The sequence below is a fragment of the Heterocephalus glaber genome, unplaced genomic scaffold (assembly GCF_053883595.1).
Source record: "Heterocephalus glaber isolate CG9 unplaced genomic scaffold, H.glaber_assembly_v1.0 deba00000331, whole genome shotgun sequence".
NCBI lineage: Eukaryota > Metazoa > Chordata > Mammalia > Rodentia > Bathyergidae > Heterocephalus > Heterocephalus glaber.
In genome coordinates, this window is record NW_028258142.1 from 65,146,324 (window position 1) to 65,287,139 (window position 140,816).

General features: G+C 53.2%; 1 protein-coding gene and 1 pseudogene across 6 annotated transcripts; one reads left to right on the plus strand and one right to left on the minus strand.

Annotated features, from left to right (window-relative positions):
* Window positions 1–7,750: 7,750 nt before the first annotated feature.
* On the minus strand, window positions 7,751–9,187 carry LOC101718020 (pre-mRNA-splicing factor 38A pseudogene; annotated as a pseudogene).
* Window positions 9,188–18,225: 9,038 nt separating this feature from the next.
* Mtcl1 (microtubule crosslinking factor 1) lies at window positions 18,226–104,531 on the plus strand. 6 transcript variants are annotated; one of them, XM_013075293.3, is made up of 15 exons: window positions 18,226–19,357; window positions 27,966–28,190; window positions 29,847–30,005; window positions 61,513–61,572; window positions 65,928–67,181; window positions 68,241–68,396; window positions 77,378–77,608; window positions 78,707–78,904; window positions 85,659–85,823; window positions 90,145–90,399; window positions 94,720–95,019; window positions 96,603–96,634; window positions 99,089–100,628; window positions 102,406–102,462; window positions 103,649–104,531. In XM_013075293.3, exons 1-14 carry the CDS (start codon window positions 18,443–18,445, stop codon window positions 102,442–102,444), a joined length of 5,529 nt encoding a protein of 1,842 aa, XP_012930747.2. In that variant the 5' UTR covers window positions 18,226–18,442; the 3' UTR covers window positions 102,445–102,462; window positions 103,649–104,531. The 6 variants fall into 6 exon arrangements, 5 of the variants coding, with proteins under 5 accessions (XP_012930747.2, XP_087051000.1, XP_004853280.3 ...); XR_015444801.1 differs by lacking the exon at window positions 102,406–102,462 and having other exon boundaries at window positions 18,231–19,357; window positions 103,649–104,043; window positions 104,240–104,531; XM_004853223.4 differs by lacking the exon at window positions 102,406–102,462 and having other exon boundaries at window positions 18,231–19,357.
* Window positions 104,532–140,816: the final 36,285 nt, after the last annotated feature.

Consider the following 140,816-nt stretch of genomic DNA (forward strand, 5'->3'; position numbering starts at 1 on the left):
AGAGCCTAATGTAAAATTTGTATGTCTCTAAAGGCCAGGGATTTAGCTCAGTGGTTCTGCCACCTGCCTTGAAAGCCCAAAGTTCTGAGTTCAATCCCCAGTACAAAAAAAAAATTTAAAATTTGTAGGTCTCTGAAACTCACATGTTAAACTTATACTCATTGCCTAGTGATCACAGTGCACATATTAATAAAGGCACATCTATCAGTTTTCTATGTGCACATGAAAGGAAGAGAAAGGCTGACTAAAATCCCTTTTTATTCTAGTTAGCATATAAAAATGCAGGTGTAAATCACTTGTTGATTGCTATTTTCCTCTGTGAAAGACAAAACTGTTTTTGCAAGCTGCCTCTGTCTGACTTCTTGGAGGGAGGGGCAGTCTAACTACAAGGTGGTTCTAAAATTAACTCCCAGTGAGTTGGAGAAAAGCTTAGGGGAGGTTCTAACCTAGCAAAGATTTGTCAAAGCTTCTAGAGAATTACTGTTTTTACCTGGGACTGGCCAGGGGTCTATCTCACTAGCAGAGAGAGAACAGTCCAAGCCTGTAGATCAACTTTTTTTTTTTTTAAGACAGGATCTAGCTGTTAGTTCAGGATGGCCTTGAACTCACTATGTAGCCCAGGCTGGCCTCGAACTCATGGCGATCCTACTGCCTCAGCCTCCCAAGTGCTGGGATTACAGGTGTCGTGTGTCACCACGTCCAGCTTCAACTCTTAACAGAGGCTTAAGAAAGGCTTTGATGACATCATTTCAGGTCACTCTGAGACAGAGGATATCTGATGATCACTGACAGAGTTACCTCTCACCTCACTGAGGAGTGCAGGTCGGGGCAATAGATATGAGGAGATTCGGCTGGTTACCTCATTGAGCTGTTGGGACCCAGCTTCCACTGAAGGACCTTTGAGTATCCGCTGGAGAGTAGCCCCAGCCACAACCCCTCCTTTTAGCTTCCACTCATTCCATGCAATCAGAGATCCTTCTCTGGAAAGGAATCCAGCTGCCCGTCTGGTCAACATTCCATCTGCCACTGGCTTCAGTGGGGATGGGGATTCACCAGAGGGTACTTGGAGAAACCTGTCCTCTGCTTTGACAGTGGCAGCTGCCCTAGAAGTGATTATTAGCTGGCAGAGTAAGCACTGTTCAGTTTCAGGGTCTATAAGGGATGAATAAAAGCCTGAGCTCTCTTCATCTGAAGTGATTTCATGGAAAGACCCATTTTACAGCATTTTCTAATTTTACTTATAGTTACCATTAAGTCCATTAGGAGGCACTCTAACATTACTCTTAACAAACAAGGAGAGCTTGTAAATTTAGCAACTCGTCCAAATGTGACATATAAATTTACCATTAACAAAAGACAACGCAGCATAAGAGAGAAAAGCAGTTGACAAAAATTTAATAAGGCACAAAATTTAAGACAATTTTGAGTACATAAAGGAGCCACAATCCAGAATCCATGAAACAAAAGTCAGAATCTCTAAAACAGAAGCAAACTCTTACCTCTGTCCAAATATCTCAGTGGAAGACCTCCAAATGATATAGAGCATGTGATCAATGGACCTCTAAATAATAGAAGGGAAATACTATGACTCCCAATCTGCTGGATGTCTGAAATGCTGAGTTTGTGTTCTCTACAACCGAAGAATGAATTCTAGGAACAACAGAGGTTAAGAGTAGGAAGAATTTATTGAGAGAAAGACGGCTTCTGCCTTCAAGAGAGACAGAAGGGGGACTGGGAAGTGGGTTGCACACAGACCTCGCTTCTCAGGAGCAAAGCCACGAGGAGAGGTGGGCACAAAGTGGGACAAATTATAGTCAACTAATAAGGTCCAGTGGGAAATCACAAGGTAGACATGAGGTGGGACAAAACTTCGGTCAACCAATAAGATTACAACCAGTATAGTCCCTTAGGTAATACCGATCAAATGGGAATCAAATGGGGAAGTAAATCATGTAGCAAGTGAACATGGACCGAGCGAGGATTTCCGGGCAGGCACGGGTCAGGGACCTTTCCTGGAAGGGATGGGTAAGGTCTTGGTCCCCTGCCCAGGTGATTGATGCCCATTTATGGTATCAGTTATCACTGTTCATCCTAGGGCAGTGTGTGGGGGTAGTGTTCCTCTTTTCTTGAAGCCCAGCCTTCAGTGTGTGCCTTGACTGCCTCCTGCCCTGACTCCCTGCAGGGCCGGGCCTGTCTAGCTGCCTGTAATGCATCTAATTAGTGGGGCTCTCTGCAATGCTGCTGTCTGCTTCCAAGCCTGAGGGATTTATCATGTGTACATGTTCACCAGTTCACTGATCATCTCGCTTTTGGGTGGTTACTGTTTTAATCCAGAGAGTGTTAGTGATGAAGTTCTCATCTTCAACAGGATTGATGAAAGAGTGAAGTTTTACACTTATAAATGAAAAATATGAGCATTCCCAGTTTTTCCAGCTGCTGTAAAATAAGATGTCCAGTGTTTCCTTGAATCTGTAGTCGTCTCACCTTTGTTTGGTTGAAGAAATACTTTTTTTTTTTGAGATAAGATCTTGCTGTGTAGTTTGAGCTGGCCTTAAACTCATTATGTAGCCCTGGCATGGCTCAAACTTATGGTGAACCTCCTGCCTTCGCCTCCTGAGTGCTGGGATTAGTCATGCACCACCACGGCGAGCAGAAATATTTAATTTATGAAATACTTCCAGTCCTTCACTGCACACCTGCCATCCCCCTATAAAATGGCAAAGAAAACTCAAAAAACGGATGTCAGTTCTGGGGGCCACATCCTCAGTCCTAACTCCTCTCTAAGCCCCTCACCCCGAGTGACCCTGCTGTCTGGTGCCAGTGTCTGCAGGACACGGGGTCTCTGGCAGCTTCTCCTGGGGTTTCTCAGGGCTGAGCAAAGAGAAGTCCTTCGAGGACTGAGATACCACCTGCTTTTTTTGTTGTTGTTTTTGAGACAGGGTCTCACTCTTTAGCCCAGGCTGGCCTTGAACTCATGTTGACCTTCCTGCCTCAGGCTCCTGAGTGCTGGGATTTTGGGGCGCGCAGCACTGTGCCCAGCAGCCACTTGCTTTTATGAATAAACAGGACCCTGCAAGGTGCAGTGAGAAGGAAATTGCAGTGGCCAGAACCCTGCAGGGAGGTTTCTGGCTCAGAACCTGCATAGTGCTTCAACCTGGTCCACAGAATCTTTCTCCTGAGGTTCTGTGCCTGAGATGCCTGTAAGCCATCGGAAGGCAGGTTTGCATAGGAGATGTGCTTTCCTTCTCAGCTGTGTTAGACCAATCTTACTGCAGACTGCTGCTCTGGACTTGGCCCACACCCTGGCCCCATAGACAAGGGGGAAAAGGAAAATGGGAAGCCTGGTATAGTGGTGGATGCCTGTGATCTCAGCAGTCAGGAGGCTGAGGCAGGAGCATCGCAGTGAGTGTGAGTGTAGCCTGGGCTTCATAGTGAGACCTTGTCTCAAAAAACCAAACTCTTCAAAAAAACCCACCAAAACACAACAAAAACTACCATAGCTAACTCAAGAGCGAAGGCTTGGCTCTTGGCTGGAAGGTGTCACTCTGCACTACCTCAGCTAAGTCTTCTGGGAGAGGCCGGGTGCAGCTCAGCAGAACACAGAACCTGGGCTCAGCCCTGGGCTCAGTCCTTGACACCAAGAAAACACAAATAAAGAAAATTACCATAAATGCATTCTCTTAACATCTCTGAGGGTCACAGGAGATGGCTAGGCATAAGCACAGGGAACCACGCCTCAGGATTGTCCTTCCTCCAAGCTGAAAATGATGCTCACAGGCGTGTTCCTGAGGAGGCATCTTAGTCGTTCCCCCTCTCAGAGCCTGGGTCGGTGGCCAAGACTAGCAGCTTACATATCAGCAAACGCCTGATGAGCAAAGATTTTCTTCTTGACATTCAGGAAGCAATGTTTTTAGCTGTGCTGTCCTGGCTGCCTTGATGTCCTGAACTGACTCAAAATGTTCACCTCTCGTGGTCATTTTGACTTTGGGGAAGAGCCAGCAGTTATATGTTGCCAGATCCAGTGAATAAGGTGGACGAGGACACAGCATCGTGTTTTTAGGAGCTGCCTTTCTGTTGGTGGGACTTGAGGTCAGCATTCACCAAATTGTTGATCACACCTCATAAAGACACTCAGGAAAGGACTCCAGAGCTGCTGCAGAGAGCAGCAAGAGTGGTGGGATGAGTGTGTTTGAAACAAGGGTGAGATTCCGAGGGGGACTTGTGGCAATATGTCTTTTACTCTAATACAGTTTTTAAATTAATACATTGACCACATATTTTATCAGCCTTTGTATGTTTGGCTAATGGGATTCTGGGCAGAAATGCAACATCTTGAAACAGCTGGATGTGCCTTCCCACAGATGGATCAGCCATGGAGAAGCTGGGCACCCCTGAACGTGTAGGCACCCTTGTCACACTCACTGCCTAACTGCAGACCCCAGTGAGGGCTGCAGGGACACCCAGAAGGACTGGAAGGAGCAATGTCCTACATGTCCTTTGATTGTCAGTTGCCTTCTTGTCTTTCAACATACCATCAACCCAAGTTGTATTGGTCAGCTTTTCATTGCTATGACAAAATACCTGAGGTAATCAACTTAGGAAGAGAAAAAGTTTATTGTGGCTCATGGTTTCAGAGTTTTCAGTCCATGGTCAGTTGGCCCTGTTGCTTTGGGGCCTGTGGTGAGGCAGCATGTCACAATGGGGAGTGAACGGAGGAAGAAGCCACTCACCTCATGGCCACTGAGATGGAAAAAGAAGGAGGAAGGGCTAGGTCCCAATGTCCCCTCAAGGACACACCACCAGTAACCTCATTTCCTCCCCACTGCCCTCTTCGAGGCCACACCCCCAATTACCTCACTTCCTCCCAGGAAGCTCCACCTCCCAAGAGCACCTTGGTCGGGAGGACCAAGCCTTCAACTCAGGCCCCTTTAAGGATGTTCAAGAGCCAAACAATAGCACAAGTAAAAAATGCTACCTGCAAAAGAATGAATTCTACTGACAGAAAATAGATAAGAATGATATTTTACAAAGAACAGTCAAGAAAAATAAGGAGAGTGGAGGGGCAGAGGACACCAGGGGCTCCCAAAGTCAGCTTGCTAGGCAAGGCCTGGAGCTGACGTGACATTACAAGAGTCTTTTCTCCACACATTGGCTCAGAAAACACATGCTATTAAATCCACAAGCTTCAGCCCTTGGACTAAGTTAGTGACAAGGCGTAGACCCTTGAGAGCAAGATACGATTTTTACATCCATCCTTTTCTGTCACTTTTTCTTTAAAAAGGCAATTTTTGATGAAACAGTTGCACTTGTGACAGGTGCAAGAAGCACTGTGTTGCTGTCCCAGGGTCCTGAGCTTCAGAGCTGCAGATGCCGCCTGCTCTGTGAAGTGGAGTCGAGAGGAGCTGCACCATGGGCCTGGCCAGCTGGGGGGGCTCTGCTGGCCCTGCTGCCCCTGCTGCCCCAGGCCGGGTGCAGCGGGGCCGGCGGCTGCCCCCTGACGAGCTCTGGGGAGGAGGGGGAACAGAGGTGACGAGCCTTCTGCTGCGTGGAGTTTTGGTTCACACCTAGATGCCCCCTAGAGCCTCGTTCAACCACAGACAGGCTCTTGGAAGGTGACGGATCACTGGGACCATAGTCTACCGGAGAACTCATAGCTAGAGGTGCTGTCAGGCCCTTGGGTGTGATGAGGAAGCCACAGTGCTGACCACTGGCCCCTGGGCAGCGTGGCCTGGCAGAGGCTCTGCGATGCCTCTTCCCCCAGGGCTGACCGCACATTCTGCTGTCACAGCCGTGTCAGTCACGGCCAGGAACCCTGCCTCAAGTGCAAGAGGCGCTTCGAGTGTCCATCCTGCTAACTGTAGAGAAGGAGACAGCACAAGGTCCCTGTTTCCCACACACACCCCTCCTGCCAGCCCAGGGTCATCCCATGCTGTCCCCCAGAGTGAAGGGAATCAGGAATCCCACAGCTTCCCCTCTGGAGGAACAGAGGGACTGATGTTCTAAATACATCAATCACCTTGGGGTGGGGAACCTGCCTAGCCCATTCCTTCTGGGAAATCCTTGTTTGTTCCAGTACACTTGCTATATGACTAGCCTCCCCATTTGATCCCCATTTAATCAATATTGCCTAAGTGACTTTACTTGCTGTAATCTTACTGGCTGACCATATTTGTGTCCCACTTTGTGATTTCCCATGGGATCAGTATTACCTAAGTGACTGTACCTGTAATCTTACTAGTTGACTGTAGTTTTGTCCCATCTTGAACCCACCTCACTTTGTGGCTTTGTCCCCTAAAACACCTTTGAGAAGCAGGGTGGGTGGGCAACCCACTTTCCAGTCCCCCTTCTGTCTCTCTTAGACAGAAACCATCTTTCTCTCAATAAATTCTTCCTACTCTTAACCTCGTTCTTCCTAGAATTCATTCTTTGATTTTAGAGAACAGAAACTCAGTATTTCAGATTCCTAGCAGGTTGGGAGTTATATTTCCCTTACATTATTTAGAAGTCCTAGATCATAGGCCCTATATCATTTGGAGGTCCCACTGAGAGAGTTGGACAGAGGTAAGAGTTTGCTTTTGTTTCATAGATTCTGGCTTTTTGTTCCATAGAGTCTAACTTTCATAAATTCTGGCCTTTGTTTCACAGATTCTGACTCTTGTTTCAAAATTTTCTTAAATTTTAGGATATATGCCTTAAGTTTTTGCAAATTGATCATTTTTCTTATGATGCATTGTCCTTTCTTAAAATACAGTTTATTCCTGTTTTGTATATGCTGCATTTGGACTTAGCTGCTAAAGTTGTATTCTTTGTTTTGTTAGACAACAATGCTAGGGAAAAAGTAGTGTTAGAATGCTACTTGGCAGACTTTAACAGTAACTACAAGTAAATTTAGAAAATGCTGTAAAATGGGTCTTTTATGATCATCTCAGGTAAAGAGAGTTCAGACTTTTATCCCTTATAGAAAGCTGAAACAAACAGTGCTTACTCTGCCAGCTAGTAAATGCCCTTAGGGTAGCTGCCACTGTCAAAGCAGAGGACAGGTTTCTCCAAGTACCCTCTGGTGAATCCCCATCCCCACTGAAGCCAGTGGCAGATGGAATGTTGACCAGATGGGCAACTGGATTCCTTTCCAGAGAAGGATCTCTGATTGCATGGAATGAGTTGAAGCTAAAAGGAGGGGTTGTGGCTGGGGCTACTCTCCAGTGGATACTCAAAGGTCCTTCAGTGGAAGCTGGGTCCCAATAGCTCAATGAGGTAACCAGCAGATCTCCTATCTATCATCCCTACCTGGTAACTCTGTCAGTGATCATCAGGTATCCTCTGTCTCAGAGTGACCTGAAATGATGCCATCAGAACCTGTTTTAAGCCTCCAGTAAGAGATGAGCTACAAGATTAGACTGCTTTCTCTCTCTCTCTCTCTCTCTCTCTCTCTCTCTCTCTCTCTCTCTCTCTCTCTCTCTCTCTGCTAGTAAGATAGACCACTGGTCAGACACAGAAAACGAATCTTTGCTAGAATAAAAACTGCCCCAACCTTCTCTCTCTCCCCTCCTGGGTCTGATTTTCATCATTTATGTGTGTAGGGGAGGAAAATACTTTCACTAATAAGCTGTGGACTTGAAATTTTTACAGTAGATTTGTAAAATGCTATGTAATGATTGGGGGGGGGGGTGTTTAGACAGATTAGGCTTTATTTTTTTTTTTTCTTCTCTTTTTTATTTTTATTGTTTTTCATTGATTTATTTTTCGGGGGTGTCTCAGGTTAAATAACAGAAAGGCAAAGGATCACCAGGATGGCCAAATCTTTTCTCACTCACATCCTCAAGTGTCAGATCCTTTCCACCCCCATAATTTTGAATAAAGTTGAAAAAAGAGATACAAACTCAGCACCTCTCCCATCAAAAGAAAAGAAAAGAAAGTGGGGAGGCAAAAATTGAAATAGTCTCACTGCCCGGACAGCAGCTCTGAATCCTTCTCCATGGCTAACCCTTCCCTCATACCCACAGGAGGCCACTGGGACTCCTAGCCAATTGAATTCAGGCCTCACTCCCTCTCCCACCCTTCTTCTGGCTTTTCTTCGACCTTTCAGGAGACGTTGAGTGGCTCCTGTGTTTGTGAGTACGGTGATGACCCAGGGACTTGGAGCGGGATCTGAGTCGGTGACCTTGGGGCCTGCTTCTGCGGCGTCTTGGGCTCTTGCTGCCACGCTTTTCTCTGCGGGGTGAAGGACTTCTTCTCTGCGAAGATGGACTCCGCCTTGGCCTTCCGGGAGACCGACTCCTGCTCCTCCTCTAGCGCAGTGCGGGAGAGCCCTGGGGCTCGTCCAAGTCTCGGCAGCTTCTCCAGCGGTGATCTGGTGACCGGACGCTTTCCAGCTTCTCGTCGTCTTCCTCTTCCTCTTCACTAGACTCCACATCCTCCAAGTCTTCTTCTAGCGCACTCACTCGAGGCTCCAGTTGCTCAGCTTCTTGGAGCACGTAGCGTTTCTGTAGCCGGGGCAGAATGATCTCACAGACTCTCTCGCTGTGCAGCAGTGCACCAATAAATTCATCCACATGCATCAGTTCCAATTCTCCCTTTCGCTCTGGCTCTTGATTTTTCGATAGTCGTTGTACAAAGGTTCCAAGTACTTGTAGCAATCAATCGCAGTGCCGGTCAGCCTCATGTAAAGTGCGCCCAACAGGCGGACATACTTGCAATCTTCATTTCTTAGAAACTGTACGATGATCTCCTTCTCAGGTTGAATTTGCAGCATCTTCAAGGCCAAACACAGAAAGGGAGTTGCTTTGAGGTTTCCACCGTACACACCGCCCACGAGCCTTAAGTCCATGGCTTTATGAACTATAAGTTCAGCCGTAAGTCCAAAGCTCTCTTCTTTCCAGTACTTGGATTCGTCGATTCGCGTCCGAATGATCTTCTGCACCAGATCCTGGGGGTTCGTGCCACGGACGCCGTGCGTGTCCTTCACTGTAGGGTTCGCCATTTTAGAAGTGCGGTTCTGCGTATTTCTGTGGGATCCTTTAGTGCGTCACCTCCAGCTCAATCAAATGCCAGGAAAAGGATGGAGAAAGGTGGAGGAAAGGTCTCAATCGGCGGCCCAGCAACACTCTTGGAAGCAGAAAAGCTCAGCGTCCAGAACTTCCGGGAAGCGCGCCAAAATCGAATGGATGGATGTTGCTGCTGGCGCCGTGGAAAGTAGGTCGGGCCGTGCGCCGCCCATTTGGGCGGGTCGATTAGGCTTTTATTTGGACTTTTTCTCTCTGTTAGTGAGTTAGAAACTCCCCTTAAACTTTTTTCCAACTCATTGGAGGTTTTAGGAGGTTTTAGGACCCCCCCCTTGTATTCAGACTGCCCCTCCTTCCAGGAAGTCGGGCTAAGACAACTTAAAACAACCGTTTTGTCTTACATGGAGGAAAACAGCGATCAGCTAGTGACTTGCATTTGCGTTTTCATGTGCTAGCTAGAATAGAAAGGGATTTTCACCAGCCTTTCTCTTCCTTTGTGTGTGTGTGTGTGTGTGTGTGTGTGTGTAAGAAATTGATAAAGGAAGGGCCATGGATTTAGCTCAGTGGTGCCACCACTAGCCTTACAAGTGCAAGGTCCTGAGTTCAATCCCTGGTACCAAAAAAAAAAAAAAAAAAGAAATTGATAAATGTGCCTTTACTAACATGTGAATTGTGGTTGTTAGATGATGAATATAAGCTTAACCTGTATGTTTGAGATACTCAGTGACTTTAGAATGGACCTTGAAGGATGTGTAGCCTTGTCTTGCCGCTAAGAAAGGTTGCCTAAGTGAATTAGGTAAGAAACAGAAATGTCTTAGAGGCCTCTCTGCCCTAGTGCCCAGGGAAGAATCTCTCTAAGCCATATACTTGACTCTATCTGTCTCTAGAGGTGATCTGTTTTCCAGGCAAAAAGTGCTCTAATTTGATTGCTGACCTATTTTCCTCACTCTCTTTCAAAGAACTAGAGAGCAGTGGTTTAGGTATCTTGATTATTGGCTTTGCTAGCAATGTTTCCTTCTTTAAACATGATTGTTATGGCTGAAATCAATTGTAACTTGTGCTTTAGGCATCCCTACGGGAGTGAGGACAGGAGCTTCCTGGGAAGATAAGATCTTGCGCTGGTGAAAGGGTAGGTAGTCCAGTCTGATTTATCTACTTGGTCTCTCTCCAGGCAGCAGCTACCTGCCCTGAATGGAACCAACTTAGGAAACACCCCGAGTGCATAGGAATCAAATAGAAACTTAAAGGGACGCCAATTTGTTTCTCTTGTTTCAGATGGGACACTTCCTATCAGAACCTCTTACTCCTTCGGAATGTATTCTTAAGCACTGGAAAATGTTCATCCTCACATGTTAAAAAAGAGCTGTTTAGTATTTTTCTTCACTTGCACATGGCCTGCTTATCCTCTAGAGCCAAAATGGAATACAGAGGGGCATATTGATTATGATGCTATTTCACAACTAGAATTGTACTGTAAGAAAATGGTCAAAATTGCATATGTTCAGACTTTCTTTGCATTAAGAAGTAATCTTTGCTTGTGTTCAAAATGTAAATGTAAACCACAGAAAACCAGACACCTGGCCTTTAAGGCATTCCCCACCACTGAGCCTGAGGCTAATCCTCACCCTTCCAAACCTGAGAATGAGGTTTCCAAGGCAACTTTAATGAAAGCTTTGACCACCGTTACTGAGTTTGAGACTTCCCCTACTTGTCCTTTTGGTGCTGAGGACAGAGCTTCTAGGCCAGCTGTAAATAAAGCCTCTATGGGGCTACACCCATTCTTAGCCAATTTGTTCAGACCCCTCAAAGACAATATCCCTTAGAAGAAGTAAATGGCAAATAGGGGACTACTTGCATTTATATGTTCTTTCCTTTCAGTGACCTAAGACAGATCAAACAAGGCCTAAAAGTTTTCAGACAACCCTAATAAGTACATTGAGGCCTTTAGAGGACTTACTCAGACCTAGAACTAGATTAGAAAGATGTAATGCTGCTCTTAAATCAAAGATTAACTTCTAGTGAGAGACAAGTAGTATTACAAGCTGCTACTACATTTAGAGATGAATATTATCTTAATTTTAGAAGGTCAGAAAACAGGCAGCCAGGGGAACAGCCAGTTCCTACTGCAGACCAAGCAGTCCCTACAAAAGACCCCCACTGGCGTGCTAACCAGACAGGAGATTAAAACAGAAGACGTCCAGGCATGTACTCTTGACAGTGTAAGAAAGATGAGAACTAAGCCCTTCAGTTATTTTAAATTGTGAACTATTTATCAGGAAAAAAGATGAGGCCATCCCTAGCTCCTGATGCAATAGAAGGAAATACTATAGTTTTTCCCAAGTCACAGCCTTGCAATATGTAGATGGTACACTCTCATGTACTCCCTCAGAAGAGCTCTCTACCCAAGGCACCCACGCTCTGCTGAATTTTCTAGCAGACAGGGAGTATAAGGTTTCTAGATCTAAGGAACAACTTTTCAGCCCTGAGGTAAAATATTTGGGCCTTATCATATCTAAGGGAACCCAAAGACTGTGGGAAGAAAGAATTAAACCAATTCTTTCCTTCCCACAGACCAAGACTGTAAAACAGCTAAGGGGATTCCTAGGAATTACAGGTTTTTACCACCTTTGGCTAGCAGGATATAGTGAGCCCTCTCTCAGCTTATAAAGAAAACCAAAAGACAGATACCCATATTTTAACCTGGGAACCTGATTAACACTTTCTCTCATTCTCTTTCAAGAGGCTAAAAATCAGCCATTCAGGTTCTTTGATTATTGGTTTAATTTTCTGCTTGGCAACACAGAGTCAACCATAGCTCTTGTCTCTGGAGACATGTTTTGATAAATATTAGATCCACCCTGGGAAAAGCTCTTTATCTTTACTGTCTTTCTGCTCCTGAGATGGTTAGGATTTAGTGTTTGTGCCATAGTTAGAGTCACTCTTCTGTCCTTTCTCTACTGCCCTGCCCCTGAAAAATAACACAGTTTTCAACAGTGTTTGATTCAAGTTGGATTTCAGGACCAAGCTTCCAGAATGGTGAATTTCCCCTCCCTGGGACCCTCCTAGAGTGGAGCTGACCTTCAATTATCTCTGAGCCATACTAAAAAATGGTCTAGATTTAATCCTAAAGCTCTCAAAGAATAAATATAAAAGTCTGAGTCCAAGTTTATCTGCCTTTCAGTCCTTAGGTGGAACTAAAGATTCATTTCTCTTACTTCCCTCTCCCCCCAACAATGACACTGACTGGTTTTTACAGCACAGACAAGTTCATTGATAGAATGAGATATTCCTGGGGAACTTTATGAGTTTAACAACAGTTTTAAACAAGAACAGGTATTAGAAGAGGCCTAGTCCCACAGGACTGCCTCTCCTCATGATTTCTCTTCAGGACATCTTGCCAGGCCAGCCACTGTTATCAGAGATGTGCTAACTGGGGCTCTGAAAAACACAAAATGACAAAAGGCTTAGAGCTAAGTGTGGTCCAAAGGCTACAGCAAAATGGGGAAAACTATCAGGTGGACCCCTGCAGCAGGGTAGGTCGAGCCCTGTTTAAAACACAGCTCTGACAGAGCCACCAGTCTCTTTCTATACCCAGACCTGGCCTAGGCACCCAGCCCCAGCAACAGTTAAGTTACCTTCTAGTATCTGCCCCTCTAGAGGGGAGAATCACATGTGGCTCCCAGAACAGCAGTTTCGGCTATGAACTGTGACTGTCCAACAGCTACGGCTATCAAAGCAAGAATGAGAGCCCATAGAGCCAGGTATGCCAATCAGATAAACCGTCAGCCCAGAGCCCATCTTAAAAGCTGTCTTTGCTTTTACAGATGTGAAAGTTTTTTGTTTTTTGTTTTTTTGGCACCTGGGATCGAACTCGTGTCCTTGTGCTTGCACAGCAGGTGGTGAAACCACTGAGCTAAATCCCCGGCCCAGATGTGAAAGATTTTTATTCCTTCTGATTTTTTTGTTTAGACTGAGTCTCACTGTGTAGTTCAGTCTGGCCTTGGGTTCACTATGTAGCCCAGGCTGGGCATAAACTCATGGTCATCCTCCCGCCTCAAACTCCTGAGTGCTGGGATTATAAGTGTGCGCTACCACACCTGGCTTCCTTCTGATTCTTATTACAAGAGATCTCTATTAATTGACCTACAAAAGTACTGATGAGTTTATTTATAGTTACAAACCTAAAAAACTAAAGGGGTTATTATAATTTGACTTGGCCAAATACATCTGAATGCACTCTGTTTTTTTAAAACAAACTGTCTTGTGTTTGTCTGTCTGCCTTTCCAATCTATCTTATAGCTGTTTTGCTTGAGCTCAACAATGCTTTTCTTTTTTCACCTTTTTGGGTTTTTAAAAATATTTGTCTATAACTTAAGTTGACTTATAGATAAATGTCATTAGTGTTAAAGACATGCTTTCCCCCATGTTGCCAGCTGATCAAAATGATGTCAAGACTGGTTTTACAAATGCAATATATATTGTTGTCTGTTGGAAATCTTTCATTGGTCAAGAATAGCATGCTAATTGTTACAATCTGGTTCTCACAGGTCATCTAAAAATTTGTTAAGATAATTAAATGGGGACCCGTAGGCTGAGGGAAACTGCTGAACAGGACTCCCCTTGGTGAATAAAGGAGTAGCTGCCTGGAAATATCATTTGTTCCAGCCTTTGTTCACAAAGGGATCCCCAGTAATTTTTGTAGCCTCATGGGAGACTCACCTCAATAAATACTGCTAAACATATTGCAATGCTAATGTCACTAATCTTCTCTTCTGGGTTTTCAACAACCAAAGTTTGGAGACCAGAACTAGAAAAGTAGCTGGGCCAAGAAGACAGCCAATATTTAGGCTCTGGCCCTTTAAGGTCAATGAGGACCCAGGACCTGAGGGAACCTTTTCTACAGGATCCTACATCTTTGGTGAGTCACCCAACCTCCCGAGCAGGGAATCTTCTGGACCCCAGAGGACAAAAATCAACAAACATACAGTGTGCCAAAGGAGGGCCACCAAGGGGAAAAGTGTCCCACGCTTTCACCCAAAGCAACATGGTCAAGCAAGGCCATGACCCACCCTGACGGCTGACCCTGACAGAGGAGCTGAGAGGCTCTGTACATGGTTCCAGAGTAACGCCTGAGGAGACTTCACTGACCTTGACAGACAGCAAGAGGGTAATTTTAATTAATACAGGTTGCACTTTAACTTGGTCTTAAACACACAGCAGAAAAGAACAACGAAGATGTATAAAAACAATGCTATAGTAATAAAGCTAGATATAAAAAGGGGCTCCAATTATGACCCCTTCTGGCACCAGAAGCTGACCACTCCTATGGGTCATTAGAAGAAATGGTAGACTGTATAAGAGGTCAACAAGAGTTTTTAAATTTCTTAGCTAATATTGTCCTCCAAAACCACCAAACTCTCTATCTTCTTACACTTAAAACTAGAGAGACTTATGACAAAATATCAGACTTAGAAATAACCTCCATCAGCAGAGGGGTCTGACAGCCAGCGGGTTACAATGGCTACTCCAGTCCCTTAAGAACAGTTTCTAAATGCGGCTCTTTCCCCAACCTGCCTTTCCATTCTGGTGCTCATGTTTAGACTGCACATGCTCTAATTTCTTGAAAATTTTCGTTTATTCTTGCTTAGAAGCTGCCAAACTCCAAGTGATCATGCAGATGGAACCAACAGCACATGTGCCAGACTCCCTTCACCGGGATCCACTGGACTGACCTTGCAAAGAAAGTCCATAACTGCTAGCCGAGGCCCATTAGGTCCGCTCTCTGGAGAGGGCCCCTGCCTGTGTTCTCCCCCACATTGACCCTTCTCAGCTCCAAGCAGTTAGAACTGTGCCCCTTCCCCTTCTCCCCTAACTGCTGATAGGGGTACTTCTTCACAGAGGGGAATCCTGTAAACAGCTAAGGGAATCAGAAATCACTACAGGCTGTTAGGCAGGCCCAGGCCCTCAGCACATAAGACAACTGTGTCTGAGGTTCATTCACTGAAGGTCTGGCTTCAAGAGAGAGGAACAAGCTTCCCCACATGCTTCCCCTTGGGAGGAAAGCAGTGATTGATATTCTAAATACATCAGACACCTTGGGGGTGGAGGGCAAAACCTCCCTAGCACGTTCCTTCCGGGAAATCCTTGTTCCTTCCATGCACACTTGCTACATGATTTGCTTCCCCATTTGATCCCCATTTAATCAATATTGCCTAAGTAGCTACACTTGCTGCAATCATATTGGCTGACCATAGGGTTAGCAAGTGTTCTGCCAAGAGCCACACCCCAGTGCCACCTCCATTTCTCTTTCCAAAGGGAGCAACTTCCTCGGGAGAGGAAGAAGCACTGAAGAGGGGCAGCAGGAGCAATCACAGAGCATGTTGCTCATCTCAGGATCTGCATAATGAAAGTTTCAAGGTTCTAGATTAAAGTGGTGACCAGTAATCCATTAATTACCTTCGATTTTTTTTTTTTTTTTGGTACCAGGGATCGAACTCAGGTCATTGCGCTTGCGCAGCAGGCGGCGAAACCACTGAGCTAAATCCCCGGTCCTCCCTTAGATTTCTTATGAGCCACATGCTACTGACCAGGGAAGGGAGGGCAGTGGATCAGGGTTTTCTTTACTTAAGCAATGTTCCTTGCTCCTGGAGCTCAGAATCCCAGCTTGGCGAGGTGATTTGCATCTGAATTCCTACCTCTCTGGGAGGTTGAGGCAGGGGCTTTGCAAGTTTGAGACCAGCCTGGGCAATATAGCAACTTAGCCAGTCCTTGTGTGAAATAAAAAAAAGAGTAATATAGAGGCCAGGGATGTAGCTCCATATGAAGGCCTTGGGTTCAATTCCCAGTACTGAAAAAAAAACCCTCAGAACTTAAAAAATATAGTTTAAAAATTTTAGTAGTTATGTTGCCAGAAGGAAGGCGTCTACATTTTTAATTTGAAGTTGAGCAAACATCCCAAAGCTTGTGTGAGGGAGGCTGCATCCTTAGGTGAAGGGAAGTCTCTTAGAATTACCTGGAACTATTTAAGTTACACACGACCCCCAACCCTACCTATCACAGGGACCTGGGGCACACATGGAGTACTCACTGTGCCATCCCAATACTGGCCACGAGGGGGCGCGCTGCAGGACGCCTGCTCTGGACCTCTCACCCTTTCCTTGCTCTTCCCTCGAAATGAGGACATGTATTTTTATCTATTTTTTATGTATTTATTTATATTTATGTATGTATTTATTTATGTGGTACCGGGGATCGGACTCAGGAGCTTGAGCTAGCCAGGCAGGTGCTCTGTGCCATGGAGCTAAACTCCAACCCTACTTATTTTTTTCAGACAAGGTCTGGCTATGTAGTCCAGGCTGGCCTCAAACTCTTGGTGATCCTCCTGTCTCAGCCTCTGGAGTGCTGGGATCACAGGCGTGCACCACCATGCCCAGGCTGGACATATGTCTTTAAAAGTGCTGTCATGGTAACATGAAAAGGAAATAAGGAAGCGGCTTACAACAAAATGATGTGTATTTCCGTAGGCAAAACCAAGCACAAAGATACGAGGAAGTGCATAACGAAGTACTCGCATCCGCCTGCAGCGGGGCAGGCACAGGTGTGCTGGGTCAGTGACTCCTAGGTCTTGGGCCACACGGGCTCACAGATTAAAGATGTGCTGAAAATCTCCAACTATGCCAGGCACAGTGGCACATGCCGGTAGCCCCAGCTATTCGGGAGGCTGAGGCAGGAAGATCACCTGAGCCTGTGAGCGTAGATGCCAGACCTGGGTACATAGCAAGATTTTGTTTTAAAGAAAAGAAAAAAATGTTTTCCTCGAGGCCACGGAGAGCCTCGGGCTCTGGCAGCCTTCCGGGTCCCAGGCCCTCGAAGACAGCCCTGCGGCAGAATGGGAAATCGGAACTGGAGCATGTAATGTTTCTTTACCAGTACCTGGGATCAAACCCAGGACTTTTGCCCTGAGCTACATCCGCAGCCCGTTTTGAGACAGGATCTCGCTAAATTGCCCAGGTTGGGCTCGAACTTGCAATCTTCCTGCCTCGGTTTCCACTATCACCTTTGACTGCAAGGCAACAGAAGGGCAAAAAGGTACCAGAGGGAGCGCCCTTCGGGGACGCTGCACCCTCAGAGCCGCTCCTGGAAGGAGCCGGGCCCGGGGCGAAGCGGCCTGAGGCGAGAGGTGCGGCAGCGCTTCCCCTTCCTCGGCCTCTCTGGTCTCCTGCCAGCGCCTCCTCAGGGCCGAAGCCGAGCAGCAGGGCCTGAAGCCTGGAACTCACTCACATCTGACTTTACACACTTGTCTTGCACAAACAGGCTGGGGCTGGCCCTTCCCGGCTCAGGTCCCCGCCCGCGGCCGCCTCATGCGCGCTGTCGCCCCCAAGGGCCCGGTAACGACCACGCCCAGCCCGGGCCAGGGCTCTGCGGGGCTTCGCAGCCCACAGTAGGGCGCGGGGCTCAGGGAAGGGACCCGGGACCGGGTGCGGATCGCCAAGTCCAACCCACTCGCCCTGGCCCAGCGCAGCTCCTCCCAGCTCCCGGCCGCCGGACAGCGCACGCTCGCAGTCGGGGACCGGCGGGCAGCGGCCGCCGGCGAGGGTCCCCGCGGCACCTACGGGGTCCGCTGAGCTCCGGACCTCGTTCTCCGCGGGGTGGGTCCCCCACTTCACCGCCCGGCACCCCCAGGGCCGCCAGGCTGGCTGGGGCCAGGCCGGCTAGCACACGTGCGCACAGCCGCCCCGCCCCGCGGACAGGCCCCGCCCAGGTCCCGGCCCCCGGGATCAGGCCCCGCCCCAGAAACCTAGGCCCCCGTCCCTGGGAGCCCAGAAATCGCCCCCGGGGAACCAGGTCCGTCCCCTAAATTTAGCCGCACCCCAGGAACCAGACACAGACCCTGGAGCCCAGAAGCCCAACCCCGAGCTCAAATCCCAAGGTCCCGCCCCCGGACACCATGTTCCACTGCGGGGAAAGGGGGCGAGGAAAGACCCCGCCCCCGGGAGCGAAATCCCGCCCCTAGGTCAGACCACGCCCATTGAAACCCTCGGGAACCAGACCTCCCTCTAAAAGCCATGCTCTGCCGCTGGGAGCCCAGACCCCGCCCCTGGAGCCTAGGCCTTGCCCCATCCCTCAGGCGCCAGTGGGCGGGAGGCGGGGCGAGCGCGCTGGGAGGCGGGCGCGCGCGTGCAGGTCGTCCCCGCGGGAGGGCGCAGGGCACGGTGGGCACTGCGCCGGGATCGGGAGCCGGGCGCGCGCCGCAGCTCCACCGAGCCGTGTGCGATCCGCCGCGCGGCTGTGCCCGAGACGCCGGCGCCGGTGACCTCAGCCTGGGGAGCGCGGCGGCGCGGCGAGCCGGGAGCCTCGGCGGGGCGGGGCCGGCGCTCGGGGAGGCTGCACGCGCCCGCCACCCTCCGCGCGCACAGCCGCCCGCCACCGCGGCCCGGGCCATGGAGACGCTGAGCGGCCCCGCGGGCGGCGCCCCGGACGCCAAGCCGCAGCCGCCCGGCGCCCGCCACCCGCTCCTCCTGCGCCCGCCGGCCGAGCGCAGGCGGCTGCACCGCGAGCCCTCGCCCGCCCGCCCCGCACCCTGGGCCCCGGGCCCCGCGCCCGCCGCTTTGCGCGCCCCGGTTCTCGCGGGCCGCCCGCCGTCGTCCTCGGGGCCCCCTGCCCAGCCCGGCAGCCTTTCCCGGCGCAGCACCGGCGTCCCGGGCGCGAAGGACAAGCCGCCGCCGGGCTTCGGGACCAGGACTGCGAGCGGCGCCAAGGCCGCCCTGGGAGCCCGCAAGGCGGCGCGCGCGGTGCCCAACGAGCCGCTGCCCCGCGCCGCGAAGCCGCCGGGGCCCGTGCCGCCCGGAGCCGCCGCCAAGGCCCACAGGGCTAAACGCGAACCCGGGGCGGCCCCCTCCCGCGCCCTTGCCTCCCCGAGCCCCACCGCCCGCGCCCCCAACGCGCGCCTCGCCGGGGCCCCGGGTGCGCGCGCGGGCCACACAGACAGCAGCTCTGATCTCTCCGACTGCGCCTCTGAGCCGCCCGCCGCCGGCAGCGACGCCGAGTCCGGCACCGGCTCCAGCGACCGCGAGCCCGCGCGGGGGGCGCCGCCCGGCAGCCCCGAGACCCTCGCGCTCCTCGCCGCGCCCGCCGCCGGCCTCGGGGGCCGCAGCAGCCCTGGCGGGGTCCCCCCAGGGTCTCCGGGGCGCGGCGCGGTGGACGATGGCCAGGGGCGCGTGCCGCCCGAGCGAGCGGTCCCGGGGACCCCACAGGAGTCCGGCCCGGGCCTGCAGCCGCGGCTCGGGCCGAGCTTGGAGGAGGAGGAGCTGCTTCGGGAGATGGAGGAGCTGCGCTCAGAGAACGACTACCTCAAGGTGAGCGGGCGCGGGGTGCGGGGTCCCAGGGTCCCCACCCCCCTGCCCCGTGTCCGCTAGGTCTTGGCAACTTGAGCTGAAACTTCGGCAGGGCGCAGCCAGACCTGCGTGGTCCTCACTTAGCTCTTGTTCTCCCAAGTCTTGTGGTGTTGGCTGATGCGTTTTTCCCTTTGTCGGGAGTCTGGGGACAGGTGGCTCTAATCGTTTTGGATACATCAGTGGACCCTCGCCTATACATCACCTGTTGGAAAAGGTTGCCCCTAGCTTCCCAGCTCTGGCCTGGCGCGTGCACGTGCGTGTTAGCTGGGCCAGTGCGGTGGCCCAGGCTGCAGACTGGCCTGTCGCCCTTCCTGCAGAAACCGCCGGGGGCCCTGGTATCTCCCCTGCCCTCGCAGCACAGTCAGAGAGGGCCTGGCCGTTTTGGATTCAGTAAGGTCCCTGAGCATGGTCTGGGGTCAGGACAGCGGGGTCTCCCTGGCGAACCCTGGGTGGGCGCGCCGAGGCCGGCGGGCGTGGGTCCGGAGCGGCCAGGACCGCTCTTTGTGAGGAATCGCAGCCTCCGCCGCCCCTCTCAGCCTTCTCGGGCGGCCTACTGGCGGGGCCTCTTAGGGTGGCCAGCAAGGGTTAATCGGCCGGCCTTTCTCCGTGGAGGAGGGCCGGGCCCCAGCGCAGAGCCTTCGGACTAGGACTAGGGTCGGGTCAGGACAGTTGATGAGCGGAGAGATTGAGGGCCGCAGGAGAGCAGGTGCTTATTACAGTCCTCAGGTTAGTAGGAGCACGGGCACAGATCCCTCTCCTCCTACCTGTTAAGACCTCAGCCGGCGCCTGCGTTACCAGGGGTTATGAGCTTCCAGCTGTTTCTCACCATGTGATGGACCTACCCCACTGGGGCCTGCTTTTTGACAGATGAGCTGGGGATTGGGCTTTTAAGGGAATGGTGGGACAGTGCTGTTCTGGGTTCTGCTAAACCCAGCTCTCTTACCCAGAGCTCCTCTCACCAGCGGAGCCCAGTTCTGCCGTTGGCTCGAACTAGGCAGGGAGAGAGGGAGAAGAGGGCGGAGCAGACCCGGACTCGGTGGACATGCTTCAGACAACACCTTGGTTTGCCTTTGTCCCTCACGCGTACATAATCCACAGCAGAGTGACATGCAGAGGTGCTGAAGAGAAAGAAGAGCAGCCGGGTTATCGTGTCTGTCTCCTGTCACTTTGCAAATCCCTAAGGAGTAAGCTCCCTGAGGGTGAGAAATAGTGTAAGCTTTGTAGTCCCGCTGTATGTGTGTCCAAATTAGGAAGGGCGAGCAACAAGAAACTGAGTTTCTTTAAAGAAAAGATGTTTCTCTTCCATCTTTGGTCTTAGGCAGTCTGACATCATTTCCAAGTATTCTCGGGTGAGGTAGCTGACGTATCAGGCTTCTCCGAAACAGCACAGAGTATTTTCTCTGTGTGACGCAGCACTGGGGCTGGAGCCCAGGGCTCCCCCGAGTTAGTGCTGTTCCCACTCAGCTCCACCCCAGGCTCTGTTGTTACATTTATTACAAGGATGCTGAGAACTTCAGGGACTTGGCCAAGGTCAGCCTGCCACCAAGTGTTTGTGCTGCCTCTGTGGCTCCCAGCCTTTGGACTTTGCTATGCTGCCCCTCATTTCCAGCAAGGGTGGGTTTTCAGCCTATGCTGCAGAGGTGTTTTTTAGCTTGGTGTGGTCCCTGTGTTGAGCTTTGCGGGGGTCCCTCTCCACTTGCCAGTGTTCCAAGGGCCCTGCACTCCCCACTGGCTCACGGTTTAATTTGCAGGGGATGGGTTCCATTGCCATTGCCCGGGGAGAAGGTGCCATGCTGTCTGTTACCGAGCTGGAGCCCTAGCCTGGCTTTTCGTCTGACAGCTGGAGTGCAAAGTGGGCAGAGCTAGTCCAAAGGAGACTCGGGAACTCGAGGAGTGCGCATGTATGTGTGTGATGCACATGCTTGGTCTTTCAAAAGCCTAAGTTACAGTAGTGCATTTTGGGAGAGAAATACAGGAATCTTCGTGGGCTTCTACAGGCTGAGCTGTCTCCTTGTCAAAATTGGGCTCCCGGCACCGGTACCCTCAGGGAGTAGAGTCCTGCCTTTTTTTTGCAGGGCGCTCAGGGTATGCACACTATACACCTACACTTCTCTTCCTGTTGGTGGTGTTGCGTGGGGCACTTTTTCAGGTGGAGATAAAAGTGCATCCTTGACCTACTACTTTCTTGGGGAATGCTGTGCAGCATCTGAGATTAGATATAGCATCCATCTGTTCAGATGTTATCTAACCACAAGAAGCCGGCCTGGAAGTTTTGCTCGGATGTATTCTGGAAGTTTGCGCATTCTTTCAGGGCCACTGAGGTCATCACTGTGGTGCAAGACTCATGGTTCTGGAGTGTGATGGGACAGAGAAATTCAGGCCAGCATATCCCTGGAGGTTGTCTTATAGATTGGGAAGTCGACGTGGCATGCTCTGTGTTTTAGCATGGCTTCTGCTGTGCTGGATGGAGAGTGGGCTGCCCTGCCCCTAATTCCTGCCCCCTCACCACAGGGCACTGGGTGTAAAGGCCACAAAGCCTCCGCCCTGGTGGCTTTTGCATGAACACAGAGAGAACTCAGAACTGAAGGCAAGCAGCTGAGTTCAGTTGTCCCAAGGCAGGGACCCACTTGCATCAGGCGCTGGCCAGCCTCCTGCCCACTGGGCTGCCAAACTGTTCTGCTCAAGTGCCCAAGACAGTCAGACAAGCCTCTGCACGCGGCCTCAGCATGTTAGCTATGTCTTCTGTTTCCATGGCTTCTCGGGAGGGTGCGCTCCCTGAGTTCACAGCCTGTCTGGGGAGTGCTGCCCAGCCTAAGTCCCAGTCCATTCGGTCACACCCCAGACAGTGGCCCCTGTCCTGCGGGTGGGCCATGGTTGGGTGGGAGCTCGTTTCTCTTCGCTCCACTTCCTCAGCTATTTCAGAATCATTATTTGGGGTTAAAAGAAAACAAGTTGCCCTAGCTTTAAAGGCAGATGACTTTGGTTTCTGGGGCGATGGATTCCTAAGGATCACTGAGGTTTGGGGGCAGTTAGTGCTGGGGGTGGAACCCAGGGCCCTGCATGCCGAGCACACAGACCAGCCAGCCTGGGGTTGGGTTTGGAGGTCGCAGGCCCCTTCCTCCCAGCCCAGCCTCGCCGGGCTTCGCCTCACTTGCAGTAGTTTCCTGGGTTTTAGGCTCTGACGAGGTTTGTGCCATTCAGCTGCCCGGAAGGGACAGACTCTCGGAGGGCACTGGAGCGTTTCCTCTGCCCCTCCTTCCTCCTTCCCCCTTCCCCTTCCCTAGGGAGGCTCGGTGAGCAGTATTCCCTGCCCCTTCCTGCTCCGCTTTCTGTAGCCCGGGAAGGCCCAGCTGGGACCATCGTAGTGGCAAGATGGTGCAGACCAGGCCCAGCAGCCCGCAGCTGCTGGCTGCACTGTCACTTGGTAAGCAGTGGTCGCAGTCCTGCACGGCACGTCCTTAACTGCAGAGCGTTTCCATCGTCCCAGTGGAAATGGGGCGGATTATTCACACAGCACGAAGATAGTCGCTCTGTCTGCAACCCCCAGAAGATGGACTCATGGCGGCAGCAGCCAGGGGCCAGCCCCTGCTGCCCAAGTAGGGCTATGTGAGGAGGAGCCATTAAAACAGTAGTTACTGATTTGGGGTTGTTTGTAAGAGATTAAGGTCTGAATATAATTGTCAGTACCATCAAGAGTTTTTGTCACTTTCATTAAGAAATCATGGATTTGGTGTTCATTTTATATTTATGTATAACTATGTTTTAGAGCTTTTTAATTGAAACATTTAATTTTTACCTTGGTTTATTCAGTTGCACACAGGGCACAGTACCTTGTTATTCCTCCACTGGCCTATGCTGTGGTGCACGCCTGTAATCCCAGCACTTGGGAGGCTGAGGCAGGAGGATAAATGCAAATTTGAGGCCAGCCAGGGCTCCATAGTGAATTCAAGGCCAGTCTTAACTACATGGTGAGACCCTGTCTCAAAGCAAAAACTCAAACAAAAACAAAAAACCCCAAATACATATGTATATATGCAGTATATATTTATATATAAGTATATAAATAAAACAATTAAAATGTATATAAGTATACATAATACATAATATAATATCTATAATGTAGCTTGCTTTATTTTCTGTAGACAGAAGGGAACAGTTGGAGAGTTTCATAATACTTCAAAAATCCATTTTCTGTAAAATATTTGAAAAATACAATGAAAACTAGTTTTTTAATAAGGTAATGAATGGCCTAGATTTAAATATCTGGCAGATCGGGTGTTAATTCAATATAAAACTGTTGGTTAAGGGGTTTTTTCTTTACTAATTTTCGTGTGTAGAAAGACATCAGCAATTTCCCACTTTTCTTTACTGTTTCTGCCTTGCGTCTGCCAGCAGCATTGTGTGTTCTGCCTGACTTGATTATCTGACAGAGGCAGGCTTCTCCAAGGCTCTGGAGAGCGTGTCCTTGGGAGATCAGTGTAGTGCTCACTTGAAAATCACCATCCGCCATCACCCCGGTCTGAATATCACAGTTTTCACTGGTTTTCCAGTGGGTGCTGCCACCTTCACACGGTTCCTCATTTGCTTCTCTTGTAACTTCCTTTGACAGAGCCTGAGAATTGCTTTTTCCAGATGCTGTGGAGTTGAGACACTGGCTTCAGGCCCGTGTGCCACAGCCGCGTGCTCGGAGGACCCCTGAGCGTCCCCTTCCCCCGCAAGGAGCTTCTCACCGCCCCTGCGGGCCTGAGCTGGGGCCCGTGTGTGCGCGCGTTGACAGGTGTCAGGCCGCAAACGCGGGGCTGGCTTTTAAAGGCACAGCGGAGGCCTGTTTTCTCCGTGCCCATGGCAGTGAATTCTTGGTTCTCACTGGAGAGCAACGGCGCGCACCTGGGAGGGAGCAGGTGCGTGCGTGGCTTCCATTCACTGTCTGAGGCTGGGCCACGTGAACCCGCCTCCCGTTGCATCGCTGTCTCTCACATGTGGCCTGTGTGTTATTGCAGGCTTAGTAGTGGGACAAAGTGCTTCCTAAAAGACGTCTTCTGTTCTAACATTTTAGATAAAGTATGAATTATGAAAGTGATTCAGATGCTTACAATTATGGTCGCTCCCTAAGTATCTTTTCGGGCAACCAATATTGCTGGGGGTTTTTTGTACTGGGGATTGAACTAAAGACCTTGTACTTTGGAGGCTGTTGGTGGTTATTTGTCCTCCAGAATATCAGCTGTTTAAGTCCAGCCTGCTTGGCAGTGGAGGGGGCGGGTACAGCCCCTGAGCAGGTGTTTCTCAGCCTGTTCACACATCAGCATCTGTATCCTCATTGATCATCGGGTCTCCCTGCTGCAGAGCCTGAAAACTAGAGAACATCTTTGTACCTGAGAGCTCTATTTTGCATCTTCTATGGCTAAATCACATTTTAAGTTTTGTTTGAGTGATAGGTAATTTTAGGCATTAATGGCTTGGCTTTTATAGACACTTCTAGAAAGGAAGAGCAGTCAAACGATTCCTTCTGCAATCGGAAGAGCCAGCATCACTGCGTTCATTTGTTTCCCTGGACTCAGCGATGTACCTGCAGTGATTATTGCTCAGAGGAAATGATTTTTTATTAGCTGCTCAGTGAAAGTTACCTTCTGATCGTGCACGGAAACAAGCACTGCAGTTAGGCTTCGTCAGATTCATGCATGGGACAGGAGAGAAACTAGATCCAGGTTTTTGGAGATTCGGCCCATCCTAAAGCATGGCCCCACCCTGGGCCCTGTGACACCACCCCCTGGCCAAGGGGTGGCGAGCACGTTCCTGGGTGAGCCGAGTCCCCTGCCCTCCAGAGCCCGGCCTGCTGCTCTGTCCCTGTGTGTCCAGCTGGCCAGTTGTGGGCTGTCACCGGCCACTGCCAGTCCCAGCAGATTTTCCTGTCTGGAAGAAGATGTACAGGGAGAGATGTCCAGGAGGGAAGTGAGAGATGAAATTTGGCGATACTTCATAGCACTGCCACTGTTGGTTTATGTTAGCGCACGTGAGAACAGATTAGATTTTTAATGAGCTTTTCCCCATCGGCCTGGAAGTTCCGTGAGAACACTTAGAAGCTGAGGAGAAAGCGTTTGTTCATTTGACCACCAGGGAGTTGTGAGGCTTTCTGCTTTAACCTGTGTTCTCCCTGGGCCACTGCAGCACCTCCAGTGGGGTCAGCCAGGAGCAGGGTCTGCTCCTGATGGCCGGGGTGTGGCGAGCGGGCAGCCTGGAGAGGCATCTGCCCCCTGCCCCATGCCATCATGTTTCCCCACAGATTGTTTACTTCCCTCCATCTTACTCAGGACGAACTCCTATCAGATTGCTTGGTGCCCTGCCTGCTTGGGCCTCTGAGGTTGGGAAGCTCTTGCTCTTTGGTTCTCAGAAGCAGTCCAGGGCACGTGACAGCAGTGTGACCGGCGAGCAGGCTGGGCAGCAGCGCAGGAGCTGACAAGTCAGGCCCCGTTCGGAGCGAGTTTCCCCTGATCCTCACCATTGATTGAACAAGAGCAATAGGAACAGCCAAGGCTGTCCTATTCCGGAGGCCTTTGAAGAAATCCAGACAGTTTCTAGAATGTTTTCACTAATCTTCCTTCCACATTCCTCCTCACTGAAATCTTCTGTGATGCCCAGGGGCATTGTGACTGTGAACTGCAGCTGCACCTCTGGATGTGTGAGTTTTCATACTTAGGGGGATAGGCTGGATGAAGCCATGGTTCAGTGAGGTCCAGTGAGGTCCGGCGAGGTCTGGCGAGGTCCATCTTGGTCGTCTCTCTGCTTTCTCAGGACCTTGCGCTTATGAGGCAGGTACGGTGCCACTGAGCTAAATCCCAAGCCCGATCTGCTTTGGTCCTGCATGAGGCAGCTTATGTGCCTGGTGCAAGAGGCAACCAGGCCTGGCTTGACTCCTGAAAGTGTGTGACAAACAGTGCACTGGGGAAAACACACCGACAGCAGTAGCTGATGAGAGAGGTAGGAAGAAGGTTGAGCAAGGCAGGGACTAAACACGGGGGGCAGATGGTAAAGAGGGTGGCGGGTGACAGGGTGACAGGGGTGGGCATTGCCTACTGACTTCCAGCTTTGCTGCGGAGCACTCCCGGCACAGGGGCTGGCGGCGGTGTCCTGAGCATCCTGGGTTCATGAGGCCCCAAGTGCCAGGAGGACAGAGAGGAAGTCCTGGCTGGCGGGGTCCGATTTGCACATCAAAGGCTGACCCTGCAGGTGCAGGACTGACTGGGAGGATTAGGGGCTGGAGATGGAGGCTTAGATCCTGCGCTGGGGCTCCGGGTGACGGTGACAGACGGGAAGGGGAGGGGGAAGCAGAGGGCGGCAGCTGGGGTGCTTCTCCTCAGAAGTCAAGGTTACAACTGGTTGGTTTAGATTTAATTGGCTTTATTTCCAGTTCTACAACTGGGCAGTGCTTCATTCCATGCAGTCAAGAGCGTACCTGTGGGCTGCCCACGGAGGCTGCTTTTACGGACGGAGGAGGAGGGCTGAGGACAGAACAGAGAATGAAGCCTGGCTGTGGTTTCAAAGTTACTTTCCTGAAAGGCGGTCGGGGAGGTGGAGGAGAGAACTGATGAGTTAACTCGGGGTTACTTCAGGTCCCCCCAGGGTTTGTAGCAGGGGGACCTTCACTACCAAGGCATCCAGGCTGGTCTCTTGGGGGAGTTTTTTTTATTTTTTTTTTTCTTTTTGGTGCTGGGGATCAAACTCGGGACCTTGCGCTTTCGAGGCAGGCAGCGGAACCACTGAGCTAAATCCCCAGCCCTCGGGGAGTTCTGCCATTACCTCTCTCTGACTTCCTCCAAGGTCAGACAACAATGCAGTTTTGGTTGGTGTTGGGACCATTAGCCTGAGCCTCTCCATTTTGAGTTTTAGTCTGGTCTGTAGGGGCCCAGTGCAGAACCCAGTCCCAAATGATGGCGTGTGTCTGTAATTTTCTTCAGTGTCTGCATGTTGAGGAGAAAGAGGAACTGATGTTGGAAATAAGGATGAGTGAGTGGAAAAAACCCAGTGTGTATCTGAATGGAAAAATTAGCTAGTATCACTTAGGCATTGCTGAGATTTGTATTGTGGAGTGGAATTTCAGAGACATTTGCAGGTGTGCTGTAATCTCAGTGCAATTACCAGTTATTCCCCACCAAAGTTTACATCCTTTCGAGGCAGCATATGTCTGATTCATCTCAGCCCTTCCACTGTGCCTTGGAGATGGAGGTTCAGGTCAGTGTCAGGCTGGAATCCGAAGGTGTAATCATCTGAAGAGCAGGTTCTGTTTATGATCGTGTGTGGAGACACTGGGAGGAGGAGAAGTTCTCTACGAGGCCACAGTCAACAATACAACCTGGTTTTCGTTCCTGGGCCTGTGAGATTTGAGCAGACATTTGCAGAGTGCGAGTGTCTCGAGGGGAACTCCTGTATGGGACAGCGTTTCTGGGAGCTGGTGGGGGGCACTGCTGCTGGGGACTGAGTGTTGGAAGGGCAGGTGTGTGGGCTATGGGCATGAGTGAGGGTCGCTGGCCTTGCTGGAACTTGGTTCGCTCATCCAAGCTGTCTGGTTCCATAGGATGAGCTGGATGAACTCCGTGCCGAGATGGAGGAGATGAGAGACAGCTATTTGGAGGAAGACGTGTACCAGCTGCAGGAACTTCGGCGAGAGCTGGACCGAGCTAACAAAAACTGCCGCATCCTGCAGTACCGACTCCGGAAGGCCGAGCAGAAGAGCCTGAAAGTAGCAGAGACCGGGCAGGTGGACGGCGAGCTTATCAGGAGTCTGGAGCAGGACCTGAAGGTAAGTGGGAGGAGGCTTCGAAGGAGGCCGGGGCTCCCAGTGAAACCTGACCCCAGGCCCCTTGCACGTCCAGTGCCTTTTTCTTCCTTTTTTCTCTTACAAAGTCTCTTTTCTCATTTGCTTATGGAAAGTCAAAATGTTTAACTGCTCGGAACATTCAAATCTCTGGCCACACTGGAGCGACAGTGGACAGACCTTGGCCCCGTGCGTGCTGGGCACTCGCTCTAGTGGGGACCACACCCTAGCCTCATGCATGGTTCGTGACCTGCTTTTCCTGCTTGCATTGTCCTCACGGGTTTCAGCATGAACACCCTCAGCGTGCTTTACGCCATAGAGAGCGTATGCAGTTGTACGACTGACAGCCCGGGATTTAAATCTGCCCTAAACCACACTGAACTAAACCTTTAAAAAAATAAAACAGCGGAGAATTGATCTACAATAGAAAAGAATGAATTCCTGCTGGCTCGTCTGAGAGCTGTTAGGAATTGTGCAGAGTCCTAAAGATCTGAATTGTGCTTTTGAAAATATGTTGAAGTTCAGTTCAGTGAAGGGCCATGCTCCTCACTTTGAACGGTTATTTAGGTTTCTAGGATGCAGAAAAGCTGAGATTCTCACACCCGAGCAAGACTTGCACGGTGGTAATTTAGCTGCAGAGGAGCAGGCTGGGAGCTGACGGCCCAGGTGTCCTGGAGAACTGCTGGTAGGGAAGGGAGCGAGGCGAAAAAGCTCGGGACTTCACGTCTTTGCTTGCTGTAGAGGCGGCAAAGCTCCCTCCCGACCCAGTTATCAAATCATTTATCCAGCGATGAATTATGCATCCTGTCCTTATCACGGGAGCCCTTGTGGAATCGCTTCCAGCTTTCATCAGAGTGGCACAGAGTCATTGTAATTCTGTCAAAGCGATATTCGGTGTGATACAGTGAGATTTGTTTCTCTTGCAAAATTTCTTTCCCTGTGTACCTTTAGAAAGCACAAATGTTTATTTGCTTTGAACATTCCAACATTTTAACCACACTGAGCCATCAGTAGACAGCTTTAGACTCGAAGGCATTGAACGTCTGCGTGCAGAAGTATTTCCCGGGTTGTTTAGCAGGCAGCTTCGCTGTTACCTTAGGGAACAGAGATGCTGCATGTGAGCCGGGGTAGAACTGTCATTCTTGGTGACGTTCCGTGAGGAGATAGGGCTCTCCAAAATGGGCTTATACTACACAGTGAAGCTGTCTCCAAAAAAAAGCCAGGCCTGGTGGCACATGCCTGTAATCCCAGAACTCGGGGCTGAGGCAGGAGAATCACAGTTCCAGGCCAGCCTGAACTACAGAGTGAGACCCTATCTTAAGAAAATCAAAGCAGCCCTTTAATCCAGATGAAACTGCTGTTCTCTCTCCCTCTCAATGTTGATTTCGTGTTTTAAACTACAGATAGAGTCACCCCTGTGGGAATGCTTCGGATTGGAAGTGGTTTGGGTTTCAGAGCGTGTAAGAGGTTGGATTTTCAGATGAGAGGCGCAGGGCCTGAGATGCCCTCGTTTGCTCAGCGCAGGGCCAGGTCTCTGCGGCGTGCTCGGGTTGGCTCGTGCACACGCACGCGCGCGCGCGCACACAACACGCACATGCGCTTACTAGCATGCTCATGATCCATCCTGTGCGCTCCACACAGGTAGCCAAAGACGTGTCTGTGCGGCTGCACCATGAGCTAGAGACTGTGGAGGAGAAGCGGACTAGAGCTGAGGATGAGAACGAGACGCTGCGGCAGCAGGTGATCGAGGTGGAGATAGCCAGGCAGGCCCTGCAGAACGAGCTGGAAAGGCAGAAGGAGGTAAGGTTTTGGGCGGACTGCGCCCCCTAGGTCCGCTGTCAGGAACTGGGGCACCGTGTGTCCGATGCTTGTGCTGGAAGAAAGCGCGGCTGAGAAATGACCCATGGTTTGTGTGTCTGGCCCGGGAGGGGAGGCCAGAATAGTTTTTATAAACAAACAAACAAACGCAAAACACCGCCCCCGCCCCAAGAAGACTAGGGAGCGAAGGCTATGTTCCTAAAACCCTTCCTGTCCAGGGCCGAGGATTTAGCTCTGTGGTGCTGACAACTTCCTCGCAAGTGCAAGGTCCCGAATTCGATCCCTGGTACCAAAAACCCCCACTTCCTATCTGCTCTCTACAGAAAGGCTGTCGAGGCCTGGCCTGAATCTGTTAGAGTTTCTAATCACATGAGCTGGCCTTTGATTTCTTCAGAGGGTCCAAATGGGTCTGTTATTACTAGAATACAGAATTAAGCAGTAATTTTTCCTGAATCTTCTCTTCCAGTGAGCTGGAAAGTGTATTTTCATTGTCCATTAAAGCTCTAATGTATGCTACCTATATCTGTTATTCGGCCAACATGATTTAAATATGGACAAATTTAAACTTTACAGAGTAATTATTCTAACAGAATCATTAAAAAAAGAATATATGTGTATTTTAATTTGCACACAGCACTGTAAGTCCTGATTTGTTGCTGACTTCCCTTATAAGATCAAAGAGAGCATTTTCTTGGGAAATCCCGAATGTCGATGACATTGAGTCCACAGAGAGGGCTTCAGGGTGCAGGATCGAGCTGGGTGTTATTTGCTGAGGGCCTCGTTGCAGTCTGCTTGGGGGGTACTTTGCCTGGTTTACACAGTCCTTCTCAGCCAGGCAGACTCCCGGGATCTCGGGCCCAGCCTGTCCTGCATCCGGGCTGTGGATGCAGGGACAGTGCAGGCCCCGTTTCCAGGTGTCCACGTGGCACACATGTAGCAGGACACGGACGCAGGTGCAGAGCCCTGGACAGGGGCAGTCTGCTTCCTGTCCTTGCTTTCACCTATCCCCCTTGTCACCAGTGCCCCTGGAGGTGAGCTCCCTCCCAGTCCGGGTGGGTTTGGTGTCTGGGTCGCTGTGATCCCAGTGCCTGGACTGATGCCTGCACCTACGCAGGGCAAGGACTGAACTTCGGAGCCGCTGAGAACGTGGAGCTGTGGCGACCACAGCCTGCTGGGGTGCCTGTGGCTTCATGGGGGTCCCTTCACTTGCCCGTAGATTTGCCCTGCGGCCGGGATTTGTCCTCTAAGCTGTTGTGGCTCTTTCACCTCTGTGCTTAGAGTTCCTGGTGCTTTTAATCTCGCTTTTCTGTGCATCTAACTTCGGTTCACAAGGTCGTAACTGTTTCCCTTCTCACAAGTTCCAGTTTGAGCCTGACCTTGTGGGGATAGGAAACAATTTCAAAGAGTATTTTATAAATTTGATATACACATAACCTTTTGTACACAGACGCGCGTGCGCATGCGCGCACACACACAGACACGCAGATATACATTCATCCCTCAGGACCCTCACAGGGCTGGTTTCCAGGTCCCTGGAGACACCTGACCTTACCCAGAGTGGCCTGATGTCTGCAGGTAACTGCCCATGTCCACCTGGGCCCCTGCAGTCACCTGCAGATGGCTTGTGCCTGGCCCAGGTGAATGCCATGTAAGTAGGTGCTGCGCTGCCTTGTTTGGAGACCAAGACAAGGAAAGCGGGCTGTACATGTCCAGAACAGACAGAACAGTTTGGGTTCTCGGATGGTTGAATCCACGCATAGGAAACGCATGGGTACCAAGGGCTGAGCGTGTCTGTTCTTCTGTAAGCAAGGACTCTTGCTTACACTGCAGTGGGCTTGTGTGGGACCTGGCATGGGCACTCGGAGGAAGAAGTCACGGCTGCTCTTGAGACTGAACGCAGGCCAGGGGAGGGAGGCTCCTCTGAGCCTGACGGGCCTGGGTGGGTGAGGGCAGGAGATGCTTCCGTGGGGTCAGAGCCTCTCAGCCGTGGCTCCGTGGGATGGAGTTGGATGGGGCCTGCAGAGCTGCAGTCTGGGGGCCGCATGTACTTCCTGCTTCCTGAGACAAATCAGCGGCTTGACCATTCGCTGTGCCTTGCTTCCGTGTAGCTCCAAAGAGTGTGGTTCACTAAGTGACATCGTCTGGAAACACTTATTTTGTACTCCGTCTTGAAAGATACGGAGTTGGGCACAGGATTCTAACACTGAAGATAATATCGCATTGTATTTGGGATTGTTTTGCTATAGAGCAGTCTGCTGTCAATGTAATGCTCATTTTTGTTGGCAGTCTTATAACTTGGAAACAAACCAGATTGTTCCGCAGGGTGATAAGGAGACGAAAGAGCTAGGTGTGATTTCATAAATCATGTGGTTTATTGCAATGTAAGATTTTTTCTTTCCCTCTTGATTCACAGTAAAGGGGGGTAGAAGAGCGAGAACAAACTTCACAGGGAAGGTACTTGATGCACGGAAGTGAGTGCATTCCAAAATCATGAACGTCGGGTCGCTCAGTGGGACACTGGGGGTCTGGGGCAGGTGCAGCCGCCTCTCTTCTCTGGGGATTCGAGTCCGGGGCTTCTATCACCTGAGACCTACGGGTGTAGAAAATCTAAAATGGAAAGTTCCACAATGCAGAAGTTTTTAATAATTTCATGACCGCATATTGTTGTGATTGCCGCGTTATGATTGTTGTTAATCCCTTTTGTTGCCTGATTTCTAAGTGAAACCGTGCATTAGGTAGCGTGCTCAGGGAAGAATCCCAGTCGCGCCTCCCTGGAGGCACCATCGAGATGCGGCCTGGGCGGTCTGCTCTGCACTTGTCCTCGGAGCCTGACAGGCTCAGCTGGCTCCGATGTCCCCGGATGCTGCGGTCTCCCGGGCCCGCTGTCGTCTGTGTGGCTTGTGCTGTCGGTGGTCAGATGCACACAGCTTGTTCCCCCCAAACTAGATCTCCAGAGAGGAAGTGTCTCTGTGGATGTGGAGGAGACCCTGCTGGCCCCAGGGTGGCCCAGGGGACCCCTCCCCGGCTTCTGCCTGGAGGAAGGGAGTGGGGAGGACTCCAGGTCCATCCGGTGGGTCCTCAGTGGCCCGCAGTGCAGCCCATCCCCCACGCCCCCATTGAAAGCCACAGGGACTGGGTTTGAGAGCTGTCAGCTGCCGACCATGCGGGCCTGGAGGTGAGGCACCTCCTGCCGGCTGGCGGCCCTCCATCCCCGAGCGGTCACCTCTCGTCAGGTGTCCGAGCTCTGTGGGCAGCGGGTGACGGGACCGTAGGGTCTGGGAACTTGCAGTGTCGCTAGGTTGGGTGGCCGTGGGTGCGGAGCTGCAGATAGGAGGCCTGGCCCGGGACCGTGGTCTCCGGAAGACGGCGTAGGAGGAGTTGCACCGGAGGACCTGGCTGGGGTTGGAGGACGGCATGAGTGAGAGCCCCACACCTGTCCTGACGTGTTCTGTGTCTCCCTGTCCCACGCACTGTTACAGACACAGTTGCTGAGAGCGTTTGTGTTCAGGTTTTCAAGGGGACGCACGTTTTCATTTCCCTGGGACAAATGCGAGCACCACTCCTGCTGTGTAGTAGGTTGTGCACATTGAGGGTTTTGTTTTTGTTTTGTATTTTATGGTACAGTATTCAACCTAGCAGGGCCTTTGCATTGAGCTACATCCCCAGCCCTTAAAAAGAATTTTTTTTTTTTAATTTTGATACAGGCTCTTGCTAAGTTGCCCAGGCTGGGCTCACATCTGTGATCCTCCTGCCTCAGCCTCCCACAGTGCTGGGATGTAGGTGTGCACCACCGCTCCCGGCTGCACATTGGGTTTTTTTTTCTCCCAGAAAGTGCCAAGCTGCCTTGCAGAGCTGCTGCATCATTTCGCGGTGCTGTTCCCGCTTCTCGCATCCTCCCAGCCTGTGGTGTTGTCTGTGTTCAGTTCAGCCTTCCTACTAGCAGCTGCGTCTCAGTGAGGCCTGGATTTGCATCTCTCTAGTGGCTGCTGCTGCAGGACACCTTGCCATTCGCTGCTTGCCATCTGTGCCTCTGTTTCAGCGAAATATCTCTTTGTGTCTTTCGCCCGTTTCCTAACTGGGTTGCTTGTTTGTTTTACTTTTTTTTAGCTGTTAGGTTCTGAGAGCTCTTTATGTATTCTGCATACTAGGCCTTTGTTGGCTTTCGGCTCGCCAGTCCTCTCTCTCCCTTTGTAGCTTGTCTTTTCATTCTCTTCGGAGGGTCTTGCTGAGGGCCAGGCTTTTGCATTTTGACACTGTCTTTGTGGATATTTCCCTGTATTGTGTTGATCTTAATGGCTCTGTGCCTAGCCATAGACTCCAAAATTATGTTCCCTTTTTTCTAAAAGTTTTATAGTTTTACATTTTACACTGAAATCTGCAATCTATTTTGAGTTCATGTTTGTACAAGCGTGACACTTGGGTGAGGTTCTTGTTTTGTCTTTGCTGTGGATGTCCACTGTGGGTGTTGAGCTGGTCAGAAAGCAGGTGGGTGCCCGTGCAGGGTCTGCCCCGAGTCTCTGTGCCCTGGGCTCTGCAGAGCCACGGCCGAAATCACTTAGCTGCGTGCAAGGCTTGCAGGTGGTTTCCGGTTGTGCTGTCCGTGCGCCCAGTCAAGCGTCTACTTCTGACTCACTGCATCTTGGAACGCTCACGTATTTCTGTGCAATATGTGTGTGTATGTGTGTGTGCGTGTGTGTGTGTGTGTGTGTCTGTGTGTCCACACAGCCCTGCCCCAGGCGAGCACTCAGGAAATGCTCATTGAGTGAGAGAATGACTTATTTTATTTTCCCTTGAGAAAGCTACACATGCTATAAAAATCATGGTGAGGAATTCTGATTCTGTAAATGATTACCTGGGACAGTTCCTACAAACCAGTCATCGCACTCCAGGCCAAGTTTTTTGAAGCGACCGTGAGTCACAGAACCTGTATGTGGTTAGCGATAAGCAGAGCAGCTTCTGTTCGAGGCTTCCTGAGCATCCAGCCAGGCTCAGGCCCGCTCTGTGAACTGCCCAGCGGCCAGAGCCGAGCGCCTTCCAGGCTGGAGCCGGTGCCCGAGTCTTTGATGACAGGGGAGGTAACACTGCAACGCGGGATCCACTGGTGCTTTTGTATTAGAGTGGAACCTGTGAATTCTAATGAAACGGACAATGTTCAAGTTGTTTTTCTTAGAAATAATTGAAATGTTGACAGCACGTGCGTTCCTGAATCATTCTAGTTTCGCTGGGTGGTTAACCATCTCAAGTGTGGAGCATAAAATAAAGTTGTTCTCTTTCCTTTTGACTCTTGGAAGTCTGTTGAATTTGTACGCTACCTGTCCTGTGCCTGCCCGGATGTGAGTTAGGTAACTTTTATCCTCGAGCACAGCATCTAGAATCAAGAGAACCGGAAACGCTTGAGCAACGTGCCGTCTGGCGTCTCCCTGGCTCAGGTGAGCTATCACACGCTGAGCTGTGTGCTTGCGAGACAAATAGCAGTTTGCTTGTTTTTTCCCCTTTGTCATCAAACTTTCTTCAGCACCGAAAGGGCACCGAGTCCATAACAGCTGAACAGAATGTGGTGCTGTTGAGCAGTAGGTCAAACAGCGCTTGAATTGGTAACCAAGGGTGAACCTCAGAGAAAGCAGAGACCCTAAGCTCTCTCTGGACCCCTTTTCTTGTGGTTTGTGCAGGTTGTTTTTTGGTACCAGAGATTGAACCCAAGGCCTTCACACTGAGCTGCACACTCAGGCCTTTTTTAAAATTTTAAATTTTGAGATAGGGTCTCACTAAGTCATTTAAGTTGCCCAGGCTGGGCTCAGACTTGCAATCCTCCTGTCTCAGCCTCTCATGGTGCTGGGATTGGACTTGGGCCACCTTGCCCAGCAATGAATTTTTTTATGAAAGAATGCTCACGTGGGGTGGCTGAGTTCCTGGTGGTTCTATCACATCAAAGATGTCCTTTCTTGTCACCCGCGTCAGGGAACAGGGAAAGCGTGGGGTGTGACCATTGGACAATTGGACTTAGAGCGTAGGTGCCATTTGTCTTCTGGGCCTCTGTGCGCTGGCTGCATCCTCATCATGTTTGTGTGTGTTATTTCACTCTGGGACTTGGGTTGGACCTGCTGTGTGTTTCCCCGTCACACTTGACTCGCAAGCCAGGGGGGCAATTTTGGGGCAGCCGGGAGGGTGCAGGGCACTGCCCCCTCTGTTGATTCTCAAGGACAGCAGTGAGTTTTTCCTGTACAAAAGAAACTAAATCATTGCTGAGAAATCCTCCATGTATTAATGTTTTCAAATCTAGGAACGACGGACCCTAAAGATGATATAACTGTGCACTGCACGCACCAACTTTGGATGAATGTGTGCGTTTAGCACACTTAGTGACCAAGAGTCTCACGCACTGGGCCTCGGGACTGTCGCAAGGGCCCCAGTAAGCCGAGTCAGCGTGGGCCGAGCCCATCTTTCCCTGTCGAAAGTTGACATAGCAGCAGCCAGGGCTCCCCTGATTCTGTGGGCTCAGCCGCCGGATGCTGCCGATTGGGTGTGACCATCGAAGAGGTCTCCGGGCCCCCAGTGTCCTTGGGCGGGGCACGGGGCAAAGTCGCCCCCAGTTGACAACTGCAGAGCAAACACAGAAGCTCAGCCCAGAAGCCTCCTGGGCCTGGAAGGTGTCATGCCCTCACCCAGATGGGCTCCTGGTGTTGCCAGGCATTGGCCAACGAGGTGGCTGGGTCCCCGGGTTCTCCGTCTTGAAGGCTTTGTTTGAATGACCTTGAGCTGGCTGTAGCCTCTCTCTGCTCTGGCTACAGAGCTCTGTCCTCGTCCTCAGTCCTCTGTCCCCGCAAGTCCAGAGCTTTGTCGACTGCGGGTTTCCTGGGGGTGTTGGCCCAACTTTCTGATGCAGCCAGGAGAGAAAGGTGTCACCCACGACAGGTGTCACAGGTGGCCCTGCACCTTCGACTTTGCCCTTGGCCTCTTGCAGACGCCTTTAAAATGTGGGTTCTCATCTGCTGGGGGTTAGAGAACAGCCATGCTGGGACTGCTCCTGGACAGGGTCCCTGGTGCACGCCAGGAAGCAGGGTGTGAGCTCCTGACTCCGACGGAGCCCTTGGCTCACCCCGGGCCACACAGCAGAGGACCCTGGGTGTCAGGCCGTCACCGTGGGACCTTGGGTGTCTCTGGGCTGCCTTGGGAATTCAGTGCTGCAGCGTCGTCCCCCCCCCCCCGCCCCCCGTGGGTAAAACGCCGCCCAGACGACCTGCTGGGCTTGTTCCTTCCCTGAAAGGTAACACGAATCTCCCAATCGCCTGTTATGTGAGGATGGGGCTTCGGAGCGACTTGTCTCGGCAGAGGGCCCTTCCTGCTGAGGCGGCCCCAGACAGCCAGCGAGTACAGTCTCCAGTTGATATTTCTGTGATTCACAGGCTGTCAGGCACAGTGACTGTCATTGACTTCCTGTCCATGACTTTCAGTTTCCTGAGACAGAGCAGAGGCCAGATTCTCTATGCACTCGAGGGTGGCCTTGTCTGGGCTCCGCAGCACCCGCCGCTCAGCAGAGGACCCCACTGCGCTCCTCCAAGTTGGCTTCTCTCCTCCTCCGCCCTTCTTCTCCTGGCCCGGCCCGGCCCGGAGGGCGCAGCCGTGCAGCCCTCACCGACTGTGCTGCTGGAGTGTGGCTGGGCCGTTCGGCTCCCTGGGACAGGACCCTTGATGGAACCGGGTCAGGCTGAGTGTTCCTAGGTGAAGGGAGCCGGGTGGGGCAGGTGGGAACTTGCCCCTCGCTGACTAGGTCAGCAGCCCGGTAGCGGTGCAGACCTCGGGCAGTAGGGACCCTGGCTTTCCTTCTCATCCGAGTGCCTTGCCCTTTCTCCAAGAGAAACTGGTGCTCGGAGGCCGGTGTGTGCGAGTGCAAGTGGGCCGGCTGGTGGGTGTGAAGGCCGAGCGTGTAGAATAAAGATGAAGCCTCCAGAGGCCTTGTGCAGTGACATCTGGGCCACAGCAGCAGGCTGGCAGCCACTGCCTCTGTGGACATCTCGTCTGCCATGCGTTAGGAGGCGCGGCGGGAAGGGACAGTGAGACGCGCTGCTGCTAGATCATTGTGACCTGCAGCTGATTCAGAGAAGCCTAACCGTGCATCTCAGAGTAGGTGAAACGTGGAGTGAGTGTGTCTCAGAAGTGCCCGTAGACGGGCCCTGTGATATCTCTCACTCCAGGAACTTCCTATGACTCTGGGAGGCAGCTTTTTGGTGACTTTCTCTGGGCTCCGGATGAGCCTGTCAGGTTCTGGGGGCAGTGTCCACACCTAGGATGCTGGGCTGCCCTTCCTTCACTTTCTTTTTTTTGAGACAAAGTCTTGCTATGAAGTCTAGGACCGTCTTGAACTCATTATGTAGCCCAGGATGGCCTTGAAATTGCAGAGATCCTCCTGCCTCAGCCTCCCAAGTGCTGGGGTTATAGGCGTGCAGCACCGCACCCAACTTCCTTCACTTTGTTTTTTTTGGTACCAGGGATTGAACTCGGGTCCTTGCGCCTGCACAGCAGGCGGCGAAACCACTGAGCTAAATCCCCACCCCAGCTTCCTTCACTTTGATCTCGCACACAAGACCAGGCATAGTGACCTGACCGGCAGTCATTCCAGGTTTTCTGACCTCTTGCGCGAGGCTGGATTTGGACATTTAGCAAAGAGCTTAGGCAGAGACAGGGAGACTTAAGGTTTAAAGAGTTGTTCAGGGTGGTGTTAGAGGAGACAGTAAGTTCCCTATGCCGGTGTCACTTTGTGTCCGTAGTTTGGAGGGGAGGTGGTGTCACTCGCTCAGAGGTAGAGTGTGTGTTGAGCCTGTGTGAGGCCCTGGGTTCGATCCCCAGTGCCAAAAACCAAAACAAAACAACCAGAAAACCGAAGTCTGAGCTGGTTCAGGCGGCCTCTGGAATGTCACCACCTGCCAGCAGGCGCGGGAATGCGTGGGGCTGGCGCCCAGGCTGGCGGCCACGGCTGGGAGCCCTTGGAGCTCTCTTCAGAATGCAGTTGACAGCAGGTGACAGGAGCGGAAACCACGGAAGATGCCAAGCAGGTGACGGAGGGAGGACAGCCGGGCGTCTGCTGCCGAGGCACTGCTGGTGGTGATGAGGCGCTGAGTGGTCTGGGCGCAGGCAGCACAGGGAGGTGAGACCACCAGAGCCCTGCACAGCTGCCCGGAGCTGCGTGTGCACCGTGCCCTGGCTGTGGGGAGGAGACAGTTGCCACCAGACCCGCCACCGCTTCGTGGCCCAAGGCTCCGTCTGACCAGCGGCCTGTGTCTGTCTGTCTCCCAGGACTCAGGGTCGAACCCAGGGCCTTCACACGGAGCTGCGTCCGCAGCCCTTTTCTTATGCTTTATTTTGAGACAGGCTCACTGAGTTGCCCTAGCTGGGCTTGAACCCCTGATTTTCCTGCCTCAGCCTCCCAGAGTACTGGGGTTGTAAGAGTGTGGCTGGCTTTCTTATGAGTGTGGCTCTTTTGGGCTTTTCAGAACAATGAAGAAGTGAGTTTGGTTTAGACAGCCATCAAGGAAACCTTTTTTCTGTGGCTGGGGATGGACCGCAGGGCCTGGGCGCACTGGGCAGGTGCTGTGCCTGGGCCATCACGTAGTGCATCTCACTGCATCTCACTGCATCTCTCTCACCGCATCTCACTGCGTGAGTTGGTCAGAAAGAATAACCAAGAGCAGACACGTGCTTTTGACTTACTTCCCCTTCAGTGCTGTGCAAGACAGCGACAGAGCAGTGCAGTCAGTGATGCTGTGGCCAGCCGCCTGTCCCCGCCCGAATGTGTCCTGGCCTCGGTCTCCACACCCCCAAGCCCAGCGGGGTCATCTCCCCGAAACCTGGGGATCCCAGTTTCCTCCCGGGCTCTCAACTCACCACTGCAGGTGTTTTTAAGACAGTATCCTCGTCCCTGTGAAGTAACTCTGTAGAATAGCAAGTTCTATTTATGGGAAATAGAACTTCAGTTTTATGGGAATTAAAGATGTATTTTTAGCCCCACTGTACCTGATGACTAAGTAGGTGGTTTCCATCTTCTCTTGCAAGATTATTTTTTGTAAGTATTTTTAATGTACCTGTAAACCTGTGGATTTATAGCATGATTTTTGATATGTTGGCCAAGAAACAAAATATAAAAACTACCTTTGAGGAGATGTAGAGAACTAGTTGACCTCATAGAGTCTTCTGCATTTAGAGTAGAAAGAGAGCTACTCGTTTGAGACTGGATCTCACCATGTGGTTCAGGCTGGCCTTGAACTTGTCATCCTCCTGCCACAGCCTCCCAAGTGCTGGGATTACAGGTGTGCACCACTAGAGCGACTTCTTTTAAGATTCCCTTCCCTTCCTGCCACAAAGTTTTGGCCAAGAACTCCTGCCCTCCCTAGCGTGGAACCCGGGGCCTCACACATGCCGAGCAACTGCTGTACCGCTGAGCTGCACCCCAGGCCCAAGACAGCCCATTAAAGCCCATCGAGGCCTCCCCCGGCACATGTACGAGGCCCAGGTGCTGCTCCGAGCCCTTCACGGCTGATTTCACCCTCAGCATCAGGAACCTGCAAGCCAGGCTCAGCGGAGGAGCAAGGCACGAGATGAAGCCTGGAGCTGCAGATGCGAGGGGAGGGAGGGTCCCTTGAGCCCAGGAGATGCAGCGAGGTCTTCGGCCCTTGCCCCAGTGCCTGCTGGGCACTCATCTAACAAAGCTGGGATGCAGGGAGCCCAGAGGCCAGAAACAGGTGGGGCCTGGCCACCAGCAAGCACACCATCCACACACGAGTGGGTCGCGTGTTCCTGTGTGCGTGTGTGCGTGTGCATGCACGTGTGTGTGCCAGCAGAGGCAGTACAGATGGGTGCTCTGGTAGAAACGAGAGCGTCTTCGCCCTGGCCCTCCCTGGCCCCCTTTGGTGCCTGCTCGCCAGCCCGGTCCCTGGGCTGACCTGTGCCATCCACGCCCACCCATGGCTACACTTTCTCCACCTCCAGTTACCTGCAGTCAGCTGTGGGTCAGAAATGCTAGATGGGAAGTTCCAGAAGTAACTCCTGAGTTTTAAATAGTTTTCACTATAGGAATGGGACACCAGGGCTCCAGAGGTGATGTGCAGGGTGCAGGGGAAGCCGCATTTCCCTGCTGTCCCCGCCCGCCCAGTTGGAGGCAGGTGTCTTAGTTGTGTGTGATCTATTTACTCACTTTTGTTGTTTATCCACAAACCCAAACCCTGTCTTTCTTTTTTTTTTGGTAACCAAACAATTCTTTGCTTTCATTTTTTAAACTCAGAAGTCTTGCTGCGCCCCGGCCCGGTCCCCCTCCCACACCGACCTGTGCCATGCTCACATATTTAACTCAGTACAGTCCAGAGTTCTGCACGTAGCTCTTCCGTCTCCTTCGATGTTATCGCTCTGTGTGCTGGGAACCCTCCATTCCAGCTCTTCTCTTCTAGTTTCCTCTCTCAGCCTGCTCCGGGAAGCAAGAATCCCCTCAACCGGGAGAAATCCTTGAGCAACAAGATAATGGCCTTGCTCTGGATTTGTTTGCACTTAATGGCCCTGTAAGACAAGCTGATTGATCATTTTATGGCCCTTGTGGTCAGATACCCGGAGGCCAGGGAGATTAAGGAGCTAATCCTAGATAATTCATTTAGGAAGTGTTGTCAGCCGGAAAGAGGCTTCCTTGGGGCAGGGACTGTGGTCTGCACCCTGCACCCTTAGGAGCTGCTTTTCCACTTTTGACTTACAGTGAGCTTCAAGCCGGGTCTTTGGCTTCTTAGGACTTCTGGGCGCAGATTCGGTGTTGTTTCCCCCAAGCAACCCGAGGCTGCCCCTGTACCAAGGCAGAACCAGAGCGGGCAGGGTTAGGGGCCCTGGCCCCGGGCAGTTGAGCCTCACACCGCCCGGCTCTCACAGGTGCCTGGCTGAGTGGCACAGGTGGGTGAGGGAGGAGCCCAAGGGTGGTCAGCAGTGTGGAGTGCGGCCCTGGTGGACTGCAGTGGTGTTGGTTCCCTGCGCAGGCCTGTGCCTGGCCTCACTTCTCTGCCTGCCTGCAATTAAGGAGGACTCACTGACTCATGCATCAGTGTTCTTTGTTTTGGCTTCTACATCCTAATTGCACATAAATGGCTTAGAATAGCAAGTACCTTTTATCCCATTGTTAACACAGAATTTTTGAAAGGTGGCTTTGATTGGATTCATTCATAGAAGGAACTGGCTGCTTTTCTAGGACAGAAATTGCATGGATGACGAGCAAACCACGCTGCCTCTAAGCAAAGACCAGGGGATGGGGAAGAGGACAGGAGGCAGCTGGAAGGAAGCCACCAGCAGTGAGCACCACTCTGCATGCACCCAGTCCAGGGAGATGCAGGGCAGGAGAAAGCCCCATGTGGTGGTGCGGTGCAGGCAGCCCAGGCTGGTGTGCCGCTGTTGGATGCGGGGGAATGATGATGCTCCGGCTGTTCGGAGCATCTCTCAGTGTGCTTGGTGTCCATCCAGGAACTCATCAAATCAAGTTAATGGAGAGTTAAATGGCTTCTGAAGCCCGCTGGCTCGAGGCAGCTGGGCGCCAGGGCTGTGTTCTCAGCTTGGCCCAGCCCCAAGGTGGGCATCGGCCAGGTCTCAGGGGACAGACGCCAGAACAGGACAGTTGTCAGGGTCTTCAGGGAAATAAATCCCTGCTCTCTCCGCCAGATCGCAGGCTGCCCTTGCTTTCTCGGGAGTGCTAAGGCGGAGCAGGATCCCCTCTGTGCCCCAGCCCGGGCCTGCTCCTCCCTGGGGGCAAAAGCCACTTCTGAGCAGCTCCAGCTTCCCCAAGGGGAGGATGTTGGCCGGCCCCACACTGGTTCAGGGTTCAGGGTCTTCCGTAATCAGGTTCAGAGACTCACTGCACTTGAGGGAGTAGCGTAAGGAAGGGCGAACGCCCCGGCACTCGAGTCTAGTTCATCCCCCTCCCTCCCTGCCTCCGTGTCTTTGCTTCTGTGCGGCACACACCAGATACCCGCACAGCACGGGCACTGAGTTTCTTACTCATTTTTCAAGCAGAACATGTAGAGCCTATAATGATAACAAACTGACAGAGCCCATGATTTACACGGCTTTCCCTTAACGAGTTTGCCAGGAAGGAGGAGGCGAAGGCAAAGCCATGAGATTTTAGGATCCGAGACTGCGGGCTTTCCTGTCTCCCTCCAGCTCCCACTCTGAGCTTAGCAAGAGACATGGTCAGCGCTGTCTGTGCTTAGCACTGTTAAACTATGTTGCTGCATTGAGTTACAATCCTCTGGGGCAGTTGCATGAGTTACTACAGAAGGGAAACGGCGTTTTAGAGCTGCTGAAGTTAGACTTCATATGTTCCTTCTTACATATACAGAGTTGGGAAACTGAAGCCCAAGAGCACCGTTCACTGTGCAGCACTATGATGGATGCTTCTGGTCTTTGTCTGATATGTGTGGCAGCCCGGCGCAGTGGGGAATTTTATGGTCTTCCCTCAAAGAAGGGGAGAAAAGCTCCGTGTGGCCTGGGTCACCAGCCTGGTGAGTGACCGGCCAGCTGAGTCCCTCGCTGGCTGCTCGCTGCTGACCCCCCCGGGCTCACTGGCCGGGTGCATGTTGTTGGTGGGCTGCGGCCTCTGCTTCTTTGTCTGGGACTCTTCCTCCCGCCTTTCTACCTTTCTGCCAGCTCCCATTCTCCTCCGGTGATGTAATAATGCATTTTGCAGAAGAGCTCCTTTTGCAGAGAGGCTTTGAGCATCATGAATATTTTCAAACCTTCCAAATTTGCATGCCTCCTGCTTTCGTTCTCTGAGGGACACTGGGTGTTTTCACCCTCATGGGGCACGGCTCTCACTGTCAGCTTCTGGGCTCATATGCACAGTGAGGGGAGAGGCGTGGAGCACGTAGAGGAGAAGCCCCACCTGGTTCTCATCCTTGGCCCCTCCTGCTGCTGCTTAGCACTCACCCTCGTCTGCAGTTCTTGTCTTTTCACCTCCATTCCTTCTGGCTTAGTTTTTTAGTTAATGAGTTTGGATACTTGTTGAGCATCTCTTGAGCCTGATTGGTCCCTGCCCCATTTAGAACGTGGTGTGGCGAGGTCTTAAAGACGGGACACACATCTCCCGTGTTCTCGCTTCCTTCTCCTTCCTACAGGGACCTCTGGTATCCCCACCCACACGGTCGTTCCCCACACTGATGTCTACTCGAGGCCCGTGCAGGGTGGCAGGATGGCCAGTGCCGTGGGAAATCCGTGTATGACAGCCCCGTCCCTGAGTCACCGTCAACTTGAGTGGTGTTCATTTTTTCCTATATTTTGACGACTGTGTATACACCCAGCTCACACTGGGCACTGTCCCCGGGCCCAGTGTCACCGCAGTGGCCCTTCTCACCCTGCAGCCCGGCCGGCTGATCCTGCTGGGGCAGGTGACACCTCCCCTCTGTAGGTGAAACCCGTGCTGGAGCCGTGGCTTTCCTGCACGACCGCAGGTCACAGACAGTGTCAGCAACAGAAGAGCTTTCCTAGATCTGGGGCCCAGGGCCTGAGACGGGGTGTGAGCCAGGCTGCACCCTCCAGAGCAGGTCCTGGTGCCCAGAGCAAACACAGTGTCCTCTGAGTGCCCTGCACGAGGCTGTCCCCACCCCAGGGCCACCTCATCTCTCCTTTTAGCTCTGTTCTAAACGGAGACCCTGGTTTCCTCAGATGCCCGGAGGTGGCTGGCACTTCCTGTGCTTGTCTGGCAGCAGCGAGAGGTGCTGGTCTGGATGGGCCAGTGGCAGCTTCCGCCCCTGGGCCTCCCACCCATGCAGTGCTCCCTTCCACAGGGCCTGGGCATGTGGGAGAGACAGGAGGGGGGTGCACCTGGAAGGACGGATGGCCTCCACCATGTGAGGTGGCCCAGGGACCCCGCAGATGGTTCTAGGGCATGGCTTGGCATCCTTTGGGCATGGGTCCTACCCTGTCACTCAGGAGCTGTGTGGCTCCAGCATCTGCAGCTGTAGAGTAGAGGGGCAGTGTCGTCCTGATCCAGGTGAAGCTTTGCCTGAGACTCAGAACGGTTCCAGGGCCGCCCTTGGGTTTGCTTGGTGTCTCCTGGGGAAGAACAAAGTTAGCTGGATGGTGATGACACTTTGTGCCTCCCTGGAGAGAGCCCAGACCTGGAGAGAGCCTGCTGCCAGCACCCCCTGCACTGCCACCCCGAGTGTCCCCAGCACCCTGCAGAGGGCTGGCAGGTTTGTGGCCTGGTGGGCTGGATGTGTGAAGGAAGGAAGAGGCTGGCTTGCTGGTTTCTGTGCTCTCATCAGATGGAGGGTGGGGAGGAACTGTCTGATGCCCCCTAGTCTGCCTGGGGTTCACACACGGACCCCAGATGCTTCATCCAGAGGACACAGAAGGCTTGAGAGCGCTTTCCTAGCAGTGACAGGATTATTAAGACACTTCTGAATGCACCGCAGTGACCATCGAGGAGCCCTGTGACTCTGTCTTTGTGACAGTGACACAACTTGCTAGAAAACCTGAATTTGTTCCTGGGGTCATGGATCGTCCCCTTTGGCGTTGCTGCCACAAAGCCTGCAGAGTCCCCGTCTGTTATGTGTTGTTGAAGTTGTGGGGGAGCCGCTGTCATGCAGGGAGGACAGACGTTTGTACAGCTACACCGAGCCACTGGGACTGAGTCACCGCATGGGGGCCTTGTGCCCTCCTGTGCTGAGTTCGGGGAGCACAGACCTGAGGCGGGACAGGCAGGAGGGACGTGTGAGCACAGGCGCTGTGATCCGTTGCACCCTTCCCATCGGCACAGAAATGCGCTGTCCGGAGAAGGAAGGCGCTGGTGAGGCGCAGGCTGCTTCTCACCCCACTTTCCTGTGGGTGTTTCCAGGGACCCTGGAGTTTGGACACAGCTCACGTGTTCTGTCACAAGCAGGCTCCAGACAGGCATGCACAGCCCCTTCTCTGTTGTAAGCTTTGTGTGCACAGACATTAAACATCTCTTCCGGCGCCCACCCAGGAGTGTGGCCTGATCTTTTATCTCTACCTCTGTCGCTACTGTTCTGGGTTGGGCTGGAAAGTTAGCGAGCTTCTATGTGGATCCTTCCAGAATGGCTAGTGCCATTGGAATCGTGGCTTCTGTGCTGTGCTTCTCTCTGGGACGCTATGTCCAACACCCATTTCCCATACATCGGCTTCCCAGACGATCGCTTTTCCTTCCTAGGCTTTGGCCCCAGGCCCTCCCTCAGTTGAAGAAATGGAAGGTGAACTCCCAAGGCCCGGGTCTCTCCATCCAGTGCAGACCAAGTAGATGGGCAGATGTGCAGTGCAGGTGGGAGAGGTTGGCTGCTGTGCTGGAATTAAAAGTGACCCGGGCTGGGGATGGAGCTCCGTGGTAGAGTGTTTGCTTGGCATCACAGGTCCTAGATTCAATCCCCAGTACCACCAGAAAGATTGAAAACTCAGTATCCTTTGTTATCATTGTGAAGATAAACTTAGATCACAAATGCTCTGAGCGGGCAGAGTGAGTCTGCATGATTCTTTTGGGATGTGTTTGTCCACATCTGATCCAGAGAGACTTAAGAAAGGCCTAGTGTGGCTCTGGGCTTTGGGGAAAGCACAAGGGGCGAGGTGTCTCCACACTTAGATGTGCAGGAGTGTTTGCCACAGCCTTGCTTGCTGCTGTCCCAACTCTTTGAATAGAATGGGATTGAAAAATATTGTCACAGTGAGGTCTAGAAATGATGACAAGTGAGTTTGTCCACATGTCAAGGCTGGGGAGCTGCCGTTGGGGTGCAGGCAGCCTGGGGACGAAGGTTATTTGGCCAGGTGTGGGGGCGCACGCATGAAATCCCAACACTCAGGAGGCTGAGGCAGGAGAATCACCATGAATTCGAGGCCAGCCTGGGCTCCACAGTGAGTTCAGGGCCAGCCTGAGGTGCATAGTGAGATCCTATCTCAAAAACCAAAGCAAACAAGCACAGAAACATGGCCCGTGCTCTCCGAGAGGGATTGGACAGGCTCCCAGAGCCTCAGGCAGCACACAGGAGAAACGTCACAGCGCCAGGAGACCAGGCAGCCAGGAGGTGTGCATCCCCATCCCAGCATGCGCCCCCCCACCCCGCTGCTGAGGGAAAGGGGAAACTGAGTCACGGCCATGTGCTGACGTGTAGCCTGGACCCCAACTGCTGCCGTTAACAGAGCCGAGCGCCTGTGCAGTTGGGGGCTGACTGGCTGGGGCACTGCGGAGCACAGATGAGCCTTCGCCCTGTGCACGGCTGGGTGCCAGGAGCCAGACGCAGGAAGGCAGTTTTCCTGCTCTGGTCCTCGGGTCCTGGCTTTTTAATTCAGTTGATCCCACTATGAAGTCTGGCTTTATTAAGGTTAGGAGCGATCATTAGTGGAAATAAAGATATTTCTGATCCGGCATTTGATTTTGACCTCCTCACAAGCTACTCAGCTGTGGCCACAGGCCCAGGACTCCTGGGTGGAGGGCAGAGGGTGGTGCCGCCCAGGACTCCGCAAGCAGACCTGACCCCTGTCTGCCTGTCTGTCTGTCTGGCGGGCATGACCCCTGTCTGTCTGTCTGGCGGGCGCGATCCCCGGGCCTGGCTGGGTGCCATCCGGTAGGCCTCTCACCCCCTTTTGTTGTTGAACTGGGATGAAGCCCAGGCCTTCACACTGAACGAACGCACAGCGCGTGCTTCCTGGTTTTCTCCCTGAGTCACTGAGTCGCCCAGGCTGGGCTCACCTGCCGTTCTCTCTCTTCAGGCCTCAGCCTCCCAGAATGCTAGGACTCCAGGCCTGCGCCACTGTGGCCACCCTGCAGTAAGCAAGTCTGCTCCTGCCAACAGGGCACAGCGCCTTGTCCCTCAGGGTGCACAGTCCTGGGCAGTGGTCTGCGGCTGGCCGGTACCTGTGTGTGCCCCGCTGGGCGGGATGTGCAGGAGCGCCAGAGACTCACGGAACTTGTCTGCTGCTGATGCAAAAATACAAAAATCACAACAGCTCAGGTCACAGCTGCTTACAACTTGTGACCATTTCATTCAGAGCCACTTCACAGCGTATGATTCACGTTTAAAATTTTAAATATATGTTAATTCTGATTTCAGACTGTTAAAAAATCCTATGAATTTTCCTGTAGACTTATGCTCGTGGATTTTTTCTCCACTTCCTTCATTCCTTTCTTTTGAAGGAAACGTCTATAAAATAATGCCTGCATGAGTGAGGTTCTGTGGATGCCCTTTGGGATGTGGAGGAAGTAAGCTGTTAATCCCGACTGTGGCTTCCTAGCACAGGAAACAGGGAAGCAGCTTTCCAGGAAGCCCTGCCGATGTCAGAGAAGAAAGGAGACCCTCCAGTGTTAGGCATCTCCTAATATTTCTATCAAGAATTGCCGGGCGTGGGGGTGCACGCCTGTAATCCCGGCACTCAGGAGCTGAGGCAGGAGGATTGCCGTGAGTTCACGCCAGCCTGGGCTACATAGCAAGACCTTCTCTCAAAAAAACCAAAAAAGGGAACAGTTGCACGTTTTGGAGTTTGTATTTGTGTAGCCAGAGTGGGCTAGTTCCTGAGGGCTGTGATACAGGGTATGCGTTTCCATTCTGCGGAGCACCAGGTGCCTGGTGTCACCGTCATCCCCTTGCTCCTTCCTCTACCCGTGTTCTCTCCTGTTCTCCATTTCCTGGTCACTCTCTCTCTGAGGGGTGAAGTAGAGAAGTCCTGAGGGCCCGGGGAGGAAATTATTCACAGGAGCGCTGCACCCTCAGGTCTCACCAGCTCTGCTGACCCCGTCCACCCTCGCCCAGCCTCCGGGCACTTCCCTACTCAGGCTCGCCTGTCCTGGGGTCCCTGGAGCCTTTCAGGGTACGCGGCTGCGCTGCTGAGAGCGTGCTCAGTGAAGTGATAGTCTCCTCTCCCTGCTCCGAGTGAGGCGGCAGCTTCTCCATCCAGGGGACAGCTGTGTCTCAGATCACCCAGGGCCTTACTTGAGGCCACATGAAGGACAGGGCAGGCTCAGGGAGCCAGGCTTTCTGACACGGGGTTGCTGTGCCCTGTGGGGTTCGGGTGCGGCTGTGCTGTACGTAGGGATGAGAATGCTCACATCGCTGCAGAGCAGTGTCCGTCCCTGGCTCTGTCCCCTCCCAGCTCCAGCTCCAGCTCGTTGAGTGCTGAGCTCAGTGATGCTGGGCCAGCCTGGCCTTGTCCCACTCACCACGCTGTAGCAGCAGGTGGCCCGTCCTTCCTGCCAGGACCACGCCCAGGACACTCCTCCTCCTCTGCCCTCATCCGCAAAACCGTCCTGAGCCAGCGCAGCTCCTGAAAGTTCCGGGCTGTCTCTGGGGGCCCCTGGGATAACTTGGCCTATTTTGTGACCGATTGTGACTATTTTTAAAGTCTAAGCCACTTTTCAAAGACAGAGCTTCACCTCTTTGAGAGAACAGAGTCCTGCGTGGATGCTTCTGGATGCTACACAGCGCACTGTAACCCCTGGCACCAGGACCATGCTCACCCTGTGCGTTAGGTTAGTGTTCAGGGCGGGCGTTGCCATGGTACCTAAGGGTGGCACATGCCGCTGGGTCTCTGGCAGGGTCCTGGGCCAGGGGACTTGTAGCCCTAGCCATGATTCCACTCGAGAAAAGCTAGCCACAAATAAGGAGTTGATACATCCAAGACAAGAGGGTAAAATTCTCACATAGACGGCGTGTCTGGAATATGGAGGACAGAGGCAGACTTTTTGGAGAACGGAAAGATACAGAGACTGCGGGAAAGGGAGAGAGGGTGAAAGGGGAGAGAGGGTGAAAGGGGAGAGCCTGTCTTTCTCTTTCTGTGGTGACCGCTCCATTATCTGGAATCCAGGTGCTTTAAGCATCTAGAAGATGGTCACAGATCCCAAAGGACTTTAAAAAAAGGAAATGTGTCCGGGCATTTCAGATCTGCATACGCAAGCCTGTGCAGTTCTCCCTCTGGGAAGTCCATGGGCCGTCACTATGTTCCTGTCCTAGGTCCACAACTTCCAGGAGAACAGGACGTCACAGCCCTCTCAGAGTGACCAGCTCCGCTTCTCTATTATTTAACTTTTTGCTTCTCCAGGCTCAGGTTTTATTCCCCTGGGACTGACACGGGTCCCTCCTTCCCTGGGTGCTGGGTTGCGCACAGTCCCCGTGGGAGCTGACGGTGTGTGTCTCCAGCTGCCTAACGCAGTTCCCCTGCACAAGGGCTCTTCCTTTGTGGAAGCTCCCATGATGTGCTTTATGGAAGATGCAGGTCAGACACAAAAGGCTGGGGAGCAGGACCCCTGCAGGTCCCGGCTGAGTCTTCCCAAGCGAGGAGCAGGCTTGGAGCCCCGGGGGACCTGAACAGAAGGGCCTGCGTCCGTCCTGTCTGTCCTGCGTCAGCCTGCAGAAGGGCATGTACAGCAGATCCAGAGGCCGGTTTGCAGGTATACGCGCAGGAAAAGGGGGTCATTTGCATTTTTGACATTTTTTGAGGATTGGTGCCTCCTAATAAGGTGACCCGACAGTTTTAAAGTTCTTCAAAGCCAGTGGGTTTTTGCTGTGTGTGTTGAAGCGATCGTTGTCTTTTACTACTATTGGTAGCGATGATGAAATGTGCAGGTTTTTTCTGTCCTTTAACTGGTTTTAGAACTGTGGATTTGGTTAAATACGGTTTTAAAGGCTGGCGCAGCTGCTTTTACCCGTGGACCATGAAAGGGTGCAGGGCAGGCTGCTCTTGGGGCCGTTGTCCTGCCGGAGCCCCCAGGAACGGTGCCGCTCACCCGGCCTCGGCTCACCCCGCTGCTCCTCAGTCCCATGGTTCTCTTCATCTGCAGGATTCGGGCCCCTGAAGACAATGGAGACAATTCTAGGGCCTTTAGTCTAGGAGAGGCCAGACATTTCCTCCTCGGGGTTCCACTTAGCTCATCGGGCTTGGTGACGCTGTAACAGTCTGCTCTCGCCTGAGCCGTCACCACGCTCTTTGGGCTGAAGTCTTCCTGAGAGCTGTCCAGGGCTGCTGCCCCATCCCACCCCTTAGGCCAGGTGACCTCCGGGAACCGCTCCAGGGAGAGGAGAATGAGTGAGGACAGCAGCAAGGCTCTCCTGGCTCACTTCCTGCCGAGACCTGGGTGTTCACAGGAGGCCGAGGAGGCCCGAGCTAGCGGTATCGGGCTTTTCTCCCGGGACCTCCCTCTCCCTCTCTCTCCCCATCCACTCGCTGTGAGTAAAGCAGAGCCGAGTCCTCCCCGGTGTCCATCCGGGGCAGTCCGAGTCCAGGGCTGGAAATGACGAGGCTGTGGGGAATGGGGGAACACGGTGTTTTCATTCTGCATTTACGATCTCTTGGAGGACATTCCCTTGGCGTGCAGGATGAAAGTGGCAGGTCACACACGCACGCTGCTGGGTGCCTTTGCATCCATGGGATTTGTCCTGCCCGGCCACTAAGCGTGTGCCTCTGCGCAGGACAACTGGCCGTGCGGGCCCACAACTTGGAGTTTGTTCTTCTCAAGCACAAGGAAACCATGAGGGTTTCTCAAGATCATCCCTGGAGTTCAGTCCTTTTGTCCCTTCTCAGGCCCAATCTGGTGTTCAGCTCCTGGCCGGCCAAGCAGAGTCAGGAAAAATCCGAAAAGTGTGATCCCCAAGACTGTACCGGAACCCTGGCTCTCAGAGGCTGCAGAGATGCTTGCGCTGTCTGCCACACCAGTCTCTCTGACCTTGATTTGCCGTGCCTTCTCCCTCCCAGCAGGGCCCGGCAGAGGCTCTCACTGTCAGTCAGCCCCAACCCAGTCTCCTGGGAAGAACACCACAATGGGGCCCTTGTGAAGAGCAGGCTGTCCTCCCTGGCCTGGGTTTGTGAAGCGTGTAATTGGCACACATTTCTGGAGAGAAGTGGTGGCTGCGAATGACCACTGTCGTTGTAATAGGTTTTCTGCTTCCAGTTGCCCCCAACCCACTCAAGCGGGTCTGCAGCACCCCGAGGCTGGTCCACGTGGGTGAGTGCGAGGAAGGTGACGTGGTTTGGGATTCGAGGTGCCCCTCGGGGGACCTCAGGGCCTTGGGGTCCTGGAGGGTCAGCCATGCTGGGAAGAGGCCCAGGGTTCCCCGCTGGAAGCCCCACACCCTGTGTTCCCTGGTACTTTGTTCAAGAGCGTGCAGCCCATTGGTGCCAGTCCTGTGGCATGGTTCATTGTCCTCTCCTGGGAGGCCGAACTTCACATGTGCAGCTGCAGCCCAGGGGCTTAGTTTCCCCACGCCAGTCTCCTCTCAGGTCCTCTGGGTGACCATCTGCAAGCCTGTTTGCACACACGTGGATGAGAATAGGAACACCCTGCCCTGTGCCACAGAGGGTCCAGCCATGCCGGGCCAGGTATCAGGCGCAGGGGGAGTTGGACACCTCCCCAGCCGTCCTCAGTGACATCCCGCTGAGCGTGTCACCATGTCTGCACGGCGTCCTGCGAGCCTTCGGGACAGCCGCTCGGGGAGATGGTGCTCTGGCCTGTGACCAGGGACGGCGCCCGCTGGGCTTCTCCTCTCTTAGCCCTGCTTTCCCACCCACACTTTCCATCTGCTTTCTCCTTTCCTTCCTTTCTTCCCATATTTCCACAGGAAGCCCTGAATTGTGTGTATTTATGTGTGTGAGAAAGCACTGACACGACCTTGTAGAAGGCCCACCTGCAAGTATAAAACTAGCATTTGCTCTAATTTTAAAGCTTTATGGTTCTATGAATGAACTCGCCTGGCGTGGTGGTGCACACCTGTGATCTCAGCATTCAGGAGGGTGAGGCAGGAGGATTGCTATGAATTCAAGGCCAGCCTGGACGACCTAGTGAATTCAAGGCATGAAATGCATAGCAAAACCCTATCTCAAAAAACCAAAAACAAAACAAAAAATAAAATTCCATGAACTAGTATTTTCTGGTGAGTTTTAGGAAATTTTTTCATGAGTAAATTAAAGGCTGAGAAATTGAAACCCCACATGTAATAGTTGATCAAAATAGCATGACTTGAAATGTTGACAGAGTAGAAACAACTTCTACAGGTGTTAGAAAATAAAATGTTAAAATGTGTATTGTTTTTAAAAAAATTAAGGTCATTAGAGAAAAATGTGTGTAAAGCTTTGGTCTCTGTTTAAGAACTGCCTTCAAAATGTGCATAAACAGTATGAGTCAGTCGAAATGTGTATTTTACAGATGGAAAACGGCACTAGCTAATGTCAGCTTTGTGGCCATAAAAGGAGAGAGAAGAGAATGTATAGCGTGACACACTTGGAAAGTGAAATAAATCACGGGCCACATAGTGACACCCAAGTGTAAGCTATGACAACTGTGCGTAGCATTTTGTACAGGGTGCTCGTAGTAAGAACTTAAAATAGACTGCTGTGGGTGTGACTGGTGTTCCTGCAAGCTTATCGCAGTAGACGTGCATGGCGCAGAAGTTGCCATTTGAACCCTTTGAGACATGTGACTCAGTGGCATTAGGGTCATTCGCGGGCTCGGGCAACCTTCACCCCAATTCCGAGGACTTCTTCATTCCCGCACATGCCCTGCACCCACTCAGGGGCCGTGCCCGCCCTCCTGCCCTCCCAGCCCTGGCATCTCTGTTGTGTTTGCCACCTCTTAACCTGCTTATTCCAGGCGTCTCGCCGAGGTGGAATTGGGCCGCATTTGTCCGTGTCCCGTCTGGTTTATTTCATCCAGAGCAGTGTTTCCAGGGTGAATCTATGCATGGGAATTTCATTCCTTTCTGTGCCTGGTCACGTGTTCAGCTGTTCTTCAACACTTGGCTTGTCCCTGGTGTTGCTGAAGCTGCTATGGCCCTTGGTGTACTGATACCTCTCTGAGGCTTGATGATTGAGGCGTGCTGTCCCCATGTTGTCATGAGAGTGGGTGCCAGGCCTGTCGTGAGCACCCTCAAGGTGGCCCCGCCCACCTGCTGCAGACGCTGCAGCACACAGATCACCGTGTTCCTCACCCAGGAAGGAGCATAAGCGTCAGCCCCTAACTCCGTGGAGGTGACACTGTGGCTTCCCCTGCCTCCAGGATCACTGAGGAAGCCACCACTGCAGAGGCTCTCAGTGGAGTGGTCGAGGTGCTCAGGAGGAAGAAGATGGGGGAGATGATGCAGGTTCCAGATGTGGGGTGCGGTCACATGGCTTCTGCCCTTGAAGACAGGGCTCCCCCATGGGGATGGAGGCACAACAGCAATGATGGCGGCCAGCTTGGAGGGAGGGCCTGAGGTCTGAGGTTCTGTGCAGACCTGAGGAGGCCGAGGGTGGGAGAGCAGCTCTGGGTCCCTCCCCATCTCGGAGCTCGGAGGTCACGTCTGGCAGCGGCACCACAGTGGTGTCTTCCAGGCAGGGCTGCGTTGCGGTACCTGTGCATTCTTTCTCTCCTTTCCTTTCACTCCTTTTCTTTCTCTTCTGGAGCACTTGGGTTTGCTGCACACTTTGGCACCTAGGACGCCTGCAGTTCCCTGCCGGTGACACAAAGAACTTCACCCTGGAGCGAGGCCTCACCTCGGGGTCCACTTCCGCCACAGATGTCCCACTCTGTCCCCAGGGAGGGGCCCAGTGACAGGAGCTGCTGAGTTGCCCCTGTCGGGTTTTCAGTTGTGTGAGAGAACAGAACCACAGTGGGTTAGAAATAAAGAGAGGAAGAACATATCCAAGAAAGGAACAGGGCCGGGGGGTCGCCAGGGACAGGCACGGGCCAGGCTGGCCAGGCTGGCTGTTGGGGCCGCCTTCCTACCTGTCCTCGCTTCCCTTCCTTCTGCTCAGCGCTTTTACTTACCCTCCAGTCCACCCGTCTCTCTCAGCCTCCATGTGCATCTTACTGCCGTACGTTGGAGAACCCTATCAGTGACACAGGAGGCTGTCTTGGACAATCCGGGTCTCACAGGTGAGCGCCATCTCATCATTTTTCTCCTCCTGAATGGTGGGTGAAGCCGTTTCTGCCACTGGCTCTCCATGTGCTTAACTGCACCGTGCAGACGCTGACCTTCGTATTTCCCTGACATGAAATGACGTCCCTTCCTATTGTGGGAGACGATTTTGTTGTTGCTAAGTTAAAAATTTCTCCTATGAATTGTTACCCGGCAATAGTAAGACATTTTTATGACAGACGTCATATGACCTGCGCTGTGAAGTTAGGGTTCTCAATCACCTGGATTCTCTTCAAATAAAGAAAAGAATATACGGGAACCATACAGTTGAGCAAGTTCAGACACACATTTCCCATGCAGAATGAAAAAAGGTTTTTTTTGTAAACATTGGGTTTTTTTCTCCTAGAGAGAGAAGAAAGCTGGACTGATTAATAATGGCTCTTTTTCTCTACTGGAAAAAAAAGGGTGATTAGCACTTGAAAATTTAATCAAGAAAAGAATCATAATTGCTTGGTAGGCTAAAGTTTGCTTTTTTATGGTTACCACTTTTTAAAAAGTATTTAATCCTTAAAGAACCCTGTGCAAGGGAAGAGTTAGGAAGGACAGAGCTCAGTGACACACCTGAGCGTGGACACGAAGCCCACGGTGGTTTTTGCTTTTGTGTTTGCACTGTGGGTGACCCCGGGCGTGGAGCCCAGAAAACAAAGCATCAGGAAGGTCTTGGACCAATTTCAGAATAAAATTTATCATCATTGCTGAGCAAACTGAATTTTCAGAGTTCTTCTCAAGGCGCACAGCAGAGACTTTTGGGAGCCAGTGATAGCACTGCGCTGGACCCGCAGGCAGAGGTGCGGAGAGGCAAGTGTGATCCAAGTGCACTGGGCCACAGGGAGGTGGGGTGTGTCACGGGGGTTTGCGCCTGGGCTTTCCTGCCCACCTCCAGTCTGTCCCGAGAGAGCGGAGCGGCTCTGCACGTAGTGGGCGTGCGTTGCAGCAGCAGCAGGTGGGGTGCACTGAGGTGGGCTATGGTGCTGGGGGAGGAAAGATACAGAGACTCAGAAGCTGAGGTGGGAGGATTTCATGTTCCAGCCCAGCCTGGGCAATTCAGCAACTTAATGAGACCTTGCCTCAAAATAAAAACATAAAAAGGGCTGGGGATGTAGCTCAGTGCAGAGGCCCTGGGGTCAATCCCCAGCAACTCCAAAACAAAACATGGCTCTCTGCCTCAGCTGCGGAGGGCTGCAGTGGAAACACCTGATTTGGGAACCGATCCTGCCTTTAAACACTGTGTGTAACGTTCTGTATCATTCTGCCTCATACATCTAAGACTGTGATAGCCAGTTTGGATATCAAGTGTCTTAACCTTTCTGTTCCTTAAAGGAGACAGCGCTGGAGATAACCCAGCTGCCCTATCTGATTTCCATCAGGTGAAACCAGGGTTGTTTGCTTGCCTGCCCAGGGCTTCCACCCAGGCCTGCAGGACGGCGGAGGGTGAGCAGGGGCCAGCCAGGGTGGCCCTCCCTGGCCCCAGGGCAGGGTTGTTCTTGGACGGCTCTGTCTGCTCCATCACCTTTATTGGAAACACCTTCTTTTCTGGCCCCCCACTGGCACCCCCAGCTCAGAAGGCCAGGCTGACCGCCCCTTCTGCAGCAGCATCCGACTGTGCCGGCCCTGGGCCTTCCGGAGCTGTGCGAGCAGGCAGCTTCTGGCTCCTCCCCTGCACCCTGCTGCTGCCCTTGCCTGATTGAATCACCCGCAGTTCCCCAGGTGAGGGGAGCCTGGCGGAGAGCAGAGAGAATCATGAGTTCTCTCTGGGAGAATCATGAATCTGTGGGGCGATTCCCCTGTGGCCTTCCGTCACGTGGAGGGAGGAACAGGAGCAGCCAAGGCTGGGGCTAGGATTGCTCACCGGTGGTTACTTTGTTTGAAAGTTAAATACAACAAATATTCTCCGCATCACATGCGTCTTACAAATGAGTGATGAATTTCTCACTATAAAGGGGACATTTTAATATATATATGTATGATTTTCTAGCTCTTCTGTTTTCAAAGTACTTCGCTTTCATATTACTTCATTAAACTAGGAAATAATTTGCCTCTCTTGGTGATTTGTTGTATTTCTTTCTAGTAGACTCGGGGGACAGAGACAGATTACTTTTGAAAAGACACAGCCTACCCCTAGCTCTGACAGGCAGGAGATGTAGGTCACTATAGGCTGTTAAATTGGAGGCTGTGCCACTTACTGGTCCCCTGCTAGGGGCTTTTGACACCCAGGTTTAATGTGATAATTCCTGGTGGAGGTGTTGAGAGCCCACACGTCAGTCAGCAGTTGTTCAGAGCTGGGATTCTTGCACTTCAGGGGAAGATGCTGCTTTTCACACCGCCATCATGGTGGTTTTGCAGGGCTGTACCTTTTCGTTTTTCTCTTTGCTTATTAGTTATAACTCACAGCTTTACTCTCTCCCCTCAGTTGAGTTTGTGGTGTTTGGTTCAGACTACCATGTGGTGGGGTGTTTGGGGCACTTTTCCCGTAACTCCCGTCAAGATGCCTGTCTAGCTGGGCGTGCAGGTCAGGTGCGTGTCGTGTTCTCCAGCTGTGCACGCACCATGCCCAGTAGCCTCTGCCAGCGTGTTCTTTTCCAGGAGGTCAGTGTGGGAGCGGGTGTGCTGGGGTCTCTGACACCCCTGCTGGCCTCATGGTCCTGGACACTGTGGCTCACTGGCCAGGTCCTGCCCTGGGGCCCTCCCTCCCCTCTCAGCCCCTGGTGCCGGCAGCCACTTGCTGACTTTTATGGCTGTCCTTTCCTGCAGCCAAAGTGTCTCGGTATAATTTTCCACATTGACTTGGCGGTATTTTGCCCACTGGTGATGGTTTTCTGTCTTACTTTTCCAAATAAGGCCTTCTGCTGTCTGCAGCCCAGAGCTTCAGAAACCTGCAGGGTGGCAGCAAATCCGCTGCACAGCCGTGTGTGAGGGCCCTGGGAGCGCAGCACTTTGCAGCTGCCTTAGAATAGTTCTTTGGGCTCTTTTGCTAAAGAGAGGCAGAAGGGTGTTTTGTTTTTGGTTTTTTATAGAAAGCTCAGCAACTGGAGACTCAGAAGAATTGTGGAGGCGGGGCAGTGCGAGGCCTAGAAGCTGCTGTCCAGGTCTGAAGAGCGCAGGCCGGGAGGTGGCTTCAGCTTGCCCCTCACCTCCAGGCCTGGGGGCCATGAAATGCCCGCTGCCCGCTGACTTTCTGAAAGCTCTGTCACCTGTGAGTCGGTGATACCAGAATGCACCTCACAGAAGACCTGAGTTGGACACTGCCTCCTCACCCTTCTGGACCAGCGTGGCTGGGTTCTCAGAGGCTCCTTCCGGCTAGCAGATAGCTGTCTTCTCGCTGAACCCTCCGCTGGCAGAGGGAGGAAGCTTTGTCTCCTCTCATCTCTTTTGAGGGGCCTAATCACACCTTCAGGCTGCACCCTGGGGTCCTCACTGGACCCTAATTGTCTCCCAAAGCCTCCCCTTCTGAAACCTTTGCTTTGGGCACTCGGGTTGCAACTTGTAAATTACGGGTGACGAACACTGAGCCCCTAACAGATGTGTAACGCAAGAGCTCAGCTGGTGCCCAGCACCTGGTGGCTGTCCCTGTCCCCCCAGGAGGACCTGGGAGAAGGCGGGGTTTCCATCACACTGTGGCTAGGCAGGGATTGCCACCAAGCCTGAGGTGGGTTTCTGCGTGTTAGGCCCGCAGCGCCAACTGGGGTTCTCCCTGCAGTGAGCCGTGGAGGGCAGGGGGGCTGCTGTCTCCCCCAGAGTGGGTAAAGGGAGGGCAGGGCTGGGGGAGGAGGAGCCCAGTCTGTCCCATCCCTTGCACAGTTTCAGTGGGAATTTTAATTCAGCCTCATCCCAAGGGAGAAGAAGACTGTCGCCTTCATTTTCTCTGTCTGATTTTATTTCTCTGTGTGCTGTAAGTCAGCCAAAAAAAAGAAAAGAGTAAATGTTTCGAGCAATTAGCGTCTGTAAGAATTCGGAAAATCAGCCTACGTCGGTAGCCACTCTCTCATACTGACTCAGGCTTCACACTATCCTGATGTTTATTAGCCTCTTCTTATTTCCAGTCTTAAGTTTTAAGTCTAGAGTCTGTCTCTGGGCACTTTGGCAAAGCTGAGTTTGTCAGTTTTCCTAAAATCACTTGGAAGAAATTGGACCTAAAATAGGAACCATTAAGAATTAACTTGAAAGTCCACATCATTGCCTAACTGCATATTTTATTTAATCATATTCAGGACTCAGCAAATGCATTGGCCTTAGACGGGTTCAGTTTGGATTCACAAACTTAATTTTCCCCCTCCAGTAGGAGCGTAGGGCTGATATGCTGGCAGCGGACCAGCCTGAAGAGAAAGTGTGGAAATGATCCCGCTGCCCGCTGCCGCTCCCGCTCCTGGCTGTGCACTGGATCCTCAGCCCTTTTGCCTCTCTTCTCCTCACTCCTTGAAGAGCCACTCCCTGGATGCTGAGTCCCCCAGACAGGAACACTGTGCACACCGAGGGTCCCCGCCCTCCCCAGCCCACAGTCCCTTTCTGCCAGCTCTCTACTGGACGGGTCGCTGGACACGGGGACCGTCACTCACAACTGCTGCTCTCTTGGGCAGGGACTGCACACCCAGGGGCAGCAGCTCAGTGGGGTACCCAGCCAACTCCCCCCTCAGGGCTTCCCAGTCTCTTAACAAACTGTCCACATGTAGTTAGTTACACCCAAAGGACCAGGCTAATAAAGACAGCCAGAAGTGGGTGAGTGACGGCCGCACCACGGCAGCCCTGCCTAGGAGGTCGGGCTAGGCTCTGTTCTCTGACATCTTTGAAGTACACATTGCAGTTTCTAGGCTTTTTTACCCTGAGTCCTTGTTTATTTAGGTGCCAGATACCCTACACATGCTAAACATACACCGTACCACCTCACTGTGCCCGCAGTCCTTTTTTTATTTTTCTTTTCCCATTGTAAAGGACATAGCACACACTGTAGATATTTTGGGAACTGTGAAAAGCCACCAAAAAGGAAAACTAGAACCACCCATAATTCTGTCGCCTCAAGATGATCACTCTTGAACATTTTTTTTTTTTTTGAAAAATTATTTTTTTTGGTACTGGGGATCAAACTCAGGACCCTGCTCTTGCAAGGCAGGTGGCGGAACCACTGAGCCAAATCCCCAGCCCTTTCATACATCTAATTTGTGTGTGTGTGTGTGTGTGTGTGTGTGTGTGTGTGGTACCGGGGATCGAACTCAGGACCTTGTGCTTGCAAGGTAGGTGGCGGAACCACTGAGCTAAATCCCTGGCCAACTCTTGAATATTTAGATGTATATTCCTTCAGTCCAGTTCCCTGGTGTGCGCCCTCGATACATGACCTAATCATGCTGAGATCACCAAACACATGGGATTCTTCACTTGCATTTTCCTTTGAATGTATTGTGTCTCCTGGATCTTTCATGATTCAAATGCACCATTGTATTTCGAGACCTAATGTGTACTGTGAGGCTTACAGGTCACAGCACTGTATCTTGGTAATTTGCCAAGAGAAGCATAAAGGTAACCGAGATGATGGGAGTGCTAACTATCTTGACTACAGTCATCGCTTCCCTGTGATAAAACTATAAAAACATTGCACAGGTCCCTAAAGATACAGAATAAAGGAGGAAAGAGACCTCCACGGTGTTCAGTGAGAATTATAAAAGGTGCAGTGATGGCGCTTTGAGCTGTAAATGCTGGCAGTGCCTCTGCCCCTGTCCCCAACGTGCCCACGGTGGGGTGCCCCACACCCACCCAGGTATCCACGTGGGAGCGCTCACTCCGTGGGTGCCTGCTGACGTGGGATGCCCTACTTTTTTGGAGCCTATAAACCTTTTAAGTGGCTAAACAAGGTATCTTGTTCTAATTGCTGGTGGTCATTTTTATTGGCTGTGTGTTTATTTTTTTGCTAAGAGGTTATCCCACTTCCTGCACAGTAGTCCTCTTCTGTCCTGAGTTAGATTCTGCTCCCAGTTTACCCTTTGTCTTTCGATGCTAGTCAGTAGTTTCTTTGCATATAGATAGAAAGATAAAAACCCTAACCAGCCCACAGTCTTTTCCCTTAAAAGTTTCTATTTGGAAAGGGCGTGCTCTGAGAACAAATAGAAACTCATTGTTTTTCTAGTTCCTTAGGAGTTTTTGCATCTAGATGTTTTATTCACCTGTCCTAGGGTCTGTTTTGATGCTACTTTCCCCCACCCTGCCTACCACTTTTATCTGGGAACCCAGAAACACCCATTCATTTTGATGGTAGCCCAAACAAAACGTAATTAGGAAAGAAGTGGACTCCAGAAATCCTGTGTGTCTCTGAAACGTACGCCTTTGTCTCCCTACCTTCTTTCCATTGTCCTCGTTGTCCAGGCCGCCTGCCTTTTCATTAAACTGGGCAATCGAGGACCCTGTCCGCGAATCCAGGAAGGATGGGGTAAGCGTCCAGTACTCAAGTCCTCTCCAGCTGTGTTCCCTTCAGTGCTGAGCTCTGGGTGAAGTTGTTCCTTGACTGTAGAGGACAGCAGCCTCACGCCTGTGTCCCCGCTGGCTGGTGGGGATAGTGTGGCTGTCCCCTGCACCCCTCAGTAACAGCATGTCATTTGGATCTGTTCCAGAGTTTCCTGAAGAGAAGAGGCAGTCGGGAAATGTACAAGGAGAAGAAAACCCTCAGCCAGGTGAGCGAGGTCTTCATGCTGCGGTTACTTCTCCTCATAGGAAGCGGTCACATTTGGGAATTTTGGCAAACAAGTATTAGCTTTGCCTTCGAAGCATTCAGAGAAACATGAGCTGCTGAAACATTGAGACTCATTCACAACTTCCCAGCTGAGCCCCTTCTTTCCAAAGCCCTGGCTCCTTCCTCTTGTTTCTCCCTTGCACTGAAAGGCTGGAGGTCTCTTCGGGAAGAAGAACAAACTGGCTTTATGTGAGTGGTGCAGTCCCTGCAGGCGGACACTCAGCTCACTCCAGCCTTCAGCGTCCTCACGCAGTAAAATAAGTCGCGGGAGGGCTGGGTCCTTGACGAGCTGTTGGGGTCTTGGTTTTGCTTTTGGATTTTGCGGGTTTGCATGCACGTGTGTGTGTTGGATGAGCGAGCTGAACACTGGCATAAGTTGTTCTGGTGGAAAGGACGGTATGCCAGCTGGGAAGAAAACAGTAAAAGCTCAGCTCTTTCTGCGCACACAATAAGTGTTCTTCAGAGCTATTCTGGCTTTTCTGAAAAGTTGTTTAACTGGATTCCTTTCTCCCCCAACCCTTTTTTATTTGCTGCTAGTTTCAGGTGTTGGGGGAACAAAGGTGTTGCTGGGAGAGCAGCTCCCTGAGTTCTGAGCGCAGTAACAAGAGAGTCTGGGTGCCCAAGCGGCCCGCTCCAGAACCCACGTGCCTCAGGCCCCTCTGATCCCCTCTGGTTTCTGCATCCTCCAACCTCGGGGTCCCCAGAGTCATTTGAGGAGGGCCAGGCAATGTGAGCAGCAGGAATGCTCATCCAGGTGTCCCCTGCCCAGTGCCCCCTCCCAGGCTTCAGACAGGTTCCTACCTTCTGGCTCTTGAGCAGCAGAGAGCTTTGCCTGCACTGGGGGCAGCAGCGTTTGCCTGGGGGTGAGAGCAGCCACCCGGGGGCTGCAGTTCTGCACTCGGGAGCAGGCACCAGGCGCTGGGTGTGGAGCTCGCTCTGCCTGCCTGCAGGCTGATTGAGAAGGGAGTTTCTGTTCAGCAGCAAGCTGGAGCCGAGTGCCTCTGGAACTGCAGGCTGCCCACCCAAAACCGAAGGGTGCCGGCGCCCTGGCGTGAGGTCGGCATGCAGCCGTCAGCACTGGGGTGCTGGCTACACAGCAGCTTTGCAAGCCAAAGACTATATAGTGATGACGATACATTTCTAGTGCTTGACGAGGCCCTTCCGGCTGGAGGTGACGGTGCTGGCCCTGGGGTCTGCCCCTTGCTGAGCTTGCCTCTCTCTGCGTGGGGGGAATTGTCGCCATGCAGAGTTGTCACACAGCCCTCCTGGAGCTGTGGGGGGGGGCTGTGGTACCTACACTTAGGCTCAGCATGGACCTCCTCTGGGGTCTGGGCCGGTTCCAAATCTTTTTGTTTTTGTTTTTTGAGACAAGGTCTTGCCCTGTACTCCAGGCTGGCCTTGAACTCACTGTGTAGCCCAGACTGGCCTCCAACTCGCTGAAGTCCTCCTGCCTCAGCCTCTCAAGTGCTGGGCTAACAGTCACGTGCCACGGCTGGCTAGTTCCCAGAGTCTCTGGCTACGGCTAAGACAGGGGTGCAGCCTCCTGCCACCTGAGCCCCGGCTGAGTCCCCATCTTCTCAGGAGCGGATAGGCCAGACTCAGCTTCTCAGGGCCCCTGGGCACGTGGCCCTAAGGGAGGACTGCACCCCCTTCCCACGCATGCGCCCCGTCCCCAGCTGTCCTCAGCCCTGGTGGTGGGCGCGTGTGTGAGTGTAAGTGGGCGTGACGCGTCGCCCCTGGCGTTCCCCTCTCAGGGAGCTTCTTTCTTTAGGGAGCCAGAAGACTGGGTGTTCATCGCCCTCGGGTAACCTGCGAATCATCCGCCCAGGCGCAGGTGGTGCTGTGCGCTTCCCGGCCTCAGGTGGGCTCAGGAGGTGGGAGTCAGGCTCGTGGGAGCGGCCGGAGCGCAGGGCGAGGCCAGCGGTGCCCAGGGCCTCTCAGAGCCCTCTCTCCTCTGTTTTCTGCCCACCCGCCCGCCGGGGCTCCAGGGTCCGGGCGCGCTCTGCCTGCCTGCACCTCCCAAGGCAGGGGCCCCTGCCTGTGCCTTGGCCTCGGGTCCCTGTGGCTGGATGGCCCCGCTGCCCAGAGGCAAAGGGGACCCCACAGGTGACTTTGGCCAAGGCACAGTGCTGGTGGCAGAGGCCTCTCAGGCTTCTGGCTGGCCTTCAGCTCCCAAACCACCTCATTCACAAAGTGCCCACCGTCTGTCTCCATGGAGCAGGGTGTGTTTTAGCTTCTTGTAAACTCCTTTCCTTCATGTGAACCCCAGAGACCTGTCAGTGTACTTCGATTTCTTGCACATCCTTGTTTTACCGAAAGGTGGAAATGTGCTCCTGATTCTGTTACTGTAGAAAGTTCTGAGAAACACCGTGTGTATGTCCGGCATGGAGTAGCTGCTCAGCAACCCTGTGCTGAAAAATGGACAAATGAACAAATAGGCAAGCACGCCTGTCCTTCAGTGTTGGGGCTAGACACGATGCAGTGTCCACGGCGCCTGTGACCTGTGTGACCTTTAGGTACAAGGTTACCACCCCAGCGTCAGTCATAACTACTTTTCCCAGTGGCTCAATAGGGCCGGCAACCTTGGTTCCAGCTTCTCCCAGAAATGCTTCTTGTGTTTGCCCAACCGAACCCAAAGCAAATCCTTAATGTGCTAAGTGCCACTTATGGATTACTCTCCTCATACGCCAAGGAAGATGAGTCACTGACTGCTTTCTCCAGTGTTCCTTGCGTTCAGACAAAGGCTGTTTTCAGGGCCAAGGGGTGCGGTGATTCCTGTTACAGCTCCTCCTGCTGACCTTGACGACACACTGAGCTTGGGTTCAGCGTGGACCTGCTGTAGACACCGGGAAGCAGGTGACCATGACCCAGATGGTGGGGGCAGAGCCTGAGCGCTGGGCAGTGTGTCCGTCCCCAGGCCTGGCCGGGGCTCAGCAGTGGTGGACGACGCCCCTCACGGGCAGAGTCCTACGCAGGGCACACTCCCTGCATTGCACAGGCTGCACGCTCAGCCCAGGCCTTTCCCCAAGTCTTCCTCTGCATCTTTCCCCTCTGGTTTTGCAGTGAGGGACGAGAGCTGGGAGGCACCGTGGTGGTGTTGGGTCCTCCTGTCCCAAGGGGTGGCTTGCTCCAGAGTGCGGGTCGAGCCTGGGCTGCTCGGAGATGGCGTGTCTCAGAGCCGCTGCTGACCGTGAGCCCCAAAGCAGGACCCTTTGCTGACTGCTCTGTCCTTCCCCCGGCCCTTGGGATTCTGATAGTCAGAGGAATGAGCCATGAAACGGTCGCTGTCCCATTCCTGTTCACTGAGTAGGAGTCAGAAATTGCCTTTGAAGTCCAGGACAGAGTTCATGCTGTGTCAGGGCAGGAAGGCTGTGTGGGAGAGGCAGTGCTGACCGCCTTCTTGGCCTGGAAAGCACTGCTGTCCTCCGCAGCCTGCCTCGGGACTCTCCCGAGCCCTGTGGTGCCCACACTGGGATTCTACTAGGACCCCTCCTGCAACTGGAGACACTCGTCTGTCCACGCAGCTCCCTGCCTTGGGCCTTGAGTTTACCTGCTCTGTCGCAGCAGCTGCGGGGAGAGGAACAGCAGCCAGGCCTCCGAAGGGCCCTTGATGGGGAGAGGCTGGCATGGCCAGGCACCTAGCCCCAGGCACCAGTGAGTGCTCCCCGCCAGGGCTTATCACTGACGCGGCACCGGGCTTCTGGAGCCCTCTCCTGCCCATCGCCTCTCTGTGCTGTCCCAGAGTCGTCCTTCTGGAGCTGGGGGACAGGATTGCCCTGTCTCGGGGACCTTGGCCCTCGCTGGGTGGCTGGGCTCAGGCTGGGAGCTGCTGGGCCTCCCTCCCTCCTGCTGGTTCCATGTGGTGCCCTGGAGGTCTGGCCCCGGCCGCTGGCTGCACCAGACCTCACCAAGGGGTGCTGCTGTCTCTTGTGGGTGCTGCTGATGAACCAGTTTGGATCTGCACAGTTGCCGAGGGCCACCACAGTACCCAGGGGTGCTGCGTTTCATTTCATCGTCTCCTCCTCCATACGTAACCTGTGTGGCAGCTTTCATGTGCCTGCTTTTTCCAAAATTAATCCTTCAGTTTCTCGTGTTTCTGTGATAAAGTACCAAGTGCCAGGCCTTTCCCAGGTGCCCTCCCCGGAGCCCCGGTTGCCATAACTGTGCAGCAGTGCCAAGGGATGATCGGTGTTGTGTGTGTGTGTGTGTGCTGGGGATGAGGCAAGGGGAGCACCAGAGACACAGGCATTTGGGCTTGTCACATAACGCATCTCTCGGACTGCTCTCTCCTGGCAGGATGACAGTGCCGACCTGAAGTGCCAGCTTCAGTTTGCCAAAGAAGAGGCCTCGCTGATGCGCAAGAAAATGGCCAAGCTGTGCAGGGAGAAGGACGAGCTGGAGCAGGAGCTGCAGAAGTACAAGTCCCTCTATGGGGACGTGGACAGCCCCCTGCCCACTGGGGAGGCCGGCGGGCCCCCCAGCACGCGAGAGGCTGAGCTGAAGCTGCGGCTCAGGCTGGTGGAGGAGGAAGCCAACATCCTGGGCCGCAAGATTGTGGAGCTGGAGGTGGAGAACCGGGGCCTCAAGGCGGAGATGGAGGACCTGCAGGTCCAGCACAAGCAGGAGGGAGCTGGCCAGGACCGTGTGCCCCGTGCCCCGACCTCACCCTTCGGGGACTCCCTGGAATCCTGTGCCGAGCTGCGCCGGCACCTGCAGTTTGTGGAGGAGGAGGCCACACTGCTGCGGAGGTCCATCTCCGAGATCGCGGCCCACAACCAGCAGCTGACCCACGAGCTGAGCAAATTCAAGTTCGAGCCCTGCCCGGAGCCAGGGTGGCGCAGGGACAGCCTGGGGAAGGGCACCATGGCCCCGCTGCAGGAGGAACTGCGGTCAGCCAGGCTGCAGATCAGCAAGCTCAGCGGGAAGGTGCTCAAGCTGCAGAGCGAGAACCTGGCGATGCTGTCCAGTGCCCACCTCGGGCTGCAGGCCCCGAGCCCCCGTGACAGCGACGCCAACAGCGACACCGGCCAGAAGGAGAGTGACGTGGAGGACGGCCGCCTGCCCCAGCCCAAGCGGGAGGGCCCTGTGGGTGGGGAGAGCGACTCGGATGAGACGGTCGAGAAGACGTCAGGCTTCGGGAGCCGAAAGCCGTCGGAGGCCAGCGAGCCCTGCCTGGCGGAGCTTCGGGGGCCCAAGGACGCCGAGCACCTGGTGGCCCTGAAGCGCAAGGCCCAGCAGCTGGAGCGCACCATGGAGCACCTCATCACCGACACCGACAGTTTCCTCCGGAACTCACCTGGGCTCCAGGCTGAGGGCGAGAGGGCCCTCGGGGGCCAGGACGAGCCTCACCTGCTGGGGGCCATCAACAGGAAGATGAAGGCCTTCCGGAAGGAGCTGCAGGCCTTCCTGGAGCAGGTGGCCCGCCTCGGGGACAGCCTGTCAGCCCTGCCCCACCACACGGAGTCATCCAGCTTCCTGTCCACCGTGACCTCCATGCCCCGGGACTCCCCTGTTGGGAACCTGGGGAAGGAGCTGGGCCCCGACGTGCAGGTAAGGGGTCTCCCAGCCTCGCCCCACTGCTGCGCCCCGCTCCTCCTCCTCCTGCTCGCTGGCCTGGCTGCTCTGGGGCTCTCGCTGCTCATGGCTGCCTGGCTGTGATCTCAGACCTGCACTGTACTAAAGCCTCTGCACCAACCAAACCCTCACTCTTGGTTGGGTTCCTGTTTTGCTTTTGAGTTCTCGTTCATTTCCCGTTTCTTCCTCCGTCCTCCTGTGTTGTTTCTAACCACGCTGCTGCTCAGTGGTTCCTGGGCCCTGTCTCGACACAACACTCAGCACACTGTGGCCCCAGGGATCCGGACGGCCCGGCCCGGCTCCTTTCCTGGTGTTGCAAACCACCAGCCGCCCTGGCGAAGAAACACTGAGGCAAAGTTTAAGACAGCGTCGGCTCTCCTCGCAGGCAGGATGGGCAGCAGACTCACCACTGATGCCAGGCCCCTCCAGAGTTTAGCGTCTGAGGGGCGTAGTGTGGCCCTAGGCCTAGGCCACCTGCTTCACTGGAGATTAGGCAGAGTGGGGGCAGGAGCCCCTCCGAGAGAGAGAGAGAGAGAGAGAGAGAGAGAGAGAGAGAGAGAGAGAGAGAGAGAGCCTGTTTTGCTGGGAAGTCGCTGCTGCCACAGCCCTGGCGCCCAGGCCCGTGTCCTGGCTCGGCCATGGCTCGCTGTGCCTGGATGGGGCTCGCGCTGCTTCACCCGCACGTAAGGAAGAGCCCGTCCTCTGCGTGTCCTGCGTGCTGTGTGCTTGAGGTTGAGTTGTGACCTGTGTCCTCTGTTGCATGCGCCTATCACCCGAGTGTGCACTGTCCTCCTTCTCTCTGCTTCCAGCTGTTCCTGCCCATCTGCATCTCTCTTCCCTCTCATGCAGCTCTGTTCAAGCTAGTTTCCCTGTTTAAGTGTTTCTTGTCTGGTAGCGTTTATCTGGTCATCGACTTTGTCCATTTTTGTCTTCTTTACCACCCACCCCACCCCACCCCTGGCCCCTTGTCCTTTGTTTTTTGTTTAAAATTAAAATTTAAAAAAAAAACCCAAATCCCTCCCCTGCACCTCACAGTCCAGAATGAGAGACCAGCAGGAGTGGCGGCTGGGGCCAGACCGAGGGGAGGACCGCGACAGCGCGCACCTCCACACTGCACAGGAGCTGCACCGCCGGGCCGATGGGGACACCGGGAGCCACTGTCCAGGAGGCCAGAGCTGCTTCAGTCCCAAGGTCAGTGGGCTGGGCTGTATCACCTCCTCGTTCCGTGTGGCTCCCCGTGGGACTTCCAACCTGCGCCAGGGGCTCGGGGAGCAGCGCAGGAGGACACGAGCCACTCACCTGCTGGGATTGTGTGCTGTGCCTGCGGGTGGCAGCCGTGGGTGCCTGGTGGGACGGCTCTGGAAGAAAGCAGGGAGGAAAGCCAGGCAGGATCCTTCCTAGTCTGGAAGAAACTCTGCCCCATGGTTCTTTGTCACCTGTGTCTTGTGTGACCCACCCCAGGGAGCCTGGGGGCACTGCTCAGGTCCGCTAGCACAATCCATTCCCCACCTGTGGCAACCTGTCTCCATTGCCATGGCAAACCTGTGTACACAAAGCCACAGCCACTGCGCGGGTACTGCTGTCCCATAAGAGAGGTGCTCTGAGACAGAAGTAACCCCACCCAGATCAGAAAGGTGTCCCCAGGGAGCGAGTCCCGGCTGCCACCCACTCTTCACTCAGGTCATTGGCAGGACGAGAGCTGCAGGCCACCCACAGAGAGGGACGCAGCCCCAGCGTGAGGACTGGGTGCCAAAGCATGGGGTGAGGGACAGCCAAAGGGGACAGAAGCTCACCCTACAGCAGGGCCAGGCAGTTTGGTGAGGAAGTGGAGCCCGGGCCCTGCAGAGTGGGTGGCTGGGCAGTGTGGGTCGGCCGCCCTGCCCAGAAGGACCCAGGCAGCTCTACTTACCTCGTCTCTCTGCCTTTGTGACTGCCTTCGCGAGAACGTGAAATTCCCCTGTGAAAAGCTCCATTAAAGACAAGTGTTCAGGGCATCTTGTGCGGCTCCTCATCCTTAGTCCCTGGAGAGAGGCCAGGCCCACCCGGGCAGGTGGCAGCCAGGTCCCCACCCCAAAGGGAAGCACGCCTGCGCCCACGGATATGACCAAGATGCCCACACAGCTGGCCGGGGAGCAGGCAGACCTGGGGCAGTGCGGCCTGCAGGGTGCATGGACACCAAGTCCATCAGAGCTTGAGCCCCCAGTGTGCTTCGCTCAGAGTCGCAGGTCAGGAGGCCCTAGGTTGGATACCAAAAGTAATACGGGAGCGAGGATCTGGGGACCTCGTTTAGCCCAGCAGCGCCTTCTGACCAAGGAGCCTGCACAGGAAGCACCTTGCCAGCCCTCCAGGCCGCACACTCGCACACCTTCTCCAGTGTGCAGGTTGTGGGGACGTCTCCGACTGGCGGTGAGAACGTTTGCCAAGCACGCGTGACCCACATCTGGGGCAGAGGCCTTGGGAAGATGCGTTTCCCAGCCGCAGTTAACGCCGCTCTGAGCTCCAGGTAGCAGGGACCCCGGAGGCCCGGCGCTGCAGCTCCCCTGCTCCAGAAGTCTCCGGCCTGTTTTCCCTCTGTCATTGGGAGTGGGAGCACCGGCCCACCCTGGCCTCGCGTGATTGTACGCGGACAGTTCTCGGGACCAAAGAGCCATCAGTGAGGAAATGCTTTACGAAGCACCCAGTGTGTGAGAAGCGGGTAGACGACATAGCATGGGCAGCGGGCGAAGGGCCCCCCAGTGGGAGCTGGGTGACAACAGCAGCATAAATGAGAAAACATTCTGAGCTTCGGCAGAAAAGAAGCAACTGTTTCTCAGTTTCCATTTGTGGAATGCCTTCCATGTGTTTGGCCCTGAAGATTTTTATTTTTGGTGTCAGGAGCAAAAAGAAACTACTTTGCAAGATTGAGGTATCTTAGCCAGCTTATAACAATGGCTGTTACTAATGGTAATGCCAGTGGCAGCGGTGGTAACAGACACCACTGAGGAGAGAAAGGGAGGGGTGGTTCTTACGGCTCATTTTCAAAAGAGGCCAGGAAGGGGTACCCCGGAGCAGCTTCCTGCACCTGCGCAGAAATTGGCTGCTTGAAAGCTAACCCGGAGTCTGAGGACAAGTGTTTGTGGTGCCGGTTGCCCTCTGTGGTGCTGGCACGATGCCCATGCTGTGCCCAGCGCTGCCCTGCGGCCCCCTTGAAATCTGCCTAGAGTCACATTTGTCCGGAGCAAGCCGCGCTGGAGTATTTCATCTGGAATGTGCAGGCACCTTAAAAATAGTTCTGAAGGAGAAGTGGCCCAGCGTGGACCCCGGTCGGATTTCACATAGAGGAGAAGCCACGCCTGAGCCCCAAAGATTGAGTTTCTGCCTCAGAAATCTCCAAGAGCTCTTCTCCCTCGTTCCTCCTTTTATTCCTCCACCGTGGAAGCGCACAAACATCTGCTGCCCCTCGTGCCCCACTGTGAAACGCCAGTCACCATAGAACCCCATGGCGCTTATGCCAAGCATTGGGCCATATGTGTGACCCACCTGTGCTGCTTTAGAAAGAGGAGGTGACATCCCTGGCAGGACAAGGTGGGACCAACCAGAAGCAGTCTTGGTAAGGCGGAGACTGTAGGTCCCGAGTGACTAGCACTGTCGGCCTTATAGTGACTCTGTTTATTGAGGTAGTGACCGTCTTCTTTGTGTGGACAGGAGTCACGAGCCACGTCACTGGAGATGTTCAGGAAATGAACAGTGGGCTGCAGCCTTGCAGGGCATGGGTGGTGGGTTTCAGGCCGCGGGCATAGCAGAGTGCCCCCATATCAAGATGAATGTCCCAACAGCCTGGGGAGCAGGAGGGGGCATTTGTTTAAATAAACTGCCCTCACAAAGGGGTCGGAGGGCCTGTTCGTTGTGTGGTCGGCATCTTAGGTAAGTGAGCAGATGGTGTTCACAGTCACATCTCTTGGGGATTTGGTGGTAAAGGGAGCTGTTTGTTTTGTGTGACAGCAAACCCCAATGTATGTGATTGTGGCAGCTGTTTGCAGTAGAGTTCACTCAGACTGGACCTTTTGCCGCTGTGTTTGTTTTCTGTTTGTTGTAACACTGGAGTGACTCGGGCATCCTGGTGAGCGAGGAGTGGCTGTCGCAGGAGATTTACTACTGTGTTAAAAACGTGGACCCCACAAGATTCTGAGGTTCTGGGTGATCGACAGGACCTGCATGCTCCTGCCACCGACCAGGCTGCCGTCTCCACCACTGCTCTGGGGCCTCCGTGGGGAAATGGGACCCATGGCGGGGCCACCTTGGGACACCTTGCGGATCCTGTTCCTGGACCTCTCCTCTGTGCAATTCACACAGATCAAGTGATGCTGAAGTCTGAGGCGCTGCTGTTTGTTTAAAATAAGAAAATTCAGATCTTTATTAATGTGAAAACAGGTTGACCATCCCTAACCCAAAATCTGAAATCTTCCAAAATCCTCAACACTTTGAGCACCCACAGGACTTTATAAGTGGAAAATTCAACACTCTGAAACTTTGTTTCATGCACAAAATGATTAAAAAGCATTGCACAAAGTTACCTGCAGTCTGTGTGTATAAGGTGCATACAAAACACAAATGAATTTTGTGTTTAGACTTGGGTCCGTCTTCCAGACACCCCATTTGCATATGCAAATCGTGCAGGACCCACCCAGAACAGTCCAAAACCTAAAACACTTCCAGTCCCAGCACTTTGGTGAAGGGATATGCAGCCTGTCTACAGAGACTAAGTTAGTTGCTCTCTGCTTGTCTTAAACAATGAGCTTGATGAGAACATCTGTTTTGGTATCTAAAGATAGGAAGCTTTGGCTGGTCCCTAATGCATGAGCGTGTGGAGGGTCTTCACAGTTTGGATTTGCAGAGTAACGCGTGACTGAAAAGCAAAGCTGGAAGGTCCCCTGAAAACGTTCCTGCAGAAGACACGCAGGCTGCAGGAGACAACCCAGCAGGGCGGGGCAGTTTCATTTCTGTGCTCAGCCCAGTGCCTGACAGTGCCCATCTCACTCAGTACTTGCTGAGTAAAATGGATGAAATGCAAAACATCCTTTTATGATAGGGCTCAGGTAGGGAGCTCCCCAAGGGCTGGGATTGATGCAGAACTGAAGACATTGGCAGTCCCTGGCTGTGGGGTAGAGTAGGGGTGGTTACAGAGTTGATAACCAGAAATCTCAGGCTTCTCTGGTGCCAGGGGATAGGAGACGGGGACTTGGACCCAGCACTGATGGGGAAGGAAAGTGACAAACAGGAGAAACGTTTGCCCACTGGCTGCCGGGCGGCAGAGAGGCAGCAGGACCCTGGCCACGCAGCGTGGGCTGTGGGCTGCAGTAGGAGGAGCCATGGCGGCCCCCACATAGCCTCAGGCTTTGCACTGGGTACCAGGTGGGTCCCTGAGGCCCAAAGACAGGAGTCCGTATTGCATAGCTGCCTTCTCCAAACCCGGGGTGGGGCGTGTTCTCAACCGAGTCCTGGCCAAGACCACGGATCACTAACTGCTCACTGAAGATGAGCTGACGACAGAGGATTTCAGACACATCATGGAAACAGCAGATTCCGTGCTCAGACCTTGAGAAAAGAAGATCGTCAGGCTGAGCCTGTATAGGAAGTGCACTCAGCACTGTTGCCGGCAGGCGCACATGATAGAAGAATAAGTTGCGGCCCTAAAAGCCTGCACACATACTGGTTTCAGCGTTTACTGTCTGTTTGCAGTGTGTTGTGCTCGCCTTCCCCGTGGGGCTCGGTGCGTGCACAGAGCATCTTCGCTCCTCACGCCCCTCTGCCTCTCCCCTCGCTCTGACTCTTGGTCCCCATTTGCAGAAAACCTCTCTGCATTTCTATCATCTGTCTTTTATTTTGCTCTGTTATTTTTACTTTGGGTTTCTTCTATAAGAGAAACCATATAAAATTTAAGCTTGTGTGTCTGATTTATTTCACTCAATAATTATGTTCTCAAGGAAGACTGCACACATTTAAAACATAATCAAATAGACCTTTGAGACATGAAAAATTGGTCACTGGGGTAAATTCAACATGTAGACAAATACCTGTTTTCAGAGAGATTCCTCATGTAGAAGACTAGGTAATAATCTCCAACAACTAGCACGTCGTAGAAGTGTTTAATGTTCTCAGAAGCTCTTAGTTCATAAAGTAGGAGGAGTTGAAATCTAGCTTTCAAAAAGTTTTACCCGAAGTTGGCAAACTCCCAGCATGTCTCGGACTCTGGCTCCGTTCTCCTTGTTCTCCTTTCTGTCATCCAGGGAGGGCCCTGCACTGTGCTCTCCTGCGTTTCCTGCTCCTGGGCCCTGGTCCTGGGGTGGGACACCTAAGTCCCCTCTGACCAGGAAGAGTGGTGACCGCAGGGAAATAGAACAGACGGGTTAGAGGGGACAGATGAGCTGGGGGCTGACGTGTTTCTCTGGCAGCGATCCACTGACTCCCAGTTTTATAAGTCACCTGTGTTCACGTAGCACAAACCAGCAGGTAAAATGTCAGGCTTCGTTTTTAACAGTGCCTGAGATTTTTAGTGTGACAATGTGTCCACCTCTAGAAAACACTGTATTTCAAAGGTAACGACTGTGCTCGCTCTCCTGTGCCATGTGGACATAAACAACGGACCTTACCGGTGAGCATGACCTCACAGGTCCCTTTGCCTGTTTTAAACCTGGGTGTGGATCTCTTGGGCAGTGTGTGCCACCGAGGCTCGAGGGCAGGTGACTGCCAGGGCAGCTCTGTCGCCTGAGCACCCAGGGCCACCCTGCTGGGATTGCACGTGGACCTCCCTCACCGACAGGCGCCTGGACCCGTGAGGCCCCTCGTGGCTTAGGGAGCGACTGTGACGGGCAGTTGCCCGACCCGGGTCACGCGCAGTCTCCACGCCTCGTGCGTCTGGAGGCCACTGTAGTGGCAGGGACCCTGCAGGTGCTCCGGCTCCCTTTCGCGTGGCCGTGTGGTTGTGGTGGTGGCTGAACTCACACTGGGTCCCCACGCAGCCACCTCACCTCCTGGGAGGGAGCTGAAAGGGCTCCTGGGACGTCCGCAGTCACTCCGCTACTGTGTGTCCGCTTGTGCCGCTGTCTGTCCTGCGTTGTCACCGGGCGCTGTTCTGCTTTCCACTAAAGCCCTTCCTTTGTCCCACCGGTAGCTCAGGGCCCCCTGTTTTACCCAAGCAGAGTGTATCGGTAGAGGAGCTTCAGGGCCAGCTCGCTCAGGCGGCCAGACTGCGGCCAGAGGAGGCAGAGACCTGACGGATACCATCCGGAAGGTAAATACGCACGCGGGGCCGGGCACACCTCTCCTCGCGCTGCAGAGCCCCTGTCTGTGCCGGGCACGGTGGCACACGCCAGTGAAGGAGGCTGAGGCAGGAGGAACACAAGTTCCACCCCAGCCTGGGCAACTTAGTGAGTCCTGTCTCCAAGTGGGATATAGGTAAAGCTCAGTGTGGAAGCCCCGGGTTCAGTCTCCAGTCCCGGGAAAAACAAAAAGCTGTCTTATCAGGCACAGGAGCCAAGGCCAACAGGCACAGGGGACCCCACCACCCCTCACAGACCTGTCTCCTTATCTGGGGGCGTTCTGCACATGGGACCCAGCCCTGCAAACACTGTTTCTTCCTCCACTGTACATACAATAAAGCTGGACTCACAAAGTAGGTGCAGTAACAGATGAACACAGTGACACAGCAGAGCCATCATAATGATAGAGCATTCTTTAAAGCTTACAGATTGGCTATTTTTGGCACTTCCAGTTTGATACTTGGGACTCTGAATGACCACGGGTAGCTGAAACCACAGAAAGCAAACCCATGGGCACGGGGTGACTGCTTATTGTGGACTCAGGAGAGTCTTCCCATGTCTAGCCGTCCCTGCAGCAGAGCCAGCCAAAGCTGACAAAGCAGGGGCCTTCAGTCCCGCCAGACAGGCAGTGTGACTGTCTCCAGGTGGCTGCACAAAGGGGAAAGCTGACAGGAGCATCAGCTCACCCCTAACCGTTGTTTTCAAAACACTGCTTCCACATGGAGCGGAGGCAGCAGGAGGCTCCAGCTTCTCCAGAGTACGTGTTGCAGGCTGCTTGTCTTTTACCTGCAAGGTCTGTCCCTGGATTTCCCGGTACACAGGGTCTGCAGGTGCAGGCGGTCCTCGCCCACCATCCCGCCCTGCACCCACATCTGATTTAAGTTGCACCCAGATCCCCAGGTTCATGGTTGCTGTCCGCTTCTTCTCCCCTTCATGTGTTCTAAAGAGCTGTGTGTTTAAAACAAAACAAAGCAGTCTGTCTTGCATAGTGCAGCACGCTGTTGCACAGTGTGTCCAGGGATTGCTTCTGCTAGGAGCGAGCGCAGTACGCGTGTGACCAGGGCCACCAGGGTCTAAGTGGGTCACAGCCTGATTGGGGCTTGCTCGGTGCCCCTCAAGGCTTACAGAGTAGGAGTGGCAGCACGGAAGCCTCCCAGTGCCTCTGCCTGCCTTTCCCGGGAGGTGCACACCCCTTGCCAGTCACGCACCTGGAGGTCAGCAGAGGGAAGTGGCCGTGCGTTACGCAAATTGCTAATTGGAAATGTTCTGGCACCACACCACATGGGGCTGGGCGGCAAGACATTGCTGGGGAGGCTGCTAGGAAGTGGGGTCCCAGGCACGTCTCCTGCTTGGAGTCCCTGGAAGGGGTGGGTGGAGGGAGGGACTTCAGTCCCACAGGCTGTTCATGGGGGAGGGGACACTGTCCCCTGACGTGCCCATGCCAGCCCTGAGGTCGGGTTGCAGGTGGAAGCCAGGAGCTGAAGGAGCCGAAAGGGCCAGGGAGCGCTGGGTACTGCAGGTGGGGGATGAGCACGACCCTCGGCCTGTCCCCATGGTCCCCCACGTCAGCGCCTCAGGAAGGAGCCGTGTTGCTGTGTCGCCCCGAGGAAGCTCAGGCTTCTCACTGCGTCGACCTGGGGATGCCCAGCGAGGTGGGGCAGACACCGGGTTTCCGTGCGTGCAGCTGCCCCCCCATCGCACCCCAAAGTCCCCAGGGAAGAGTGGCCGTGGGACCCACAGGGCTCCCGACACATGGGCAGTCACCATGTCGGTGTCCTCCCAGCCTGAAGCCCCACACTGGCAGGTGTCACGCGGCTGCTGACACCACACTGTCCCCGCGCCTCCCGAGCCCAGCTGCGGCCCCACTGGCCCTCACTGTCACAGGCCGCTGGCCCCGGGCCTGCACGTTAATCCAGTGCTTAGGGGAATCACTGCCTTGGTCTTCGGGAGGTGAGGTTAGGAGAGGCCCATGGTGCAGAAAGACTGCTGTTCTAGCCCCTTTCGGTGTGCGAAATGGAAACCTTCAATCTTGTGTATCACTTTAGTACAATAGGTTTTATTCTTGTACCTTATCTGAAAAATAAGGTGTAATTTGCACTTCTTTGCTTAATCAGAATGGACGCTTACTAATTCACGCACGAAAGGCTGTTGAAGTGTTTTAAAAACAGTAACCTAGCCAGGCATGGTTGCACACATCTGTAGTCCCAGCTCCTGGGGAAGCTGAGGCCGGAGGATCACTTGTGTCCAAGAGTTCGAGGCCAGCTAAACAACATAGCAAGACCCCTATTTCCAAGAAGAGCAAAAAGCAGGAACTTGACATTAAGCTGGAAGATACTTCTTCCCCAGCAGTGCCTTTGTGTCCCTAGGAGAGATGTCGATCCAATACGGTGTTAGGTCCTTAGTGTGGAAATGGGTTGTCCACTCTGGGGAACAACTCCTTCCACCACCGCGCTGGCTCCCAGAGGGCCTCCCTCCCTCCCTCCTGTCAGCTCTGAGTTCTCGTCTTTCCAGGGCTGCGGGGACCCAGGGGCCTAGGAAGCGTAAGGGCGGGCTCTCCACTTCCTCACAGTGGAGTGCACCTGTGTGCCCAGCCCAGACACAGGAGACGTGGGAGCTGCTTCCGTGGCAGTCGGGTCCTGTGTCAGCCACTGGTCCAGAGAGCAAGGGGTAGAGACGGCGCCGGCCTCCATGCGGACAGGTGGAGTGGCTGCGCTGCCTCCCGGCCCGGCCAGGCCCGAGTCGCCCCGCCCCAGGCGCTGCCTTGCGCAGCTCCTGGCAGCATGGCGTGCATGGGGTCCGGTCCTGCAGGGGGCCCCGGCTGGGCATGGGCGGCAGGTGGAGTGGCCGCTTGTCACCCTCTCTGTTCCATTCAAGATGGAGGAGGAGCACCTGTACGCACTGTGCTGGAAGGAGCTGGAGATGCAGAGCCTGGCGCTGCAGAGCACACTGCACACACGCACCTGGGGCGAGGAGCGGATGCTGCTGCAGCAGGAGCTGGGGGTGCTGAGGCAGAGCATCTTCCTCTTCTACCTCAAGCTGCGGTGGCTGCTGAAGCACTGGCGGCAGGCGAAGCAGGCAGGCGGCAGTGGGGAGGACGGCGCAGAGGTAACACGGCTCTGAGCTCTCTTTCTCCGTGCCACGCACACCTGCACGCACACCAAGCTGTGCCCGTTATTTGAAGTCACCCTGCCTGCTTGGATCCAAGGCATGGGATGTTTGAGAGCTCTGCTGACCCTGGACCTAGCTTTGAGAGCACCCTGGCCCATAACTCCATTGCGGAACCGTTTTTGCTGTTGTCTCCTTTGCTGTTGGTTTCTTATTGTGTTGATATCACCCAAGGCCCTTTCCCGTCTCATCCAACCTTGCTGGTTTGTAGATGCTGCTTCCAAAGCCTTTTCCCCCGACCCCTTCAGTTCACATCCCCGATGCCAGAGTCACACTCGCCAGGTGCCTTCCCCGGGTCTCCAGAGCCACCCGACCTCCTGCATGTTCTTTCCATTGTGTCTCAGGACCCTGTGGGTGACAGCAGCAGGGCGGAGAGGCTCTCGTTCTGACTGGGCTTATTACTAAAGTGAGGGAGACCGCAGGCTCCCAGGCCCCATGGGCAGTTGGTTTCCTGTGAGCCTCCAAAGACCTTGTGTCTGCTTTTCACTCCAGGGGCCGTGTATGCAATTTTCAGTCATGCTGTGAAGGGTAGTTGTCTTTCCTCAGGTTGCAGGAAATCTCTAAAAATTAATTCAACCAGCTTCCTAGTACGCACGACTCAGAAGATCATCATTCGGCTGTAGAATAGTTGTGAGGTTTCCTGTTGATCGGTGCTCTGGAATTTCTCCTCCTCTCATTTATAAAGCGGTAGCCGTGAGCAACACTGATCTGTGAGAAGTACGATTTCTTGGCAATTTTTAGTAAGCTGAGCACCACCCCGTGCCGTTCAGGTGGAGGGGATTCCGTGTGTGAAATGCCTACGTGGACACCCTAGGGACAGAGACTGGCGAGAAAGGGCTCCACGTCGTTAATGGATAGCTGTCTTTAGTGAAAATCCGAATCCCCACTCCAAGGTTCTCAGGAGGCCGAGGCACTTGAGCTTAGGGGTTCGAGGCCAACATGGGCAACATAGTGAGAGCTTGTTTTTTTAAAAAGAAAAATGAGGCCATCTAGCAAAAGGCTGCAGGCAAAGCTGTGTGTCCTGTGTGCTGATTTCAGGGCGAGCATCCAGAGACCCTCCCCGGGCTCGGGGAGCTCGGAGTCCAGGGGTGCCTCCAGGCAGACGGGCTGGAGCACAGTGACGGTGACCGAGGCTGTGCCTTTCCGGTGGGGGAGGCTGCTCCATGCGCCCCAGTGCAGATCGGCGACCACGCATCGCGGCTGCAGACTGTGGACGGGGCGCCACTCCACAGGCAGGTGGGTGCCCGCATCCAAGCCCTGTGCTGTCCCCCTGGCCGAGTGCTGGTGTCACCATAGCAGAAATCCTCCACCTCACCCTGGCCGCCATGGCTGCCCATGGTTGCTGGACCTTGGTTAGCAGCCTTGTCGATCGGCTCCTGCCTGACCATGGTCCATTCGTTTACTGGGCTCAGGTGCGTGTGTGAGAGGACCAGGGTGAAGGCAGATGGATTGAGCATATCCCCAAGGGCCAGCGATTCACCTTAGGGGAGGAGATTCCAGAGCTTCCTGTGGACTTGAGCGCATGACCATCTTACAGGAAAGAGAGAGCCTAATGCGATGCTCTTACCACGGCTGGAAAGAGAACTCGGAGCAGGACTTGGCTGCATGTGGGGCTGCACGGCTGGTTTGCAGGCAGAAAAGAACGAGTGTGGCATAGGCGTTCATTCGTGTGGCATCCTTTAAATCCCCGGCACATATAAAGGTTCCGGGTTCTCTACTATGGCACCAGAAGGACAGTGTCCCAAATACAAACATTTGATGATCCCTGAAAGTAATGTCGAAGTATACGTGAAGGGAGGTGAGATTTCGATCCTAAGTCGTTAGTGTTGCTGAGCACCATAGAAATAGACCAGGCTTGGTGTGGATACTACGGATAACGAAATGTCCTTTTTTTTGGTTGCATTTTTATACAAAATAGGAGCTACAGTAGATTTGGAGAATTGAGGCCCTGAGAAGGACTCTGTATTGTCTTTTTCGTTGTGTTGCGGTTTAATTTGGGGGACAGGGTAAGGCAGGGACTCACTATGCACTTCAGGCCGACCTTGAACTCACTATGTACTCCAAGCTCGCCTTGAACTCACAGTGATCCTCCTGCCTCAGCCTCCCAAATGTTGGGGTTACAGGCGGGCGCCACAGTGTCCAGCAGGGCCCTGTGTTAAAGCTTGTGACTTCGGCCCAGATGCGTGTGAGAAGCAGCGTTGTTCTCAGCGTGGCTCCAGTCTTCCACCTGCACAGCTGCTCTCCCCTTCCCGTCCACCCCTCGTGTCCCCAGCATGAGGACTCAAGGGGGAGTGGACGCTTCCCAAGGACCCTCGCCTTGCCCACACCGTCACGAAGTGTGTCGCTTGCCGGTGTCCACAGGGAGATTGTAGATCATGGAAGAAGTTTCCTGGCAGTGATCTGGTTAGGAACTAGACTGCGACTTTGCAAATGACGCCTTCAGCGCAGTCACATTTTTGTTTTTAAAAGAGATGTCCCGGTCAGACCTCTGAAGAGACTGATTGGCTCAGGTGGGCTCCCTTCAGCACACCGAGGTGGGCGTCACCCCTGCGGCCAGATGCTTGGGAGAAGGAAAGACTGACCCATCTGGCGTTCTGAACAGCAGCCATGGACAGTGTCACCCTGGGAGTGAAAATCATGGAAAGTCACCCTCGTTTCGTGTCATCTCCCGTTTTCCTCCTGCTCTTTCCGACATCAGTTTGTAGCAGTTTTCTTCACAGGTGGGCACAGATGTGGGGCCTCTGGTGTGGACTGTGAGCCACACAGGTGCCCGGCAGGCTGCCCAGGCGTCCACACTGTCAGACGCAGGCCTGCCTGTCCCAGCCATGGAAGACTAACAAGCTCTACTGTGAGCGACCGCTGCCCGAGAGTGACCCCGAGAGTGACCAGCTCCGGTACAAGCTCCACTCCTGTTGATGGCACGGTGCCAGCCGAGCTGCGTAGAGCAAGAGTCAGCACGCGTCACAGCTCCTCTGCAGAGCCAGGACCCCAAGGAAGCCCAGAACCTCACAGGGGGACAAGCTCGTGGGTAGCGGAGCCGGGCGGCTTTCCCGAGGACCAGTGACCAAGCCTTGTGTTCCCCAGGCCCAGGTCTGCGGATTGTGGTGAGCTGCACATCTCTCAGTTGGCGCCGTAGATGGCAACATTTATCAGGCTACCAAAGGCGGCACATACTGGCCCGCCGTGAGAGCTGTCAGACACTCCCGAAGTCGGGGCTGAACCCCGGTGATGCACGGTGCTGAATCGTGACCTCGTGGTTCAGTTGGCTCAGCTTCTTGACACTGGACTCATGACTTCAAAGTTGTTTTTGTATTTGGGGATGTGACGTGACTCTTGCTACAGCAGCCACGTGCAGATGTGAAGAACTGATGCAGAATTCACGGTGAGAGCCGAAGGGATGCTGTTTCCAGTTGTCTGTAAGGCCTCGCCTGCTCCTGGTCACTGAAGAGTCCCACCTGGTCCAGCCTCAGCTCCGAGTAGCACTTGGGGACCTTTGTCCCTGGGCCGGGCCTGGAACCTGGCCTGTTAGACACTCCGGTCCCCACAGCCGGCTTCCTGGCCATCCAGCTGCCCCCTTTCTGTCTTGCCTGAGATAAAGAAGCTTCCAGAAAGAACACCTCTGCCTCCCAGGCATGGTAGCACGCCTGTAATTCCAGCCCTCAGGAGGCTGAGGCAGGAGGATCACTGCAAGTTCAAGGCTAACCAGGGCTACATAGTGAGTTCAAGGCTACCCTGAACTGCAAAGAGAGACCCTGCTTCAAACAAACAAACAAACAAAAAAGAACACCTGCCAGATGAGGCCTCGTTTATTTTTGTGGTGTGTGGAGATCAAACCCAGAGCCTGGAGCACGCTAGGGAAGCGCTCACCACTGAGGGCCACCCCCAGCCCTGACTTTTTCTTTTTTAAGGAAGAAACCTCCCTCTTGAGCCTAGACAGCGCCTTCTTTTGAGGTTTGTGTTTCTTCTCCCCACCTCAAAGCTTTGCAGCCTCTCTGATAAGACAACCCCCTGCACAAAGGATCGAGGTCTCAGAGCCTCTGGTCTTTGTGGTCGTTTGCTGTCCTTGTTCCTGCTGCTCTGAACCTAGTACATGTACAGGTACACACTCACACGTAGCCAAGGAGACCCAGTGAGGGGACTGTCTACCAGCAGGTAGCTGCACACCTGCACAGTGGGTGACGGAGTTCTAACTCTCCCTGGTTGGTGACTCTCCCAAACGACCACTGGATTCTCGCCACACCTGCCCTGATTTCCTGAGCCTCTGAACCATAACTTAGAGTTCACTTATTAACTGTGGGCCTCATTGGTCCTTCCCTCCCTGCATTTGTTCTGGGCATGCTGGGAGTGACAGCAGGCAGAGGGCCCCCTCCGATGGCACCTCCATACCAAAGCTCCTGCTAGCAAGTTACCCTCAGGGCAGCCTTCCATGACCCCACCTCTTCTCTCCATTGGAGGATAATGGTCTTAGAAAAGAATCTTTGATTCATCTGAATGTAACAGTGAAGGTAAAAATGATAGGGCTTACTTGTGAAATATTGCTGGCTGGTGTCACAGGAAGGTCTCGTCCCAGGATTCCTGCTGACAGAAGAGGGGCTTTATCAGTGTGCATGAATCAAATAGGAGCTCCCCAGCATGCCAGAGCCCCCCGCCTGTGTGGAATCACCTCAGTGAGCAGCAGGCGGCCATCGCCTCTGTTCTGTGGCAGCGGCAGGTCAATACATCTGTGCCAGCTTTCAATTAAGCCCGTCTCCAAGGTTAATGGCTCTGAGGCAGTCGCCAGGGTCGATGGCTGGAGGTTTAGTGTCCCCGGGGTAGAGGTAAGATTTCACCTGACGCACGCGTCTCAAGTCTGGGAGTTTGAAAGGCAGTCTCTCAGGTTTCCGGGCATGGTGGCTCATCTGTGGCGCCCCATTAGCTTCCTGTGGGTGATGTTCATTGGGGACTTGCCCAGCGGAGTCTGGCTGGAGGCTGACCTTGAAGCTGTGTGAAGTGACACATTATCTCCTGGTCAAGCTCCAATCTCAGTTTTAGGAGTATTTTAAGCCTTGCCCACACGAAATGAGATGGAAAGGGCTGAAAAGCCCTTCCATGGAAGAGAAGGAAGTGCTGAAGCCATCTTATCTTGTGTCTGTGCTAGGAAACCAATGAGCTGATCTCTGAAGAGATTGAAAAGTTGGGCTCTTGAGTTGAAACTGACCTATACTGAAAAACACACACCCACAGGCCTTGGGGCTGGATCCCTGAGCCAGAGCGTCAGCAGGGTTCCAACGTGGCTTTAGGTAGAAAGAGGACTAAGTGGGTCCCAGTCTTAATTTGATTCTTGATTTGGGTCACCGTTTTACCCAAAACCTATAAGCGGGGGAGGAGAGAAGTGACTTTCAGACTTTCCTTCTTGTCCCCCTTGACTTGGGAGAGGACAGTATTCTCACAAACATGAGATGCTTCTCTAAGGCAAAGTTAAAGGGAAGCACTGGGGCTGGGATGTGGCTCAGCAGTAGAGTGCTTCCCAGCGTTCTTGGGGCCCTGGGTTCCATCCGCTGTCTGTGAGCAAGGAAGGGAAGGGGAGGATGCAAAGGCAGGAGAGGGCAGAGGGGAGGGAAGGGAGCTTGTCATGCGGGTATCCCGTCAGAATCTGAATATTCCCGGCTTGGTTTGTGTGGTTTCCTTGGGGATGAACGGGGGCACCGTCCAGGGGTCCAGGCTCACTTCCTCAACATCGGGGCCTTGGCAGCAGCTGAGCTCCTCCTGGCTGCAGGTCTCCTCTGTAAGATGGGAACACAGCACTGGCTGTGAGCACAGGGCTGCTGAGAAATGCAAGTGCGGTCGTAGGGGCCCGTGGGAGACAGTGTTAGCGATTACCATGACGGGGTTTTTTGTATGTGTGTATAAAAATTGTGTAGAAGCGTCAGCCTGGCCATGGCTCATCCGCGGTCTCCAGAAATGTCAGCATAGACATCCTTTCTGGCTGACACACATTTGTGGCAGAAGCTTCCCTGGCTTCCTGCCACCCCACCCGGTGTCCCTGGGCTTCGGGGATAACAGGCACCGGTAGCATCGATGCTCCAGGCTCTTGTGTTCTCTTTGGCCATCTTCACCTCAGAGCAGTTTAGGGGCTCATTTCCTGATGATTAACGTGGCCCTGGGGTCACGGGCTGTTATGTTGATTACTCCAACCCAAACATGCATGAAAACATTAAGGCTTAATTTTATTGAATCTGGTATGTGCTAAAGCCAAAAAGTACTTGCTTTGCCTCCAGAGAAAGCAAATTTTCCATCTCAAAAGGACTATAAAGTTCTAATTCTAATGCATTTAGCACTTGTGTGTGGTGTAGGGGCTGAGAACTACCCCAGTGGAGACCATGTAGACTTGGAAAGAAGAGCTCCTAGAAAGCTATTGATGATGAGAAGGTATCGAGGGGTTCTTTGTCTCCTCTTCGGTGAAAATTGGGTGATTGCGCCAATGACTGGATCATACTTACTGTTACTTCATGCTTAAAATTCTGTTGACTCAAAAAATAGTGATTTTTAATAGTGGAGTGAAAATATTAAAGAGATCTAACATAAATACATAATTTTCCAGCAAATTCTATCCAAAGATGTGTTTCTGAAAAGATTTTGCAGTACTCGCTCAGCTGCGCTTACATAATTTTAGTTTTGCTTTTTTTACACATGTAATTTTTAGAAACTCTTGGTGTAGAGTTTGGGAAAACTGTGCATTTACCACAGCTTCACCCAGTTGAGGAGCATTTGTCTCCCTGAAGGTGGTGGCAGCTTATTTTATACTCAGGTGGTTGGAAAGAGTGTGTAGGGCTTTGAGAAGGTTCTCTAACTGCTGAATTTTTCAAATGGTAATTGATTTTCACTTTTATTGCCATTTGTCCCAAGTAAAAATTGGTATTCAAGGCGAAAAAACCAGAGAGCAACAAGTGCTGATAAATAAGCCTTTCTCCTCCATCAAAAGCCTACGTCTCTGATGGCGTAATTCAGTGAAGTTATGGGGACAACTCTGGAGTTTTCAGTTAGTTAATCTGCTCATATAAAAGGATTTGTCCTTAAGAATTGAACTTTAGTTAACTGTAAAACCATACGCCTAAAATCTCCGAGCTGCTCCCACGGAGCCTTAGACCGTGGGCGAGTGTTGCTGGCTTAATAGGCTGGGTGGCCGGGCCTGCACTTCGGTGCTTTCGGGTCAGACAAGGCCAACAGTGTGCTTGTCCTGGTGGGTACCGCAGCTTGGCTTCAGAGGGCCAGGCCCAGAGCAGTAAAACAGCCTTTCCGTGAGGTATGGACAGAGCCGCCGTGAAAACCCCTTCTCCGCTGACCTCCCGACCCCGTGTACCGAGTGTGGCCCAGCCTTGTGCAGGTGCTGCAGTGCACGTGGGCGGGGCCTAGTTCCCCAGGTGGAGGCGGCTGTGAGGGGCTCGCGTGAGAACAGGAAGGTGGGGCCGGCCGCGCCAGGCTGAGTGTGTCAGAGTTGGCTTTCCTTGCAAGGCATTGGTTCCCCCCACACCGGGTGGCCATGCTTGGCACTGATACACCGCCCGGGGACTCCAAGGCAGATGTAATAACCTGTGCACAGAGCGCGCAGCCTCCGTGCTCTCTTCTAGTTCCACAGCTGGCATAAGTGGTGGCGTGCACAGAGGGCATGTGTGCGTTTTCTCACGTCTGCGCCCCCACGCCAGGTGGCGGAGCCTAGTCCTGAGCTGGAGACCCCTGAGGGCCCAGGGGGCGATCAGGCAGCCTGGCTCTTGCACTTCCTACATCTGCGCCTCTGCTTCAGGCCCGAGGGTGCAGGCCTGGGTTCTGCTGTGGGCACCCCTGCCTGGTGCCCGGGTGGCCCAGCTGCCCTGCCCCAGCCCCAGACACCGTGGACAGCAGGGGTCTCCTTTCTGCCCCCAGCAGCAGACCTGTCCACCGGCGGTCAGGGCCGCCCCTTCTCCCACGCGGAGTGCTCCCCGATGTCTAGCTGAGCTGCCCGCTGTCCTCGCAGGTGGAGCACTGGCAGCTGTTCAGCACCCTCAAGGCCCTGCTGGAGGACTTCCGCTCCGAGCTGTGGGAGGACGAACTGGCCCGGCGGCGCCTGCAGCAGCAGTACGCCAGCGACAAGGCGGCCTGGGACGTGGAGTGGGCTGTGCTCAAGTGCCGCCTGCAGCAGGTGCCGGGGACAGGGTGCCTCACCGCCCAGGTCGGGGTATGGGGGGCAGTGCCCCGGTCGGGGAGAAAGCGGGTGGCAGCCATGCCTCTGCTTACGGTGCCAGCCCCTCCTGGCCCCCGGGGCCCCCAACACCCCCAGGTCCCTAAGGTGCCTGTCAAGCAGCAGACGTCCTGGCCTCATTGGCCCATCTGCCCCCAATGAGGTTGGAGGGGCCAGTGTGACAGCGTCACCGCGCCGAGCTGACACAATTCTAGGCGGGACGCAGGAGCAGACTGCGTGGGGCTCTCTGAGGAAGGTGGGCCTCACTGTCCTTCAGACGCCTCACGGGACTGGCAGGGTTCAGAGCCCCTGCCCAGGACCGGCCATCAGTTCCAGTCCACTTCCCACACCAAGGGAAACTGAGGCCAGGAGGAAGAACTCGTCTCAGATCTCAAGCCACTTGGCGCGGGGCGGGAAGAGAGCCAGGGTCCTGCTCCCTCCTGCATGTTCCCTGCCAGCGGCACCCCAGCCTCCCCCAAGGGCTTCTCCCCTAGGCTTCCTGAGGTGATCTGCAGCCTCCACGGCGTCTGCTGCTTAGGGCTTGTCCCGCCCTGGTCGTGGGGAGGAGGTTCTGTGCGTTTTGATTATCATTTTCCTGGGCTTCACCATGGTAGAGGTTCGTGTGGACTGCCTTGGTCAGGAGAGAAGAAAATAGCAAAGACCGGAGGCATCATTCAGACAGCCCTGGGCAGAGATGCGACAGGCCTGTTGCTCTCTGGGAACACACACCTCCCAGCACTGCCAGCCGGCCCGGGGCCCCAGCTGCTCACCTGCACTGTGCCTGGCTCGGCAGTGTGCTGTGGGCCGAGCCCGTCTGCCACTGGAGTCAGGGCCATCACGCTGCCCACCGCCTGCCAGGCACCCGTAGTTAGGGATGCTGTTGTCTCAGCGCGCGCGGCACTGGGAGATGGAGCAAGGCTGCCCTTGGCCAAGCTGCTTCTCCTCCTGTTTACGGGTGTGTGTGCAGGGCACCAGGTCAGGGAGCTACATATTTTCCAAGACGTAAGCAGCTAAAGAGGGGAAGCATGATCTTTGATGTGGGCCCATTTCAGAACATCTCATCTTTGTTGGGAACCTGGCATCCACCCACACATTCGCTACAAATAAAGGCTCAGGGAGAGTCAGCACACACCGGGAAGCGGAGCTTGGACTGAAACCCCAAGGCCAGGTAGCGCCAGGTGGGCTCTGTCCAGATCGCCAGGGAGGTTTCTTCAGCATGAGCGACCTGGGAAGCTGTGAACGTGAACGTGGCCCATGCCAGTCCATCTGTCATTGTCCTTCCACAGGGTTGCAATGCAGCACAGTTCAATTCTACTGAAATTTAAATATGTACTCTCAGCGCCATTTCCCTAATCTGTGATTCCTTCAGCTGGCTCCTAAAGCAGTTCTTGTGCACGCCTAGGATCCAGCTTCCTCCGATGGGCTTGTGGTGTGGCAGGCCACCGGGACAGGGCTGCCGTGAGCAGTGGTGTGGAAAGAGCCTGTGAGCCGAGCAGCTAGTTGGGGGCTCAGGGAGGCTGCACGAAGGTGTTACGGATAGGTGAGCTTGGCACATGCAGGAGAACATGGGCCCGTGGGACCTCAGGAAGAAAGGTGCGTGGGAGCTTAGATGTGGGCCCAGGGAGGGTTGAAGCAGTCGATGCTGTAAGCCTGATTTTTATGGAGTTTAGATCTCCTTTTTAAAATGATTACTTCGCCTTCAAGGTGGAGATAAGCTGTTAGAAGTGAAGGAATGGCTGAGCCTGGGGCCTCCAGATTGTCCTTGGGAAGCTGCAAGACTAGGACAAGGGAAGATGCACTGTCTCTTTGCACACTAAGCTCACACTTCACCTCTGAGCTGCATCCCAGCCCTCGACGCACCAGATGTCCACCAGCCTTCACCATGAGTGTGACTGCAGGTGACAGGCCCCCCAGAAATGAGGCAGTACTCCTGGGAAGGAGCCTCTGGCTTCCCCAGATGTCCAGAGGGGTCCGGGCACCCGGACTGCAGAGAGGAAGGTTGGCAGCTGAAGGCTCTTAAAGGGAGCAGGTGAGCAGCGGGTGACGTGGATGTGGCAGGTGCAAATCTGAAGGAAACACGGAGAGTAGAAAGTAGCAGATGCTGCGGACAGTCAGGAGCCAGCATGGCTCCCAGGTTTCTAGAGCCGGTGCCCAGGTGACAGTACCTTCACCAAGACAGAGTAAGAGAGAAGAGGCTGACTTTGAGCTGCCATAACGGGTCCTGTACAGAGGGCTGGGTGAAGACGTCCACAGCCACACCCACGCAGCAGGGACGTGGACTGAGAAATCTGTCATCAGTGCCACACGAGCATCACGGTCCTCACTTGAGCTGAGATGGCTGTGTCTTCTTGTGGCGATGCGCTCCTTCGAGAGAACAGTCACGCTTGTGGGCCATTGCCGGGAGCTTCGTACAACACGTGGGTGTACCTTGGGGACAAGTGAGTGTCAGGAGCAGGGACCTCAAGGAATCTGCAGGACTGCATGGAGCCAGAGAGGTCCAAGGAAGGACTCAACATACTCGCCTTCAGGAACCTGGTAGAGGAAGGGGACTTGGAGGCGAAGGCAGCGGGGGAGTCTAGGTGCTGCCCAGTGTGTCGGAGCCTTTGGAGGCCAGGTCGGCTTGGGGGAGGAGGGCGTTAAACCCGATCTCCAGAAGTCACCGGAAGCTGGCAGCGCCGGGCATTGGGGTGCAGCCCACAGGTGGAGATGTGCCAGGGCTGGGGACCGGGTGTGGTGGAGAAGTGGGAGGCCGACTTGCAGCAAACGGAGTGCGCAGAAGCCGCGGAAGGCAGACGCAGGCTCCCTGCCCACCCCACCTGTGGGTGTGGGCTGCAGCAGCTGCTGTCGGCCTGAAACTCATCGGCGCCTCCCACTGGTCTGCTGATAGTGGACGTTTCTTCCTGTTCTGTCCCTGCATTATCTTTCCCCTTGAACACACGGGTTTTATTTTCCCCGAACTCATGTCTTGGGCCAGTGGGGCAGGAGCCATGCTGCTGGTTCACCTCCCTCTGTCCCGGCCCTGCCTGTGTCACTGGCTTCCTTGAGCAGTTCCTGTGAGGACAGGCCAGGCCCTCCCTCTGCTTCCTCTCCCAGGAGCTTCCTGCTCCATGCAGATTGGGGGAAGCAGTGTTTGCTCCCTCACGGGAGAGAGGTTCAGCATTCGTTCTCTCCCGTGAGCCCTCATAGGGAAGAACTTCCGGTTCAACCGAGCAAATCCTTAGCAGCCTGAAGCAAGTAGAGGAGCTTTCGGAATCATACGCCCTGGCTTAAGACTTCAAGCAAGTGGTTTCAGAATAGTCAAAAGTATCTGATTAGCTGCATGTGGTGGCCCACGCCTGTGACCCCAGCACTTGAGAGACTGAGGCAGGAAAAACACAAGGTCCTGACCAGCTGGGCACCACAGCTTGCTCATCCCTGCTTCCTCCATTCCCTCCCTCCCTCCTCTCGGTCCCCCTCCCTTTTGAAAAATATCTATTTCCCTGTTTCCCATTCTCTCTCTATTATTTTGCTCTTTATTTGTATTCTGTTTTTCATATCAGAGAATCCATACAGTATTCAGGTCTGTGTATCTGATTTGTTTTACTTAATATGGTCTCAAGGTGCATCATTTTCCTGCAAATGACTCATTTATCCTTCTTGATGGCAGAGTAGTGCTCCACAGTGTGTAAATACCACCTTTCCTTTATCCATTCTTCTGTTGATGGACATATAGGCCTCTTCTAACATTTAGCTGCTATTAATTGTGCTTCTATAAACAGGTGGACGTGGGTCACTGCAATATGAAGTCCTTAGCTCCTTTGGGAAGACACCTAGAAGGGGAGTAGCTGAGTCAAATGGAATTTCTAGTCTTAGTTTTTTGAGGACTCTCCGTACTGGCTCCTGTAGCTTGTGTGCCCACCAGCAGTGTAGAAGAGCTCCATTTCCCCCGCAGCCTCCCCAGCCCTCGTTATCGATTTCTCGGTGACGGCCACTCCTTCTGGGCTCCCATGGAATCTCAGTGTTGCTTTAATTTGCATTTCGCTAGTGGCCAGCGATGATGTACTTACTGGCCATCTGTATATCTTCTGAGAAGTGTCCGCTCATTTCAGATGCCCATTTTTTGATTGGGCTTTTACTTTGTGGGGTACCAAATGTTCTTAATTCGGACTTTAGAAATGAGGTGGTTTCTCCTGTGGGACTGGCCCCGGCTGGCCTCCGCAGGTGTGTGGGCCGCGTGCACATCCCTGAGCTCTGCACTGCGGTGCCTGCTGGCTGCAGGGTCCCTGAGTCTTTCTCCTTCCAGCTGGAGGAGAAGACAGAGAAGAGCCTGGGTGAGCCCGACGCCGTGGTGGAGAGCAAGGGCGCACTGAAGAGGGAGCGGGAGGCGCACCAGAAGCTGCTGGCCGACAGCCACGGCCTGGTCCTGGACCTGCGCTGGCAGATGCACCACCGCGAGAAGAGTTGGAGGCGCGAGAAGATGGAGCTGCTCGAGCGCCTGGACCGAGAGCGGCGTGCTTGGGAGCAGCAGCAGCAGGAGCTGGCCTGGAGGATAGAGCAGGTGAGTGGCACTCCTGGGCTGCCCGGCCTCCTGGGGAAGAGGCAGGAATAACAGAATTTCCACGGTGAGTGTAGTGGTGCACTCTGCAAGGCTGAGGCAGGCGGATCTCGAGGTTAAGCCCAACCTTCACAGCTTCACAAGGCCCTGTCTCAAAATAAAAATGGGCTGGGGATGCAGCTCAGTGCAAAGGTCCTGAGTTCCGTCCTCAGCACCACCAAAAGGAAAGGAAAAAAAAAACCAGATCCTAGGATTCCTAGCTTAGGAGACCTGGGTCTGGCTAGATTGTGTGTATCTTTGCATCGCTCTGATCCCGTGTGTACGTGGGGTTGGGAGGATGATAACTTTTGAAAGGAGTTCGCAGAGGAAACTTCAAAAAGGGGTCATTTCAGGCCATAGTCAGCACTTCCTGCGGCAGAGCAAAGGACGCTTGGCCTGCAGTGGAGGTGTGGTCGCAGCGACTGCCCCAGCTGGAATCCTGGCCTCAGGGAAGCAGCTGCCACCCGCACCACCCCTCCTGTCATCAGGACCCAAGCAGGGAGGCTGCCGGGCGCTCCCCGTGCTCCGCCAAGCAGACGTTAGAGGGACTTGGAGCAAAGCGGGGAGTGGGGAGCTGTTCTCCTCTGCCCAGAAAATCGTCCTCTGCATTGCAGCAAACTTGGAGCAGCTCAAGCAGCTGCCGTGGTTCCCGAGTGACGTGCAGATGCAATTTCCAAACTGCACTGATGAAGATGCGGAGCCCGAGGCTGGGTTTCTACCTATGACTTGATTCCAGCTTGGCACACTTACGCGTTCCCTGGGCCTCCAGCAGATTATTAATGGATGAGAAACTGGGATCGGGAAGAGGAACCTTGTCGCTCCATGATCCCTGGGGGGCCTGGTGAGGTGCGCTCTGTGCCGTGTTACGCGGGTGCCGTGATGACGGAGGCTCACCCCGCATGACGTAGGAGGGGGAAGGAGGAAGAAGGGACTCAGTGGTAAGAAGAAAGCACCCAGCCGCCTTGGGCCGCGAAGCCGTCGGGAGGAAGCAGGCAGAAGCCCCCTGGGTGTGGTCACTCACAGTCACAGGCCCTTGCTGAGACTTGACGTGGCTTCATTTCAGAATTCCCCAAATCCTGGCAAGAAGAAAGTCGTGTTTCCGGTTCACCCTGGGAAGTGGAGTGCGTGTAGCAGCCTCCCGTGAGGAGACTGCAGCCTGTGCTATGCCCTGGCTCCACAGTTAGGTGGAAATCTTAGGGATCAGCAGCATGGATCTTACAAGAACCCTCCCCAGGGTCTCAGCCAACCTCAGTGACCAGTGTCATAATCACCCCAGGCTGACCTTCCTTCCCGGTGTACTCTAGGCTCCCCTACCGTGCACCCCAGGGAGGCCACCATGTTCCCTTCTTGGCCTTGAGGGTCCCCTTCGCCTACATAAGCCTAGGTTTCATTCATTTTAAAAGTCACACCTTGACAGAAGTTAAGCAAGTCTTCCAGGCCTTCCTCTCGCTTTTGAGAATGGGCAGAGAGGAGGAAGACACATCCGGTGACACTCCACTTTGGGGTCAGCAACCTAGGGATGAGCTGCCACCTCGTGCTGGGACTGAATTTTGGAAAGGTGCAGATGGTCAGATTCTGCCGGAGGGACAGTCACAGATGGAACTCGAGTCCTGCAGGCTGGCAGCCTGGAGCGCCAAGACCTGAGGCCTGCTCCTCACACCAGTGTGCTGGACGCCAGAGTCCCTACAGTGACTCCGCTGCTGGTTTTAAGCGAGAATTTGTTACCAGTGAACGCCACTGCTGCGGACGCGCAGTGCTGGCTTTCCGACACAAGCCTAGCCTCTGCCCCCAAACTCCAGCAGTTTTCAAGATTTTGTCAGTGTCGGTGGCGGATCCTGGGACTGGGCGAGACAGTCACCAGGTGTTCTGCAAACAGGAGCCCGGCTGCAGTGTGTGCGAGTCTGTCACCGGGTCACCCCTTCGCTTGTGTTCATTTAGCTGCAGCCTCACATAAACGAAGACTAGCTGGACATTCTTCATTCGATGCCTGACCACGCGGTAAGCCCTGTAACCTTGATTTGATAGCCGAATGCAGATGGTGAAGAAGTAGCCTTAAATCCGTTTTCCACTTCAGGAACACATGCTTCATACTTGTCTGCTGTCGTCTAGTTCCCACATAATTTCCGCACCGTGTGAGACACAGCGGGAGGAGCGGCTGTGGGACCGAGGGTGAGGTCACTGGGCGTGCGTGTCTGTCTCGGCAGCGGCCCTTGTCCAAGCTGCGTCTGATCGAGGTGGTCAGGTTTTATGGAGTCGCAGTATTTCTCTGCGAATCGTGAAGTTCGCAGTTCGTGCGCACATACAGGCGCTTGTCGTCGTTCTTCCATCGCTAAGTGGGCAGCTTGCACGCCCTCTGTTCTCCTTCCAGTACTTTCTTAAATGAGCTGGCTGCTTTTACAGCCTGAAAGGCCCTTTTAAGACCTGCTGACAAAGCCACCGTTTTCCTCTGGACCGGGCTGGGTAAGGGGACACTCTTGAGGCCCCATTGTGCCCTGTATTATTTGAAATGAAAATCTGACCAATGTTCCATTTGCATGAGAAGGTGCCACAAGCCCCGGAAACCCAGTCTCTGCAGGCTGCCTGCTCGCTCTATTACAGCACCACAGAGGCCTCCGAGCCGCAGTGCTCCAGCGACACCTCCGGCTCACTTTTGGGAAACTGAACACTTAGCAGCTTTTGTGCAGGCTGCTCTTGGCTGCCTGCGTTTATTTTTGAGATTCCACTTTCCTGAGTTAGGACGCGCTTGTTCATAGCTCTCTGCTTTAGTCATCCTTTCTCCTCTGTGCACATTTACAGCTTCCACTGTGAGTCTTGCATTTTAATTCCCTGCCCAGAATAGCTGGGAGATGATCATATGTCAAAACTAAATTGCACTGACATGCACTGGATGAGCACGATGCAAGGCTTTCCCTTGTGTTTTTCTTAAGGAAAGACTTTAGCGTCTTCAAGGGAACTGCAGAGAACTGTGTCCTCGGGGTGGGGCTGAGCTGAAGCCCAGGGTGATTCGCTTGTTCCCTAATTTGACCGTGAACCTGCCTCAAACTCTAGCATCCAAGCTCAGGCTGCTGGCACTTCCATCTTTCTCGTGAAGGAAATATACTTCCTTGAAACTTCCATGCCACCAGCTCCAAATGACTGGAATGAGTAAGCAGGTGACAGTCCCTGTCCCCAGGTCTGCCCTGGCTCTCTCCCTGACGGGTTGCAGGGTGTGCTTGCTTCTGGCCTGGGGCTGAAGGCTCCTGTTTGGGCACTGAGGTGCCACATGTGAAGATGCTTTCTTAAAACCCCATCGCTCTGCGTTCACGGCGTTGTACAGTTTCCCAGCTCTTGAGGACTGAGAATCTTCACCTGGCCCATCAAGCCAGCCCCGAAAGTCACTCCTGTCCTTCAGGTAGTGCAGAGTCCAGGGCAGTGTGCAGCTCTGTGCAGCTCTCAGCCCAGTGAAGAGCCCACCCGTGCCGGAGGCCCAGCCATGCTGTCTGTGACATTTAGCAAGGAGGACTGGGGTGGGTGCCCACCGAGGCACCTGGGCTCCTTCCCGAGCTCCCCCAAGAGGTCCCCTCCCAAGGCGAACAGCGTCACATGCCCTGGCCTGTGGATGCAGCTGGACGGCCATGGGTGGCACTTTTCCTGCTGCCCCGGCCCACACACCCCACTTCCCCAATGAGCTGGGGACCCCCTTTGCCCACAGGCCACAGGTCCAGAGGGTTGGGGCTCTCAGGAAGCCAGGTTCACTTGGAAGTGTGCCCACGGATGGTGCCCCGGGAGCGTGCCCAAAGCTCGGAGGGCGTATTCAAGTTTTTAAAAATAAGTATGTAATTTCCCATGAGCATAGTACTCAAAGCTGTACAAAAACGTACTTTACAACACAGACAAAGAAAAACAACTTAATACACATACACATTGGGTCGGATGGATTGACCAGGTTTGTGTGGTAAATGCAGATTTTCCTACTCCAAATAAAATTGATGTTTTGTTGTTGCTGTTTTGGTTTTTTGAAACAGGTCTCACTATGTTGTTCAGGTTGGGCTTAAACTCACAGTGTAGCCCAGGCTGGCCACAAATTCGAAGCAATCCTCCTGCCTCAGCCTCCCAAGTGCTGGCATTACAGGCATGTGCCACACAATTGTTGTGAAGTTAAGTCTGAACTGTAAGATCATTTGCTTTTTGCCGAATCTTTCAGACAGACCTGGGTGTCGTTCTGCGTGCGGGAGGTTGGTTGGTCTTAGGAAAACCATGAGACCGAAATGTGAGGCTAATGATTTCCTTCCCAAAATTCTCAAGTTGCAGAAAGAGAGCAGTCCCCAGAGAGGCGGCAGTTTCCCCTGTGATCAAAAAGGAGGCAACCTGCGCCCCTCTCCCCACCCCGGAGGAGCTCGCGGGTCGCGGCCTCTGTCTGCGTGGCACTGTGAGGTCACGGACTCTGCACCGCGTGAGGACCAGCCACTGTCCAAGCTGAAGGAGTCGGACAGGTGCTCGGCCAGCGAGAACCTCTACCTGGATGCCCTGTCCCTGGACACTGAGCAGGAGGAGCCGCCCCGACCCCGAGGGCCCAAGAGGACCTTCAGGAGCCACCTCCCCAAGGTCAGCCTGGGTTCTGCCCACTCTGGGCAGCTGCACGAGTTAACCACGCCAGTTACCCACACGGGCTAACCATGCCAGTTAACCATGCCAGTTAACCACTCTAGTCAACCACACTGGTCAGCCACACCAGTTAACTGCTGCGGGATGAGGGCTGTCGTTTGACCCAAACCTGGTGGCATCCAGGGCTGCCCTGTGAGTGCACTGAAGAGGAAGTCTTCCTGAGCTGCCGCCCTGAGCCCCGTGCAGCTCTGCCCCTGGCTTGGGCTCAGAAGCACCGCACTGGTGTCCTCCGCCAAGAGAGGGCTGGAGAACGTGCTGTCCAGTGCGGCACATGAGGGGAGTGAATGACTCCGGAAGTGTGTGTGCCCTGAAACCCTCAGGCTGTCTTCTGATTCTAGAAAAGTATAACTGCAGAAGTTCTTTATGCAGGAAACTCCCTAACATTTGGAAGTAGCAAGTATTGCCAAGCGCTGCATACCCTAAATCTTTTATTCTGAGCAGAAAGGGAGAAAATCCAATACTGAAAACCCTGTATAAATTAGGCTACCAATTGCTGAATTAAGCTATAAAATGCATTTTTCTGGTTATGCCGATTTCAAAACCTCATTTTAAACCTTGCTGCTCAGAGTCATTGCTGGTGCATCACCTGTGTCTGTTATTTGGTCTCCCACAAACCTTAGAAGAGTTTCTGTCAACAGTGCTGCTGCAACCTGGAGAAATTATTCGGGTTGAGCACCCTTACTTGAAGTGCTGGCACTGGAGGGGTTTTGGAGTCAGCTTTCTACAGATTTGGGAATGTTTGAACATATGTAATAAGATCTGTCCCTTCCCCGCACAGCCCGAAGGTAACTTACACAGTGTGCTTCGCAGTTGTGTCCACGAAGCCAGTTTTCGGGCTGTCAGCTCCCACAGGTTCAGATTTGGGAGCTTTTGTACCGTCCCATGGGATCTGGTTTCGAAGCACAGAGGACGAAGGATGCATGGACGCTGTGTCCTGGCCCTAGCTGTATCACAGCAGAGACGAGGATGTGCCCCCTGCCAGCATTCATGTCCCCAGGAGCGTGTGCCAGGCCACCACAGGCGTCTCCCCGGGCGTGCAGCATCCGGGTGCCTTCTCGAAGGCGACCCTGTGGCTCTGCCCTCTACTAGCTCAGCTCTCGCTCCTCTGCCTAAGGGGAGACTGCACTCTCGATCCTGACAAGGGGGTCGCAGCATCTGCAGGAGCAAGACTGGGCAGAGGGACGCCGGTCCCCGATGACCCCTTCTCTACCTGCCTTTGCTTCACCCCCCACACATCCAGCTTATTGGGAGAGCCGGCTCTGAGCCCTGAGGCGGGAGCCCCTTTGCTGCTCTGTGATGAGTTCATAGCCAGTGTTCCTCTCCAGCTGTGCCGGCCCCTCCCGCACCTCCGAAGCCCCCGCCCCACACCATGCTTGGACTCTGCCTTCTGTGTCCTTCAGAAGGACACAGGCCGTGATGCCCCTGACCCACATGGGGGGCCTCGGGGTGCACTTTAAATGCTGTTTTCCTAGGGAGCAGAGCGAAAACAAGGCTCCTTTCAGACAAACTTATTTCTCTTGCAGGAAGAAGACAATCACAAGAGAAATCTTCAAAGGTAAGTCTGACTGACCAGGATCATAGGTCACTCCTCCCGGTCTTAAAATCCCATCTTGTTGATGCAGCCTGAGGAGTCGCCTTGTTATCGCTGGTTTTATGAGTGCATTCTCTGAGGATCAGCGACAGAAAGGCCAGAGCACTGTCTCCTCATAGCTCTGCAGCAAGGACGTTGCCATTAGGGTGCGTTGAACGTACAGTGGGCGCTGTGTTTGGTGTTCCTGGCAAAACCCGTGGAAAATTGTGGTGTAAGTTTGGAAAAAGCCTCTCTTGATACAGGAGACATCAGATATGCTGTGTTTAAAAGTTCTACCAGGGGGGCTGGGGATTTAGCTCAGTGGTTCTGCCGCCTGCCTTGCCTGCAAGTGCAAGGACCTGAGTTTGATCCCCAGTGCCGGAAAAAAAAAAAAAAAGTTCTGCCAGGAGGATTTACTGAATTTTTCCTGGCAGTGATCCCTGAAGAAAACACATGGGGCTGATACAGTTGGTGTCAGGCGCAGGCTGCCTCTCTGGCTTCCCATTTTCCTTCCTCTGCAGAGGGCCTGGTGCTTCCTCTGTGAGCTTCCCGCTCCTGGGCCTTTCCTTCCTCCTCTGAGGGAGCCGCCTCCCCGCCCCAGGGAAGCCTGTGTCATCCTCCCTTGCAGGGCAAGCCCAGGCTCCAAGGCAGCTTCTGCCTCTCAGGAGCCCCTGACCTTGGGTGGAGCACTGTGCCTCGCTTTCTTCATCTGAACCCGAAGACTCGGGTTTGTCTGCAGCGTATGTGTGCTTCCTGTCACACGGGAGAGTGGGAGCAGGGCTGAGCTGTCCACGCGCGCATGCACACACACGCACACACCCCCCGTGGCACTGCTGGCTCCTGTACACCACACCGGACCTTGCTGTCTCCTCTCTGCGGTATTGCTGCACCTTAGAACCTCACTTGCTTTTTCATTTCCCAAACTCACTCGTGCTTGCCGTAGCCCCGAGGCAGCACCCAGACATTCAGTGCAGAAGGAAGAGGAGATGCCTTCCCACCCTGTGCTACATTTCCTCCATTTTCTTTTTTTTTTTTGGTACTGGGGATCAAACTCTGTTCCTTGCGCTTGCACGCCAGGCCCCAATTTCCTCCATTTTCTCCTCTCCGGCTGCTGTGCCTGCACTGCCTCTCAGCTGCCAGGGCCCACGTCTGCCCTTCCTGTCCCCTCGCCTCACTTCCCTGTGCTCAGCCAAGCCCAGAAGTGAGTGGCCCCATCCTAGATGCTGCCACACGGTGCTCAGCTTTGCTCGGGCAGAAGCCCAGCTCTGGCCTCGCTGCCTTCGGGTGCCATGCTCTCCCTCTGGAAGCCCTCGGTGGAGCTCAGTGTGGTCTGGACCTGAGATGTGAGCCCGTCTCCGGAGGCGGAGGAGGCACTGTGTCCCACAAGGGACCGGTACAGCTGTGATCGCCACCCCAGCCTTCACCCCAGCCGCTTTGCCAACACCTCCGTGGCCCCTGTGGGTGGCCGGGCGCCCCGATCCAGCAGCCTGTGGTGCCTGTCCAGGCAGACGGAAGGCACTCCGTGAAGCCATGTCAGGTGGAAACCTGTGAGTCGCAGCACCAGCGTATCTGGAGTCCATCCCCAGGTCCTCATCTGTCAGGCACAGCGTGCAAAATCCAGTCATTGCTTAGCTTCAGCTGTCTTCATCCTTTGGTTGTGTTCCGGTTTCCAAGGGAGTTTGTCTTACCTGGGATATAAAGGAGAAACGCAAACAAGTCTAGGCTGTACCGAAGGCAGAGAGGCTGGGAGCAAGCCCTGTTGGTGGGTTCTGGCCACAGGGAATTCTGTTGGAAATGATATCTGGGTCTCCAAAGACAGGGAACAGGGATCGAAGATGATTGCTATGTGTTACCTGTGTGCCTGTGCCCCCAAACTAACGTAAAAACCATACATTGCAAACATATACCAATAAAAAATCAGCAAGGAAAGAAAGTAGACTTTCAGAACTAATAAAGAATAGCTATTTTAGGACGTTGTCCCCAGAATTGAACACAAAGTTCCATAAATGCCCCAGCCAGTGTGAGAGGGATGGGCAGACATAGGAAGGAGGGCAGGAAGGCAGGTGAGTGCTTGGGGTCTGTCTGATTCCCTTGTCCCTCCTTCCTCGTGTCTCCCACGTGGCCTTTGGCGACCAGCTCCCGAGGCCATGGGGGTCAGAGCTGTGTCTCCCCCCTCGCCAGCTCCCTGGTGTTTGGCTCACAGGCTGCCCCGCGCCGGCCGGGGTGCTTGGTGTGGAGGTCGCAGAGGGGGTGCTGGAGGCCTCGCCCCAGCCCTCCTGTTTCCCTGATGAATTAGCACCTGGTGTCCAAGGCTGTGGAAGACAGTTTTGGGCACTGGGCAGCTGGCGGGGTCCTGATGGTTGGGACGGAGGGGCTGCCCTTCTGGGTGTGGGAGCCTTCAAGGGGCGGTGCACGCTCACCCTCTGCCCCTCTCCCCAGGGCCATGTCTGTGTCCTCCATGTCCGAGTTCCAGCGCCTAATGGATGTGTCCCCCTTCCTGCCGGAGAGGGGCCTGGCGCCAGCCAGCAGCCGGGACGACGTCACCCCGCCCCTGTCCCCCGATGACCTGAAGTACATCGAGGAGTTCAACAGCGAGAGCTGGGGCTATGAGGTGGCCCCCAGGGCCGGCCTCGAGCGGCCCCCGGACTCCTGGGCAGACAGGACCGAGGGCGGGCGGGTGGGACAGGAGACCCCGGCAGAGCCCTTCCCCTCCTCCTCCTGGTACCTGACCACGAGTGTCACCATGCCCACGGACACCGTGAGCAGCCCCGAGCACTGCCGGAAGCAGGCGCTGCACAGCCACATCATTGCCGAGCCATCGAGGGTGCGTGTGCTGCACAGCCCGCCTGCCATCCGCAGGGTGGACAGCATTGGGCCCGCAGCAGGTGCCGAGGGCAGGGGCCGACTGGACCCTGAGGGCCCCTCACCCTCGGGCAGAGCCAGGGGGAGCCTTGCAGAGGCCAAGGAACCTCCCACACCGGGCAGGTGGCCCTGCACCCCTGCCAGACAGCCCCGAGACCATGTGGAGGGGGCCCTGTGCCCGCTCGACCTCCCTCTCTGTGCCCCACTGGGGCTCGCGTCCCCGCCGCACAGCCTGGACATGGCCAAGAACATGAGCGATGACACGAAGGCAGCGGCCTTCTCTGTCAGGAACGCCCTGTGCTCCGGGCCCCCAAGGCCGCGCGTCAAGGACATGGCCTGCCAGACAAACGGGTCCCGCGTGGTGGGGACGCAGGCCGTGCAGACAGTCAGCGTGGGCCTGCAGACTGAAGCCCTGCGCACCGGCACCATCACCAGCAGCCCCCACCGCTGCCTCACCCCAAAGGCGGGGGGCGGTGCCACTCCCGTGTCATCCCCGTCCCGGAGCCTTAGGAGCAGGCAGGTGGCCCCTGCCATCGAGAAGGTCCAGGCCAAGTTTGAGCGCACCTGCTGCTCCCCCAAGTACGGGTCCCCCAAGCTGCAGAGGAAGCCCCTCCCCAAAGCTGACCAGCCAGGCAGCAGGACCTCGGCAGGGGCCGGCCAGAAGGGGTTCAGCGAGTCGGCCTGGGCCCGCTCCACCACCACGCGGGAAAGCCCAGTGCACACCACCATCAACGACGGCCTCTCTAGCCTGTTCAGCATCATCGACCACAGCCCGGCCATGCAGGACGCCTTCCAGAAGGGTGCTCGGGCCGGGTCCCGGCCAGAGCTGGGCCCTGGCCAGGAAACGGGCCCGAGTTCCCAGGGAAGGTTGCCCAGCCCACTGGGCATGGGCACAGAGACGATGGGCAGGGAGGACAGGGGGGAGGGCACACCTGTGAGGCAGGACCTGTCCGCACCCCCTGGCTACACGCTGGCCGAGAGCGTGGCGCGGATCCTCAACAGGAAGCTGCTGGAGCACGCCTTAAAGGAGGACAGGAGGCAGGCTGCCCACGGCCTGGCGCTCAACAGCGACAGCCTTCCAGGAGAAGCGGCCTCAGCTGAGCCAGGGGCCATAGAGGTAAGGCGTGCAGAGTGTTCAGTGCCCGTCTCAGCCAGCTCCTCCACTCAGCGGCCAGCCATGGGGCCAGGGGGCAACCAGATGTGGGTCTCAGGTTCTGCAGGAGCAGGAGGGTGGCCTTCGCAGGAGGACAGGGTAAGTGGCAGCCGCAGCCCCGAGTAACTTCTTGAGGGAAGGGTCATCAAAGTGTGCTCAGCACCTCACTCAGGGCGTGGCTGCATGGCATCCTGTCCACTGGTCTAAGTGACTGGCGGGCCATACCTCTCTGGGCTTTGCACGGGGTCACGGTGTGCGGTCTCTGTGTGACCTGGCGCGTGTATGAGGTGAGGGAGCACCCGTCAGGCCCCTGCCAGCCACAGAGCTCCATGTGGGGCCTGGGGACAGGAGTGTGTCTCCTGTCAGGAGGCGGAGGAGGCTGGGTTCCCCACTCCTCCCTCGTCACTGGGTGGCCAGCAGTCCGCTCACACGGAAGCCAGGCCGAACACATGGATCAAATCCGAGTCTTGCCTGGATCTGCCGGAGGGTGACGGCGACCGTCCCAGTGACCACAAGTCAGCCCAGCCCCCTCTGTCCTGACACGTGGCCTGCAGGTGCCACGTCCCTGCAGGGCTGTCCGGCAAGCGTCACGCACGTGACCAGACTGGTGGGCCCGACTCCGGGGGGAGAGGAGAGAACGAAGCTGTGTGTCCATGTCACCACACCCACGTTTCCCCTGGGGGGGAAGTGGGGTCGGTGTCAGTCCCCCCAGGACTGTGTCCCCCAATGTAATTAAATCTGAAATGGGCAGACCCGGGGGCCGCCTACTGCTCCAGAGATGCGGGTCTCAGGCGTGCTATAGACACGCGGAGGACAGGTGCTGCTGGGGCTGTGCTCCATGACAGCCGGGTCCTCTGATCCTCTGCCCCTTGGGAGCCCGCAGGTACGTGCTTGTGGCATGGCGGCTGCCCTGTGAGTGGTCACCCTGCCTTTCCCGGCCCGAGGAGGCCCCTGAAATCGAGCCCTGTCCCAGGGTCCTTGGCGGGCTGGTGTGCAGTGTACTTCAGTGGAGCCTCACCCGTTAGTTTAGGCGCCTCGAGATGCTTTGAGTTACTGACCGTGAGCCCTGCAACAGCAGGACGGAGAGGGCTTCGGGGTGAAATGCAGCCCTCCGAAGCTGCCCTCCCTCAGCCCGTGTGCTGTGCTCGCTGCCAAGCTGGGGGGGCATAGCTTCGGGGATGCAGGCCCAGGGGAGCCCCACGGGCCCAGTCAGGAGCTCTCGACCGCTCCTCTGCAGTGGGCCATTGTGTTTGCACTGACCGTGGAGTGCCAGCCCACCTGCAAGGAGGCCCCCTTCTGTGTCCCCGCAAACACGCAGCAGCCCTGGGTTCCATCCCGAGTCTCTAGAGCTACTGCTGGAGCCTGGCCTGCTCCCACTCCTGCCGTGGACCCCTCCTGACCGTCCGCCCGGATGTCTGGGCCAGGGTGACAGCACTGAGGGCCCTGAGGAGGATGAGGAGGAACTCGGCACCGCTCTGCCCTCGCTGGGGGCTCAGCCTGAGCAGCGGAAGGCCCAGTGGAGACCAGGGCGCCCTCAGCCGGGTGCCAGCCCGGGTCCCGCCCAGTGGTCCCTCTGCGCAGAGACAAGGCGGTTCCTCCTCTTGGGCAGGGCAGAGGACAGTTCCCCCCAGGCGGCTGTCCCCGGGAGCCACGCCCGCTCCCCGTGGCTGGAAACTGCTGCTGCTGCTGAAACCATGCCTTCACCTGCCTGCTTTTCTCTTCTCTCTGTCTGTCGGTCCAGAACCCACCCGTCTTACTAACTGCCCCGTGGGGACTCTAGCCCTGTCCGCCTCCTGCTGTAAGTGCCTCCCGGCGTCCAGAGGGTCGTGCGTGTGTCTGACACCATCGTCATCTCCGGGGTCCACTCCACGCACATCCCGGGCCAGCCTGACACCCTGTGTGCCCTCGAGGGCTGACGCTCAGTGACCCCGCGTGGGGACGGTGGTTCTGCGGGCAGCGCCTCAGGACTGGAGGCCCCGGCCCCTCGCAGGGTGGCCCTGGGGGAGGAAGCCCCACCTGCTGCCTGCGGCTGTGGCCCTAGGCCCCCGGCAGGCTGGAAGGGGGCGCTGGCCTGGGAAAGTCCCGAAGCAGCGGGCACCGTGCAGCACACGCGTGTGCTCAGTCATGAAGCAGAGACACAGTGTTAGCCGATTTCCCAGACCCGGGTCCCGCACTGGGGGTGGACAGTGTCCCGAGGCGTCCCCAGCGTCCACGAGAGGCAGGGGACCCACCCGCCCTGCACCGCCCTTCCTCAGCTGATGATCCCCGGGGCCGGATCATCCTCACGGACACCCCATCTCCCCCGGGGTCGCCCCAGCTCCTGTCCATCCCCTGGGTCACTTGTCACATCCCACTTGCTGCCGTCTTCGAGGTCCTCGTTCTGCACCATCCCTCCCGGGCCCCCCGTGGCCACATTCCCACATCAGCTTTTGGGTGCCATCACCTGGGCTCCGGGGGCCGCAGCTTTCTACACTTCTGTGTCACCAGCTTCCGAGCTTGCGTGTCCCTGTCACCTAGCAGTGGGCACAGAGAGCTAAATGTTCTCCCCAACAGAAATGGGCCTTGAGCGTGAGGGTCCCGCTGGCTCGCACGGAGGCCGGGGGGCCTCGTGATCAGCTCAGGAGGTGAGGGTGCCCCGGACACAAATGACAGCTGCTCTGGTTGCGGACAGACAGCGGCAGGGCTGGCTGCAGGGAGAGCTGGCCGCTAGCCCAGCAGGAGGACGCCCCGTCCTCGGAGGACAGCAGGTCGCCCAGCAGAGCTGTTGGGTGGAGCAGGAAGAGGTGGCCGGGGCCCGTCTGCCAGGAGGCCCGACCCACAGTCCGCCACCTCCGCTCACGGCTGGCTGCCCCCGTGTCACCAATCATGCTGCTTGCTTGCTGCCATTTCACCTGTCCTCCATGGGCGTCCAGCCCGTCGTGTGTGGGTGTGGCGCGTCGCAGTCCTGCAGGCTGCCCTCTAACACCGCTCTCCCTCCCGCCCAGGAGCTGCCCTGTTCCGCCCGTGCCCCGTCCCTAGAGCCCTGCTTCTCCAGGCCCGAGAGACCAGCCAACCGCCGCCTGCCTTCCAGATGGGCCCCGCCTGACCCCACCGCCTCGGGGTGTCCGTCCCCCGGAAACGCGGCATCCCTGGAGGAGCTCGGGGACAGCGAGGATGGGCCCGAGGAGAAGCCGCAGCCGTGACACCAGCCTGACGGCCTCCGGAGCCTCCTGCACGCCGGGTCACAGTGGCGTGTCTCCCGCACAGCTGCCGCACGTCCGCCTGACGGACGTCTCTGGGATGGACAGTGAATGTGCCTGAAATGACTTCATTCTTTTCCTAGCTCAGAAAAATATTTTTGTCTCCATCTTTTTTACACACAGTATATTAAACAGAAAAGGTAAATAAGGTTATAAATAGATTTAAAATATAAGTTTTAAAAGTGTACCTTTTAAGAGATTCTGCTCCCCCTCGCTCCCGACCCCAGAGGCGCCTCTGTTAAATCCGCATCGTTCCCTTTGGGTTGGGCTTCTCTCCACGTTGGACGTAGAGCGTTTTTAAGTTAACTGTATTTTACCCATGCTGATGTTTTTTAGGCATTTTAAAAAATGCTCGGAACTGTCTGATTCTGTGAACTTTCCGGGGTGCAAAGCCCTGAGGCCGGCAGCCTGTGGGGGAGGCCAGCCGTTTGGGGTGGACCCAGTCTTCATTCAGGCCCGCTGCATGAACATCTGCTGCCCTGCCCGCCTCCTGTGGTCCCTCCCGTCCTCTCCGATCCTCCTGAAGACCCTGTGCTGCTCTGTTATTGTTGGTCCCCTCGCGCGACAACAGGGCCTTTTGAAATTATTGTTAAGAGATTAACTGGCAATGTACAGTGTTTACTCAAAATCTTTTTGTCTGAGGAGAAACACTACAAAGTCGCGAGGCTGCCCCATGGTGACACGGGGTGGTGCCTGGGAGCCTGTCGGCCTGCGGTGAAGTGGGATGAAGCCTTCCCAAGGTGCAGGGGTGGCCTTGCCACCAGTCCCACGCCTCCGGAGTTCCCTGAGGACCTGGTGGGTCCCCTGCCCGGCCTCAGGAGGTGGTTTGCTGGGGAGGACCCAGCCACCTGCCTCGAGGGCCGAGCTGGGACAGGACTGTGTTGCCTTCGCCCTGGAGCCCAGGGGCTGGGAGCAGCATTGTCCCCCCGCCCATTAGGGTGAGGCTGCCTCCACTCTAACATAGGCCCGCCTGTCAGTACCAGGTGGAACTGGGCGGTTTGTTTTTATTTGCAGTACTGGAGACTGAACCAGGGTCTTCACTGAGCCACATCCTCCCACACCCACCCCCCCACCTCCCCACCCCCCCCACCCCCGCTCCTTTTTCAGTTTTCAGAGGATGTCTCACAGTTGCTAAGTTACCCAGTAGACTGGAACTTGAGATCCTCCTGCCTCAGCCTCCCCAGTGCTGTGGTTACAGGTGTGCACTGGGCTGGCTGGCTGGGAACAGGGCTCACCAGGAAGCCTGCTGCCACCGGGTGTGAAGGGAGCTAGCTCAGCCAGTCTCTGGCTGCAATGTTCCCCTAACCTCACTCCACACCTGGCTGAGCCGCTGGAATCAGGTCCAGCCCCGGTAGGTGTGGGGAGGCTGGGGGAGACCGGAACCCTGTGCACAGCTGGTGGGGATGGAATGTGCTGTGCTCACCATGGACGGCAGTGTGGCAGGTCCTCATAGTTACACAGGACCCCCAGGGGACACAGCTGTCCCACTGAAGGGTACAAATAAAGACACTGAAATGGACCCAGACAGGCCCTTATGCACAGTGCCCACAGGCACGTCACTCGAAACAGCGGATGGTGGACACAGCCCCAACACCCACCCCTGGCAGGGCGGGTAAACACGATGTGGCCCACGTGCACCATGGAATATTACTGGGCCTGGAAAAGTGGGGAATACCACATGCTGTGACTGGAAGACATGCTCCGTGCGTGACATGAGCCAGTCACAAAAACACAGGTGTTGTGTGAGTCTGCTTGGTACTGTGGAGACCAGGGTAGTCAGACTCTCAGTTCGGAAGTGGCACGGTGGTCAGCAGGGGTGGTGGGTGGAGATGGGCTCCGTGCAGAATGGCCGTGGAGTTCTGCTTCCGGGTGAGGGGAAAGTCCTGGAACTGTGGTCCCCCAATGCCACGGAGCCGTAAGCCTGAGAATGGTCCGAGCGGCAAAGGCCGTGCAGATCTGACCACAGAGCATTTTCAGTGCCGGCGCTCGGCTTCCCCACCTGGAGCTCATTGACCAGTCAGTCAAGTGGCCGGGTTGGGAGCGCCGGGACGGCATGGTTCTCGGGCCTTTTCTCAAGGCTAGACGCTGTAACTTCTGAGCCACTGCTGGTCCCTTAGTAAAGGTGAGTGCTTGCTCTTTTAATTTGGGGTGGTGGCACTGTGAAATGGGGATTGAACCCAGGGCCTCCAAACTGAGCTACACCCCCAGCCCTTTTTCATTTTGAGACAAGGCCTCACCAAGTTGCCCAGGGTGGACTCGAGCTTGTGTCCTCCTGCCTCAGCCTCCCAGAGTGCTGGAATAGCAGGCATGCGCCACCACGTCCAGCTGGCTCTTTTTAAATAAGGAAACAGCTGAGGTCCCTGAGTGGGGTTGGGGGCTGCACAGCAGTCTGAGACACCGGAAGAAGAGCACTAGGAGCACTGACTCCCTCCCGGGAGCTTGGAGAACCACCCATCACAAAGAGGTGCTCCCCTGACTGCAGCAGGTTAGAGCCTCTGGGGCTCCGGGAATCCTCGCAAAGCCTCCTAGTGGCCACGGTGATCCCGGGGTGAGCTCATCGCTCAGCTGAGACCCCAGGTTCACAGCAGCCCTGCCACTGGGGCACCCAAAGGTACCATTTCCAATCCCGAAAAGGAGGACAGGGTAGGGTGTCAGGTTAGGTGCACCTGCGGGGAGCTGTTGGCGCTGTAAATCCCAGGCTTCCGGGGAGGGGATGGGAAGAAGCAGCCACCTGGAGCACGGGTTGCATGGCTTGTGTTAGGGGAGTTCGCCCCAGGTGGCCACAGCTCCTCAGGTGATGGGCACGCGGCATGGGCTGCGGTGTGCGTCACCCAACACACGCTGATGACGAGCTGCCTGTGGGACGTGAAGCCCAGCGGGACCCGAGGCTGCTGCCCTCCTCACTGGTCTGCCTCCCGGGTCAGCTGCCCGGGTCCCCCTGAGCCCAAGCGTCCCGCGTGCAGAGTAGAGATGGTGCTCGTGGTCACCTGGCAGGCAGCTCCGAGGACTCACAAGCGGCACTGGTTAAGCCCTCAGCAAGGCCCTTTGACAAGATCTGCTGGGTACAGCGACCCCCTGATACACGGGAAGCCCCAGCGCCACAGCCAAGAGCTCTCATCCTGTCTCCAGGTGCACAGGGGCACAGAGGGGTCCCTTCTGCCTGGGGAGCTCTAGGAAGCCCCTGTAAGGGTTCTCAGAAGAAAGGGGGAGGGAAGAGGGAGAGAACATCACCAAAGGCAAGAAGCAGGCGACGCCTGTTGTACTCCTGTGGGATTTCCCAAGAAAAATTCAGTTGTCCACCACTTTGGCCTGTTGGACTGGTGTTTTTATCGAGTGTGATACCGCGCTTGTCTATATTGCAAAGATAAGTGGGTGGAGAGAAGCCCATCCATGCTGACATTCCTCCCTGCCATCCATCCCAGTGAGTAATCTTTCCAGAGTGGCTGAAGTCCCAGCACTCTCGGAGGCTGAGGCGGGAGGGGCGAGAATTTGAACCCAGTGTGGACAACTTAGCGACTTAGTGATATCATCTCAAAATTTAAAATATAAAAACAGCTGGTGTTCCTCTGACAAAGGCCTACTATCTAGAATATATAAAGAACTTTTAAAAAATCAGACCCCCAAATATAAAAACCCAATTCAAAAATGGGCATCTGAAATGAACAGACATTCCTCAGACAAAGAAGTAAAAGCAGCAAATAAACATATGAAAAAATGTTCAACATCACTAGTCATTCGAGAGATGCAGATGAAAACAACACTGAGATTTCACCTCACCCCAGAAAGAATGGCTGCTATCAAGAAATCAACCAATAAGAAATGCTGGAGGGGGTGTGGGGAGAAAGGAACCCTTCTCCATTGTTGGTGGGAGTGCAGACTGGTGCAACCACTGTGGAAGTCAGTATGGAGATACCTCAAAGAACTAGGACTAGAGGTCCCATTTGACCCAGCTATTCCCCTGCTGGGGATCTTCCCCAAAGAATTAAAAGAATCATACCACAGCGATATATGTGCACCCATGTCCATAGCAGCATAGTTTGTAATAGCTAAAGCTTGGAAGCAGCCCAAGTATCCATCAACTGGAGACTGGATAAAGAAGATGTGGTTTTTTTTGTAAAATGGAATACTACTCAGCCATAATGAATGAGAAACTAGAGACATTTATAGCGAACTGGATGCACATTGAGGCCATACTCTTAAGTGAAATAAATAGGACACACGTGTGTAAATACCAAATCGTTTCTCTAGTGTGAGAAACTGAAAGTGTGAATAAGGATCAAAATGTGTAACTGATAATGTGAAATAGGAAGAAAAGGTCTAAAGGGGTAGGGAAAGTGGTAAGGGTAGGGGAAAGGAAAGAAGGGAAAAGAAAAAATATGAGAAAAGGAAAAAATGGAAACAAAGTCTCTGTAAATAAGAGGGGTGGGGGGGAGGGCAGGGGAAGGGGGAAAATATAAGAACTAAGATGCATCATGTACAAGTACAAGCTCCCAATGATGAATGTAACTGTACTGTATACCTGAAGTGTACTAATAAACTTAACGGGGAAAAAATACATAAATACAGCTGGGAATGCAGCTCAGTGCAAAGGCCCTGAGTTTGGTCCCCAGTACACTGAAGAGGAAGTGGCGGACAGCATCCAGGGGACCTTGTGTGGCATCGTGAGGAAAAAGCCACCTGTCATCCAGTCCATAAAAGATCCCCCTCCACACCTGTGGTTTGCTGGTTTCCTTGAGTCATACTCCGGACAGGGCAGCACTCTCAGGGCAGCACTGAGAAACCCGCTGTTCTGGATGTTTGGCCTGTTCTCTGGCTGATGAAAGGTGAGCAGGGGCGGAGCAGCCCTTTCTGCCCTGCCGACTGAACACATCCGTCAGGCTGGGTCCCCCAGTACTGGACACAGACCTGCTTTATGTGGGTGAGAGTCACCCTTGGGTTGGTGAGCTGCCCGGTTCTGGGGACTGTTTGTGCAGGGTATCTTACCCCATCCTGCCGGGACAACTGTTCCCCCAAATGGGAAGTCTTGTGGATACAGAACCAAGACAGAGATGGCAAACGGCCCACAGGGGTGAGGAGGCCAGGACTGACTCCTCTGCCTTTATAATAAGAGGAATCTCCAGTTCCCTAACCCCGGAGGGCAGGGGAAGGGTGCTGGGCTCACTGTGGGTCGAATAAGCCCGGGGCTCGGTGAGCAGAGTGCAGGTGCAGAGCAGCAGCCGTGCAGCCTTCCTCCCCGCCCCGGGCAGCACGGCCGCCTGGGGCTCACTCGTGCTGGGTGACCTCCAGAGCTGGCCGCATGCTCCTGACACCAGCTGACGGGGCCCCACCAGGCCAGACCCAGCGGGCTCCTGGGTGTGACGTGGGCATCTTTTCAGTGCTTTGCCGGGGACTCTACAAGCAGTCAGGGCTGGGGAATGCCCGCACTCGCAGCCCGCTGTGCCCTGGGGCTTGGCTGAGTCCTGGCTGCAGGATTTCCTGAAGTCCCGGGGACACAGTTTGCAGCCATGTTTGGGGGTCGTGGCCCACCGCACGCCGGGCTGGCCCTGAGACTGCGGGGCGTTCCTGTGGGCAAGGCTGCCGTGCTTGGCCACAGAAGTCACCTCGCCCGCCCTTCAGGCCTTGTTGCCCCCAACACCAGCGAAGTCACCCCCAGGCCGCAGCTGGTTCTCAAGTGGGCAAGGCAGGCGCACCCCCACCCCGAGAACGATGCACCCCTGAAAGTCAAGTCCGCACTGAACTGAATTCTCAGTGCCTCTACAGCGCTTACCTAAACTGACACTGACCTACTTCTGGGAGGGCCCGGGACCACACAGACCTTCCGGAGTGAAAGTCGGGACATCGCCCGCGGGGCACGGCCGGCCCGTAAGAGTTGCAGCGGATGATCCTGTTCACTCACCAGCCAAGGGCGCCCGGGGCAGGCGCAGGCGCAGTGAGGCTGCTGCAGACACCTGAGCAGCATCACAGGTACCAGGGCCCTGCAGCCTCGCTGCCTAGCAACCCCACACGGACGTCACCGAGGAGCCTCGGTAGCCGCGACCGGGGGCCTGGCCTCGCAGGGGAGGCGAAGTGGACTTGACTCAACTGCTCCAGGTAGGCCGTGGACGCGTGGCGGGGGCGTGTGCTCCAGAAGCCGGAAGCTCGGCCCTGCACTGAACCCGCATCCCTGTCCCCTGTCGGGGGCGTCCCCAGCGGCCGCTGTCCCTGGAGGGGAAGGCTGGGCTCCAACAGCTCCCACCGGCCTAACCCGGCCTCGCTGTGCCAGGTCGCTGCGGAGGTCTCCGGCCCCGGACGGTGCTCACGAAGTCGGCTTCCCCACCTCGCTGGCTGTGGCCCCAGGAAAGCGAAGGGGTCTCCTCCTGGGAACCTCACAGTGCGCTGCAGAAAGTCAGCAGGCCCGTGCTTACTGCTAGGTGGGTCCAATCTGTGAACTTCCAGCCCCGCCCCTTCATGCTTTCTGGGGGCGAGGAGTGTGTTAAAATGTAAGAAATATGTAAAAAAGAAAGGTCCTATTATTTTCAACACCGTGGATGAACCAGAAAGACAAATCCTGCATGAGCTCACTTATACACAGAAGCAGAGAAGCAATGCCCCTGACCACGGGCTGGGGCAGGATTTGGGGGCTGCTGGTCAGAGGAAATCTCCCTGAGCCAGGAGGAGTCGGTTCAGCTGTGTTCTGCAATGTGGTGGCTATAGTTAATAATGATGCACTGTGTAATGAAAATTGCTGAGAGAGTAGATTTTAAATGTTCTCACCACAGAACAAGAAGCCATAGTAAGTAATAGATATTTTAATTAGCCTGACATAGCCATTCCACAGTATGTACGTAGATCAAAACATGTTGTACAACATAAGCACGTTCAATTTTGTTCTTGACAATTAAAAATTGGAAGGAATATAGCCCAAGCCACGTCACCTCAGAGACTCGTTGCATGCCGTAAATGCACACTTGAGGCACTGTCGTGCTGGTAGCTGTGGTTTGTGCATGGATTCACGGTCTCACAAGAGAAAGGAACAGCATACACACGCCTCCTACCTTGGCCACGTGTGTGACCTGGGGGCCCGGGTGTGTGCAGCTGGTTCCCATGGAGACTTCCCTGAGTTACCTCAGAGTCAGGAGGAAGAGGTCCGCAGCCCCTCCCTCCGCCTCTGGTGAGCCCCCTCCTCTGGGGACCTGACACATCCACGCTTTGTAATCAATAATAGACACCATGTTAGTCATTGATGGAGGGCTTGGCCATGCACCAGGACCACCTAGGTGACTGGCAGGTGTGTGTTAGGCATTATCAGGAGGGGTGGTACTGTGGGCAGTGGGCCTCGTGGGGGAAGCTAGGCCACGGGGGGCATCCCTTAGAGGCAGTTGCGATGGGGGACAGCCACACTACTGGTGACCCAGCAGTGACATCAGAGAGAAAAGACACAGGCAAGGCCTGTTGTCACCTTCAAGTGTGACTGGTCAAGCTCCTCGGGTAGTGTGCCAGCTTTACACCCAGGGACCCCGAACACAGACGCCCTCAGTCCTAAAGACACCTCCCCTGTACCCCCACACAGTGGTCCCTGATGTTCAGCCCTCTGCACACCCGAGCTTGGTGCTTGGTGTTCTGCTAGGAGCTGGGCATAGAGCAGTTCCCAAAGACACCAGGCTCCTGACCTCATGGAGCTGACTGCTTTGTCGCCAGTCCTCCACACCCCAAAAGCCATCAGCCTGTCATCTTCTGCAGAGTCGACCCTTACCTCACTGGGATTTCTTGTGGTGCAGTTTGGAAGTGCCACACACACATATACAGCTGCAGACACACAACACTGGTGCTGGCCAGAGTGGCTGCATCGTGGGGCAGGCAGTGTGGGGCAAGCTGACGTTTGCGAAGTCATGTGGTTCTCTTCCATTAGATGGCCTTTTGTTAAGAACAGGGACCCATATGAATAAACACACTCACAGGAAATATGTGCATATTTCATCCCTATCTTCACGCCTCTCCAATATCCATCTTTCTGTGGTGGAAGCGAAACTGTCCGGAAGCAATGATGGCAATTGAACATCACTGATGGCTTGGATTAGATGTGCTTACCATCACGATTGTGGGGGACTTTGGCGATACTAGGCACCTGCCCCACCAGCTGGCCAGATGAGAAAGGATGCTAGATGTCTGTGCTTCAACCCTTGGTTTAAAAAAAATTCTTACCTTAATTTTTCTTATTATTCTTACCTTAATATTTCTTATTATTTCCCCCATCTGCGTAGTCATCTCTCTTTCCCTCCCTCTGTATTAGTCAGCTTTACCATTGCTGGTACACATTACCCAGCACCCACAACTTAAAGAAAGAGAGGTTTGTTTGGCTCACGGTTTTAGGGGATCCAGTCCATGGTCAGCTGGCTCCAAGAGGAACATCATGGTGGAAGGGCATGGTGGGGCAAAGCTGCTTAGTTCATGGTGGCCAGGAAGCAGAGCAGCAGAACAGTGCCAGAGAGGAAGGGACCACAGACCAGATATAGACCCCAAGGTCCCATCCTATGACCCACCAGAAACACCCAGAAGTGTGCTGTACTAATCTGCTAGGTGTCGCCTTACCCAGTGAGGCTGACACGCCAGGGTTGATGGTCACACCCCTCACCCTGTCCATCCCCCTGTCTATCTCCATTCTCTTGGCTCCCTGGTTCACAGTGCGGCTCTTGATATGCAGACCCCATGTGTATCAGAATGAGAGAGGATTTGCAGAGAAAGACGGTGGGAGGAGGAAGGCTGTGTAGCCCCAAGAACCCAGAGCTATGGCCAGTGAGAAGCTCTTTTCTGGAGAGCCTGGTGTGATGATGGACGAAGGCCTCCCTAGGCACCAGCAGGTCTCCCACTGTGTTAGTCACTTTCTTCTCCTTGCTGAGACAAAATATCCAACACCCAAAGTTGAAGGAGGAAAGGTTGATGTAGCTCACAGTTTGTAGAGGTTTCAGTCTGTAATTGGGTGGCTCCAAGGCGGGGTGGCATGGCAGAAGGGCATCACAGAGGAGAAACAGTTCATGGCGCCCTCACAGTAACAAGGGAGCTTACCAGGGTCTTCCTGCCCCTTTTATCTTATTCAGACTACTTAGTGTGGGCAGCACTCACACCCTTAATCCTAGTGCCCAACAGCCAGCCATCACATCCTTATTCCACCCAGCAAGGAGGAAGGACCAAGGAATGGATTGTCTTCTTCATCTGAGGACAGTTCTCAGAAGTTTCGTTGACCACTTCTGCTTTAATGCCTCCATGAGCTGGAATGTAGTCACCTGGAGGTAGTCACCATAGCCTCCTAGAAGGGAGTGTGGAAAACACAGGTTCCTTCTGCACAACATGGTGCTCTTCGATGGCCACTGAAGACTTTCTGGCAGTGTCTGCAAATGACCTAAGAAAAAGTTGAAGTTTAGGATCTCAGGGATGAAGCTTTTCCGGGTAACGACTCAGTGACCCCAAGAGCAAGGGTCAGAAAGGCTGCAAAATGAAGGTCATTTCTGGGCACAGTGGCCCATGCCTGGAGTCCCAGCTACTGAGGAGGCTGAGGCAGGAGATTTCCTTGAGTCTAGGAGTTTGGTACCAGCCTCAGCCCCATAGTGAGAATCCTTCTTAAAAAAGCAAAAAGTGGAGGTCACTGACATGCTGAAGTCAAGGGCCCAAGATCACTAGCGACACAGGAGATGAAGCCTCATGGGTCAACTGAAGGTCAAGGGAGGCTCAGGTCCTGTCTGCTTGGTGGACCCAAGCCAGCTGGAATCCCGGCTCAAGTTCACTCTACAGGGTTTCAGCCCAAGAAACCAGGACCCGGCTGGGAATGGTGGTGCACGCCTCTAATCCCAGCACTCAGGAGGCTGAGGCAGGAGGATTGCCATGAGTTCAAGGCCAGCCTGGGTCACGTAGTGAGTTCAAGGCCAATCTGAACTGTGTAGCGAGACCTTGTCTCAACAACAAAAATAGAAACCAGGACCCTTCCATGCTGTCTCTCCTTTGATTTCCCAACATCTACTGGGTGCCAGCAGGTGACAAATCTGTCCTTTTATCATCAGGAGGAGGAGGAGTGCTGGACAAGTGGCTGAGGCAGTGTCACAGGCTCCCATTCAGCAGGCACTACCGGGCTCTGCGGATGGGAAACACCAGATGGGCCTGGAAACTGAAAAGAGGCGGGGACCTTGCCCAAGCACCAGTCACCACTGCCCCAGCAGCTACAGCGCACCCGGATGGAGAGGCACAGACGGCTTCCTCTTCCGAGGCCTCCGGGAGCGCAGCCCTCAGGAGGGGTGGCCATGGCCCTATCCCCAGCACCCCAACCGGCTCCTGCTGCCTGGCTTCTCCCCTCCTCTCTCCATCACTGGCTCCACTCAGCTCTTATCTGCTCGGGGTTGGCAGGAGAAGCAGGCTGATGTGGTTTGGCCTGCAGAGACCAGGTCGGAGTCCAGAGGGCCTGGCGTGACTCCAAACAGACTCAGCAGCCCGTTAGGTCCCAACCGTCAAGGCTAACCCGGACTTGAGAGGCCCTGATGCCCCTGTGTGCCGCCCACCTACCGCTCTCCCTCTGTCCTCAGGGGACACAGCCCCAGGCCCAGGGGACCCCTGAAACTGCAGACACCCCCAAGCCCTCTAGGTATGGTTCTCCTGGAGATTCGCACCCATGACGGGGTTTAATTTACAAATTAGGCATAGTGAGAGGTTAACGACAATAACAACCAAATAGACTGACTTTAACAACATTGTAATAAAAGTTGTTTAAAACTTATAAATCATTTATTTCTGGAATTTTCCATCTGATATTTTGGGGCTGCAATTGACCACAGGTACAGAGACGGTGGCAGTGAATCTAGAGATGAGGGGGTGCTAATGTCCATAGCAGAACAGAAAAAAACCCTCTTGTTACCCCAAGCTTACGCTCCAAAGCAAACTTTACTTCTTTCTTTTAAAAACGAACTAAACATAATCCTAAAGAGTGATATAATACCCACATACCCCATTTGAAATGAACAGCACGTGCTTGTTGACATGTAGGTTTTATTGACTGTGGTGTTTCCATTCCATGAAGCTGCTGTGAACAGGCTCAGAGCACACCCTGCCCCTGCTGCAGGGTCCGGGCGGGTTTCAGGGACCCCCGTGAACAGGATGTGGTGGGTTCTCCGGCATCCGTGTCTTCCAGAAATGGCGGCACGCTGTGCCAGTGTTCTATAACTTGCTTTATCCGCTTAATTGTGCAGTCTCGAGATTTATCTCCACTGAAACCGAGACCTAATTCATTCACTGCAACCGCTCCAGACTCAGCAGTTGGAAGGCATCAGGCCCCAAGGGTTTCGGGGCTTCCAAAGCAGCACTGCGTCCTCCCAAGAATAGGTATCTCAACCACGTCGCTCACAGTGGGTGAACGGAACATGGTATAGAGCAGAAGCGGACTCCTGCAGCATCAGCAACTTCAGCCCAGCCCAGGACCATGCCCCTGACACCTCTCATCACAGAGGTGCTGCGATAAGCCAGGTGGAGGAGTCCCTTCTTTCTCTGTCTGGCAAACTCCTAGGCCATCTTCAAAGCCCAAGTCAAATGGTGTCTCCAGGGGTGGATTCACTGTGAAGCCAGTGAAATTTAACCTGCAGGTCTCTCCTTTGCACAGATTTCTACCAAGACCACGGGAAGGGTTTTAGCAATGTGTTCGTGTAGAAACGTATTTTTGGAAAATTGTAGGACTGAGGTATTTTTTCACTAAAAGGCATCCCAATCCTGTGACCATCGGGCCTCTCTAGACCTGCATCTGCCCCATGACCTCCCGAGGGCCCCAGAGTGCTTTGTTCTCCTGTCCGATGCTTACCATGCAGTATGATTTATCAGCTCACACTGACTTTGCTGAACTTTAGAGAACTTGTTTCTGCATCTGTCTCACCAAACATCCCTTAAATGTGCACTGATGGTGAAAATGAGCAAATGCAGACGGAACTTTGCACCTGTCTGCTAACTGGCCCACGCTGCTGGGACTCGGCCGCCTTTCTCTTCTGAGGCAGCCTCCCCGTGGCCTGGTCACCACACAGCCACAGCTGGGGAGGGAACAGAGGGACGCTGATGGCAGCAGGAGTGGAAGAGGACTCAGGGCTTGTCAGAGGGCTGTAGAGGAAAATCAAAAGAAATGGCAGAGTTCAAACAGGAAAGGAGATCAAAACGCAGACCCACGATCGGAGGAGAGACTGGGTTTTGGGTGAAATAAAACAAGGGAGAAAATACATATATATATATATGCAGGCATTTTCTCCCTTATTTTATATACATATATGTATATATATATGGAGATATAAAGAAAACAGGTTCCAGGTTCCTATGATGGATCATTTGGGGGCAGCAGTGAATCCCACGCCCTAGTGCTTGCTGTTTCCTGCAGGGAAGCCTCCTGTACCAGCTTGCTGCGAATCCGAGCCATTCTGAGCCTCTCCTCCGAGCGAGCTACATTTCACTTCTCCCTCAGCTCTGCGCTGAGACTGCAGATCAACATCACGGCCATGCGTGTCGTTTATTTTGACCCTCTGCGTCCTTGCCGGACTATGGGTGTGTAAACTGTTCTTTCCGCTTTCACCTGCTGACCTTAGCCTCCAGCGTTACCTTCCCGACAGGACATTTTAGTGCTTTACGCTTCAGCCTTTCATCCTCGGCCCAGGCTCAGCTGCGATCTAGAAAAACGTGACAGTGTTGTGCTGATGAGGGACAAGGAGGCGGGCGAAGCAAAGGCAGAGCCCAGACAGGCTGGATCGCAGTTCCCGTGGGAAAGAACGTCTCATTTGGGAACAGATGCCTCCGTTGTTTCCTGGTTTAGGCAGAAATTATTTGCTCTGTAAAAGTCACAGTGAAGCCAGTGTTGCCTCGCAGGCGATTCCCTATCCCCGTGCAGCTATTGCATGTCCAGGGCAGCTCAAATGGAATCTGAGATCATTTACAATTTAGACGGTGAATGCAGCAATCAAAATGTCACTGGGTAGAGGAATGAATGAATAATTTAGCTTACTAAAAGTTAACATTTAGAAAAGACCTGACTTGCAAATTCCAGGAGGTGGTGACTGCCTGGAATCAAACGGCCTCCACTCTTCAATTAAAAAATCAAACAAAATGACCATGGAGTCTATATGCTGACCTCCTGGATAGGCTGATTTCTTTTTTTTAGATAGAGTCTCACTATGTAGCCCAGGCTGGCCTTGATCTCCCAGAAATCCTCCTGCCTCACCCTCCTGCGTGTTGGAATTACAGATGTGTGTCACCATGCCCCACTCCATAGCCAGACTTTTTGACAGGCCTGAGGGGGTGGCAGCCGGAGAGTGGCCAGCTCCCAGGGCAGGGCACACAGGCCACATTATGTGATTTCAGTTCACCCACTGCTCATTGTGCTCCTATCAAGCTGGGCATGAGCTCGGGGCTGGAAATGCTAAACTCATCAAGCCATTGTCACCCTCGAGGGGCCCTAGGCTGTGGGGTTGATGAGAGACACGGAGACTGAGTCACGGGAGTGTGTGGCAGAGCTGCAACCAGGACCATGGGAGCTGGGAGGCCACTGCCCGGGCTTGCATTGTGTGGGATTTTTCAGGAACCGGCTTGCGTCCTGCAGAGATCGGAAGCTCTGTGGTAGCTGATGACTGCCAGGGAGCTCCAGCAGCAGGCAGAAAACTTGGGGTGCAGGGCCAGGGCCCCACAAGGACAGCTTTGCCCCTCACACACACACACACTGTGGCATAGCCTGGGGCCGCTCTGCCCAGGATGTGCTGGCCTCCCCTGTGCCCCTGGGAACTGTGCTCCACTGGACATCGGCACAGCGTGACCTCCAGGTGTCGCCGCCTCCCACTGCCCCAGACCGACTCTGTCCCCTGTACACACCCACGAGGTCCACGTTGCTCCGCCAGCAAACAGCAGAGTCCACGCTTCATCTCTCCACGTGCAGAGCTGCTGACCAGAGTGTTCAGCTGATGTTTGTTAGGACAAATGAGACAGAGTCCTGCCTCCCTTAGCAGGAGAGTGAGGTTTCCGTGTGAACAAGAAAAACACCTGACACTAAGAAAACCCTCGTTTAGCCTGTGCCCTGCTGAGAGGTGAGGCCAGGAAACAAAGGTATGAACAAATTCCAAGGACAGATGCTGCTCCAGGGTACCTGGAACCCACAGACGTTTCATCTCTGGTGGATGTGCTTGTCCAAAAATGCAAGTAGGAAAAAAGCAGCTAAAATTTCAACGAAGTCTTTTTTTAAGAAAATTTTTATTAGTACATGTTTGTGGTACATGATAATTAATTCCTCATGAGGAGTTGGTACATACATGTAACACATCTCAAGTTTTTTATATCCTCTTCCTATTTCCTATTATCTATCTTTTGTTTTGCTCTTTAATGTATTTATGCTTCGGGTTTTTCATATAAGAGAAACCATGTGATATTTAAGCTTGTATGTCTGATTTATCTCACTTAACACTATGGTCTCAAGGTGCATTCATTTTCCTACAAATGACTCAAGTTTATCCTTCTTTATGGCAGAGTAGTGCTCCATTGTGTCTATGACGTTTTCTTTATCTGTTCATCTGTGCATGGTCATATAGTCCACTTCTAAGATTTAGCTATCATGAGTTGTGCTTCTATAAACACAGGTGTCCATGGATCACTGTGATATGATGTCTTTAACTCTTTCAGGAAGATATCTAGAAAGGAAATAGCTGAGTCAAATGGAATTTCTAGCTGTAGTTTCTGAGGAGTCTCCATACTGATTTCCACAGTGGTTGCACTAGTTTACATTCCCACCAACAATGTAGAAGGGCTCCCTTGTATCCTGCAGCCTAGCCAGCACTTGTTATTGGTTGATTTCTTGATGACGGCCATTCTTTCAGGGGTAAGGTAGAATCTTAGTGTTGTTTTAATTTCCATTTCTCTAATGGCCAGAGGTGCTGAGTGTTTTTTCATGTACATTTGAACTTCTTCTGAGAGGTGTCTATTCATTTCACTTGCCCAATTTTTGATTGGGTCTTTTATTTTGGGAATCCTAATATTTTAATAAATTCCTAAATGTGGCCAAAGCACAATAATTCGGAGTAACTGAAAACCCAGGACCCAAGGACGGGGCGGCTGTACTCACACGCTAGCTCTTTTTGAAGGGCCTCCAAGGGGTGCTCAGGAGAAGCCTGGAGCAGGCACCAGGCAGGACAGGATAGGGACAGCAGAGAAGCTCATGTCCCACAGCCCAGAGCACATTGGCTAGCAGCACAGAGGACAAGAGGCCAAACATGGAGGCCCTGGCAGAGGTGGAAAAGGAACAATCAGAAGGCCCCAGGACAGCACAGGCCTCAAAAGGGGCACTGGTGACAGGAGCTGAGCCAGAGGGGATGAAGTCTATGTGCCCAAGGGACAGAGCAACAACCCCAAACCCAGCTGACTAAATGGTCTCCGGCATAGGGAAGTGGAGAATCCACTTCCGGGTCATATCAGGGTCATCTCCAGGCTCCTCTGCTTCCTATCCTGGTGACTCTAGCTGCCTGTGCCTCTTGAATCTTCCCCTGGATTCCTCAGCCCCAGGAAGCTGCCAAGTTCCATGTGGGTCTCCCTCCCCTGGGCTGCAGCGGGAGTCCCTCTCTCATGTAGGCACCGTGGCTTCTCCTCTCATAGGCGGGACTTCCCAAACCTACCATTGTTTCACAGAGTTTCTCCAGGTGTCCGTGCTTTCAGCTGAGTGATAAATTTGGTCCCTGTCACGTGCTCTCAGCCAGAAGCAAAAGCTCCTTTGATTTCCATTGGAGTTGCCAAAGCAAGGCAAGAAAGAAAAGGAAATCTTTTAACAGTGTAGAAGTCTCACATAGAAATGAACCTCAACACCTACCTCACTTTGTACAGAAAATGTTACTTGAGATGGGGCACAAACTGAAACATAATGTAAATGCAAATGTAATAAAGCTTTTAAGGAAAACATGTCTTTATGACTCTACCATAGGAAAATGTTTTTTAAACAAGAAATATAAAATATCCATAAGATAAAGCATTTAATAGATTTTCTCAAAAACTTTTGTTCAACAGGTGTCTGTTAAAAAATAGGCAAGCCACAGACTTAGATAAAGCATTTACAGAACTAAAGACTAATATCTAGGATTAATTAAAAGAAAAAAGAACAACTCCTGGAACTGAATAGTAAAAAGATAGCCCAATTTTAAAAGGGCCAAAGGATATGATCAGATACTTTATAAGGAAGATATGCAAATAGACACTTGAAAACTTGCTCAATACCATCAGTCATCAGAGATGCAAATAATTAAAACAAAAAGACATAACTACTACACACTCACTAGAATGGTTAAAATTAGAAACACCAGGGCCAGGGATTTAACTCAGTGGCACCACACCTGCATGGTAAGTGCAAGGTCCTGAGTTCAATTCCCAGTACCAGGAAAAAAACAAATAAAAAATAAAATTAAAAACACCAACACTACCAAGTGCTGGTGAAGACATGGAATAGCTGGATCTCATATATTGTTGGTGTCACTCGATTTCTTGTAAGACTAAACACACATTTGTCCTGTGGCTCAGCAATTCCATCCTAGGCATTTAGCCAAGAGAAATGAGACATATGCCAACATAAAGAATGCTCATGTTTACAGTATCCCAGACTAGAAATTCCTAGATGTTTGTCAGTAGGGAAGTAGATATACAAACTGTAATATATTCATACAATGTAATGTTTCTTGGTAATAAAAAGGAAGAGATTACTGATAAAATGTGAATGAATCTCAAAAACATGCTAAGTGAAAGCCAAACAAAAAAGAATATAATCTACTATAATACAGTAATACAATATAATTGCATTTATTTGAAATTCTAGAGTAAGCTAAATGAATACATGAAAAAGAGAAATGTCCAACAAAAAACAATGAAAGAAAATTACAATAGAAAGAAAAATCAGATCAGTGGTACACCTGGGAAAGGAGGAACACTGGGAATTACATGTGAAAGGGCCTAAGGGGAATTCTTGGGATTAAAGTAAGAGTCTATGCCTTGGTAGAGGTTTTGATCCTGCAGATTTGGGCAGCTATCAAAACTGAACCATTCAGGGGCCAGGGATTTAGCTCAGTGGTTTCGCCACCTGCTGTGCAAGCGCAAGGACCCAAATTCAATCCCTGGTACCAAAAAAAAAAAAAAAAAAAACACTGAACCATTCACAATCTTTAAAATCTGAGTATTTCCTTGATTGTAAAATTTACTTCAAAGGAAAAATTAAAGGCATCAGAAATTTTAAATGTATTGATGAATGGGTGGAGAGATGAATAAATAGATAAATATGTGGTAAAGATACTAAAATATTGACAGTAAAGTCTAGCTGCTTGGCATGTGAATATTCATCATGAAATTTCTTCAACTTTCCTTTATGCCTGAACATTTCATAGTATAAATAGATAGGAAATTTTTCTTGAACAAGTAAGACAAGATGCTCAACTCAGGTAGACCAGAGGACCTGGGCAGAAATGGAAACATGTGGATTAAGGACAGGGCCAGTTACACAGTGCTTATCGGGAGAAGCAGAAGTTATGGGCCTACATCTTCACTCAGATCTCAGCACATTCGGAATGGCACATCCTACGGACAGGGATGATAGCAGTAATCGCCATTGTTATTAGATACTCACTGCACTAGCTCTTGAACAGGGTGCTTCTCAAAATCCCATCTGCTGAAGCCCTCCAGCAAACCCATTCTACAGACGAGTTAGAGAACTGACATCACTCAACCTAGGTCCCACCCCGCCACTAGTGGGGTGGGCAGCCCGGCCCGGCCTGCCAGAGCACAAGAGACTGACCCAGCTTGCTCTTCCAGCTTTTCCTGTGCTCCAGGTAAGACAGGAGCCTCCTTGCTCAGGCCAACATCAAGCCTAGAGCAGGGCTAGTGCGATGAGTCAACAAGGCCCTGGTGCACTTTAAACCACTTCTGATTGGGATGGAGTCCAGAGTTCAGGAAAGAACTGTAAGAACAGAGGCTCCCCGGGGTAAGCGCCATCTGGCAGGGACTGAGCTCACTCCTCCGTTTGCTGCAACCCCACAGGTACAGCCAGGAAAGCACAGCCACTGCATAGATGTGTGATGACTGATACACCGCGAAATGGAAACCGGCATTATAAATTTACAAGCAGGAGGCTGAGTGCATGACTAGGAATTCTACATCAACCTTATTCCTCTCAAACTGTCTTTTTGAGATTCTTGGAAGACTTTTATTCTTATTATCATTATTATTACTAGTATTAGTTTGCTGGGGATGGAAGTATTCTTTGCACATTCTTATGGGTGCCAGGAAATCTGTAAAGTTCTGAAACAGTCTCAGATCTTGACCTCTGGAATATCTTTAGAGGTTGGTCAGGATAGCTACCTACCAAATATCAGAAAGCAAAGGAGTCTAGTAATTACTTCCCCCCATTTCTGGAGAAACAGCAAAGATTCCATTGGAACGGTATGACTGAGGGCCACGGAAACCTCTCCTGGATGACTCAGAACCCGTGAGGAGAGAGATGCTGCTACCGGAGGCTGGGAGGGCTGGGTCTGGCCCAGGTTCCAGGCGTCTGGTGCCAGCAGGTGGCCTGAGCCAGCTCTGGGTCTGATTCTTCTTGTGTGCCTGGCGGACAGGGAAGGAGAGGTGAGCCACCCCCAAGGACAAACTCAGAATAAACTCGGTTCCTTTCTGTGTTCTTCAGTGTCTGGATCAGGCCGAGAGCCCACTTGCTCCTTGGGACAAGAGGAATAGGGCTCCGGAAGTGGGATTTAATGGAGGACCCTGGACCTTGGGGTTTCCCTTACAGCCAGGACCCCTCGAGGCTCTGGTGTTAATGCTGCTGTTCTGCCTCAGGGGTCTCTAGGTGGTTCCTACAACTCCTGTGATGCGCTGTCTCTACTCACATGGTGCAGATGCACAACTAAGACTGCGATTAGAGAATTCGCCAAGGTCCTGCAGCTTGGTACGGAGAGGAACAAGAAGAGAAGGCAGGAAAGATGCCCAGGCTGGGTTGTCCAGACACCAGCCTGGTCCTCCACAGCAGTGCTTGGGTTCCGTGTCCCTCAGTACCAGCCATGGAGCAAGGCGTCCTCCCAACACTGGACAGCAGCACCAGACAACTGGGCTCTGCCCTTCTGGTATTGCTTTGTCGGTGCATGGCTTCTTTCCTCCCTGAGATCTGCTGTCAGATTTGTGAGTGGGAAGAACATGACCCAGCTCCTGAGTGCTCCCCAACTCTGGGCGGAACTGGGGTTACCAATCCCCACATCCTCCCTAAGTGCTCAGCACATTGGAATGGTCCACTCTTCCTTCCTCGCTGCCATTCCCCCGCGACTCCATGGGAAGGGACTGCGAGATTCCCAGTGAGGCTGAGCCCTGGACCAGGTAGAGAGCGTTGGACTCTGAGTGCCACTGGCCCACGGTCCCCTCGTCTCTTGCTTCAGCATTGTGACAAGCTGGGATCATCGTGCTGGCCAGGTGGAGACCCAAAGCAGGAGAATTCATGGAGTTAAGGCAAAAGCAGCTTTAAAAAAACCTCTAGGTTTATCTTGACCAAGTCAGGCAAAGAATATGGAGAGCTAGCCTAAAGTGGGAGCCCGGAAAAGATAGAAAATACTGTCACCTTTTGGAAAGAACTCAATAATAGTTGGCAAGCCTTCAACTTCTAATGCTGGGGATGATAAATTATTCAGATGAAATAACTTCGGCTTCCTCTCACTGCAGCCAAGAGTATTGATCCCACCATCACTGACCACAGAGCCGGGCTTGAAAGGTGCCGCTCTGAAGTGCAGAGTGACAGCACTGCTGACTCGGGCGTTTACCCCTCTTTCCCGAGAGCTAGATTGCCCTCCTCAGCCCTCCAGAGTGGACCCTTGGCTACCTGCAGACCCATAGACGCCACGTCTTCCTCTCTGGGCTGAGGCTTGTTACAAAGGATTGCTTCATTAGTCCCTGCCCACACACAAGCTTTTTAAACTTCGATGTGCATAAGAATTCTCCTAGGGTCTAAAATGAAGATTCTGACCCATGAAGTCTGACCCGCTGGAGAGTCTGCCTTTCTGACTTGATCCTGGGTGATCCCAATGCCCTTGGTCCATCAATCCATCTTGGGCAGCGAAGAGAGGGTGATAGAGGCCAGGCCCCACCTTGCAGGCTTTGCTGCCCGAGTCTGAGAAGTGCATTATCCCCTCAACGTTCCTGCATAAAGCCCTCTGCTGCCGGCCAATGAACCCCATTATTCTTCATGGTTCTTATGACCAAACAGGGCTTCCAGGCCATGCTGCCACTCTGTCTTTTGTTCTGCTGTTTCTTCTACCTGTAGTGTTCTTGCTCAACTCTTTCGAAGTCAGGCTCGAGCACTGTCTCTTCTGGGAAGCCTTGTGAGTCCTTCCAGCTGCAGTCCTCTCCCTTCCCCAGCCTCTGAGGTCAGCACAGTGCCGCCATCTTGAAATCAGCGTTGGGACCCTGTCGCGCTTCCCTTGGGCAGGTTCTGGTTGGACTTGGGCTTGTGGCTTAGAGACAGCGTCACAATGCTTTGTCACAATGCTCCCAAGCCCCCACAGATAGCAGAATCCACAGACACTCAAGTCCTTTCTATCCACAGAGTCATTCTGTACATGTAATTGCTGTATAAATGTGTTTAGTGCAGATACAATTTCTTTTCCCAAGTATTTCCAGTCTGCAGTCTGTTGAATCCATGGATGCAGAACCCACAGATGTGGGGAACCAACTGCAGCAGGCACTGTAGAGTGTGCATGTGTGAATTTTATGGGGGCCTAGCTGAAATCAGTAAAATGCATAATTTTTTTTTAAATTTATTTTTTGCAGCCCTGGAGAGTGAACTCAGGGCCTTTTCATTGAACTGCATTCCCAGCCCTTTTATTCTTTGAAAGCAGGTCTTGCTAAGTCGCCCTGGCTGGGCTTGAACTTGCGACCCTCTTGCCCAGCCTCCCGGAGTGCTGGGATTCCAGGTGTGCACTGCCAAGCCCGGCTTAGAGTCTAAGTGTTCTGTTTACTGAGTTTTGCACCCAGGCAATCACTACCCAGCTGAGACAGAAAACATTTACATTATCCCAGAGCACTCTTTTCTTTCCCAGGAAATAACTGCTCAGGTTCCTACCACAGGGATGGGCTTTGTCTCCTCTTGAACTTCACATGAGTGGAATTACACGGACGGCCCTCTCTGCCCGGCTTCTCCCACTCAGTGTCCATGACACTGCATGCTAGAGATACTTCTCAAAGGATCTGATGATGGCTGGGTGGAAGCTCTGGGTGGCTGTGGTCATACTGCCTCAGGGACTCGGGGACCTGCCTGAGTCCAAGTGGTATCAGACAACAGGGTCTTTTGGCCCAGAGATGGCCGGATCGAGGCTGTACCACGTATTGCTTGCACGGGCAAAGCTCTATTGTCAGGGAGCGGCTTCAGCCAAACCGGGGCTTTGGCTGAAAGGAGACAGCAGATGGTTGGGAAGTGCCCCAGCTGTGACTCGGAGGACAGAGAGCAGCAGGTTTTCACGAGTTGCCGGTGTTGCCCAAAGTCTGGAAATTTCCACAGAGAGATGTCTCTGCCGGGGGCGGACCTGGACCAGCGGGTGGTCAGTGTCCCCTCACCCTAGAGGCTGCTGGATTTGTGTAGCTCACGCCTCATCTTGAGTGCAATATCCCGGCCTGGGGCCTGGACCCTCGGATATGGCAGACGGACCTCAGCTGCTTTTGTGGCTTCCGCGGAAGCACAAGGGTAGATGCAGAAAAGAGGGACAGAGAGAAGGAACACAGACCAGTTCCACAGGGCATCCACAAGCTGACCCTGCCTGACAGTCTCTGGCCAACACGTCTGTGTGCAGAGCTGAGCCCAGGGGTCAGGACAGCAAGGGGGCCAGACAGCCATGAAGACAGACGCCGAGCCTTTCACCCACTTCAGGCCCCTCAGATCCCTGCCAGCGAGTGAAGGAGAGTCCATGTGAGTCCTCGACAAAACCGACCTTCAGTCCCAGGGAGGTGACCTGGGCCTCTGTGAGCACAGCCCAGCCGTCAGAGGTGCCGTCTGCAGCCACGCCAGGGGGAAACCGGCTCAGGATTAGTGACTGCAGGTGGACCAACAGCAGGTCAGGCTCCAGGCTTGTTTGGAGTTTTCGTCTCAGGAAAACACTCTGCTTCTGTGGTGTTGCCACATTTCCTGCAGCTCTGCCCAAAGTCGCCATGCCGCAGAGGCCAACAGTTTGCTGTGCTGGGGGTGGCAGGGGACACGGCGATGGACACACGCCCAGTCTGGGCTGCAGTGCACATGGGCACGAGGAGAGCGCCCGGCTGGGCCCCATCACAGTGGCCACCATGGGCTAGTTCCTGTCCCTGCTCTTAAGCCTGCCGCTGTCCGGGTCACAGTCACCTCCCCAGCCTTGGTGGGACAGGGTGGCCACGGGCCGCAGGCTGGACACGCCCTAAATGGCTGCCACAGAAAGGGGAGCCGGCCGCAGCCTCCCGGTGCCGGTGCCGGTGCATGGTCAAGGTGGGGAGGCGCTTACACCCCTGCCCAGTCACCACCTTCACCTGGAAAGGGCAGGCGAGGCCGTGTTGCATGGGAGACGCCATCCTCTGAGCGCCCTGGGGACACGTGTCACCGAGGGCGAGCCACAGACCTTGGACTTGCCTATGGCTCCTGCGGTTTCAGCCCTGTCGCCTGCCTCTGTCTGGCGCCTGGAGGGTGAGGTGTCGTCTGACCTCAGGTGCCCGTCAGAGTGCTCAGTGCCAGCCACAAAGCCCCGCGGCGCCTCACAGCAAGTATGGGGGGCAGGGAAGGGGACCCCGCCGGGTGTCGCTGGCCCTGCAGTCCCCACCTGAGCCTGGAGGTGTGGTTTGTGGTCTGCAGCGCACCGACAAGGCCCGAGGCATGGTCCTTGTGCCGAACAAAGAACCAGAGCCCGACAGAAAGGTCTTTCCTCACAGTTCCAGAGAAGTCCCAGTCAAGGTGGCAGAAAGCTGCCTCTCTGCTTATCTTTACCTTGTCACCTTCTCCCTGGGTCCCCGCGTCGGCTTCCTCAGCCAGTCTGTGGCCTAAACTCCTCTCCCCATAAAGACACCATCAGACTGAATCAGAGCTTACACGAACAACTTCCGTTTTAACTCCGTTACCTCCTGACAGACAACTGCAGTCATGTTCTGAAACGGAGGCGGGGCGAGACCCCATTTGAATTTTTGGTGGAACAAAATTTGGCCAATGACACCTATCCCAAAATATTTCCCATTCCTGGGTAGCTCCATGTTTTAAATTCCTGCCAAGATTCCCTGAGCTACAGTTTTGTTAAAGGGCACTCATTTCAACACAAGGGAAGACGTAAGGAGCCATCCTCTCCTGTTAACATCGCAGCCACTTGGCCTTGTGATTCGCCAGCTGGTGCCACACCTGTACCACGGTTCCAGCACAGGTTACTTGAGGAGAACAGGATAATTAAGGAATAAACTACAGTTTAGGGTTCTGCCCAAGAGCCAGGGTGAAATGTAGCACTGGAGTGAATCTCGCTTCGGAAATAAGAGGGAGAAACAATGCTGAAAGCACAAAGGTGAGATTTACCTACTTCAGAATCTTGCTGGACACTTGAGTGAGACAGAATTAAAAACAGGAACTCTGGAATGACGCAAAGCAGGATTCACAGGTAGCTATGATTTGGGTACAGCCTGGGTTGTTGCCCAGAGCTCCATGTGCAGGATGCTGGGTGCCTGCTGTGATGTTGTTGAGCTGCAGGGAACGGTAAGAGTTGGGGCTGGGGAGGTGCCTCGCGGGGTGCTGGCCTTGGGAGGAATTAATGTAGTTCTTGAGGGACCCATCAGTTGTCATAAGCAAGCTGGCATCTCCTGGAATCCCTCTTCCTCTTTCACCTGACCCCACCACGATGCCATTGGCCATTTTGGGTTGTGGCCAGAGGCCCTCACCAAAATGAGCTCTGTGTTCTTGTTCCTCCAAAACTGTGAATTGAATAAACAGATTTTCTGTCTAATTACTAGCCTCTGGTATTTTGTAATAGCAACACAGAACAGACTACTAAACCAGTCAGCAGCTGTGTGCCTCTGGGCAAGTGCTTGAGCTACCTGGATCTTTGTTTCTGTCCAGCACAGATGGGAGGTTTCCGTGCCTGCCTCCACGTATGGAGCAAGTGAGCTGTCCTCCCTTGTGCAGGCAAAGCGTCAGCACCATGATGGTGCATGGTATTCAAGAAACAGTACCTCATACACTGCTCAAAAACTCCATCAGAAAGTCTGTGGGTCTGAAGATGGGAAAGGCTGGCAGAGGTCCTGACTGTCTGGATCCCCAGTGAATGAAAGTCTCCTCTTCGTTCACTGGTGTCCTGGCTTCCCTGCCAGCTCTGGAAGTGGACACTAGGCGTGGTGGAAGGCCTGGTCTCTTAGCACCAGTAGAAATAATATGATTGCTCAGTGGGAGAAATGTTGGTACAGCTCATTTCTGTCTGGTTCCTGCTATAAACCCATGGCTTTGTTCCTGCCAACCTCAAGACCCTCAGGATGGCAAGTGGAAGGGTGATCAACTTATAAAGAGAAAAGGTTTCTTTCAGCCCACAGTTTGGGAGCTTCCAGTCCATGGTTGCGGACTCCATTGCTTTTGGGTCTGTGGAGGACATGACAGGCTGCCTGCCCCATAGCCAGGGAGCAAAGGAGGGCGACGAGGGCCCTGGGTCCCAAACTCCCACCCAAGGGCCAACCCCAGGACCTCAGGACCTCGAATGAAGCTACACTTCCTTAAAGTGCACAGCACCTCCCAAGGTGTCACACTGAGGACCAAGCTGAGGGCACGCAGACTTCCTAGGAGGGCTCAGTGTCCCAGAGACAGTGGGAAGCCCACTGCCAGAGATCCGACCTCTCTAATATCGTCCTCTTGGTAAAAATGTGCTCAGCCAGCCTCTGTCCACCAGCTCCTCTGCCTTTTCTCCTCCGCTGGGCTGGAATGGGGGTGGCTGAAGATAACAATCATTGGTCATTGGCGTGGCCTTGGATATTAGAACCCTGGCTTTTCCTGCTCTTTGCTTCCTGGCTGACATGAAGTGAACAGTGTTCCTCCAGCTGTCACTTCTTCCATGGTGGGCGGGGCTGCTGCAGACCCAAGGCAACTGGGGCAACTGACCATGGACTGGAACCATGAACCAAGACACCCCTCTTCTTTATAGGTTGATTGTCTCGGGTATTATGTGACAGCGATGGAGCTCTGACACAGGTACCTTGGCTGTTTTTGCCACACCCTTCACCTTTGCTGTACTGTGTAAAATACTCGTGGTGTGACATCTGTCATGGAAACAGCCCCTCCCCCACTCCCAGGAGGGGGAGATCCAGGCTGTGCCCATGAGGGCAGGAATATGGGGGCCCGTGCTTGAACTCTGCCTCCCACAGATGGTAAGTGGGACCAGAGAACTCTAACGGGGGTGCAGGGTGCTACCCAGAGGCCGGCAGATGAGTAGCATCAAGGAGATTCATCTATAGCCAAGCCCCAGCCTGGAACAGGACAGCCTGTGGGACACGGATCAGCGAGGCCACTGTCAGCCCATGCTCTGGCCACTTTGGCCAGCCAGCTGGAGCCCTTGCAAGAGCCAAGGTATGTGGACAGGGCAAGGACAGGGTGTGGGTGAAGGAGGTGACTACAGGGTGACCAAGGGAGGGCTGACGCTGCTGAGTCCCCAAGGCTCAGTGTCCCCTGCTGCGCATAGGAACAAAATCCCCAGGCCAGGAGCCGCTGGCCGCTGGCAGTGACTTCACTCCTCCTCCAGGCCCAACTGAAGTCACCCAGACTGAATTCCCAAGGGTCAGAATGTCTGTGTTCCAAAGACAGTTGGAGCCAGACCCCAGAGAGGACCACAGAGCAGACAGGCAGCAGTGCTGCACAGCACTAAGCTCAGGGCCTCCGACCTTGTGCGTGACTGTCTGAGGGTCACATCACCCGGCAGCTGAGAACACCACGTGCTGATCAAGTCAGGAAACCAGACCAGTCACAATGGCATTCACCACAACCATCTGGGCATCCGGCCGCTCAGGGGTCAGCAGGTGGGGGGAGGACTGACAGCTGGACAAGAAGGGCAACAGGAGGTGGCAGGTTACAGGCACCCAGGAGGGTAGAATGCAGAAGCTTTGGGCTGTGCTACAACTCGGGTGTTCATGAGCTGGAAACAACCCCCAAGCCATGTGTTAGTGGTATTTGGAGGTGGGGCCTTGGGTAGGCAATAGGGTTAGATGGTGTCACGTGGATGGGGCCCATGATGGCAGTCAGTGGCACTATAAGAAGAGGAAGAGGCTGAGCTGGCATGCTGGTCTGTCTCGCCCTGTGATGTCCTCCGCCCCGTCATGACCCAGCAAGGAGGCCCTCCTCAGATGCTGTGCTCTTGGAGTTCCCAGCCTCCAGAGCCGTGGACTACTAAATAATCATATATCATGAGTAAACTCTCTTGAGTATCTTGTTATAGCAATGGGACACAGAATAAGACCATAGCATACAAAACTGAAGGAAGGAGGCAGGCACACAGAGTGGGTGTGGCCAGAGCACACTTCCCCAGGGGCTCATGCTGTGCTTGGAGCCCAGGATTGGAGGGAGCAGGCCGGGCCACAGGAGCCCAGTCCCTGGGCCAAAGCCTCTGCAACAGGTCTTAATTCTAAGTTCCCTAAACTGGGGCCGAGCCTGCTGCTGAGATGCTGATGGCTCAGTGAAACATTTTAAAACTCATCCTACTGGGGGTCTGTGTCCCCTGCCATTGACTATGGCCTCTGCAACTGCTTGGCCAATAGTCGCAGCAGATGCAATGGGAGTGTCCTGACCTAGACCCAAGGAAATGAGTGGCTTCCACTTCCTGTCTCGGGGGAGCGCCTTCCTCTTCTTGGATCCCAGGCGCCATGCTGTGAGGAGTCCAACAGCTCATGGAGAGGCTGTGGAGAGAAAACCCAAGTTCCAGGAGCCAACAGCCCTTGCTGAGCTCAGGACCCACATCCAGTGCCAATGTGGTGTCTGAGAAGTGGCCGTCCAGCCCTGGGGTGCTCTAAACAGGGCTGCTATGAACATTCATATGCAAATTTTGTATGGACATATGCTTTCTTTACTCTTGGGTCCACACCCAAGACTTGCTGGTCCCATGGCAACTGTGTGCCCACCAGAGGAAATGCCAGCTGGCCCCACAGCAGCTGCATGAACAGTTTGAGATTGGCAAAGTATTTGAAGGACCGCAGACTCCTTCAAGGGTGACATTTTAGGAGGAGAAATTCCCTACACCTCCACCACACTTTCCTCATCTGTCTTTGTGATTACAGCTGTCCTAGTATGTGCACAGTGGTGCCTCATTCTGGTTTGGACGGACACTAGGCATCTTTTCATATGCTTATTGGCCACCTGTATATTTTCTGTGGACAGTGTCTACCCAGATCCTTTGCCCGTTTTAAATTGGGCCATATATATATAATTTTTTTAGTTGTAATGGCTCTTTATATTCTAAGTATCAATCCTTTATTAGATGTATGATTTGCAAATATTTTCTCCCTTTCTGTGTTTTGCGTTTAAAAAAGTTTTTTTTGAACTGCAAGGTTTAAACTTTGAAGTCCAATCTGTCTATGGTTTCTTTGTTTGGTTCTGCTTTAGGTGTCATAGCTAAGAAACTATTGCCCAATCCAAGGTCATGAATATTTACATTTAGTTTGTTTTCTGAGAGTGTTATAGTTTTCATCGTACACAATTAGATTTGACCCATTTTGGTAGTTTTTACATATGGTGTGATGTAGAACATCCATTTTCATTATTTTACATGTGGATATCCAGTTGTCCCAGAACATTTTGTTGAAAAGGCTGTTCTCTTCCCCATCGAATGGTCCAGGCAATTTTCTGAAAATCAATTGACTGCAAATGTGAAAGTTTATTTCTGGAGTCTCAATTTCTACCCCATATGTCAATCCTTATGCCATTGCCTTGCTTATTATAGTTTATTTAAGCTCTGAGTTCTCCAACTTTGTCCTTCTCTTTCAAGATTTTGGCGGGGGTGGGGGTGGGGGGGTGGTTGCATTTCCGTAAGAATTTTAATGTCTGTGGAGAGCCCAGCCGGGATTTTGATGGAGATAAGAGTCACTCTGGAAATCACCTTGAGTGCCCTTGTTTTCTGACTGTGGAACGTGAGATGTCTATTTCCGTCTTTAGTTTCTTTCAACAATATATTGTGATTTTCAGAGCATAAGTTTTACACTTCTGCTAGATTTAAATTTACACTCAAGTATTTTATTTATTCACTTACTCACAATGCGATAGTAGCGGACGCTTCTGCTCTTTATGCTGCACCGGGAAGCCCTTCCCGCATGAGTCCTGCCACATCAGGGATTCCAATTACCTGAGAGTTCCACGCTTCTCTGGTTAAGTCCAATTAAGATTCCACAATTAACCAAGTGGAAATAAATCTCCTCATAAAGGTCTTCCGTTGCTCTGATCCGACAAAGTCGAACAAATTAAATTTATATTTTAGGAACTTATTTTTTAATTTTACAAAATGCTTTTTTTTTTTAACTTCTGTTCTCAGCACAAGTGTAATTAACAGGAAGAAGAAATGTGGTTTGCTGTGCTTTCCTCAGACCTGTCCTAAATAAGCCCTCGTGAAGGGAAAGTAAGGCAGAAATCCTCTCCCAGTAGCTCTGCTGGGAGGAAGGCTCCCCCCGGGCTCTTTCCGAAAGCCCTTCCAGCAACTTTTGTGAATTTCAAGCTTTTCCTTTCTTGGGGATAATATGGAAAAAGGCATGAGATGGAGTTCAGAAATAGAAGAGAGAGATGATATAAAAGAAGCACAGTAAGAAGTTTTTGCCAAGAAGCCTGGGGACGAAGACCAAGCGGAAGTAAAGGCCTACTGCGCAGGCGCAATGAGCCGGGCATGCAGGGTGTGGCCTCTGACGCTTGGCTTCGTCATCGCTGTGAGAAAGGAATCAAGGTGGGCTTCGTTTTATAATGGAAAAAAGTAAGAATACAGAACGATAAAGAATCCGTAAGTGTCACAATGAACAAACATGACAAGGCACTGCAGATTCAATCCTCAGCTCTTAGTCATCTGCAAGCCTGCGGACACTGGAACCCGTTCCTGATTACATAGCCGCAATCTCAGGCGCTGTCTCAGGTGCTGTTTCAACCGTAAACCTGTCGTTTTGTGCGTGCTTATTCAATCACGGAAACACACGTGTTGTCACCCCTCGAAAGCTATGAGGGATAGATCGGTCCCGTAATCCCCAAAGACACCTGGGTCCCAGTCCCTTATGTACGGTGGTGTGGTGTTCGCCTTGAACCTGCACTGTCCCCCCTATGCTTTAATTATCTAGATGACGTAACACCTGATGATAAAGAAATAATGCACAGCAGGGCAGGCCTTTGTCTGTTGCCAAGCCCTGCCTCCCCCCATGTTTTTGCCATACGGTGTTCTGTTCAAGCAATGTAATGTAACTGTGCAGCAAACCAATGTAACTGTTTGTGCTACATGATGTTTGTCCGTAAGGTTTCGAGGATGTTCTGTTAACTCCGCCCAACCACCTCAATGAGCATGCTCGCCCAGCAGGTGGGCCCACCCCCTGCCCCGAAGATCTCTATATAAGGCTACTTGCATTGTTGTTTGGGGCTCAGACTTTGAAGTACAAACTCTTCTGAGTCTGCCAGCACAATAATCTCTCTGAGTGCCGCTCAGCTTCCTCACCAGCAGAAACCTTCAGTGGTTTCGCTGCCTGCTGCACAAGCGCAAGGACCCGAGTTCGATCCCTGGTACCAAAAATTAAAATAAAATAAAAATAAATAAAAATTAACAATGATTCCTTAACATTATACCCTATTCAGCCACATTCAAATTTCCCCACTATTTCATGATTTTTTTCTTGATAGCTTGTTTTCGTCAGGATCTGTAGAAAGTCTATGTGTCACAAGAGAAATAACGGCTTCTCTGGGAGTCTTTCAGTCTGAGTTTTCATGAAGAACCCAGCGCAGGGGAAATGCATGCCAATGGTCTGCACAAAACAAAATGAATTCATCATTGTCCCCTGGAAGCTGTCACATATGGATGTTCTTAAATGTTTTTATGACCAAGGGAAAATAACAATGAGTATAAATTTCACAGGTTGTAGAGCCAGCACTGAAAAAATATAACTTCATTTTACTGATTTCTGTTAAACTGAGACCCCATTCTGTCTGTTGTTGCAAATGCAATCAAATCTCTTTCAGATGAATTTAATCGAATTCAGTGAGTTTTCAACTTTAGTCACATTCAGCCCCTTTCTGTTGGAGCTGAGTCTCAAATGGACCCACTTAATGTAGCTTGTGTTGGAAGAAGGAGCCGGTCTGATCCCTCCTACTTCACTTCCCCTCTACGTTAGTTTTCTACTGCTGCTGGGGAAATCGCTACCAACTTAGCAGCCTAAAGTGACGCTCACTTCTCAGCACCCGGTCCTTCCACTAGGACCCAGCAGGGTGTGGCCAGCTTCCAGCACTGGGGCTGAAATCAAATTGTTATCCAGGCAGAGCTGTCCCCTTTGAGCTCCCTCTTCTTGTTGGCGGAGTTTACGTCCTCTTCATTGTGGGACTGAGGCCCTGGTCTCCTTACTCTCTATTCTCCTTGCCTTCAGGTCTCAGCATTACAGGCCAACTGCGTCATTGTCAAGCACGGCCCCCACCAGCAGGGTGCATCCAGTCCTCCATGTGCTTGGAATTTCCGGCTTCCCTATGGTTATCCTCTGCTTTGAAATGGCTCAGGTGATTCCATTTCTCCTCTTCTCCCCCAGGCATCTCCCTAAATTCACATCAGCTGACTTGGAAACTTGATTACATCTGAAAAATGTAATCATTTATATTTTGGAGGGGTGCTGGGGTGAATAATGGGCAGGGGATGCGTATAGGCCAGGGACCCAGAATCAGGTCAGGAGGGAGGGCCTCCGCTGAGCCTGCCCTAGCTCCTCGTGTGTGTGTGTGTGTGTGTGTGTGTGTGTGTGTGTGTGTGTGTGTGTGTGTGTGTGTGAGAGAGAGAGAGAGAGAGAGAGAGAGAGAGACCAGGGATTAAGCCAGGGCCTTGGCACTGAGCTATGTCCCTAGCCCTTTGTAATTTTTTAAATTTTGAGGTAAGATCTCAGTCAGTAAGTTGCTGAGAATGTAGTTCAGTGGAAGAGTGCTTGCTTGGCATACACTAGGTCCTGGGTTCAATTCCTACAAATAATAATAATAATAATAATAAATTTTAAAAGCAAAAATAAATCTCAATAGGAGAAATACATTCTGCTGTTCTATTGTATAGTGGGGTGACTTCAGATAACAATGATATACTGGATATTGCTTTTAAAAGCTAGAAGGAAGAGGGGCCGGGGATTTAGCTCAGTGGTTCTGGCGCCGGCCTCACAAGCTCAAGGTCCTGAGTTCGATCCCCAATACCAAAAAAAAAAAAAAAAGCTAGAAGAAAGGATTTTGAATGTTTTCTGATAACTGTTTGATGATTCAGAGATGCTTGCCCTGATTTGAACATTACACAGTGTATATGTGATCAAAGCCTCACATGGGAGCTCATAAAAATGTACAATTTTGCATCAATTAAAACATTTCATTTAAAATTCTAATAGATGTACAAATTAAATAAAATGGAAAGACAGGATGGGGAAGGCATGTTGACACTGTTAGTGAAGAAATAGGGCTGCCAAGAAACCCTACAGCTCACGGGCTACTCAGAGCCCTGAGCAGCACTGAAATGATCACTTTGCTCACACCCCAGCTTTCAAAGCTGCATTTTACCCAAGAGAACCAGGCAGGTGGGGCCTGCTCTGCATCAGCCTCTGCGCACACTAAAGGGCAAATCCAGGGTAAAGATGACGGTTCCTCCAGGCTCCAGATTCTGCTGGAGACGTGGACCCAGCCCAGTCAGGAGCCCAGGAGGCACTGCTGGCTGGCCTGGTCAGGTCCAGTGGACAGGAACAGGTCCCCAGGGTGCCCGACTCATTCAGTACCACTTATGGCTTGTGTCTAGATAGCCCTCCAAAGCCTCATTCGGTCATAGGTGGGGCTTTTCAGAGGTGACTGAATGTAGGGTGTGTGGCGCTGAGATAAAATGTGTGATGCTGGGATTGAGGGAATGTGATTACTAAATTAGTTCACCGATGGCCTTGGCATAGTTCAGGGTGTGGACAGTGGGAAGGCCCAAGCTGGGTGTGGGTGGTACCACCCAAAGGCCAGGTAGCATGGAAGGGATAAAAGGGAGAGCCAGGCTGCTGCTGCTTCCTCACTACTTCACTGCTTTGCTGCCTTCTGCCTGCCATGGACTGTTTCTCCTCTGCCTTGCTGCCCTGACTTGGGGCCAGGCAATTACGGACTGAAACCTCTCCAAGCTGTGAACACAATAAACCTTTGCTCCTTTAACTTTGAGTGTCGGGTATTTTGTCTCGGCAATAAGAAAAGTAACTAAGACAGCACCTAAGGCCCCTGCTGGCTGTTGGGGCCAGGCTGCTACTGGCTGGGCTTTCTCCAAGATGGTGGAAATTTTCCATTTAATTGAAGTAACTTTGTGTGACTGATGTAGAATAATGACTGTGCTTTTAAGAAAATAGTTTATTCTGGAACCAAGAGAGATTATGTAGAGGTGCAGATTTCCAGTGATGAATGTCATTATACTGTATACCTAAAATGTACCAATAAAACTAAAAAGAAAGAAAATAGTTTATTCTGAGCCAAACTTGAGTGGCCATGTCCCAGAACAGGGATCCCAGCTAGCCTGCATGACCTGCTCCTCTGTGGAGGAGCCACACAAGCTTTTGTGGTCACAGGATGAAGAAAGCCATGCTTCAGCCCTTTTCCCAGTTCCATTGGCGGGAGCATCAGGGGGGAGGTGGCAGTGAGGTGGGAAATCGGTGAAGCTGTCTGTGGTGTCTTCAATATAGATGTGGCTTCTTCAGAGAATGTATGTTCACAATCTAACAGACAAATGTGGGCCCACAGTTGGTGAGTTCCTTTCAATTCCGCCCCCCTCCAAGAAAGGGTCTCGCTATGTAGTCCAGGTTGGCCTTAAACTCACTATTTAGCACAACCTGGCCTTGAACTGGCAGAAATCTTGTTTCCTCAGCCTCCTAAGTGCTGGGATCACAGGTGTGAGCCACCACATCTGCCTTTATCACTTTTTTTTAAGTTCGCTTCAATTCTGACATGTGAAGTACAGTTGCTCACTGACTAATGATGAGGTTACATCTCCATAAACCTATAGTAAATTGAAAATATCATAAATAAAAAAGGCATTTAATACACCTCAGCAACTGCACACTCTGGCTTAGCAACCCAGCCACTATGGAGGGGTCGTGGGGCTGCAGGGGTCCTCGCTGGCCCCTAGCACCTGGGAGAAGATCATGCTGTGTATCACTAGTGCAGAAAAAGATCAACACCTGAAATTTGGCAGGTGGTTCCTACTGAATTTGTATCATTTTCATACCATGACAAAGCAAAAACAAAAAATTGTCAGCTGAGTCGTGTGTAAGCAAATTCCTAGGAAGCAGCTCGTCTGCTAAGCAGCTCACAAATGAAACTGCTCCTTCAGTTTGTGGGTCTTACCTTTCATTGGTAATTGATTTTAAATCTTGTTCCAAAAGAATGTTTTGAAAATGTGTGGGAAATGTATTACTTGGATGAATTTGTAATAATAAATTATAAACTCCAGTAACTAAAGCTGTGTGTTATGAAGGCGGGAAACCCACTGAGACGTTTAACACAGGCCCAGAGACAAGCAGGAGCTAGGACAGGAGGCGATTGGTCCTTCAACCCACGGAAGAGAAACAGCTTATTCAAACGATGGTGTGGGGAGAACGACCTAGAAAAAGAAAGAAATGAATCTGTTCACAGTTTAAACTCTGGAAAGTTCTGGATGGATTGGAGACACATATTGGGAAAATGGAGTCTTTCCAGTCCTGGAGGGCACCCTGGGCTGTGTGTTCTTGTGATGTTAGAAAAGGGAAGAACGTCTATGTAGGATTCAAATCCCAGCACTACCTCCTCTGCAGTGAAGAATTTGGCTGGCCTTCGGTTCTGGGGGGGCACCCCACATCCTTGGAATGCCCTGGGGGACAGGGAGGTCTTCGTCATCCACCCTGGGTCCTGATGTTTTGTGGGACAGTGTGGCTGAGGAAGCTCCGTCCAGGGATCCGAGGACTCGGGCTGGGAGCCCAGGAATTGCCCAGGCCTCCGGGGAGGGAAAGGGAGCAGGACATCGAATTCAACAAGACCAACCAGGCAGCCGGTCGTGCCCACGAAAAGAAGCCGATAGCAACTCTGGACCCAGAGCTCCGGAGCCCAGCCCTAGCTGGCAACTCTGTGTTATCACACTGATGGGCCAGCGGGCAGATGCGCCCTGACTCTGACTCCACAGAGACCAGCCGCCAGGAGCGTGGAGTCCGGACCCCCACTGTCCTCAGCAAATGTGTCTCTTCTTTTGCTCGACTCTGACCTGGCTCCTCTTTGCTACAATAAAGTTGAAATTTTAAAATGGCATAGCTTTTCCTGAGATCTGTTCATTGTGTTAGCAAATTATGTAGCTTGTCGTGACCCCTGTACTGTGTCCAGCTGGGCAGAACAGAGGGCGGGCTGGGGACCCTCAAGCTGGGGCCTGCAGCTGGGGCCTCTGGGGGAGGCCTCTGCTGGGAAGAGCGGCCGAGTCTGGGTGAGTGGAGTCAGGAGCTGACGAGGTGCTTCAGAAGGACTTCTGTGGTAGCATTAAACTCCACACTTTCTACCCAGCCTCCTCAAACGCAGGGGCAAAAAATAAAATGAAGTACAATCTGGGAAAGATGTTTGCAACACCTATCACAGAAAATGACTCATTGTCTAATAAATAAAGAACATCTACAATAAGAAAAAGACAAAAAGTAGGAAAAGAATGTAACCCAGAAATAAAACAGAACTCTCCTTTAAGATTATGAAAACACCTATAATAGGAGAAATGCAAAGTGATACTTCCTGAAGCACGGTTTTTTGGTACAAATGAGAAGTGTGATGACACATTCTGTGGGAGCAGTGGGAATTCAGTGCCCTCACCCCGTCTGCAGGCACCAATCTGCGTCATCTCCGGCAAGGGCAGCTTCACGAGGAGGATCCAAATTCTCCTGCGTGCCCTTAAAGCCCCGGGATAGCACTGTCAGAAACTGGTGCTAAAGATATATGTGCCGGAGTGTAAAATTACTTCCATACAAAAGTACATCTTTGTCATAGTGATGTTTTGGGTTATAAATTAGAAATAATCTAGGAAGCTAAAAAATGGTGCCAGGTACCACAACAGTAACAGAACTTTGCTGTTTTCTGGGTATTTTTCTTTTCTTTCTTTCTTTTTTTTTTTTTGGTACCGGGGATCGAACTCAGGTCCTTGTGGTTGGGGGGCAGGCAGCAAAACCACTGAGCTAAATCCCTGGGCCATCTTTCTTTCTTTTTTTAAGTGGCGTGTGCTGGATATCTCTATAATTTTGTTCAGATGACTGCAGAACCTGGAAAAGCTGTTGTTGCTATTGATCCATAACATACTGCTATTATTGGTCTTTTTACATAAATATAAATATATATATACATATATGTGTATAATTTGAATTTTTGGAAACTTTAACTGTGCTGTCAACTTTGGAAAAAGTTATCCCAGTTTACTGTGTTGAGTTGGCATTGTACAGAAATTAACAGCCATATTGGTATAGAAATGTTAAACTTCATTTTTTTTTTCCATTTGTACAGGGGTCACGCACTGTATTAAATATGTGAGGTCTTATCTACAAGGGTTTGACCACAGAAACTAATAAAATATTCTCTAAATAATGAAAAAAAAATAGAAATAATCTAAATGTTCATCAACAGGAGAGTGCTCAAATAATTATGCTACATCAATTTGATAAACAGAACCCATACAAATAAAATGGAGTAAGAACTTCCGTGTAGTTCTCTAAAATATAAAGAAAGACCCAGCAATATGGACATTGCATGCTGCCAGTTTGTAAAAGGAGGGAGCATATTAGTTTGTTTCAGCTTCTGTAACAAATGCCACTCACTAGTTGGCTTTGAGAAATGTATTTTCTCATAATTCTGATGCCAGAAATCCAAGACTTAGATGTCGGCAGGGCTGGTTTCTCATGAGGCCTTGCTTCTTGGCTGGTTGGTGGCCGACTCACCCTGTCTTCACACAGTCCACGGCTGTCTGTGTCTGCGTCCTCACCTCTTCTTGTAAGGACCCCAGTCCCACGTGACCTCATTTTACCTTACGGTGGACCCTTAACTTACAAACTCAATTCGTTCTCGAGGGCTGGTTGTAACTCGAGTTGGTCAACTGAAAGCCCAGGCTCCTCTCCACAGCCTTTAGAGTCTCTCTCCCACACACAGGCAGATCTCAGTGTCCTTAGAGAGACCCTGGCCCAGGATTTCTCAGTTAACCCCACACAGCAGAGGATGTTGTCATGTTTCTTCCCAAACTCGTTAAGGGTTCAATCTGTATCTGAGACCATCTGGAAGTACAAGCTGCCAGCATTTGGGTCATAACTTAAGACTTTGTTCATAAGCTAAAACTAAAATTCTGGTTGTATGGTCCAAGTTGCTCATGTCAGGCCAGTTGTAACTCGAGGGTCCACTGTATCTTTTAAAGACCCCATCTTCAAACACAGTCACATTCTGAGGTACCAGGCTTAGGACTTCAGCATATAAATGGGGATGGCACAAAGTCAGTCCATAAAAGAAAGCAAAAACGAAGACTAAACTGTAATCTCAGCACTCTGGGAGGCTGAGGCAAGAGGATTGTAAGTTCTAGCCCAGCCTTGGCAACTGAGCAAAAAATGAAAACTGTCTCAAAATAAAAGGTATAATTCAATGCCAAGGCCCTGAGTTCAATCCCTAGTACCACAAAAAGTGAAGATCAATAATCAGTGAGTCTTCGCAAGAAACCATGGGCACCATTCTCTGCAGGGAGGGGAA

Excerpts from the sequence above, each read along its gene's own strand:
- Mtcl1 (XM_004853223.4), top strand. The coding sequence starts at position 18,443 with ATGGAGACGCTGAGCGGCCCCGCGGGCGGCGCCCCGGACGCCAAGCCG. Across the intron at positions 30,006-61,512 it reads AGCTGGAAAGGCAGAAGGAG|AGTTTCCTGAAGAGAAGAGG; the intron begins GTAAGGTTTTGG and ends GATCTGTTCCAG. Across the intron at positions 77,609-78,706 it reads GTGGGGAGGACGGCGCAGAG|GGCGAGCATCCAGAGACCCT; the intron begins GTAACACGGCTC and ends TGCTGATTTCAG.